This window comes from Micropterus salmoides, unplaced genomic scaffold, assembly GCF_014851395.1.
Source record: "Micropterus salmoides isolate LMB-PRFRI ecotype aquatic unplaced genomic scaffold, ASM1485139v1 Ms_hic_scaffold_19, whole genome shotgun sequence".
Taxonomy (NCBI): Eukaryota; Metazoa; Chordata; class Actinopteri; order Centrarchiformes; family Centrarchidae; genus Micropterus; species Micropterus salmoides.
In genome coordinates, this window is record NW_024041039.1 from 22,741,670 (window position 1) to 22,876,917 (window position 135,248).

At 42.9% G+C, this 135,248-nt stretch overlaps 1 protein-coding gene and 1 long non-coding RNA gene across 4 annotated transcripts; one reads left to right on the forward strand and one right to left on the reverse strand.

Annotated features, from left to right (window-relative positions):
• Positions 1-14,150: 14,150 nt before the first annotated feature.
• runx3 (RUNX family transcription factor 3) lies at positions 14,151-62,886 on the reverse strand. 3 transcript variants are annotated; one of them, XM_038728923.1, is made up of 8 exons: positions 62,640-62,882; positions 62,178-62,288; positions 43,187-43,428; positions 42,299-42,455; positions 40,842-40,946; positions 27,972-28,115; positions 21,973-22,047; positions 14,151-17,349 (listed from the first exon to the last, which is right to left on the reverse strand). In XM_038728923.1, exons 2-8 carry the CDS (start codon positions 62,233-62,235, stop codon positions 16,871-16,873), a joined length of 1,260 nt encoding a protein of 419 aa, XP_038584851.1. In that variant the 5' UTR covers positions 62,236-62,288; positions 62,640-62,882; the 3' UTR covers positions 14,151-16,870. The 3 variants fall into 3 exon arrangements, with proteins under 3 accessions (XP_038584851.1, XP_038584852.1, XP_038584853.1); XM_038728924.1 differs by having other exon boundaries at positions 62,178-62,310; XM_038728925.1 differs by lacking the exon at positions 27,972-28,115 and having other exon boundaries at positions 62,640-62,886.
• A 47,954-nt stretch (positions 62,887-110,840) lies between these two features.
• On the forward strand, positions 110,841-114,477 carry LOC119910560. Its single transcript, XR_005445645.1, has 2 exons — positions 110,841-111,103; positions 113,010-114,477. It is a non-coding gene; the product is annotated as an uncharacterized LOC119910560 (long non-coding RNA).
• The last annotated feature ends 20,771 nt before the right edge of the window (positions 114,478-135,248 follow it).

Consider the following 135,248-nt stretch of genomic DNA (forward strand, 5'->3'; position numbering starts at 1 on the left):
GCAAAAACCTCAACCAAAGGTTTCCTGTAGTTGCAGATCAGACCGGAATATTCTTGGGATGTGTGGTGTGAATCGCTCTCTTGAGGTCATGCCACAGCATCTCAGTCGGGTTGTGGTCAGGAGTCTGGGCCCAGGTTTACGCAGACGTTTTGAATTGGTGTTACTGATGGCATTAATGACGGCTCTGTTCTATTAGAGTGTCTTAGTGAGCCAACATACACAATGCCAGGACCCTAAAACTGAAGCATCTAAATGGAATTCAGCCATCATTAATTTTATTTACACCTGTGACCTGTCCAAATGCCCTGCAATGGACTGGCGACCTGTCCAGGGTGAAAATAACTTATTAGTAAAGGTGCTATATTTTCTAAATTCCTAAATGTAATTTCTTGAAAATGACATAAATCTGGATTTATCATGTCATATTATTTCATTTGATCTGCTAACACTGTCTTAAAAAACAGGTGTGTGTCAGTACAGGGGAAAATACATACAGTATTTAGGCCATTTGTACCTGCAGCGTAAACACAACCTAAATAGCCGACAGAGGGGCCCGGGTACCTTGAGGGACCTCCATGAGCTCCTCAACAAACACAAAAAAGGGACATTTCACTCTTTAAAAGTATAATCAATGCAAAAATGTATTATTTTAGGGAATGTTTTTGGGAAGCGTTGCATTCCTGTACTATAACATCAGCATTAGAAATATCTCATATTTGGGTTTCTTTCTTTGCACTCTATTGTTAGCCACTGTTTCAGAAATACGGATAACTTTGGGAACCCCTGGGCAAAAGCATGTTTGTTTACTGCTCTCCGTCTCCAAGGAATGTCTCGTGTGTGTCCACCCACTGTGGGCTCCACCTCCCCCTGATGACACCCTCTGGCTGTCAGCTTGATGATGTTTTTCAGCCAATTCCCTACTGTTCTGAAGCACAAACAAGTCTATTCTGCAGGGCTGATTGCAGCCAAAGTTTCGCAAGAGAAGGGGAGAAAAAGGTGTGGGGGCGTACAGTTTTTGGATGCTCTCCAGATCATTAAAGTGTCATGTTTCAGCCACACACATTCTCTACTCCCTTACTGGTGTACACTAAGACATGGCCTCCACTTGTAATTCACAGGGAGGAAATCCACCCAGACGTAAACAGACAGTGTGTGTGTGTTGTGTGTATGCGTCTGTCAGTGTGAGGTAAGAGAATACACAACAAGGCTGGCTATTATTCAGACCACACACTCATTACAAGCAGGGTGAGTGTATTAGTGTAATTGGGTAATGAAGGTGAGTATTGTTTCTCAAACATGTTGACTGTGTGTGTGTGTTTAAAGAGCAGGGCTATATTACACACCATGAGAGGGAGCCAACATGTCAGCTAAGCTATGAACACAGATTACAGTGACAGTTGTTTCCTTGGATTTTTCTTTGTCAGGATGAGAAGAACGTGAAGCCTTGATATCATTTTTGCTATCGTGCTTTTATTTTAACAGGTAAATCCATCAGCTGTGTGTTTTTCTCTACCAAGTAGCTCAGCGGAACCTTTTCTGTTTGGCATCAACTCTTTCTCTGCAGCGCCAGTTCAGTTTGCAGGTTTCACACAACACCCATTTATACAGCTGGCTAAATATTTACACTGGTAAAGTAGCTCGCTCAAGGGTACACAGTGATATCCCAACTGGGTTTTGGACCTACAATGTGTGAACCTTCTTTGCATATGGACTCTGTGCACCTGACAGTTGATGTGGCTACATAGGTTGCTTTGTATTTAGTTAACCCTGTTGATTGACAGCACAAAGGCCTATATATATATATGAGTGATGGCTGCAAGAATATTAGGATTCTCTCAATTTGAAAATAATATGTTTGTTAAAATATATTTATATTTCTAATTTGCCCATTTTTATTTCATTCATACACATTATGTCATGACAGTTTAAAATGAAAGGAAAGGATGAATGTTATGTGTATGCCATTTTCACGGCTACTGTTTGTTTTTATAAAGATATTGATTTTAGATATTAGATTTAAGTTATTTTAAGATATATAAGCCACAAGTACCATTAATGCTGGGCTTTTTAGTGTTTTTAGAGAAGGTGGACATTACATTTACATTTACTCATTTGGCAGATGCTTTTAACCAAAGCATACAAGCATCAATAAAGCATCAATACAGAGGGTTACAAACAATATTTTGAAGTAGGTATGCAAATACATACATTTTTAGCTTCTAAATGATAAATATTTTTAATTTTAAAAAAGTTGGAGGGCTAAAAGGATTATTGGATCCCAACCTTTCTGGGACTATAACAAAGCAGCATCTACTTGTTATTTGTTTATGGATTATAATCAAGTCAAACAAAGATTGCCCCACCCCACCCCATTCTGTATTTTGAGAGACCTTTAGAGACCTTATTGAGGTAATTCTATTTTGTAATTCATACAAATTATAAGGAAACATCTTACCTTTTAAAATTTTTTTATAAGTTTGTGTATCATAAATAACCCCCCCTTCCATCCTGCTAGTCCAGACCACCAGGTAAGGAACAAAAAGCCTGCGGTCATGGAAGTTTTCATTTCCTATTTTTCAATTACAACCAATTCAAATTCAAATTAGGAAACATATCTGATGTCAAGATGTTGAAGCAAAATAAAAGGTTTTTAGCTGTCTAAACACGTTATGAAGCAGCTGCACTTGTGTGACTTGTAAATTAACTAATAACGGCTATAAATAATGGCTGTGTTCCACTCAGGTGAGACGGTGTAAGATCTTGGTATTTCAGGCTACGTGCTGGTTCAGGGGCAGGATACTGGCACACATGAATGGAACCAAACCGTAATTAATGTTATTAGTTTCTCCTGCGCCTTCTCTGCAATGAGAAGTCATAATGTTTGCTAGAGAAAGGGTTTAAATAATTGATATGACACCATTATAATTACGCAGTTGTTATGGAATAGTAGCTCCTTAATGTGGTTAATGTTCAAAACCAGCTGTTAATGTGACTCAAACAGCTAATGAGCCAATCAGAACCAAGCAACAGTAGTGAAAGTCTATGGTGAAAACAGAGCAGCTGCTAGCTTGGGACAGACCACACGGTGAGTTGTTGTTGGGTAAGTTAGCGGTGAAGTTCAGGCATTTCTGCCAGACTACAGTACTGCAGACCTCACAGCCCCCATAATGCTTTCCATGCCCTTTATCTACTCTTTACATCTCCAGCAATGTTGGCCTTTATTCCGAAAATATGTTGGCATGTGCTCGCGCCCTTCTCAATACTCGTCGTCTGCGACTAGTTAGCAAGAGCGCCGAGGGTATGTTGATCCTCCCATCAAGGTGTATTTGTCTTGCCAAACATCTTCAAGTCGTACAAGCTGTCATTGACCCATCATCTTGTATGTCTTTTTTGGCAGCTGCTGAGGCTTTTTTTGTCTGGTGGCATGTAGTTACTCATGGCTAGGCCTATATATAGTGATAGCTCTGAAAACACATCAGTATGCTAAGAGTGATGCGGAGTGGCACACTGGAGGAAAGCATGAAACTCGAGAATATTCCTGTATGTTTGGTGTGTCTGGCTCTGAATGGGGTTCAAGTACACTGAATGTAAATAGTTTGGGAATATATCCGGTTTCAAGACTCGAACAAATGGTGCATTTTAAAGTGTCTGTTCACCCAAATTACAAAATATTTTCCTCATTTCTTGTGATATAGACTAGACATCAGCCTCAGATTTCTGGCTCCACTCCAATACAATGCACGTGATAATGATTTTTTTTGTGGTACTCGCATCACAAATCACATCTCAAAAATCACATAAAAACCAAAAAAACACATAAAAACAACTAACATATCTTTACATAAACAGCGTCCTTTACACAGAACTATGACTAGCAGCGGTGGACAAAGTTTTTGAGATCTTTAATTTGGTAGCAAAATCACCCTGTGAAACTACTGCAGGTAAACTCCTACATTTAAAGTAAAAGTAGATATTTACTGTAAACAAAATGTACATAAATTGTCTTCATCCAGAAAATAGTCATAGGCTACATATAGTATACAGTGCACACTGCCTCTGTGACAAACACTCACTCATTATTTTTAAGAACTGTAAGGATCCAACATTTCATTTCATAGTGGAGTTCATTGTGGCATCAGCCATCCAATCGACTGCCAGACCACCGAGTAACAGCCCGGCTTATCTGCCCCGCTCCAGTGCCCGCAGTCAACCAGTCAGGGTGGGTTTTGTGTGCTCACATTGTTTATTTTAGCCCTCATTAAAATGTGGTGGGGTGGCTGTCTCTCTCCAGGGCTCGGTGGCTACTGTGGTGGGGAGATAGGGAGCTGTGGTGGACCCCCTTGGGCGGCCCACAGAAAGCTGCCTCACTCCTTTCCCCTGCTTGCCACTCACCCCATCTGGGCCCTGCTGTCACACCCTGTGGCAGAGCTGCGGTTAACTGCGGCTGTTGGCTGGTAAAGAGGCACAGTGAGGGTTCAAGGATACAAATTCGAGGAAAGTGCCATTCACCATAATTACCACTAGAGGGTACTCAGCCACAGTGAGCTACAAGAGGGTGACCTCTCAAAGCTGGCACTGACTAGTCTCCCAGGGGTTTGTTCTTATCTCCTTTACAGGGTCAGCACTTTTTCACAGGAAGCATGAGGGAGGTTGTGTGTGGATGGGGAATCAGGAGAAATGTGGATCTTAAAAGTTAAGTGTTTTTAAATTTTTTTTCCAAGATTAAAAGGGGAACCGAGTCCTTGTCAGCTGTGTACTTAAAAGACACCTTGTGATGTCAGGTATTTCATGCCTCCAGCGGCCTTTGTCCAGGTTGTTTAGTCTCTTTATAAGACTACAATAGAGGCCTGTTTTATTTTGTCTGTGACTGAAAAACTATTAGACATAAAAGACTTTGCTCTGTCAGAGCCACACCCCCACTTTAGCTCCCCACAGAGGAGGATTTACCTTGCCGTTCATGTTATGTTAGTGTGTCAAAGCCTGTGGCGCATATCTGTCTGGTATGTGGTGAATTATTGCCGTGTCTGTGCGCTTGTGCATGTGTGTAATACTGGGTCTCTGTGTATTTTCATAAGGAAACTATACTCCTGTTGTTCCTTTTTTAAAAAAGAATCAGGAAACGTCTGTTGGGTGTGCTGATAATCCCAGGTGTGTGTATGTGTGTGTGCACAAGAGACGGTGTGCGTGAATGTCTTTGTGCTAAAGTGAACTAGCAGGTTCCCTTTCAGAGCCATATAGCACATCTAGGGGGAGAGAGAGTGAGAGGAGGTCTTTGAAGTTTTTGGTTCTGCCATCCGTCTCCAGCTCACTGGCTTTTCTTTTCATGCCAGCCACTGCAGAGGCCAGACCTGCGAAGGAGAAATGCCCCAACTGGCTCCTCCCTGCCATGTCGTCATGGTGAAATGACAACAGACTACACTCATGTGCCCCTTTTGACACTAAAGCTCCTCTCTGTTTTGATTTTGGCTTTTGTTCTGTCTGTGCTGTTTTAAAACAGCTGTCAGAAGTGCGCAACCAAGATGCTCGACATTACAGTAGAAACAACTGCTTAGAGCAAAAGGCAGTTAACTCGCAGCCAACGTGAATGCACATATCCGATTTGCACACACTGCAGGTGCTGGCCCTCCGTTCCTGGTTTCTCTCTCATCTAAACCGAAGTGTCTCCTTTACTTGCCAACAGCCATAAAGGATGCTGTGATTTTCAGCTTTAACACTGGAGGAGGAAAGGAGGGGGAGAATAGAGGAGATATATTGATTGCCCTTAGCTGCTCCTTCATAGCCTGTGTGCATGGTTTGTGTTGGCTAAGCCCTCTAGTCTAATGGCTTTTAGACTTCCATTAGATCGTTGCAGGCAGTGTGGTTTAAGTAAGTAACAAAAGGCTCTGTCAGAATGCTTTAAGCGTTAAAAAGACAGCCAGTGTTACTTCTATAGCCTGTCAGCTCATCAGGAACGCACAAGTCGAGATCACAAAAGCCAAAAGGCTGGTTCACTGTCGTCATTTTCAGCGCCCCTTTGGCTGTGCTGTTTTTTTGGTAAGCCCCGAGCCGGATTAAATAGTAGACTTTTGGGAATTTGTTCAATTGAGCAGTGAAAGCTGGGGCTCACTCACCCCGTAAACTTACAGTGTCCCTGGTAAAAGTCCCATCTCACACTGACAGATGTGTGAAGAAGTGCCAGGAGTTCTGAACATTTGTATAGTTCACTTAACGAGGAGAGACCTATGGCTCAATACTGGGGAAAGGGAATGGGGTTAGAAGTTTATCGTTATGTGTTATTTGGCAACAGAACCGCAGGCCTCAACTACCATGAAAGACAGTCTGTTGGGTTTTGGGGAATTTTTTTTTTGTTGTTATGCTGTATTCTGGTTCTGCTTCTAAAGCCATCTTGTTTTTATAAAAGTTGTTTATTAGGAGCAAGGTCCTTCTCTTTTGCAGAGGAAGGCGATGTGGCCTACACTGTTTCAAATGGCTGTAATTATCGGGTAGGTCTGGTTTTGATGTGACACTGGCATTTTGATAATCAGAGAGGCTACACATATCTAATATGTCTGTTTTTTTTTTTTTTTTTACCAGTCTGTGTGTGTGTGTGTGTGTGTGTGTGTGTGTGTATCCTGTCGCACTGACCGATTTTGCCCAATAACTCTTCTGCCCCCCCCCGCCGTCTGTTTAATGCCACTGTGTCCCTGCAATCCCTCAAAGTCCTGGGCTTTAATGCATCGGTTACCGTATTTTTCCACGGAGATGACTGTCGCTTGCCGGGAAGGCTGCATGCTGTGTGTATGTGCGTGCATGCACTTGTGCCACTTTTGGAATGGCCCCTGTGTTCTCTCTACCCCAGCGCTCGAGCTATGGACGCCTCCTGGGTCCGTTTCTCCTGCGGCTGGACCACATACCCCAGGATCTTGCTTTGGTTGGAAGCGTGTCTGTTTTTTTTTCCATCCATCATAAAGAAGACAAACTCCTCTACTGTCTCCCCATCCTATGTTAACAAGCTGTGCTTGGCCCTGGACTCACCATAACAGGTCCTGCTCTGGGTTGCTGCTGGTTACAGTTAAAATCAACACCTCTACCTCAGACTGAAACTTTTCAATATGTAGATCCAGTTTCCACCATGCGATCAGGTGGTGAGTGCCTATAGTACTAAACTCTCTCACCTTTAGGGGCCCCTAACCATAGCCTGTAAGGGCCATTAATTAGCTGAAAAGTTGTAGATTTCAATCTCAGTGCTTGTAGACTAGATCCCATTTGACATTATGCAATAATATGATTGGTCACCTCCCCTCTCATCTGTTCTCTATCCTTACACTGGTGCATTAGTGCACCATCAGTGCCACCTGAGGCATATCTCAGAGCTGCTCTCAGACCAGGACACATCTAGACTGGCATCATATTGGCTAGTTGCTCTTTGGTCTGCCAACCAAGCAGGAAACAATAGAAGGCCAGAACAATGAGCTGGCTGTAGATCAGTAGGGTCCCCTTGGCCTCTCCCAGACGCTACGTCTTATTTCCTTTTTGATTACTCACGCCTGCCTGATGAGCGGCACACTCACACTCCTCTCTGTCTGCCTGCCCATGAGAGTAAAGAAAAGGCTTTTTGTAGGAGACTGGTTTTGATTTGGAAGTTGGAATGCTTTTGTGATAATGTCGCAAGATTTGTTGGCAGAAGTTTGATAGATCTGTGTGAGGCAAAAGGAGAGTTATGCGGTGTGTATGCTCATGATTCAGACATATTAAGGCATCAGAAACTACATTTCTGAATATGTTGGTGTGCCTTTCTGTGCTGACTTATGACCATTTTCACTGATGGGCTTCCAGGATTTGCCCATAAACAGCCTTTAAACGAGGGAATAGTAGCGCTGGCACTGAAGTCCAAACTGGATTGCCACCCAAGTGTGCAGATCGTCTGCTGTGGGCCGGGTCCCTTTGCTTGGCCCTCACTAGCTTACACCACTACTCGCCCCTCCACCCCCTCACCACCAGGCCGGAGGTAGGAAATCAAACCAATTACGGTTGTATTTAAAGAAAATTGGAGCAGGGCCGGAAAAGTGGGGGCATTTCCAAAAACCACAAAAAGAAAACTGCAGGGCCACTCTTTTGCAAATACAGAGTGACTGTGGAGCAGAATAAAATGGCACTTCTCGGAAAACAGAAGGAAAAATCTCTTGTTTGATTTAGTGTATAAGAAATAAGTATCTTATCTAAATATCACATCTAGAGGCCTTCGTATACCTTACCAACTAAAGGTCTACCAAAAAATGATATAATTCCTTTTTTGTTCTCAAAAATCTGTTTCTGTGTCTGTCTCTGTGAGTGAGATTGATGGGTTTTGCTCCCTGATGGACTCGTTTGATGGATGATTTTTAAGAACTGACTTTGTTTATGTTCAGGTCTGCCATGCCCTGCTGTGAGTGGCCTGCCAGAACGCCGCACCTCATAATATGGCTGAATATTCCAAGACGTCCCAGAGCCCAAATCCTCCTTGGCTCGCTCTGCCGCTACAGCCCCTGCTGAGGTACAGTATAGGGCCTCTCATAAAGCACAAACACCTGTGGGCTTCAAACTGGGGGAGGATAAAGTATTTGCATGCATGTGCATGATCCTTTGGCTTGAGTGTGTCACAGTCTGGGGCCATCTTTACAGCCAGAAACTTGGCTGGGATCAGTGTTGTAATTGCCACCCCTGATCTGATGTCTTCTCTCTGTTTTACCTCTCTCCCCCTCTGTCTCTCTCTGATCCTCCTCCTCGTGTCATCTCTCAGGAAAACCCCCTCATTACCAGGCCCTGAATGTAAATGCTTCATTTTCCATCCCCCCACAAACCCTCTTTGTTCCACGGGCCATTTGGCTGTTATATTTCAGCACTTAAAAGTAATTATTCCTAAATATGAATGCTCCCTAACAGACGTCGCCAGACACTCAAGAGATATATTTCTTCCTTCATCTTCCCCTCTGCCTCATGGGCAAAAACAAAAGGAGGAGAAATCAAGGTGTCTGGTGTCTGTACATCAACACACATAAGGCATTCTGCTGCATGGATGTGTGTAAATTCATACACACACAAATACCCGATGATATGACTTTTGTCTGTGCAGGTGCATGCACAGAAAAGAAAAACACACACACAAACTGTTTACTTCACACGCACACACCATAAAGAGTGTAAGATGATCTCCCATTAAGGATGAAAACAAACCAGTGAGTGGGAGGTGTCCCCCGAGGAAATCCATAGTCGCTATAGTGGAACCATGGAACCATGGGAACTGGTTAGCAGAGGCCTGCGGGCCAGCCACGGCCAGACACGGGGGTGTGTAATGCTACCACACAAACACACACACACACACACACACAGAGAGTGCAGTTTGGACAGAAAAACCAAAGCATTGGCTTTTAGTCACTTCACCTGTCTAACCATAACAATATATTATACTTTGTTGGTTGTCAGCAGTATCTTGATTTATTCAGCGTGGGCTTTGATGACCTTAATGACGATGTTTACGATCAAAGTGCCAAAATAGCAACAACAATAAAACTGATTGTTTCGGAAAGAGTGATGATATAAGAAAGATGACGACAGACACATTTTTGTGACACTTGAGAGGATGAGGGAAAAGATGTTTTTAATGTTGTCGCTCTGTCTAACAGTTTATGGGTTAGCGGAGGCTGTAGGTCTGTGGTGCTTCAGTGGTTTTCACAGGTTTCTTTACAGCCACATGAGCGCTTACTGGTGAAATGTTATCTAGATTGGTGGTCCGATCTCAGTGACATTTACTCTTTCAACGGAGAGAGAGTTAGAAATGAGTAACAAACAAGTGGCATACATTTATCTTTATTTGCTGCTTCCAAAGTAAAGAAAGGAAGGGATGATGCAAGCCTTTAATGACCAGTCATGTTCCCACGTGATCCAAAACAGACTTGAGCAATCATCCTCATTTCACTCACTACGTGCGTACATGGATGAAAAAAGTAAGGGAGATAGAAAGATAGAAAGTGTGTATGTGAACCGGCAATTTAGCGTGTTCCCCTGCTTGAGCAGGAAGTGAACAGAGACCTGGTCCACAGGGATCCCTGTTTCCCCTTCTTGCACCCCTACCCCTCCACTCAGGACCCCACCGTGATGGGGGGGGGGGGGGCCTGGCAGAGAGCTACAGTGTGTGGTGTTTGTCCTTTTTGTGTGTGTGTGTGTGCGCGCATGTCAATTTCCTGTTTTATAGAGGAAGCAGTGTTCGCATGTACAGATCGTTATTCAGATTTTCTCTGTGAGGGGAAAAAAAGAAGAGAAGAAAAAAAAAGTGTGTCAATTCTCATGAATCTGTATGGGAAACAACTAGCATTGTTTCTGGGAAGATGCCCTGCTCTCTTAGTAAAACCATGTTTTGCTTCACTGGTAATGTGGAAATGCAGTGTTTAAATCAAACTTTAAAAAGGCATGTCATTTCATTATTTCCAGTCAACGAACAATTCTAAAACACTACCAGCTATCATCCCCTCATATCAAATGTTGTACTTTTTTTTCTGCAACTAACTAATCAAATTAAGACCAGATTGGTTGGACACACAAAGCTGTGGTCATTATGCAATGTCAAGAATCTAAAGGGCATCTAAATGAAGGTTAGCTGTGGTCTCAGCCAGAATGCCCTCCAACCATGGTCTGGGCCACAGGTCCACCATACAGTCGCCTACTGGGTTTCTGCACATAAATGTATAAAGGCCTTTTTGTAGTTGTGACTAATTTACATGACTTAGTTCAGCAGAAGATTGTTTAGAGAGTTTCCCTTTACTTATCTGCACTTTAAAGATGCTTCTTTGTATGACCACCACATAGTCAGTCAGGGTGTCTTGTGAAATACTTGGTATCGCAGGTGCAAAAAATAAAAGGAAAATAAATACATAGTACAAGCTACATAATCTGAACATTTGAAATAACAGTTGAAATAATTTCCAAAGTAGGGGGATGGAAAAATAAGAAATTATATTTCACTTCCAGTAGATGTGTTTTTGATCAAATATTATATTTTGATGCTAATTAATAAATGTTCCTTACAGAAAGACATTAATTGAAATAGGGAAAGGTGCACTGGAGATAAATGTAAACATCTTGCTTCCTTTTGAGACACTTTCACCCTTTTCAGTATAAACTTGATATTTAGGTTTAAAAAGGTTTATTTGTTTTGTTTTCATATTTCATAGATTCTTAATTTTATCATTTAATCTGTCGACTATGATTAGAAAATTTATTGTTTAGGGTAAAACGACAAATCCTAACAACTGAGAAGCTGGAACCAGAGAATGTGAAAAATGATCTTGCAGTGCTATTGGGACACCCCCCCCCCCCCCCGTTTTCCAGATCATCGCACAGCAACTCTGTCTCACACGCGATGGTGACCTTAGAGTTATGGTGGTAGCGCTCTAGATTGACCTGATAGTGAGACTGTTTCTGCAAGTGCCTCTCGTAAGCTTTCAGTGATCCTCTGGGTCTCAACGGGAACCCAGTCCTAGCCCCGTGGAGAGGTGCTCCACTGTGGGAACTAGGAGCTGCCTGGTGTATCGTAACACAGGGCGGTCTCTGTAGACCCAGGATGGATGAGAAACTACCTTCACTGGGATCCCTCTGAACTAGGAGACCCCTCTCTCTCTCTTTTTCTTCATCACTCCCTCCATATGCCGCTCCTTGTCAGCAAGGCAGCACTAGTCATCAGTGTGAGAACAGTTGCATCACAACTCTCGCGGTTTCTTAGCCCCTGGCCCCTGTGTTTCTCGGTCAATCTGTGGGAACCCTGATTTTTGGACGCCAGCCTCTGTTCCCACCACCAGTCTGGTTAGAAAATAGACTTTTGGTCATGTACCAGGCACCCAAACCGAGCCAGTTCTAGCCCGCTCCTTCTCACGGGTTTGGGGGAGGAGAGGTCAGCAGCTACAGAAGAGGCCCTAATGGGTTTCGTATGCAGGTACCGCAAAAGCGACACGGGATACTGTGCTCATGAGAAATGAGAGGGTTTTAACGATTCAGTGCTCTTTCCAAAACACACCCTCTCTGCACTCCCTTGTTCGTTCTCTCTCTCTCTCTCTCTCTCTCTGTCTGTCTCTCTCTGTCTGTCTGTCTCTGTCTCTCTCTCTCTCTTCTATATCTATATATATATATATTTGAATTTATAAATAGTGCTTTATTCTTTTCATCTTTCAGATTAATTGAAGATAAAGTTGTGTGACGGACAAGGCTCGATTTTGTTACAAGAAAAATCCTAAGACATTGTGCTGTTAATCAGAACAAATAACTGACTTCAGAGTATTTTTATTTTCTTCAATGGTGCTCATTGTTTTAGTGTTTCTGTCCTGTGACGTTCACAATCATGCTTCCAGTCCTCTTTATGTTTCATCCACTTAAAATGCAATTTTCTGTGTCGTCTTGTAAACCAATTCATCGCGCTTGTGCCTACAATTACATCCAGACAAGCAGCCTCCTCCAGGATAACGTTTCCCATCTTTCCTGGAGAGTTACAATTTTCGGAAGAAGAGCAGCATAGCGGGAACAGAGAGGAGATGATTTAAAAAAAGCAGCTCTGTTCATGTACGTCCACGATAAAGACAGAGCCAGATGAGAGCTCCTCTGCTCCCCACATGTGGAAAAGAGAGTCGGGTCTCAGAGTGTGTGAAGACAGCTGGAAAATTCCCTTGAGCCTGGACTAATTGAAAGCTTATCATCTTCCCTTTGTGCTTCCTGAGCGGTGGGGGATAAGTGAGGAGCGATGCAGAGAGCAACTCTGTGATGAGACCTGGAGGAGATAGTTGGGAATGTTTAAGACGGTGCAGATCTGTCATACACTCACACTGTGAAGTGGAGCTCGGTCCGGGTTGAGGGTGGTGTGAGATCTGTCAGCAGGGCTGTGTGTGTGTGTGTGTGTGTGTGTGTGTGTGTGTGTGAGTTCCTTGTGCGTGTGTAGAAATGCTTTGAGTGTGGAGAGTTAATTGAATACAATGTGTGTCAAGGCTGCGTGTGTGCGTCCTGAGGCTTTGTTGTTCTGCCAACACTGCCCCCATAGAAGGCCTGACGCAGACACAGCAGAAGCCATACAGAAGGAAAGAAAGGAAAGAATTGAATGAGAAGAAAGGATGAAAGGGACGAGGAACGAGTATAGATACAGTGGAGAGCATAAACAGGGAAAATAAAAGAGTGAATAATTTGAAGAAGAAAAACAAAGCCTTTAGAAGTGAAAGCCCTTTCATGGTACATCAACAGGTGGCATTAGTTTAAAAGTGAAGAATCATCGGTATTGTATTTCAGGTTAACCACATGAGACATCTGAAATCAGACCACCCCATAAGGTAGCATCTCAAGTGTTTAATCTTATAGCTCGACTTCAAATGGGCCAAACGGATGCCATCAGTGCCGCATAAATTAACAGCCGCATAGCTGGTAAAAAATAATGGCCGACATTCCATACTTCTCCTGTATTGTTTTTAACAAGTGACAACTTGCCAACGTGCGCTAACATGGAGGCTGCCAGGGCGGTGTTGGATTCCTGCGCTACACTTTATTTACCACCATGTACCACCGCGTTGACAGCTGAGGCATTTTCAAACCCATGAGAAGTCCGGGTAATTGCCAGCGAGATGCTCACTAATGGAAGAAAAGAGGATGATTATTAAAGGTGGTTATTGGGGAAAAACTACCAATCAACTGCCAGAGTTATGAGATGGAGGCAGTGGCATGTATGGCATTTATTGAAGAAGTTAGAAGAACAGAATTTGTTGGGTCAGAATGTGCTGGCATGACATTGGGTCCCATAAACATTTTTTTTTTCTGTCATTTGTCAGCTGATGTGATGATTCCTGGAGGTGAATTATGTCCTGTGCCTCCATGTTTAACGTTTTCACTCTCAACACCTCCCCCTTTTTAACCATAACATACCTCACAGTCCAGACTTTTGAGCATTGAATTTCAAAATTAGAGAACTCTTGTGGTATGCAGTTGTTTTCATAGTAAAGCGAATAATGTAGAAGAATGTGGCCATAAATCTTGAACTTAAATCTAATGTGGCTTTAACCTCAAAGAAAAAAGATGTCGTAACTCTCTCTTGGACTTCTTTTAATTCAACTTTTTTTAAAAGTAATTTATGAAATAAACAGCAGTTATGAACACAAAAGTGAGACATGTTTTTTTTGTTGTTTTTTTTTTTTAATTAAAATGATTAAAAACTACATTATCTGCAAACTTTACAAGCACTCAATATGGAAGCATTAACAATATCATTACAGACATAGATGAGATTCTTAAATTAACATATCAGTTTCAGATGTACATGCTTTGAGCAAGAAATGAAAGATGAAGATAAATTGACATTTTGGTATATGAAAAGGAAAAGGGGCATCTCTTTAAAAGAAAACAAAAAGTAACATTGTGCTCTTAATTCCAATATACAATAAAATACAACTCACGTGTACATTTTGGCTTCCTAGTTTTGCATAAAGAATGATAATAGAGATCAGTCAAGTCATGATCCATTTGCCACATCCCATCGTCCTGACAGTATTACAGGCAGTTGTGAAGATCTTTGGTTGTTTTATTTTTAAGGAACCACACAAATATATAAGTACACATGTGGTTTCTCTAGCTGCATGATTTTTGCCCATAATAAAGTAAGGTCTTCTACTATAAAAAGGCTCCAGAGGAGAAAGCAGGGAACATGCTTTCCTTCTAAGTCAAAGGGAGATATGAACGAGGCATTGTTACTGATTGGTTAAAAAAGACGATTAAAGCTAAAGGATCATTATGTGAGATCTACCAAACACCTTGCATAACTTATTTTTACCTGAGCTCCAAATGCAAGTGTTTTTGGATCACAATTCACTATGAAATAAAATTTCACTTTTGTGGCAACTAAATACCCATCTTTCAAAGTCATGCTTCCTTCGTGTGGAGGACTTTTCTAGTACCTGCTGTAAATGCCTCTACACAGCTCATACCCAGGTGATCTTTGCAGGCATTGATGATTAGTAAATTAGACTAGAAAAGACACAATCAGGACCCTAAAGGCTACAAAGCACCCACTGATTATACAGAACAAAGGGACCTGTGCACAACAAGGGAAGGTTTTTGTGCATAACTGCCCTTGGTGTTGGTAAGAAGATACCACTCTGACCCCACGTCCTCCTTCTACCCCTTCATCCTCACTCTTCCTCATCCAGGGATAGAGGGATCACATGTGTAACTGCAGGGGAAAGGCCCTCTGGACACAGGGAATGTGCACACACACCTGTGGTGCAGGAATGTGTGTGTGTGTGTGTGTCTGTGTGTGTCTGTGTGTCTAATCATGAAATCATTGATTACTTGATGAAGGATTTTTTAAAAGGACACACGAAGTGTGTTCATCAAATATATGTGAAGGAATATTTAATATTTAGTTCGGCAGAGTTTCAGATAGTTTTAAATACATAACCAAGAAGGAGAAATGAAAGTTCAAACATAGTGCAAAAATTAAGCGACTGGCTTATTTAGCGCAGAAAGGCAATTTGGAAAAAGATTCACCTAGATACACCGTCTCACTAACAGAATCTGTTGGGTGTGGTTCATAAGGAATAAAAGTTTTTAGTGCATCAAAGCTACATTGGAAGACAAAATAATTACATTAAAGGTTTTGTTTTTTATAATTTAGTAGCAATATATTACACAAATTCCAAATTTATACTTAACAACAAAATATGGTATATATACTGTGTGTGTGTGTATGTGTGTGTATGTATATATATATAGATATATATATATATATATATGTATGGAAAGGTAGAGAGAAATGCTTAAGGATTTTGTGTATATGCGCACATTTCCACACAATTTGGCTCAAATAAATAGAAAAAGTAAACTGGCATCCAGTTCAAAAATACCAGACTAGGACTTTTTTTTCCAGAAAAAGGTTTGAATGAGAAATTTAAGGAAAAGATGAAGAGAAGACACAACAGGATTTAAATATTCGTGCAGGAAAAGAAACCAATAGGACAGGTTGTCTTTTACATCCCTCAAAATATCAGCCATTGTCCTGTTGAAACACGACACTGATGACACAGCAGAGGAGAATTCATTTCTTAAACATGTGAGTCCTGACAGATAAAATGCTTTTCTCTCGAAGATGCAGCGATTGTGTTGAAGCATCCACTGCATACCGTAGCACCGAAGGCTAATGTGTCCAATTGGATAATAAATTAGGCAACAAGGGACTGCATCAGTACTGTGAGCACATAAAACAGCCCTGGATACAACTGAAGATCACAACTGAAACAGTACCTTTGCAAATTTTACAGAAATTAAAGCTTAAAAGGAACGATTGCTACAGCAGTGCAGTCATGCCTGGGGAGGATGTCGGAGTCACTCGAGGGAGCTAACATCCATTCCGACTGCTCTTCTCACCATAGCAAGTGAGTTGAATCAGTCCGAACAGTCTGATACATGTCTGCTGTGGTTTTTCAGTCAACTGTACTGATCAGACCGCCATTGTCTTTTGTCTTTCATGAGTACCTGCTTACACCAGACAAATGATCCTGAAAGGTCACTATGGCTTCTCTGGTGTTACCCCAGGTCTATTTACAGTTTCAGCTGAACGTCATCTCAACTTACATGGCTTTTATAGTCCTTTAAGAGTACATGTTTTAGCACAGTGCAGGAGTTTACTCAAAATTTACAAAATACATGGAAGTCTTGAGAGAGTTGGTAAAACGCAGAAAATCTTTAAAGCGAGTGCTGGAGAAATAAAAAGACAAACATGCAGCATTTCTCTTTTTTTGTTTTTTTCTTTCAGTGTTCATCTTTTTTTGTTCATCATCCTCTTTACATTTCCTGCCTTGCTTCTCCCACACCCTCTGATTGTCTAGCTGTCTGTCAGTCAGTAAGGCCTCCAGACGGACTCATCCAAACGGCCTGAGCTCATTGCAGTGGGGGAGTTGCTGTGGCTGCCGTCGGCCTCCACACCCTCGCTCTGGGTGTTCAGGCCCGGGTTCATCAGGCTGTTGGTCCCTGCGGTGCCCGTGGCCCCCGAGCAGGACAGCAGGCGGGTGGGGGAGCGCTCGCCCCCGGTGTTTCCCGGCGCCACCATGGAGAACTGGTAAGATCCAGAACCTGTGCCGTAATACAGGTAGGAGTTGGACTGGAAATTCTGGGACTGGTTGTTTGAGTAGGGGGGTGGCAGGTAGGTGTGGTATCTAGAAGAGGCTGACATGCTGAGGCCACTGATGCCAGTGCTAGAGGTGTTGGCAGAGTAGGGGAAGGCCCCGGGGTAGTGCATGCGGGGGTCTGAGAAGCGAGGGTCAGTCAGTGGCGACAGAGACGGGAAGCTGGTCCTCTGTTGAAAGAGATCTGAAGTCCCTGTTGGCAGAAACAAAAAAAAAGGGCTGAGAGTCAGCAAACATTAAGCCATGAATGAAAACTGCTGTTGTGATTATGAAACAAGGAGATTTCTCATTTTCTATTATTCTAAAAAACAACCCTCATCTACAGAACAGCAAATTTTCCCAAACCCCCAATTCTGAGCTCAGATTTCTTGCGATATGCCTGACCATGGAAATGTTTGCTCAAAGTAATGAACTGAGACATTTTTTTGCTTAATAGCAGTCATCAAACACTGACAGCACATCACCCCACAGCCCCGTGCACAAGCCTGAAGTTATGAAAAGGCCCCCTTGCCCCAGCCCTCCTACCACTCCTTCAAAAGGAGAGCAACCTACAGTATTCTGTCTTTCTCAGAGCAATGAAAAGAGGCATTGTCAGCGCTGAGGGGTTCTTTGTATAAACACCAACGGCTTGTTGCACTGTTGTGCAACTCATCATGAATCATACTTGGGCGACAGAGGCAGACGGTCACAATCAGAGACAGACAAGGAAAATGAAAGGAAAGAGGGCGAGGGAGGAAGAGAAACATAGAAAGAGAAGAGTGTTTCTGTGTGAATATCCACTAAAGTAATGTGAATCACAGTCCAGGGCCTGTCAGAGTTAACTGCTAAGTGTAATCTCACAGGTAACAGAGCACTGTGAACCCAGCTGTCAGGACTTCAGTTTCACTGCACACATTTTAATTTATTCAGCTGAGAAAAGGGAAATAGAAATATTGCTTGGCAGTTTGCTTCTCTGAGATTTGGGGCCGCTACTGTCACCAACTTAGATCCTTAAGTCAAACACCACATTGCCCCTCTCACTTAACTGAGGCGAATTATTGGCTGACTTTACATCCTGAGCTTCGGATATGAACCCATTTGCAGTCGTGTAGGACTGAGCTCTGCCTGCTGCCACCTACTGTAGTATTTGGACCCTGGTACTGGGACAATTATGTTCCATATTTTTGTTGTATTATGTAAGTTAGAAGGTATATCAGTTTTATGGGGTTAAAGTCACAGAGGTCATTCTTAGTAAACCTCTACTGTTTTTCCCTCTCCTTTTGACTTCTCAGGTCAGTTTGTAGTTTTTATCACTACAAAGCACCTATCAGGTAAATCAGATACTAGCACTAACATTATGCACATGCATTATAATTCTTATTCAGAGGTGTGTAAATGAAGTCTTGTCTGACAAGTTAAGCATGTCGAGTCATTACGCTCATGACACTCAGATATTTTGGAAGAAGGTCAGGTGGCTAACAGCCAGGCCAAAATACTCTGGAGTTGTAAACGCCCTTCATGTTGTTGTACGCCACAATGACTAGGGAGAGTTCCTCATACCTGGTGTCAACAAACGGTACGCTCAGTCCACACCTGTGGCTCGTACACACACTCACACACACCTCAGCCCATGGTTATTTGTTTGTCCGCATGTGGCTTTCACGGGTCCAATGTTCCCACATGACTGCGAGTGTAAAATGTGGATTTGTATGGCAGAGAAAAGAGAGCTTGTATTTGTGAAATAGCAAGCGCTTGCACGCCACAGCCCTGAGGGGGGAGAATGCCAAACTTGCGTGCCACAGTCTTGTTGAAATGTCTTTTCCCTATGTCTGGAGAACTGGGTCCATTTTCAGCTACAAAAAAATCTGTTCCTTTGCAATTTCCACGGCCCCTGCTATATTCATTTTTTTTTCTCGACAACACATTTCTGCAGTTGAATTTCCTCTTCTTTTTGGGATGAGGGAGTTTGGTGGTAGTGGGGGGGCTGTTTCTTTTTCCAGAGTCTACCAGGCACCGGAGTCAGGCTGCATATCTGATTTCACGCAAGGAAAATCCAAGACTTCAGCTGCTGTTGATTCGGGTGAAGGGGAGTCGGCCCACTAATTCCTACCGGACTCCCAAAAAGCCTTTGCGCTCTCTCGCTCGCTCGCTCTCTCTCTCGCTCTCTCTCTCTCTCTCTCTCTCTCTCTCTCTCTTCATCTCTCTCTGTCTGTGCTAACTTTAGGCTTCAGGGTGAAGCTAGGGAGGGGATGTGTGGCATGGGGACTTGATGGCTCTGACTGCTGTGGCCCACCACTGCACATGATCTCCAGTTAATTGGAGTCGGTGGAAACGTGTTGGCTAAACTGCGGTGGGGATCGACTCCTGTGTTCTGTCAGGGGAAACTGGACTGGACACTTATCACAACACCTTAATGGGCTTGTGCAGTATCAAGCTCTTGACTCTGAGCCAGGAGTAGCCTGCTACCACCTAAAAAACTCTATAGCACAGTAGCTCCCTCTGGAGGAGAGGGCTGAACAAACTATTTTGCAATTGAGAAGCAAAGTTCTGCAGTCTGCTTTTCTCCTTCTTAACCATGTTACATACCTTACTGCATCCCCACCCTCCCCCACCCAGTATAAGTACAGGCTTCACTGTTGTGGCTGTGGTAACCGTGGTGTATCTTTGGCAGAGAGGGTCTTCCTAACTGAGCCTAGTAGTAGCTGCCTGTAACCTCTGCGGCCCAAAACCACACATGATCTCCATTAGGCTCATCTGAAACGTGTTGACTAAATTGCAGGGACAGGAGAGGGGATGGACCCCAGAGGGCTAGCTGGCACAGCCTGCTGTCTGTGATGCTCCCAGTCTATGAAGCGGGTAGCTGGGAATCAGAGCTTTTATAGAGAACATAATGTTCCAGCCCTCTCTTTCCTCTTCTAGCTTTGAAGCATAGTGCAACGCACTTATTTAATTCTGAAACACCAAGGGTGGAGTCCTCCTCCTTTCTGCTTAGCTCAAGAAGTCCACTAGTCCACAGTCAAGCGTGTAACCCAGATATGACAGGAGGTTTGCCTTATTTGCGTATGGGAGAAACTGATTTTGGTTGTTAACATAAGGGCAAGTTTGAGGCGCCCATGTCTGTGTGTGTAATTGTGCGCAGAATAATGTGTGTGTGCGTGCGTGCATGCGTGCGTGTCCGCGTGTGGTGGGCTGGCAATGGGGAGATGCAAATCCAGGCGCTCACCTGTGAAATGTTTACTCAGGCTTGATGCAAACTGTGACGGCCAGCGCCCAGGGAATGGTGTCTCAGGCAAATAAGCGGAGGGAAAGGGAGAGAGAAAATCCCAGACTCATCCAGCTTCACGTAAAGACACACTGTGTTGTGCTGTCAAACTGTTTTCTAATCCTCTCCCTCATATCGTCCCTAAAGAAACTAACTCCTTAGAGAGCTTCTGTTTTATATACGGACTGGTTTGGGAGGTTTGAACAATGGATGTCATGAAGACGAGCAGTCATTGTTGATAACAGGGTGATGGTGACAAAGCAATACAAGGCCAGGGCAGAGCTGCTGCTGCGCAGGCCAAAGAATAGGAGACCCAAATGAACACAAATGATCTCCAGGTGTTTTTTTAAGCAGCAAGGCTTTAGGGCTGGAGCATCATGTCGAATGCAAATGATAATCACCTCTGTTCTGTGGCACCATGGTCAACAGCCCAAAAGCCTCATCCATGTTGGGCACTTTATCATGTGAGCACAGAGGATTTTGCATGTCCCCAACTTGTGACATGCAATACAAGCAAGGGTAAAGGAAGTCTGTGATTACAAAAAAAACAGATTTTCCTAATGCGTCGACAACCAGGGTGACATGAATAATATGTTTGCTTGTCGAGTAAATCCTTTACTCTGAGAGATATGACACTTCCTTGTAAAGCCACTGACGTGATGTTTGTGTTTTGCTGACCCTAGACCACGTATACTGTTATTGTAAGGACAAAGATATATGAATACATGTAGCATCATCATTTATTACACCTTTTTTTTTCTCTGCCACATTTTCTTTACAGTCTGGATGTCCTTGCATTTCAAGTTCAGGCTGTAATGTCTCAAAGAAATGCTTTTAATAGCCATCACTGTCAGCCACATTTTTCACACTATTGTGAATGTCTTGCTTTGCAGTGAATCTTGCCTCACACAAGCAGTAACATATGTAAATATGTAATTCCCCGGTCTCAATACTTGATGCTTCAGGCATTGTGTTATATCTGCCGAATTGTTGAAAAAAGAGCAAGATCAGTGAGCCAAACCTAAAAGTGTTTTTAGTCTTTCATTCTCTTTGTGTGGGTGTGTGTGGGTGTGTGTGTGTGTGTCCTCATCAGAGTGTGAGTGGGTGACTCAGCATGTCTGGTGTGGTGTAGTGGTTTCTGGGTAGGGGACGGAAAGAAGACTGAGGGGGCTGTTAGACAGCAGCAAAGATCCAAATCACCAAGAAACAAATAAAAGAAAAAAGTAGTGGGAGGGAAGCAAGAAGAAGAAGAAGGCGGCAGGCAGGGTGGTGGCGTCCTAGGAATGTTCTGGGGTGTAGTTAGGGCCCTACGGGCAAAACGAAACAGACTCCAAAATTGTCACAACGAATGGCACACCCTGGCATGTCTTGTGCTCGCCTTTCCCGCTTCTCCTCTTTATATTGTTGTATTGTATTGTCAGATTGTTTCAATTTTAAAGGCTGTCAGAGCTTCTACTAACTGCCGAGCTTTAAGTTAGGAAAAAATATTAAAAAGGCTTGAAAGAGTAGCCAAAAGCATAGTTACTCAGAAGTCTATGCATAGTAAAACAGAAGAAGGGCATTGTAATTTCTTACCTGGCCATGGTCGGAGGTCCTCCTCCACCTTGCATGTCTTCAGAGCGGGGGTGTCCATTTGATCCTGCCACAGGGCTGTTGTAACACACATATGAACAATAGGTGAACACTAGAATCTACTCCATTGGAAATAATTCAGTGGATGAATTGTGTTTGTGTAGGAGTGTAACATTTTTCTACTTTGTGGAACGAGGAGAAATGGGTGAGCTGCATATGTGTACAGGGTGAGGAAGTCACTGCCTGTGTCATAGAAATCTGAAGTATGAGCCAAAAAACTCCTCACGACAGACTTGTCAAAACTGTCTTGACTTCTGGAGATGTGTCTTCCTGTCACAGGTTGGCCTCTGCTGACAGAGCAGTGAAAACTGAGAAGAGGAGGGGTGGTTTTCTCACCAGAGTGAGACCAGTCCTGGAAAAACATGCTTGATGGGTGCATGGGAGATATTTTTGGGTCTTTCAGGCGAGACACTGGAGGGGCAGTGGAGACCTGTGAGGTGCAGGACACTCGCTAGCCTGTCCAGCCGAGCTGTCAGGAAGGGAAAGAGGGTCAAGGACCGACTGGCCCAATGCGTGGGACCCTGCTTCACACTCAATGGCCACACCGCAGGAGTGCTGACACAAACAGGGGCTGTTTGCTCTAGGTCTGAGAAGGTGCAGTTGTTACAAGACAACTTGCACGGAGCTTTGTGGACATGGGCAGTCTCTGCACATTAGTTGTACAGAAGTCTAGTCTACAGGGTTACCTATTGTTAAAAACATTTTTCCTCAAATGTATACATAAATATTTTCATCATAAACAGAAGACAGAAGCCTGCACATTATATAACCATGTCATGGTGCTGTACTTTTACTGACAGCAGCAGTCAGCCATGTGGTATCGCTATGACCCTCCGCTGTTGAGACACCGCAATATAGTAAACTCCTAACCTCCTGTAGTGGCAATTAGGAAGGAGAAGGATGCCAGAAGCAGAGAGGGGGGTGGCACTAGGCTGTTCACCTATAGCCACACTGAGCTCAGCATGTGTAAGATCTGTGCTTCCCCTGGAGCTCCTCCACTTCCTTTGCAAAGGCCCAAATCAGCACTCAGTCACTGAGAGGTCCTGCACTATGCCTCACAATGGCAAATTCTTAAACATAAATGGCCTTATTCAGAAAGGCTTCCAAGCAGCTGGTGCGATTCGCTCAAGAAAATAAACATTTCCTTCAAATATTTTGATTGGCCAGCAGACAACGTCAATACCAGAGGCACAGATTACCCCTGTTAATAAGAGCACCAACCCCCTGGGCGGAGCTGAGGAGTGTGGAAGGCAGGGGCTGAAGTGGGAAGAAGCGGCGACTGCGTCACAAATAAGAAGCTTTGGGGTAGTGCCAGTGTAGTTTTGGGGAAGACACAAATAAACACATGCGCTGCTTTTGAAGTGCATGTGTAGATGAAAGGGGTGGCTGAGACGATGTTTGAGCCAAAATGGCATCCATCCTCGTGACTCCGGATCCAGCAACGCCTCCGAGACATGTAATGCGCCTGCAGTAATGAAGCGTGTCATTGAGACACAGTGAATACCGGTCCTTGTGCTGGCTTCCTGTTTCGCTTAGGCCTTAGGCGTCGCAACGGGGAGAGAATGTGAGAGAGCAAGCAAGAGAGAAAGAAAGACGCCAGCAAGGGAAGGAGAGAGAAAGAGAGCGTGTTAGAGAGGGGAGGAACACGGCCTTGGCTCAGCTATGTGGGACATTTGATATGTCTTTTGAGCCCTCACTTATAACGTGAGCAAAAACAAACACATGGGCTGAAAAATCCTGTGTTCTCTTTGAGAGCTCGTCGTCCTCCCACCCTTCCCCTCTCCCCAGACTCAATAGAGACTGTTCATGGCACACATGTAGTTTCTGTAATTGCTGAAATGTAAAACTTAGCCTGACTCTGATGTGAAATTATAACTTACACAAACAGTCGAGTCTGGTAAGAAACAACTTGCTCTCACTTCTCTTTTTCTTTCATTTTTTTTTCACCAAGGAGGCAGATTCCATTTTTTTTTTTGTTGAAGAACAAAAACATTTTCAGTTTGAATTATTCATCTCAGGGTCACAAAAAGAGAAAAACCACAAGTGAGGCTTTAAGGCACCATAACAAATAAACTCCGTGGCGGCCATTGACATATTATGTAAATAGTGGAGTGCAGAAGTAAAACAGAGTGTCTAAAGGACTGATCCAGATTCCTGCTCGTTTTGGTTGTATTGGCCTCAGAGGGCCAGCTTCCTGCTTGGGTTTGGCAGAAATCAGCATGAAACCCAACTAGCGTGACGGCTATACTCAAAAGTCCACACCACAACTACCTGACGGTGCTAATTTCCTGTCTTGCTCTTGTTTCTAATTGGCTGATCATGTCATTCTGGATGTGTGAATTAGTGTGAGCCCCTCGGTTGCGGCACTAGCAGAGTGCCGCCTCGAACCTGGGGGGGCCGGCCAACTTGTTTATGTGGAGTAAACAGTGTGGTCACTGTGGACGAGGCAGGAGGGACATGGCTGCATTGGGCTGGTTCTCCATCAAACAGGACTTTCTCAAGTTAAGTCCAGCCCAAAGGCCATAGCCTGAACATACTGAACAAGAGGGCCAAAGCACAGCTGCAGCAGATGTGTGCCAGTTGTGCAAGAGGAAGCCAGAGGTATCAACATTTATAATAGTGTCATAAATAGAATTTATAAAAAATAGAATTAGCAGGATGGATGCTGAGTACTTTAAAACGTCTGTAACATATTATTTCCGCAAGATTCTACTGATATTTTCAATAATATCACCACACGCTCCTACAGACAGGCACACACTCACATTCAAACTTGTACACACACACACACACACACACACACACACACACACATACACTATTGGGCCCTCATCAAAGCAATGAGCACTTGACTTGATGGCGGAACGTTATGCTAGTATCTCATATTCATCTTGAGAGAGGAACACACAGGTGTTGGAACAAGTAACATGTTAAATGATACCACCTCAAAAGTGCCAGGACTTTTTTTGGGATGATTAAATTGCTGCTGTATTTCTTTTTCCCCCTCTCTTACTGTTAAAACACATTTAAGTTAAAAGAGCCGCTTTCTTCTCGGCTGTCTGTTAGAGGCTGTGCCAGGGGCTTGTTGAGTTTTGTCTGCATTTAAAATGGAACAAGGTAAAACTGGAATCTGTTTTCTACTTTGCACAATCAGATTTTCTATCGTGTGTATGCTTTACTTAAGAGTGGAAAGAACTGTGTATCTATTATAAATGCAATGTCACGGTTAGATGTTAAAGGATAAACTAAATTCAGTGTCAGAGGAAGAGAAAAAACTGCCACCCACAGACACATATAGTATACACATGTACCTCACTTGAGGTTTTGAAAACCAGAATAACAATTTAGCACTTGATTGTCTGAGTGTCAGATTTGCTTGACTGCACTAGTTGAACAACGCATTTTCAACCACACACACACACACTGTCCCTCCGCCCTTGCTGAGAATCATTCCACATGTCTACCAGGCTTACCTGTGGCCACAGAAGAACAAAAACAAGCAGCGAATGCAGCGTCTGCCAGCGTGCAGGAAGCCTGTCACTGCATGCACTGTAATGAGCTCTTAATTACCCTGTCTGTCTGGGGCACTAGCATAGAGAACTTGCAACACTAGCACAGAATTGTGAAGGTGTGTGTATGTATTGTGTTTTCAATGTGCCTATGGTGCAATCGTCTGCATGTGTGTGTGTGTTTGTGTGATTTAAGAATCCAGGGTAGCATTGAGCAGATGTCTGGAGACACGTCCTGTTGACAAGAAAACTGAGACAGTATTTCATAGCTCAGACAACAAAATGAAGCAAGGAGGCTTTAGGAGGAGATGACACTGTATTTTCTTATTTAGTCGTCTTCAAGGGGAAAATGCAAGGTTCCAGCTGCAGAAAATGGAAAACATCTTTTGTAACAGCAAGACGGGAATCCATTTAATTATAACGTGTTGATGGGCCATCTATCACCCGGCAATTCTCAAACAAACAGGGCCCGGGATTTAAAGTATCTGCAAAATACAACAGTGTCTGGCAGGGCCGCCAAAAGCTGAGACGTGTGTGCTGTTGATATGTAAACACCTCCCTGTGTATCTGAATGGGATTTATTACAACATGTCTATTTATGTTTGAGCTTCGCTTGTAATACTGTAGTGTTGTTGTTTGCGCATGATTCCGACACATACGGGAGCGCTCTGTGTGATGTGTGCCGCGACATACATTTCCAGTCTGCTGCTCATACACTCCAACAGATAGACAAAGTGGGAGGGAGAAGGGCTCTCTGTTCTGTTATTTAATTATTTTACCACTCTTGTCCTGCGGTATGCCGTCATGATGGTAATACCATAGATTAAGGTGTGTGGTTTTTACAGCCCTTCCCCTCGTCTGTCTCACTCACACTTCTTATAGACGGCCTCCAGTCACCGGCAGCTGTAACGTAAAGCTCAAGGCCTTTCTGACAGTTCCAACTGATGTTAATGTGTTGTGTCTGCTCACTGTGTATGTACTGTACATGTGTGTGTTGCACCATCACAGCCCTTTGAAGCCTGACAAGCCTATGACTTTCCTATAATACTAGCCTTAATCCTGTGCAAGGCAGATGAGAGCACAGCAAGAGCTGCTCTTCGTCTGCTGTCTGGACCAAGTCTGTACACCTCTCCCTGCCCCCCCCCATTCAAGTCAGTATAAGCTTAGCTGCAGGGGGCTTTTTATTGGCAGACAACCTACAGAGCTCATGCCAGCCTCTAAACCATCAGAAAATTATAATCACAGTGGCTGTATTGTGTTGAAGCTCCACAGTGTTTATTTTCAGCATAACCAGTCAGTGGTGTTCCTAAAATGGCTGACATGGTTTCTCCTTGGTACAGGCTGTGCGAGGGAACAAATCAATATCAGCAGTAAGGACACAGGGATGCAGGGTGAAAGACCCTGTGTTCCCCACAGTCAGCTGTTAGATAGGCCCATACTGGTGACTCAGTGCTGGCGAAGCTACGCACAAGGCCAAACACCGGTGTATGGCTGTGATACACACTGATAGAGTTCCACCCACACATGGCCGAGAGCTTCCAAACAAGCCCTCCTGTACACAGCAACATGCTGATACAAAGGTAATGAGATTCATTAGCCAGCATGAGAACTAGAGAGTGGGTGGAAGAAGAGGGCACACTATATATATATATATATATATATATGTGTGTGTGTGTGTGTGTTTAGTCTGCATGCTTCCAGACATGGCATCCTGTTAAAGACGCTCTGACATGTGACGGAGAGTGAACACTCATCCTCACTCCAACCATCACCCACGCAGCTGTCCACAGCGCACACACATATGCATGAAACAACCCCCTCCCCTCCATCACACCACCTCAGTCTGAGTCTCAGGCCCCCTCCCCACCACCAACACCACCACCTCCCGCCCCCGCACATTTGACCAGTCTGAGAGTGACGTGATTGCCAAGGTAGCGGGCGGCTGTTACATTCCTGAGGCTGTAGTGTGCGGTGTGCGGAGGCCAGCTTCAGCACCCAGGCCAAGCTCGGTTGGCAGCACCCGCCGTGCCACCTGGCCACAGACTCAACCCTGCACGCTGTGGGGTCCGGACTCACCAACGCAGGGCATCCGGGGACAGAACTGACATGAGCTTCCCCTCGGACAGCCAACACATATACCAGCTCCCAGATTAGTTAGCAGAAGTCCAAAGTCCCCCGTGGAGGAAATGCACATGAAGGGCTTTTGGCTTAGTTCAATGCTGGGTGAACCGCATGTACTGTGTTGATGTGTAACAGATTTGTGTTACGGATTACTTACCCTCTGGTCAAATAAAACTAAATATGTTTGTTTTATTAAAGGAGTTATTTACTTCTAAGTATTGGCAGTTAATGTGAGCTGATTTTACACTGTTGTGGTGATTTTGGTGATGAGGATGTTGCTTGCTTGTGGTTGTATGTATCAGTGGTCCTCACCTTGTGCGCTGAGGTGGGTTTGGTGGATGGGACGGGGATTATTGTTCACTGGGCCTATTCGCATATTCCGCTGGTAGCGCTCGATCTCTGACAGCCTGTCCGAGAACTGCATCTTCTGGGGGTCTTCTATCTTCACTCTGTGCCCTGAAACAGCGACATGAGGAGGACGGGTAAGAGAGAAATCAAGGACTTGCCAATTTACCACCTACGCAACCAGGAAAATGGCACAAAATGGCACTTTAAATTTCCAGTTGTACAAAAATAGCAAAAACAATAACTAGAGTCCTATTGGAAAACCTTTCCTTCTTCCAGATTTCTAAATGGAGCCGGGCAGTTTGACATGTCCTGGCAAAAAAAAAAAAAATCTCTTTGCCTGTCTAAACTGTAATTAGTGTAAAATTGACTTGGACTGTGAAGACCATCAATATTCTCCATTGTAATTCACAAACACTCAGACATGAAATATAAGCGGGGGGGGGGGGGCTGTTACCATGTTTTTCAGCTCAAAATACAAAAATATTATTTGACTGTTAGCAGACCTTGAAATTGGCTAGACACTAAGTGTTACCCAAGCTGCACCTGCTGCCGCGTCATCTGCAGATAACGATAGCATAAGTGGATGAAAATGATTGCTTGAGTAATGCTGTTTTCCCTGAACCTTAAGTATATAAACTAAATAATAAACTCCAAATTGTAACATTTCTATGAACTAAAGACGTTAAGTGATCTTTATCTTGCCACATTTGCCTAAATCAAGAAATAGTGAGAAGATCTGTACCCAATAAACACCCCTCTCACACACACCCACACACACATACATTCAAATCTGACTAACGCAGCACTTAGTCAGAAGGAAACACCCAGACAAGGCTACCAGACCATAAAGTCATCAGTCTTAAACATTTAAAAAAAAAAGAGAAAGACAGAAGGAGAGCTTTTGTAGGTCTGAGTGTGTGTTTTTTTTATTTGCACAGGAGGTGAGAATTAACTCAGAGTAAGTGAAGCAAGTCTGCTGCCTCTCTTTTATTCAGACCTGGACAGCTAACCAACACACTTAGTGCCCTTATCGCTTTGATGTCCCATTCAGGGAGATGGTAAAGAAAAAAAAATCTCTGATCATGCCTTTTATGTAGACACACACGTACAAATACACATGTTCACGCACACTCACACACATACGTGCACATGCTCTACATGTGAACACACCTTAAATTTCAGACGTCAGTCCGGATGAGGGCTATTCCTCTAATGGGAGGAAGAGATTTTAATGTAACTATCAATGCACCAAAACTGTGTGCGAACCAGCATGTATACATTCTGTGGTTTTCTCCCTGGCATCTCTACAGAGTAGCCTAATGTGAAGTAATGGCTGGATTTGAATATTTTATCACTATATAAAGGGGGCAAGGCAGACGGACCAATATGGATTTTGCCCGTCCTTTCTCTCCACTGACCCATGGGCAATATATCTTCCCTCGGAGGCTGACCCATGGGTAAAGTTTCCTCTCGTTTACCGCTCTGTCCATTTGTTTGTGCCCACCACCTCCCCTCCATCCCCTCCTTACAAACGATAGAAATATCTAGCAGTGACGGCCCCCAACACACGCAGATACAGATACACAAAAGGTACACAGGCGCACACTGATGCAATGTCTGAACGCAGGCAGGCACTGAAATCAAAAGTGCAGCACAGAAAACGTTGGTACTTTTTTTACTCACACCCACTCATCAACAGTTACGTTGCACTGAGTGAGTGTGTGAGAAAGAGAAAGACTCAGTCATGACTAATCTGTCTGAGCAAAGACAGCAGTTCTGTTGCTGCTCCCCAGCTGTTTTCCCGAGCATTAGGATGTTAGACGCCAAAGGAAAGGACTGTGAGTGTGTGTGTGTTTCCACCGACTGGCCCACCAGTTTGCTCCGTGCCGTTACTCAGGAACATATTCTGGGCGGACACCAGTCGGCACACACACTCTGTGATATCTTTTTATTCACACTCATATGTGGTCCGTCTGCCTTCTCTTTAAACTGTGATGGAAGGAATGAAGGCCAGCGTTCTCTCTCTCTCTCTGTCTGTCTCGCTCTCTCTTGCTCTCACACACACACAGTGCCAGGTCCAGGCTCCATCACCCACATAGACACTGTGGCTACTGTCTGTTCCAGGCCAGAGCAGGGGCGGCCAGGGGAAGCAGCCCTCCAAATATAGCCCCTATATGTGTCCTTGTGTAGTTATTAAGAGATTTACACCACCTCAAACGGCTGAGGTCAGGGAAATGATACATCCCACCGCTCACTGGTTGGAAAAAAACAGACAGACAGCAGGGAAAAAAATGATAATTAGTCAGTTTTTCTGTGGCCAATGGTGGTCTAAGATGAATTGGCTGGCTCTTTAGGGATGAAAGTGATCATTCAGCTGCCCACACACACACACACACACACACACACTTGAGCTGAGCTGTGGATCCCGTGGCCCAATTCCAGTTGGCAGGGACACAGTGTGTTTGGCGACACACTGTTCAAAGCTTCCAGTAGGGGGGTTTAGTGGACTGCGAGAGGGTGATTTCTGGGGGGAGCGGAGGCTTCATTAAAATGAGGCCTGGAGCTCATTTACCCGGGGCCCACAGTTGCTGTTAACACCGCTAATCAACAGGGAGGCGGCTTGAAACTTTCTTTTCCTCTTCTTCTTTGTTTTTTTCTCAGCCTTTGTCTCATGGAAACTAAGCCTATCTGGAGGGCAGCACACTCAGACTTCCTCTCATCTTTTTTAAGACACTTTATTTGCATCCATCTGAATTTTGCTAAGCACTTTTGTCTTTTTTGTGGCTACCATAGGGATTCTGTAAGACTCTGTATGTGCATCACGTGATATATAAGTTCAAAGGCCTGCTGTGCAAAACTATACTGAATAAAAGAGGAATAATTTGATTACTATTTTGTCCCTTTAAAAAAAAAATGAAAATGACTGTTGAGTCTCAGTTTCACTTGGACTTGGGAGTTCTTTGATTATGAGTTAACATATGCCTCTACTGTATGATTTAAAGTGAAAAATCATCCTTTAAACTTTTATCTCTGTATTTCTTGCCTTGCTGACAAAAGATTATTATTATTATAGTTATTCAATGTAGAAAAGTTTTTATAACTGTTGTCTAAATCATTACAGTCTCTGCAAGATAGCAACAAAGACACTCAACCTGTATCTTCAATTTAAACCTTGTGTTAATGCGCTCCCTTTGGCCAGTTGACCCTTCCTATAGCCACAGTGTGCCTGCTCCAACCGCCAACATTTGACTTCTACTCTGCAGGTCCGGGGGCCAGAGGGGTGCCACTGTTCCACACCGGCCCCATTTCAGAGGGGTTTCTGTGGTCGGATGAATATTTAATGTGTCAGGGTGCACTTAGGAGAGAATGCCCTTGTTTTTCTCTCTATGATATCATAACCACAAGATAGAGCTGGGAGATGGGGGCCAATGCACACATGAGGCCTAAACAGCAGCGCTCAATACGCACCCAGAACCGAAATGGATGCTAAAGGTTGTGGATTTACTAGCCTCCTCTCAGAGTAGCGGTCGCATCATCTGAAAGCATTATTGAAGTCTATGAAGAACAAATAAAATGCTTGATATAAAATGTCTGGCATTAACAATGTACTGAAAGGCTGTGTTTTGAAGAAATGGGTGTGTTGTTCTCAGCCCTGCTTAGTTTTGTTTGTGTATGTGTGTCTTTTTATTTCCTGATAGTATTTTATCTCCACTGCACAATCACTTGAGATGCTGCTTTGCTCTTTTGCACTCGTGCTTTGAAGCTCATGGAGATGGATTCAAATGTATGCAATGTGAGAACTGTGAAGTTATTTTTCATAGATTGCACCCAGTGCTCTTAAGATCAGACCACATGAACAGCAAATTCCACCGAGTCTTGCCCAGCCTTCCCTCCACAAAGACAGCTCATATCAGCTCAACACAGACAGTGTTTGCTCAGTAAGGTGACAGCCAGGCCTTAAACGCCAGTGTCACAGCTGAGTGATCACCCAATATGACCTGTTTCCTTCCTTCATCCCCCACTTTTTCTCTACTTCTCCCCTCTGTCTCTGTCTGTTTGTCTCTGTCTGCATTGAAAGAAAGAAACATATGTTCCCGTCCAAAGGGAGACACATTAAACACAAGCTCTTTTTAGTAAAGGGCTGGGCGCTTTTTCAGGCGCAAAGTGAAACTCTATCTGGACGGCAAAGGGCAATACGTGCTTTGGCCCTGGCCCAAGTCTGCACTGAATATATTTGAAGTGTAAATATTTGTATTTGACGTATAAATGGACATGATAGGCCTCTGATAACAGACTAGAATTGATTTGGAGTGCAGGTATCACACATAACACTGAAATCTATGTCTGGATTGTAAAGTCTATGTCTAAGTATTGCTATAGGATTACATACAAAAATGTCTGTGCAGTGTAAGAAGCATGTGTGAGTCTCATATGAAGGCTACTGTGATAGCAGCTGTCTGTGATATTTTATCATGTTTGAATGAGATTCTTTTTTGTGTTGATGAGTCAAGTCAATAGTACCACAACTTATAATGCATCTAGCTTTCCTCTTAGGTAAGGTATACCCATGCTTTATGTGTTCATGTATCGAAAGTAAAGTCTTGAAAAGATGTGAACACAAGAGCAGCGTCCTTATCTAACTTTTGAAACCCCACAGTGCAATGTGGGGCGACAGTTGAGCGTATGTTGCAGGGAGGCCTACTTGCCTGCGAGCAAACTTCCGTTTACCCTCAACAGGCACTGGGGATGTTTCAACATCTGTTGAGCAAAGTGTTGTACACCTGTCTTCCTCTTCCTCCTCTCTAGCAGACCTGAACCCCCTACATTTTCGTTCCCACCCTCCTCCTTTCCGCCCCTCTTTCTTATACTTCCCTTTTCGTTCTATTACTGGCACCACAGCGCAGCTCAAAAAGCATCTCTGCAGCAGTGTATTTGGCACCGTGTCTCCCAAGGCCACCAATCACACAGTTGGGTATTTACAGTGGGACGAATCAAAGTTCTTGTTTTGAGGCTGACCCTGAAGGATGTGGGTTTTACCCTTGGCTGGTGATTGTGGCTGTCTCGTCTGGGCCTAAATGAGTCGATGCTAGCCACACACAGACATTACGCTACTTTACACTTATTTACATAACATTCTCGTAACACTTTCAGAATGAATGCATTAAGTTTTACGACTATATCATTACAATGGATTGAATGCACAGACCATTTATTATTTGGTACATAAACTAAGTGTGAATTGAAGTCTCTGTCATGAACAGGACAGCACTGAATACAGTGGCAAGTGGAGTTTTGTAAAAACATAATTTCCGTCTAAGCTTTCAGGAGGTGGTCAGCAAATGTTTTGACATGCGTTTATATGTAGTGCGCCCTCTCTGACCAGAGCTGGGGGATCATCTGGTCCCTCAGGCAGATGCACCAGTCTCTCTCTGGGGACGTCAGCAGTGTGAAAATCCCCCTCGCAAGCCTGAAAACAAGCTGCTCACAGCGGAAGTTGCTACATGAGACTGTTTGAGCAAAGAGCACAGCCTTCCTTTTCTGATAAGGGGATAAAGCTGTTTGTGTGTGTGTGTGTGTGTGTGTGTGTGTGTGTGTGTGTGTGTGTGTGTGTGTGTGTGTGTGTGTGTGTGTGTGTGTGTGTGTGTGTGTGTGTGTGTGTGTGTGTGTGTGTGTGTGCGCGCGTGCGGAACAGAAGCACTTCCACACAAGGACAGCGCTACAGGCGGCAGGTTGAGGCAGGCAAAGAAAGTGAAGGGGTGTCAAAATAAGGGCCAATGCACCCGGATTCTCTAACAATACAACAACAAGGCCCGTAGCAAGTTTGGAGCAATCATCCCTCTTTTGTTCCACCATCCCATACTATGTGTGTGTATGTGTGTAACCGTCTTCTAGTTGGGGAGTTGAAGTGTGTTGGGGTTGATATGAAGCTGTTTTTCAGGCCTTTTTGGCTGCTTGCCTGTAGACTTTGTAGATTTCCCAGTGCTGCTGCTGCTGCTTTGGCCTTGTCGAGCACAGAAGGCCTATTTGGCTCCAGTGACAGATCATATTTAAGTAATAAGTTGCATTGAGTGTGTTATTTTAGCTCTAATGGTGAATGGGGTTGTTGTGTGTGTCTGTGTGGCATGCAAGTTCGCGTGTACGTAGTAGTCAGGTTGTTCTAAGCAGTGAGGTGCCGGAGGAAAGGTGGGGGCCTCGCAAGGCTGTGGGAAAGGAAAGCAAGCTGACGCTGTAACATACATCAATGCAACGCCAGCAGATGTGTCAAACGGCTTCGCGTTCACACCTCTGTGCATACTAGCTCACACACAATAATGTGCAACAAGCATGCATTTGCCCCCCTGAACGTGCACACACGCACACACAGTTCCACAGAATGACAACTCATATTCCAGGTGGGTCAAAGTGAATGTGTGAAATGTGTGAACTTTCCACTGTGTAGGCATTAACATCACTTTCAGTACTTTCTCTGAGGTTATCATGTTAGTGGACTGCTGCAATAGCGTTGCGGTTACAACAATTGACCTCCCTTTTCTGTGATGTTTCCAGCCTATTTTGAAGAGCCAAGACTTCCTTCTGTGTTTACCCAGAGCATTACAACCTTCTCCGCTCCTGGAAGTAAAAGAAAGACCTCGCTACACCTATTATTTGCTCACTGTTCCTAACCATTAAGACCTGAAGAAATAAATATCCAAAACCGCAGGGTGGTGGTACATAGCGTCTTTTCCAGTAACCAGCAGGTGCCTTCTTCCCACAAACCGTCCCCCGCACCACGTCCGTCCCCACTGCCCTAACGCAGAAAACGGTTTATTGTCATAATGCAGCGGGGGAGAAAATATTCCTCCACTCATGGGCCATTTATTTTTCTAAATGCAGAACGGAACTTTTATTGAATTACGGCTGAAAGGTCGTAATGGCTCCCTCCTGTATGGGTCAGTGTAAATAAGGAAGAGTGAGCACACACAGAGTGGGCATTTTACTTCCCTTCATAGGTAGGTAAACAGGAAAGACGCTGGGCTGTTTAGTTTAGAGGGGAGTGTGTAGGGAGTAGATGGAGAGACAGAGAGGGAGAGAGAGCTAAGTAGCGATGTTGGTAGAGCTCGTCAGTGATTCTAAGAAAATGTTTTTTACTTGCATCATCAGTATGAATTAAAAGCGCTGTCTGAGGCTGGCTGTAAATAATTCGGTAGTTCCTAGTGCTGTTCTATCTGGCGTCAGCAAATGCAGGGTGGAAATTTTTGTCTGAGTGGAAAAAGAAAGGGCATTTTACCCCGGGGCTATTGTGTGTGGCTCTGACAGTCATCATCTGGCCTGAGGAGGAGACGCCGCTCTGTTTCAAAATGTTACACAACGTTCTTCTTTTTACTGTTATTTAGCAGAAACGTGGGCATTGACGCTGCAGCAACATGCCGAAGAGCAAACAGAGGCTGCGAGGAGAGAAGAGATGAAGAAAAGTGCCAGTAATGGACAAATGGATGTATTTTCTTTGTTTATAACTCTGTTTAGATGAGGTATTTAGACTAATTAGCTCTGCTTTCACAGGAAAGCCTAAGAACAAAAGCCTAAGTAGGATTACCAACAGCTGTGTGTGCATGTGCATGTGTCTGTGAGTGTGTATATGTGTGTAGCCCTCAAAGGGAGTTGGCCTCAAAGCTTCTAGATGTGGTTAAGGTGGCAACAGTGGTCAAAGAGCCTCCATCTCAGTCCTTTATTTACCCTCCCACAACAAAATTTGATTATATTACAGCTGCTTTCATGTCTGTTCTATCATACTTTAATGACACTGACAGTAGCAGTCCTGCATTGATCCATATCTAACATAAAAACACATAAAAATGTCTTACAAAATAATAGCTTGTCTCTAATATGCAGACATCTTGCATGATACTGTCCTCATCCGCCAGCCATCACAAGCCTCAGACCTCAGAATGCGGTGAATGTTTTTGTCCCAACACACAAGTTCCTCTCTAAAATCAGTCCAAACCTATTCAGTATACACTGCTGCATTCCAGTGGATTTATCAGTTGGCCAATATTTGCTCTACTTCTAATCACTGGGGCCAAGTATGACGCGTCTGGAGTGACCCCAGGGAAGAGGAACGCCACAGTCGACGGCCTCCAGTCAATGCAGACGCCACAGAGTGTAATTTCTCTGAAGAAGACATAAAATCTCCTCTTTATCTGTTCCCATCTGTCTGTCACTGGTATTGAGGCAGACTATCTTCTCTACAAAATCATAAATTAGATGGTCATGAGTTTGAGGCTAGACTATTTGTGTGTGTGTGTGTGTGTGTGTGTGTGTGTGTGTGTGTGTGTGTAAAAGAAAGAGAGAAATAGATTGTGTGCATGCGTAGGCCACCATGTCTCCAGGTTATACATCTGGGAGTCATGGTGAGCCATTAGCAGTCAGGAAAGCACCCAGCATCAGACATGCCACTGTTTTTCCCCTCCCCTGGCACTGATACACCTGTAGGCCTTTCTTTCAAAGACACCCATCTCCATTTTCAAACATCAAAGTTGCCTTTGAGAGAGCAATTCGCACTGAGGGTGAGCCTTTCATGTGATTTGTAGAGCATGGGCGTGGCCGGTGGGGCCGACTTAAAGAGATGGACGCACCTGGCAGGTGTAAGTACGAGCAAATACATACGCAACAACGCACATGCTATCTTTTTGTTGACTTTACAGAGAGACTGCAATATCACAGGAAAAATAACACAGCAAATGTCATTGTTTGTCTATTTGCATACTTTGTACAGTATGTGTGCCAAATGCAAATAGAATCAACCCGCCAACTCCAACATGCACCCCTGCCGCCTCGACTCCCCCCCACGCCCGCCATTCTCCTCCTGGAGCTGTGTGAACACACCCAGCCGAGCAAATAGAGGCAACAAAACACGACAGCACTTGTGTGATTTTAGTGGATGTGTGGGTCTATGGGTGGTAGTGTGAGCTCTATTTGAACAAATGCAGGTATTGCATTTACACTTGTGGTTAGGGTGTATTCATGTGTATCATTTTCAAGTCTCCTCAGACAATTTGCCACTGTGACCTCACTGAGCCACCGTACAACAGGCTTCCACATCGTCAACATTCAGCTAACAATTGACTGTCCTTTCTGTTTCTCTCACCTTCTTAACCCACAGACCTATATAACAGATTTCGATTTTTAGAAAGAAATAATAAATACCTACCAGAATCATTTGCTGACTTTATTCCAACTCTGTTACAAATTTTTATTTGCTTTCTGATTGCCCAGTCAGATTCAACTGTAAAATAGTTCCTTGTAACTTCAGCGTCACACATGCAGATGGCAGCTTTGAATCTGTCTTCAGACATTCACATGTGTCAAAATGTATTTTATTTCTGCACAAATTTTTATTTACACATTCTTACACAATTGTTTTCTTTATCTTTTCTACACATCTGTGAATCATATCTATTTGTACATCTTTTTCAACAAATTCACTAACTGCTCTGTGTCCCAATACTTTCATGCTAATCATTTTTTTCAGGCTCTAAAAAGGACATACTACCGCAGTGAGAAGTATTTCTGAACAGCATTTCACAAGCTCAAAATATTTCTGGCCCTTTTTTGATCTCTCTGACCGAGCCTGACCTGCGGTGAGTTCACCTTTTTGTTCCCCAGGGGACTGATTCATTTCAGGTCAAGAGATACAGAAATACAAACGGCCCCTCCCCTGTGGGTAAATAGACAGCGACTGATGTCATGGATAAATAAGGGAGTGAGAAGGGCACCAAAAATAAAGTTGCGGGATCTATTGGTGAGAATAATCCAGCCGGGTGCATTATGTGTGTGAGCGGTGGTGCAGAGGCATCTGATAGCAGCTACAGGGAGGGTCTCAACACTTAAGTCATCTGCTTTTCTTTTCTGCATTTCTTTCGTTTTCAGCTCAGCATGCTCTCTCTTGTTTGTCGGATGTGGCGCATTGTTAAAGCTGCCGCTCAGACAGAAGTGGAGGGAGAGTTTTCAGTTGCAACAGCTGTGCTTCCAGTGTGGCCTCGGCAGAAGTTTGATAATATAGTATGACAGATAGATCAGGGGAGGGGGGTGGAGGGGACTTGATGACGAATGCCGGATGCATGATGAGGAAATCAGCAGCAGGGGAGACAAAAATACTTAGCTGAACATTGAGCCTACTTTCTGTTTAAGAACAAAATGCTGTGTATGTGTGTGTGTGTGTGTGTGTGTGTGTGTGTGTGTGTGTGTGTGTGTGTGTGTGTGTGTGTGTGTGTGTAAATTAGTGTGAACATTTGTGCCTGTGTATGTGTATGTCTGTCTTACTACTCAAGTGTTTTGCGAAGGCATGTTGTTCTTTGTTACAATGCCGCAGGCGAGCAACGCTGCAGTCCTGTCCATCAGGTTCTCCTGACTGGATCAGTAAACATTAATAAAACCTCCACCCCCCCTGGTGCCAACTCCTGCCATGGCTCTGCTGGCAGCCATGCAAATGCAGGCCCTACGCAAACAGCCTGTAAAGCCATGTGCAGGCCAGCCCCGCAGCCTGCCAGCCTGCGGACAGGTGAGCACACCGTGGGCCAAGTCTGGCTTCAGGCTGTCTGCACTCTATGAATGCTCAAGCTGAGATGTACAGGCAACGTCGTGTGGAAGAAAACTAGGATCAAAGCAGTGTTGGAATATTTAGCTGTCTCTGAGGATGAGATTTGTAATGAAAAAATGCTGCTAGTTTTATGCGTTGGCAGAAGTGTTTCTCTGCTTTGGATCTAAACCTTGTACAGCCCATATAAAGTGGTGCCTTGTGGTTAGAGAGGAATCTGATTATTTTTATGGGCCTAATAATATCTGAATGGTAGTGCGTGTTCCTGTGATTTGACTGTGTCGGGACATGACTGATATTATTCTCCTAGAATGTGCTGCTTGTTTAAATATGAGAAGTCCTTTATCTCATCTTGCAAGTGATTTCTATTTTGAGGCTATGCGTCCTTCGGTAAACTAAACTGGACCGAAAACTCATCTCAGCCTCGCATCTGACAGCTCATTCAAACCAATATAATGAACACTATAAATGTGCTGCATTTCAAAGTGCTTATTCTGTTAACTGCGATCAGATGTTTGCATTTCCTGCTTGATGCAGGATCTGTTTTACTGCAGAGAACCTGGATGTATTATTCATATTTCAGATCAACTTTGACTCATTTGCACGAGTCAAGCAATCACTCTTTCCAGTGGGTTATACTGAAGGAATTTCTAGTTAATACATATTGAAATCATATTGCAGACATATTTTTTTTTAATATCAGCCTTCGCAGAAGTTTATTTTCTGTCATTCGATGAATTCCCTCTCAGCACTGTGTAACAGAGTTTAATGGAGCCCTAAATTCCTCCTGCCCTATATTAAACAGTGTCACTTTATAGCACCCAGCGCCAGTGTAAAAGTAGCACGGCCACTCTGACGCCTCAGCCGTAATGTGTTGACAGACAGAAAGGAGACAACCTTAATGTACAGTTATTTCAAGCGGAGAGACACTTGCCGATGCACATGGGAACTCATTTATGCACGGACACACATTAAGGTTTTCGTTTCTCTTTAAACAAAAGATGATCAAATTGAAATCACCCACGCACACACACGCAGTGTTTATTATTAACTAGTCCCTCTCTGCTTTGCAGTCACTGTTCTCTTTAATGCCTCTACAATTAGCATCCAGCCTGGCAGGTGTGTCTGTATGGTGGTAGTAGTGGTAGTGGTGGTGGTGCTATCACTCTCTCTTCCCCTGCTGTGGTCTGTTTTGACTGGGCTAAATCCACCCTGTCCCAAATATCCCCCTCCACAGACACGAGCACAAGCTCAGCAATCAGCCCGTTCACAGACCTCTAAAACTCTGCACTCTGGAACCATTATAAAGCCGCTCCATAGGTAGATCATGAAATCCTACTCATCTCATCTGCACATACGCCACCAGCCCTCAGCCCCTGACTCATCTGAGTAACACTGCTCTCCACCATCACTAACACAAGCAGCAGTAAACCGCATGAGAATGTAGCTGCGGCTGAACTGTGGCGCTAACAGCTTTAGCACGCCGAGCCTCCCTGCCAGGGCTAACAGTGGCCAGAGTCTGCCCTGTGTTAAATCAACGAGCCACTTATGTGGTCGGTCAGGTACGGCCCCTCTGACCAGCTCTGGGGAAGGTAGGGGTGAGAGATGGCTGAGGAGAAGAAGGAGGAGGGAGGGGGCTCGACTGAGCTGAGCCACCTGCGGCTTGGAGACTCACTCAGCTCCTCTTAGTGGTCTTTGGGTTATGCCTTAATATGCTTTACAGTTTCCTCTGACTGGGCCCTTCCCTGTGCCCCTGCTGCACACACACACACAAACACACAAATCTGCACTACTATACTTGTGAGGACAATGTACTGCCCTACATTCATTCTCTAGAGGCTTACCATAACCGCTACATTCCTAACCCCAACCTTAACCTAGTCTTAATTCTAATCTTAACCCCAAAACCAAGTATTAACCCCAAAGTAAATCTAGTGGAGACCGAATTTTTGCACATGTGATCGTGTGAAGATTTTTATGTCCACAATGTGCTGAATGCATTGCACGCACACATACACACACACTATGAGACTTGCTCACAGTATTAGATTTTCATATAACATCTGCATATGACTCATGCATTTCGTTTAGCATGTAGAGATACTGACACCCACCACTTTCTGAACCAGGATTATCTGCTTCTAGCTGGGTGGCTCTGCAACATTGGCATCACACCGCAATGCATTTGAGCAACAACAATAGTAGTGTTGGTGGGCGAGTGTGTGCGTGCGTGTGTGCGTGCGCGCGCGCGCTGTACTCACTGCGCGGTTCTCGGGGTCCATCCACGGTGACTTTGATGGCGCGGTGGTAGGTGGCCACTTGTGGCGGTCCGGTGAACACGGTGATGGTCAGAGTGAAGCTCTTTCCTGCAGCACAGCAACATGTCCATGAGATGAGTGGAAGACGTGTCATTTCACTTTATGAACGGCCTTTTTTCGAATGATCTGTAAACTATATGCCCTCTTCTTTGCAACAATACCTCACTTTTTCAAATTAACATTGCCTAATCGCCGGCTTTTTTCCCCCGGTGCAGTCTTTGAATTAAGGACCCCAAAAAAAAGACAGAAAAGACAGAGGGCACCTCTTTTTATGGCCTGACTGCGGGTATGATTTAGATTATTGAGAGAATGTGTTCCAGATTGTCCGAAAGGGCTTACAGTGATAGTTTTATTGTTCAACAAGGCAGGCTCTTGCTCCCATCTGCATCAAAGTCCGTGCAGAGGGAAGAAGGCTGTGTAATGAAGCGGGCCCGGTGCTCGTCCCCGGCTCTGAAAGAGGCATCTCTTGTTTAAAAGAGACTGCGTGGGAGGAGGACGAAAAAAAAAGAATCCTCGGGTGGGGTAATTGACTACAGAAATGAAAGGTAAAGGCTACTTTTTAATTTGGAGACGAGGCCCTCTTCCCAGTCATCAAACCACAGCTATTTTAACATTAAAGGGGAATATAAAATTTCAGAGAAGGCTCTGAGCTGAGTGAGAGAAGCTCTTCCTCTGGTCGAAGACCTTTTGTGAACAATCAGGCTTTTAAATTATTTTTTATTTCGGGACATTTCATTTTTAGTTTCTGAATTTTTTATCACAGCAATTAAACACAGTAGCCTACCCATGGTAAATATTAGATCATACAGCTTTGTGCTGGCGGGGATGGTTCGACAAAGTGTCCCAGGACATGAATTGCGAGGTGCTTTTCCATCCATCCCTCAGACATACACCATGTGGATAATTATTTGTATTCCCTCGGATTAAGAAAATTACAGTCACGTCGCAACTGTTCACCGTGACGCAGGCCAGATGTTTTGGATGACACCCGTGGACGTCAGTTGGCAAAATGTGGGCACTCGCCGTACCCATGCCTAAATGACTCCACATTTGCAATTTTTATCTTTGCAATATCGACAGGGGGAAAATATTTTAAATACTATATTTTAAGGAGGATCATGGATCAACGTTTCCTACATGTGCGTCTGTGCAGCATATTTGGTGACCTAGACCTTTAATCATTTTTCACATTCACTTAAAAATAATAACATGCTGTCAGATGTCAGTCGTTACTCCACTTAGACTAAGAAATATGATCCTCTATATTATTATAAGCGCTTTTCCAACTGTTGCTGCAAATGACATTACAAGCAGTTTTAGCCATTCTCTTACTTGTATGTGTGCAGGCCGATGTGCGTGCGCGTGTGTGTGTGTGTGAGAGAGAGAGAATTTCAGCGCACCTCGTCCGCTCCTGCCCACGAAGCGCAGGTCGTTGAAGCGGGCCACTTGGTTCTTCATCACGGCAGAAGCGTTCCTCAGCTCGGCCGAGTAGTTCTCGTCATTCCCGGCCATCACGGTGACCAGAGTCCCGTCGGGGACATCCCCGAGAGCCACGACCTGCACGGGAGAAAGCTGGCGGTCACTCTGGGTCACCAAACCATATGTAGGCTGCGCACTGCGCGCTTATAACCGCATCCGGCTCCCATAATATGAAGCAGGAATATCTCCACAACTTCACCACAATGTCAACAATTAACGATTTGTCTACATATCTGGGAGATTTTATTAGGTATCCTCCCTCCAATATAGACTAATGGCATTTAAATATAATATATATTATATAGAATTACCTGCTCTATCACTGATATTTATCCCGAATACATGATATAGACAATGCAAAGCGTCACAATGACACAAGCCACAAATATTTACCTAAGAAGCATCATCATCATCGCAAATAAATATAGGCTACTGCTAAAATAATGACTTCAGATCTATTTGCTCAGATTTCTTGTAATTTCAGAGCTGTTGTCTGTAATTATTTCTGTCCCGATTTAAGATGTTATTTTTCTGGACGGTGCCGTCAAAAGCCAATAAAAGCAGAGCATATCGTTTTAACAGTAATGTCCAACACAGTTTCAAAATGCAGAATCCATAAAAGCCCAATTCCTAGAGCTCTAATTATTTACAAATAACTATAATTAAATTGCCTCCTTAAAATATGTCTGGTTCGCTTAAATCCGTTTTTAAAAAGTATTTTCTCATGCATTTCCCGCAGTTAGAAAACCACAGAATGCGTCATTAAAATGAAAATATAATAAATAATCATTAAAAACCATGTGTCTTGCCTTGAAAGCCACGGGTAGCGTCTTGTTGCACCTCCAGTGAGACGGGAGGACGGAGCAGAGGAAGTTGGGGCTGTCAGTCCGGACCAGCTCGCCGGCGTGATCCGCCAGGACGTCCACCACGTTCCTGGTGTCCGGTCTTGACCTGAGGGGCCCCGGGGTGGCCATGGCCCCGTTGCCGTCTCCAATCTTACTGCAGGGGAAGGACGTGGAGGGCGGCGTGAACCGTCTGGTGGTGGGCGGCTCTACGGGAATATGCATCACAACAGCTTGGGTCAGTGCCACCCGACTGGGTTGTGTCAGAAGAGCAGGACTCTCTGGGAGGAAAAACTGTTTCTTTTTCTTGTCCTCCAGACACCGATGGTCTCAGGAGTCCGCCGTGTGTGCGCAAAGGATGGAGGCGGGAGCGCACTAAGTCTGAGTGAAGAGAGCTTCCCTACCTTAAACAAAACACTGTGGTGACTGTGTGCTAAATCATCTGCACAGGATGTGTTAGCATGAGGAACATTAGGGTTGCTCTGGGTTTTTTTCTCTCTAACTTCAGCAAAAAAAACGGACAAACAAAGTCTTCAAAGAATCTCACAGTGCTGAACTTGTCTGATATCGGCGCTCTTATCTGTCGCACACTTGATGGACAGTTTCAGCCGCTGTACACAATATAGGCTATCAGTAAACTACTTGAGCTTTCACTTTGAAATCTTAAATCAGTCAACGAATCCCCTAAATCATTTAGGCTACTGCCGATCAGTGACAATCTGTTGGCAGTAATAAGGTAATCCAGCCACGATGCGAGAAGTTAGACAGTCCAGCTGACTGGCTTTCTCGGCTTAAGTTTTAAAAAACAGTAATATCGGCTACACAGCCAAACTTTTCCAGACGCCTGCAGATCTCACCAGACTCCACTGAAACCCCCCCCCCCGCAAAACTAAATTGATCAAACCCGAATATCTACAGTCAAACTGAAGTTGAAGTACATCAGTGTCCTTTTCTTGCGTAAAAGTTCATACAACTTTATCCTTGTTGGATCTTCCCCACAAACGAAACTTGTTCTGGTATAAGAGGAACTGTCCTGTTGCTCCTGTTAAATTTCCTTTAAAGTTATCCTTTTGCGCTGCCTTACAGGGCGCGAGAAGGAGACGCGAGGCTGAACGGAGTGCTGAGTGCCGCGATATTATTTTACCCGAGTCATTTTAGTGTTTAGTGGTTGGGAGTGCGGAGATGATTTCCACCAATGAATCTGCTGGGCTGGGCTTCCACCAGACCAATCAAACTCTCTCGTGCTCCTTCTTCAGCGCTGTTGTCACACACAGACTGAATTATTGATACCTATCTGTGCCTCTCTCTCTGCTTGTGTGTTTATTATTTCTTTTATTTCTTTATTTATTTTTTTACAGCATTTATACGTTAACATGATGCAGAGAGACAGTAGACAGTTTGAGTTATAATAACTTTTTGAGGAAAGGACGCATGTTTTACAGAATTGTATAAAAAAAACAATTATTTATTTAGACAATGATTTATTTTTTAAACGACAAGACAGTAAGCACAAGCAACGTTGACATTAAATGAAGAACGTGTAAATTTTTTAATGTGATGATTTAAACATGTAAAATAATTGATTCTGGTTTAATGACAAGCAACCTCTGTTTTTTTAATGAATTATTAGTCTTACAGGGAGCCTATTTTATTGCTTAAATAATATATAAACGGAAAGGTCTGCACCTTTATACATGTCACACTGGTTTGTCACAGCACTTTCTCTGACCTATTTTTACCTTGCCTTATTTATAAATCTAAAGAAGGGTTGAGACTGCAGAGAGGCCTGTGGTTTTAGTCTCATTTATTCATTTTGAAATGCTATTATATCTGGCTGCTTCGCACCTTCTCTCCAGGTAAATAACATTTTCATAAAGTGAAATTAAGGGTCTAAGACAGATCCTATCACTCTAATTGACTGAAGTGAATTAATAAGAGAATTAAAGCAAACAGACAGATGTATTTCTTCCACATCAAACGGCACAATATACTAATCAGTGTGTGTGTTTGTGTGTGCCGGAGGCTGAATTCATTAGAAACCTGAAATGTTGAGGTTTATATCAAATGACGGCACACCCTGCAAACACTCCGCCATGCTGCTTTCTGACACTAGTTGGCGCATTTGCCTTTTCAATCGCTGTCAGTTCAGACAGTCTGAGGCAGACATTTCACATCTGCAGAGGAAAAGGAAACTTTTATCTGCGCCCAGAGATTGTCAGAAATCTGAATTAATATCGACTTCAGCCAAATCAGTTAAACGAACTCAACTTGTGAGGTGTTTCTGTCGTCAGAAAAAGCGCCGCTGACATTTGTTTTTTCACGTCTACGTTTGATTTTCTTCCTGAATCACAATAATCTTTATAAGTGATGCAAATTAAATGATTATAAAAACACTGGCATTTATTCGTTTATAAACCGTACACTGAAGCCATGTGATATATTAGGGTTAACCTTTCCGGCTCTATTAGGACATAAAAAGAATTCACTGGTTCACCGTTTTGTGTCTTTTATTATAAATGCATAAGAAAATTCGAAAAGAAAGAAAAGAAAACATCGCTTAAAATACTGTATATAAGTTTACCTTGTTAGCTCTAGTGAGCATTGACAGAGTTTATTATTAATGAGGACAGTAAACATTAATCTGAAAGATTTGGCGACTTGATTGGTTTTTAAATTAATAAAAAAATTCCCTGTAGCTCTGATGTAAAAAAAAATAAATAATCAAATTTACCAAAAAAATATTATTGAAGAATGATTTAAATTAATTAATGCAAACAGGAAATATGTCAATAAAAACAATATTGAACATATCATGTGGATTTTCCTTGAAACGCATTTTTTAAATGCACTCAATCAATCGATGTTTCATTTTTATAATAACACATTTTACTTTTCGTGCGCGCTCCCGCCTCTGCGTGCGTGTGTGCGGTGGTTTTTAAGTTGTTTACTTGCATGAGAATAAATTAAGTGCAGTTAAGTGGTGCAAGGAGTCATCGCAGTGGCTTCAGATTTTTCCTTAATTTCTCTTCCTATCACACTAAATCAGAGCCACAGTCAGAGTAAGATTTGCAGAGGAAAGAAAAGGAAACATTAAACACAAAAACAGACAAGTCCCTATTACAGAAATAAGGCTGGAATAATATAGCTTATTTTCACAATTGCTTTTTATGTGGCATCAAACCCAGCAACAAACCTCACAGTATCAGTGGTGGTCGGCCAGCGCACTAGTGTACTGACATATAGTAAAAGTAGGAAAACAAATCTCTTAAAGTTATGTATAATAAGGTTGCTAAAATGTAGTTCTATAAATCAAGTTCACATAAAAACATCTCTCTGTGTCTCTCTTCATTTTTCAAATTTCTCATGAGAATTTTCTTTTTTTAACAGTGCTTTGGGGTCACAGAAATATTAACCAAGCTTGTGGCACAAGATACATCTTGTTTGTGGTTGTTTGTTTGTTCTTTTGGTGATAGGTGTGGTTGCCACCCAATTGTTTTGTATTCACTGTTTTACTTTAGAAGTGATACCAGTCAGAGAAACATATTTAAATGATGGTGATACAGTCATTACCATCATGTGACCACCTGTGAATTCAGACAACAGAAATCTTGTGGTCCTTGGCCTAATGTGTTTTGATTTTAATGTTTTTGATTTGTAAATTTAGGTGAACCCCCCACAGACACTTATTTCACAGTTGAATCACTCTGTGCAACAGCAGCAGCTAAATCCCTACCATCCTAACTGCAGAAAATCGCCTCTGATCAGATCTCCTATCATGCAGCCTCTATTTTGAGTACAGCTCGACTGGGACAATGACAATGCCGGTGATATTTTAGTCGTCCTCCTGCGCTAGTTCATTATTAATATGTGACCGCACGCCCCAGCTATACCCTGCTCAGCCGTAATGTGCGCTCCGGGCGCCTGTCACATTTAGACCTCTGCATTTCAACATGCAGTTTCTACAGTTTCAGCCGCACAGGCATTGAGGACAGAGCCCGCTGTGCCCCTGAACGATTTTTAATGATTCGGGTGGGTCGAGCCTGAAATCAAGACAGATCTCGTGGAGGATATGTGAAACCCCGGACCCACCTCAAATAGGCCTCTGCATATGTGACTCTTACCATTCAAGGATAAAAAGAAAATGGATCCTTCAGATATAAATCAAGAAATCACATCATTGATTGCTGACGGTCGCTCTGTGAAAACTTATTACTGAGAGGCTGCCTTCAGCTCTGTATTCCTGACCTGAATCATTATGAAAGCTCATAACAGAAAAGCGTCCCCTGTGGAATCACAAAATGGTTTGTTGGCAATAAACATATGGCAGCACCATGGTCAAACGGTTCTAAATGGGACCTAAACAGATGTACAAAATTATGTTTAACTAATGCTGAAGTTCCTTGGAGTCCTTACAAGGACACACTTCCTCCTCTGTGAGTAAAGAAACAAAGGAAACCCCACTTACTCTAGGTTTTATGTGTAATGAGTCAGATTGTAAAGACTAATATGAGTATGATCCCCATTAGCAGAGAAACCAGAGGAAGCCTTTGGGGTCTGAAAACTTATACCTGCCTCTAAATGCCACCCACACTGCTTTCAGTGCCACTTAAAAGTCACTTTGAAGATAGGGACAGTCTAAGATACGTGTAGATCCCTTTAAACTTTGATTTTTTTTTTTTGATTTTTTTTTTTACTGAATATGATCTATTAGCCTGTGTAAACTCCTGGGCTATTTTCAGATGTGCACACATAAGCCTTTGGATGGGTAGCTATTCATTTGGAAAAGGGGGCTACAGGGGCAATTAGAAATAGTTTGAGGTTTGCCGATGACATAAGACAAAGATTTCTATCTTTAGAGGAGCTGTGGCGGTCACACATTTCTGTACATTCACAAATTACAGGGCAAGCTTTGGCCCTCAACCCACCGAATGCATTCCTTCCGAAAAGTGTCTGCTCGAATTTCAGCCGGGGGTTTCTGCTCAGTGGAAATATGAGTGTTCTGAATGGACAACTTCTATGAAATGGAGTTTTATTCCTCTCGGATTAAATTAGCTCTACTTTGGGGCTCGGGGTATTTTTTTGTATGAATGATGAATTCTGCGGTGGCTGTGGAACGCCGGGCTTGTTTACCCTTCCCTCCTTTTTCTTTTTTTTTTCTGAAACGTTGCTCGCTATGAAATGGACTTTTTCTGCTTGATATGACAAGAGTGTCTGTGATTAGACTTCCAAGCATGATGTAAGTCACCAAGGCTATTTGTGCCAGTCCCCTCAAAGCCAAATCATATTCTAGCGTTGGAGTGTTTATATACACAAGTATATGGAGAAACTTTTAAACAACAGTGAGTGGGTACAGACTGTTTGGGTTTTGGGCTCTTGCTGCTCTGATGGCTGATTCTCTCTCAAATTTTGATTATATAATGTGTCAGCACATCACAATTGGTGGTCACTTTTGTCGATTTTGATGTTCAGACAAGAAAATAGGAAACACATTGAACAATTTTGATCACATAAATTTGTATGTTATTTTTTCTCCACCATGGCTGTCTGTGTTAGTTTTTATGATCACTGGAATGCACTTGTGTATTCAAACTTTGTTTTAGCGCTTAGTGACCCTAAAAACTTTATTTTAATTTTAAATTCTATAGTTTTCTTCTATAATTTGCCCTCTGTAGTAGCCTACTTTATATATCCAATAACTCATGAGAGTGTCAGGCCCCAATTCCAGATCCTTGAAGGCGTTTAGAGTATATATTGTCCTAAAAATGATGAAGAGGATGATGACGTTTCCAAACCCAGCAGCTAATTACTATGCAAGCGTGATGAGTTGAGATGTAGCAGTCACCAGAGGAGACAATGAGCACAGTCATCTCATGCATCTTTAATATTCTGCTTACATTTTGTAATAGGTGCACAGCGGAGCCAATAAGGGCTTATAAGAGCCCTCTGAATCAATTGAGCAGCCTAGATGATTTTTTTCTGTCTGCTAAATGTAAATGGACTTTTTAAAGAGCACATTCGTTTTCAAACATACCAGGCATGTATTTGTAACTGACAATTAATTTGGTATTGAATAAATTATAGGAGGAGTTTGGTACTGTTGCTACTTCTCAAGAGCAGTGGTGGAAAGTAACCAAGTAGGCTACATTTACTCAAATGATTGTACTTAGGGACGATTTTGAAGTTCTTGCCTTGAGTATTTCTATTTTATGCAACTTTAAACTTCTACTTGAGTATATTTCAGAGGGAAATATTGTATTTTTTTACTCCGCTACATTTGTTTAACACTTATAGCTAATTAGTTTTCAGATTAAGCTTCTACATTTAGAATAAAATGAATGATACGCTTATTTAATATAATATTAAATATTAAACCAGTGGTTATGTTTTCAGTTTGTGACCTGTTGAAAAAGCAGTTTCTAAGGCTTCAGATATAAATGAGTTGTTAGCAGATTGTTTAATTCAAATAGCAGTTCGATGCCCAGAGGTAAAATGACCCAATATTAAATAAATAAGTAAAGATGAGACAATTGTTGTTTTTTTTTAAGAAAAAATGTGTAGCAGATCTTTTTTCGTCTTTCATACTCAATTATTCATAGGGGGGGGGGGGGGGGGCTGACCACCGGGGGTAACAAAAAAATGGGACTGAATGGAGTGGTTCTATTGGTAGAAACTCTGTTTAACTGCATATAAAGTTGTTGAAACCAGCTCCACCTCGACCAGCTAAAATGCTGCGTACACATTAATGCATCAGTATTACAATCTAATACTATAATTTTTCTACACCGGGTTAACTTTTCAGCCATCTGACTTATGATACTTTAAAGGGACACTGTCATTTTTGAAAGAATAAATAATACAGTCTTTTTCTTACAAATGTAAAGTTTAACTCACCATCAACAATATGCACCCTTTCTCAAATCACTACACTCGGGTTTTACTGCTACAGCCTTACTTGGTCTGGTATGACCAGTAGCTTACAGTGGCTAATGTTATCTTACTTTAGATAGATATTGCTATGTAACTGATTACTGAGTCAGTTTCTGACTCTTTCTCTTACACTAGGCTTTACTTTTGCTATTATGCTGTAATCATAACCACTTGTGCCTACAGTGGTCGCCGTTCAGCAAACGTTTCTGAGTTTAAGTACTGTACATTTTGATCTTAATAGCTTTTTTCACCATTGCTCTCGACGGGGCTTGGTGTGTGCGCATATCTGACTGCACAACCAAGCATGCCTCCCATTCACAATAACCACTAAAGTCATGAAAGGCACAGCGAGACACTGTGATGGGTTCACTATGATCAGCGTTTGGGGCTTGAACGTGGTTAGGCCCCCTCCCTGTCCTTTCAGTGGCAGTTCAATGGCACACACCACACCCGAGGCAGGCAGGGGGGAACGCGCCGTAAACCCCGGTGTCACGGTCGCTCCGCCCTCACGTAATCCGTCGGGTACACTCACCCAACGATGACAGTCAGCAGCCTGTGATGTGGTTCCCAGGCCTGTTTATTCTTTGAAAACCCACTAAAAGTAGCATTGGATGGTAAGCTCACCAAAAGGACTCAGTGCTATTATAGGAGCACTTTGGGTTGAGTTTTGATCTGGTGGGTTTGTAAATAGGGCCCTGCCTTGCTGCGGGGCACCACTTTTGGGCTATATTGTTTAGTGTGACCTGAAGGAAGCTTTTTGATATTCATGGTGATTTGTAACCTGGAACAAAATGTCAAGTACACAATTGATATGACTTGTGGCGCTTAGGGTTGTGTACTTCATGAGGACATCAGTGTATGTTTTTCATAATGTTGATGATGATGGACAAAGGCCCACAAAATGTGCCCTGCTCTGCTTTTCTTCATTTCACTGAAGGACAGATTGCATTTTTTTTCCAGGGTCTTTATTTACCCCTGAAAGTCAGTATAACTTTTAAATCTAAATGAGTCCCATAAATACGTCAACTCCCCCATTTTTTTCAGTTGTGGTTTTTAGTGTGAGCTATAATCATTTCTCATCTTTCTTTGTCTCTGTGTCTGTCTGTCTATTTGTGTGTAACGACACACACAAATCCACATACACACACAAACACAGTGTGTTTCTCCTTTTCTAGCGAGAGCTTCTGATGCAAGGGCGGCAATCTGTAATCTGTAGTAATTGCATGTTGCAGAAAAACATTTTTCCGCTGTGGTAATCGCTGCAATATGTGCAGTTACGTTGCCAAAGTGACAGCACCCCCACCCCCTACACACACACACACACACACACACACACACACACACACACACACACACATACAAAAGAGTATCCTGACTCACTCTGACTTTGCCAAAAGTGTCCAGTTAAAGATCTGGAGAGTGCTTCTCAGGATGACTGAGGGACAAAGACATATAGACAAGCAACTAGTATTGTGACAAACATGGGACTGGTAAGCGCGCGCGTGCACACACACACACACACACACACACACACCTGTGAGGTTGTCATGCTGCATTCACCTTCTGCAAAAGATTTATAGTTCCTGCAAGTGACAGTTTAACTGCCATGTATCCCCGGTGCCAGAGCCCTGCCAGAGCCCAGCTGCCACACACCAATCTGGAGACGAATCTTTCACAGGAGCCACATCAATTCACTCTCCCTGCGCCTTTTTAACAGCTACCACACAATGCAAGCAGGTGTCGAAATTACAATGAGGCTAATACTAATACCCTAATATTACTTACGTCCTGAAGAATTGAGTCATTTGTCAAAGTTCCTCCTGATTAGTGGAAGTTGTAGCCACATTAAATGTTGGGAGTGTAGTGACGGTCTGTGGCTGAACCATTGATGCATATTTATCAAACCATTGTCTACCATTTCACCGTTCTCTGTACTCAACTCTGTTTGACTGCGGCGCAGGTTTATGAGGTCATCATCACCGTGAGACTGAGGGTAAACTATATTGTGTCGAAAAAGACAGCACGTTTTACTTGCTCTTCTCACTGCCTCAGCAAATAATCTCTCTCTCTCTCTCTCTCTCTCTCTCTCTCTCTCTCTCCCTCTGTCATTGCAGCTCAGCAGTGCCGCACATTTATGATATCATGATCCACTGCGTCATCACCCCTTTGCCAACAGTGCCTCAAAATATGTCAGCCTAGTTAGGCTTTCTTATGTTGCACTCGTCAACGTGTAACCACACACACCTAGTATAAGGACAAGTAATACTCAGAGACATTTATAGATACACAGCACAGACACCAAGATTGCAACCAGACTGTGTGTGCAAACCTTTTCCTCTCTGGGCTGCTACTCTGACTGCTGAAGCCATCCAACCTCCCAGCAGTTGAACTTCCCTGTGTCTCTAATGGAGTCTCTCTGTCAGATCAAACAGCTCCTACTGACGAGGAGAGGAGACAGATCGCAGCGCTGGAAGCCGTTCAGTCTGACAACCCGAACACGTTTGACTGGCAACGCAGCCTGTGTCTACTCTTCCATCGCTAGAGATCCCACACAAATATAGTAGCACCACCAGAGAGGGGAAGGGGGGGTGAAAAGTGGGGAGGGGGTATGGGAGCCCAAGCCTGTCGGCTCAGAAAATAAGTTGTGAGGCGTCACCCTCACACAAAGGCAAAGCCCCGTAGCTCAGTCTTTTCTCAAAATGAAATCGCATGTGAGTTGAATATTAGGAAGTGCGCATGGCTTCCAGCAACCACCAAGCCATTATAGCAGAGCCTGTAAACCACATTTTCACCAGCAGACAATGCCCCTTTGTGCTTGTTGTGTGGCTGTCCCTTCTCGCTGAAGAGAACCTGAAGAGAAGCCATGCACTTCTAAAAACTGTGGAGACGTGAGAGTGAAGACGTGAGGAAAAGTGATAAAGATGAATTGTCAGTTTTAGATCTCTGGTTAATTAGTGGCAGTCATGTCAGGAGGGGCAAGAAGGACAGTCTGCCCTCATTTAGCCCCATGGCGAGGGGGGCCTTTGATGTGGTTGCACATGGAATGCTGTTGTTCATTCCTCTCTGCAACAAAAGCCACATGTTTTTATTTTTTGAGACTATATCCCTGTTACTTCAAACTACGAAGAAAGACGGTGAGTTATGTAATGTATGAAATTAATGGCATTAACTTTAACCAGCAAAGCACAAGTCAGAGAGGACTCTGCCAACCAGGCACTGTGCCAAATGTATTGTTCTTAGCTGCATTTTGTATTTGTATTCAAATTGCTGAAGGAGACAAACTCTCTTAGTCACTCCTGCTGTCTGTGCATGTATAATGTCACTGCACACACACATTCAAGCACAGCCTTATGTAAACACACACAAATACACACTATGTGCACATTTCCCACTTTTCAACTATTGTCATCAGTGTTTGTCCCTTACAACTGCTTTCATTGCTGTTAAGGGACTCTTTCAGCAGAGGTCATTCCAGGTTCTGTCACACTCATTCAAGTGCAAATGGACTTCAGAGAGCCCCCAAATATTGGATTTGCATTTATTTCCCTCTTCAGAGGGGTTCAGCCTCTCAAGCACCATCTGACTCACCGCAGAAATCTAACCAGATTTGAGCAGGAACGCGGCGCTGGTTTCCTGACAAGTGTCCGTGCCACTTTCCTCTGCAGACGTGAGACAACTCTTGGAAAGTACTCGGCTGGCCCTCGGGGCTTTTCATCGTAAGGAAACAAGGGTGTGGTGACTCTCAGCCTGCAAGCCAAGGAGCTCAGGAGAGCACTCAGACACATAATATTGTCACCCCTCATAAATCTAGTATCTTGCACAGTAAGTGATTATTGCCAGTCATTCCAACTGATTTCAAATTAAGTCAAAAGAAAATGAATCACCTCCAAATGTCACCGAGTCTTTCTGCAGTGAGTGCAGAGAGTCACTGTGTTGCATGCAACTCTGTGATGCCTTTGGGCTTGATTCCCAGTTCTAGATTAAGCAACCCTAATTGGAAGCTAAAACTTATTTTTTATGGAGTCCCTCCATTCAAACCATTGCTTGAGTCAAGGACTTGGCATAATTGGAGTCCGGAAAACCAACCACCAGGGAAACCTGTGTGTCCGAAGTGACTGAATGTTTCCTCTCATCATCTCCATTGCTAATCAGTAGTGGCGTTGCCCATGTACAGTTAGCACCCTGGCCACGTGGAGCTAGCATAGTAAGGCAGGACTTTCCTCTTTGACTCAGAGCCTTAGGCGTCCAGTGAGGCTTTGCTGTAACTGCACACTAATCCCCTGATTGCTGTGTTTAGGCGCAGCATGTCGCTGCCTCACGTCAAGGCGGCCGCGGCTAACGACGAGCTAATGACACAACGATGACAAGGAGCGTTTGTAAACCCAATCAGTAGCTTGGAGTCTGGCTGCCTGGTGATTAGGTTAATCAAACTCTGTACTGACTGAATGACTGGCTCGCTGTCTGCCTCTTATGTCATCACACTGATTAAAGGGGAAAAGTTGTGTTTAAGTCCATCAGACCCTTCTAACTCAAACGTCTTTCTGCCAGGTTGGCAGTGTTAGCACAGCAAGCTGTCTTGCTATAACGTTGAGAGCTGAGAGGACTCCCCTTTTATTGAGGACTATCTTAATTTCAGTGTTATTTTGCTAATTTTAACATAATAGAATGTGTAAGGATGCTATTTAGTTTGTCACCCACATGCCATAACTACAAACAGGTAGGCTATACAATTATGAAGCAATTAATTTCTAACAGCAAAAATAAAGCTCCTTAACTCCTTGACATGCACAGGTTTGAGAGTCGCTTTGTAGGTTACACTTTGTTTACAAGTTGTATCTCACAGGAAAGGCTTATTGGTTAGGAACTCTCAATCCTGTCAGTACGGTAAGAGTTACCACAGTACACAATAGTTGTTTGAATATTTTTTTTAACAAGAAACACAAATTGTGACTTTATAAAATCAAGAAGGCACTCACTGATATTTTTCAGTTAAGTCCTCTGCTGTTTAGTCACCATGTGGGTAATTCTGCTGGACTAAGGCATCGGGAGACCGTATGTTAGTTCTGACCAGCTATTACGGTGAGGTCAGACAGCATTTAGAGGGGGAAAACATCATGTTGACATGCACTGCTCTTCTCTGACTCAGCATGGGGAATAAACTCAGGCGGTGTGTGTGTGCGTATGCATGTAGCCTATATGTGCCAGTTGCAGTTTATGCGTGTAAACAGTCAAGTTCCATTTGTGCTTGTGACGGCTGCGTCTGGGACCGTGAGAAGAGTATGTGCAGCAGACGCAGTGACCTCACACCAGACAGACTATGGAGAAGAGATGGGGCCACTTCTGCTGCGTGACCGAGGGGGAATCCCTGGCACGGTGTTTCCTACTGAGCCAATACAGAAGTGAGCAGCTGCAGAGAAAGTACGAGATCTATAAAGTTTACTTCAGGGCAAAACCTGCTGCAATACAGGGATAATAGATCTTTTTGTAAATTCTGTATGAGTTTTTATAATGTAGAAATGTCGCGGAAAAAGCAAACTCAGGATAATAGGAAATATGGGCACCATTTGAGGCAGAAGTAGATAATTAAGTTTTAATTAACTGTTTTAAAATTTTAACTTACATTAAACACAAGTAGGGACAAACATTTTAACTTTTGGGGGGTTATGTTTGGGACTATCTCTTGGCTGGAACTGGCGACTTCTTGGAGTCTTGTTACCAGCTTACACTGTAAGAAGTCACTGCATCTGGCAATGAAATAGTCCACACACACAACCCCTCATAAAACTCGTAAATTTTAAATTTTTACTCTTTGGTTTTTGTATGTATTAAACAAAAAAAAGGATATGTGTTAAGCAGTGAGGTCCTGTAGACCAATTGTGTTAACTTTGGACAGAGCCAGACTAGCTGTCTCCCCCTCTTTCCAGTATTTATGCTTTGCTATGCTAAGATAAGCTATCCAAGGAAGGTTGACTGAGAACCTTCATAGAGATGCTAAGCTTACTGGCTGCTGGTTCATGTTTTCTTCATATTGTTATATATATCATATATCATTAGCTATATGACCATGACAGTGCTATCAATCTTCTCATCTAATGTTCAGCAAGAAAGCCCATTTCCCAAATTGTCGAAATGATGATGCTAAATGCTCAAATTTGCATCCTCCTTCTGCAGTGCTAAGTCAAAAAGCACAATTAGGTGGCCCATTACTGATGCAGTTAGAAGTCAGTTATTTGTGCTCCCCAATGAATAGATCTAGAGAAAACTAAAATCCCATTTTTTAAATGCTGTCTCCACAAAATCAATTCCCTGTGGTTAAAGTTATGTTTGAGGGGAGGGAAGAAGTAACCTAAAAACATGTTTTATTGCAGCAAAGACAATTAACTGTATGTAAACAAGCTGAGAAAAAAAATTCTGGGAAAATAGAGAATCTGAAAACATTTCATAGCCTGCAGCTTCTCACATCCTATCATTATCTGCATTTTTTCCTCCATCGTAATTAAGTTTTTTCTTTATTGCTTATGGGAAGAGGGATAGGCTATAAGGATGTTTTGGCCATGATTAAAGTTGCTCATAATGACGTGAAGATTCAGTCTGGAGGATGGATTTTTTTGTCTGTGAAAAACATTCCTTTTAATCCTTTGATGGTGACAGAATGAGTTCCTCTGGGCCTTAGATCTTTGCTAAACTTTCACACATGATAAAATAAAACCCTCTGTTCCTCCTGGGTTCCATCTTATGTAAAGAAGTTGCTGTCTGCTGATATGTTTCTGAACATGTGGGATCTCCATAAGTTTGAGTCATTTTATGTGCTGCCGACCAGACCCATGCCCGCCCATTAAAGTAATTTGTGGGTTAGAATTCAACTGTAATGTTAAAAACAAAAGTGCACAGCAATCGCCGTTGTGCTTAGTCACAGGCAGTTTTTGCTTTTCCTTCGTCTTACTTCAACAGAAAAGATGTTGTTGACAACATCTGTTTAACGATACAGGGAGGGGTCTAAACAATAAGTCTTCTTCGTCTGAGTCAAACTCAGGTCACAGCTCTCTAATTGTAGCCAGAGTTACTGAAAACAAACTAAACCTGTGATGACACAAGTGTTTTATTTCAGGTTTTACTTTAAATTGTTTATCTTATTTCCAGCTCAGCTGAAAATTGCAAGCAAAATCTATATGCCAGTGTAATTGCAGAATAAATTTAGGTTAATAATACATAAATTAGCTTACAATAATACTTGTGTTTTTTCTACAATCCTAGTCTTACCATGTAATAAGTTGTGGTGCTGGCCTGTGGTTTAGGGCGTAGGTTTAAAACAAAATTAAATAACAGAAAATAACGAGAAAGGCTTTTTCTTAATTTAGTCATTCACCATGCAGGACGAATGAGGTCATGAAGAGTCTAATAACAGTGATGTGGATTTAATCATTTTAACTTAAGGGTTTTTATGAAATATTATCAGCTCGTAAGTGAAGCAAATTAACCATAAAGAAATGAGTCATAGAAATAGAAGAGCCTCATCCGCTATGGGCATTACTTTTTAAAAATCAAGCTAAAGAATTTTACATTGTGATCATTTCCATCTCGTTATCCAATTACTCAAGCATTTTCAAAGTCTGCATATTTTCCTGCCTACATCTAGTTTGTTCCTGTTTCATTAGTTGTTGTTGCTCACTGTTTTGTTTTTTCACGTCTGACGGCACCACTTAAAGAATCTGGTCTAGACATAATAAATTGCTCCTACATCACTTGCATCATATCTGGACTTTTGTGTCCTTCATACCAATTATTTTCAACCAGTACTATTTAAGTATCATGTAGGACTGTAGTACATATTGACTTTTTTTTTTTTTATGGTGTCATCTGAAGGTGACCAAAGTGTTCAGCATACATCCCCTGAGTTCTCTGCTCTCACAGCTGCCATGCACAATCAGATCACAGAGTTTAACATGCAGACTAACTCTGGATGAACTGTGTCAAAGGGGGCTGAGACACAGAGCTGAGGATTATTCCCGCCTGTTTGGCCCGACACCAGTCTTTAGATCATATTTGCTCTTTACCGGATGCTGCCTCAGAGTCAATGCACCTACAGTTTACTTTCCAGTTGAATTACAGAACACCCCCAGGATTGTTTGTTGAAAGAAGTTGCTCAACCTTTAACACACCACAGTTACAGAAACCTTTACAGCATACATCCATATTATCAGATTGGCTGAAAACAATCTGGCAACTGTGGTTGCTTGTCGACCACCAGAAAATTGTATTTACTACTACACTTAACACGACTTTAACCTTGACCAACACAACGCTGAGCCTGGTGGAAAGTGCACAAGGGCGGAGGCATGTTTGGGGCGGATGCAGGTTCAGGATTAGTTGACCACACAATCAGCACGCCCCTCTGCATACTCTACCTGGAAGCCATCTTACTGGCAACTCCTGAAAGTGTTCCCCATAAAGTCGTGTTGACAGACGGTGAAAACGGCGAGACGGACCAAAAAGTAAATAAGTACCTCTAAAAACGTTTACAGCCCTAATCAAGTCCAGAGCGTTCCTTCTATCCAATATGCCTTCAGAGTTTTATAAATAGATATTATACTTGGCTAAATTGGAGACAGGATTTCGCTGCTCGGTGGCTGTCCTGAGTTTTCTATTATTTGCTTTCACTTTAGAATCTTGAAACTCTTAATATCTGGTTACAGATTTCAGCCCGCTCAGCCCAGTCTTCATGTTTTGGCGTCACTCAGGGGCCTCACACTCAGCAGGATCTTGAACGGGCTCCCATCAAGCATGTTAATTTAAGAGAGGAGAAAAAAAATCTTCACCATATTACTTTGTATTAATAAATTCACCAGAGGCCAGCCATGCGTTCTGTCAAATTTATAGCCCTTTTCTTTTTTGAGCTACTGTATTGCGCCTTTTTATTTGTCAGTGGTTCTTAGCTTGAAATTCGTCTTGAGTTTTATCCTCTGTGAATGACTCATTTTCATGCATTTAAAATGTCTTTTTCTCACACTGTGCATGTGTCGCTCAGGGTTTTCCCTCCCCCGAAACTTGTAGAACAAACCAGACCACCTCCCAGAATCCTCCAAAATAACCTCGCTACAACTGTGGCGAGGCATGGATTTTGGCGTTTCTCACACACAAGCCCTCACTGCCATTCATGCAGCGCAATAAGCCAAACATATAAAACCATTCCCACCCTAATAAACCGGGGCCTTTTTCTCTGCCACAAAGGGAGCTGGCTCCCAAGAGCGTTACCACTCTAAAAAAAACGGACCCCTGTATAAAATAGCCTGCAGGGAACACTTCCAAGTGGAGGGAAATGCGGTGACAGAAACTCAGCCAAGGATATGACCCAAAACACAGGCCCAATCACAGCTGCTATAAACCAGGTACCCCACCTGATGCAAACGCTGCCAATATGTCAGAATCGGAAAAATCAGTAAAGTTTATACAATTCCACTTCACAGGGGGAAAGTCCGGTGCTTTTTAGGGAGCCTATGTTGCTTTTTTTTTCATAAATGTGTCTCAGAAATGCTGCTTTCTGATTAAATAGCAGGGCTGCTGTTTGAGGGTTAACAGGTGTAGCCTCATTGTGGTTATTATCAGTGAACTGCAGCAGCACTGTGAGTCTGCATCAGATTAACGCCTCGTTGTCGCAAAACTCTCCACCTCGCTTTCTTTTTCTTCCTCTCAGAACATGCTAACTGTCAGACTATTAGCTTTGTCTTGTGCTCCATAATGAGATGGATGCCATGAGAACGACAGCTGCTCTGTCTGTTCTTTTTGTGACTTGGTGTGCATGTGTCATACAGTATGTTTTACATGTATGTGTGTGTGAGTCTGTCTGTCTGTGTCTCCCTGAGCTCTAGCGGAGGACTGAGGTTTCTGAGGTGAGGCGTCCTCTCGCTTCTCACGCGAAGTGCATCTGATGTTGCACATCACATGCTTACATGTGTTCTCTGTCTGCACTGTAAGATAGCCCTAAATGTGTAAATTATTAATATAACACCTACAGTGCAGATGGATAGTGTTTGTATTGTGCTGATATTTGTGATAGTTCTTTTTCAAATCATAATTAAAAATGAGTGAGAAAAATGAGTTAGCAAAACTAAACAAAGATGTAAAAGATTTTTATGAGAAATTTACAAATAGTTTTTTGAAATTCGGGAACTTCAATAAGTGTAGTCTTTTTGTCTAATTTTTCAAATGAATAAGATATTGCTTAAAGCATCATTTAGTGACTTCTGGATTGATGAATACATTATTTCCATAAGCTTCATCTTACACAGTATTAAAGCCAGAGCTCAGGAAGCCAGAGATTTAACAGTCTCTTTGATTTTCTGTAACTGTTCCTTTTAATTTCAGTTTGATTTGAGTCTAAAAAAGAGAACTTGCCAAATTGCTTTGCCTGTGTAATGCAAGTTGTTAAACTAACCACTGGGATATTTTGCTTACATGAGGTAGTCTCGATTTCAAATGCTTTCAGATTGAACTGGAAGATTTAATGACTCTTGGCCTTTGTTCTCTCGCAGTTCAGTTTCAGTCTCCTGACAGAATGAATTGTGAAAGGATATTGCATATTCACTAATGATTTCCAATGGATGATTACAGCTTTAAATGCTTGTCTCTTTTCCACCTCTTGACCCTCTCTCATCCTGTCTCACTTCTCTGATAGGGTTAAAAATCAAAATCAGGCACCCAAAAGCACAGAGGCAAAGAGGTTAAAACGGCTCAAAAGCCCAATAGACAGCATGCATGAAATCTAAAGTTGGTGACACTCTGTAACCGGTGAGGAGATAAAGGGATGCAGATCCAGCAGTTGTAGAGAAAAAAGGAGAGGGGGCTGAGCCTTGTCAGGAGGAAACTATAAATGCCTGGTTGTCTGTAGAAGCTGTGAGAACACTGGAACATCATGCCCTGTCACTGTGGTTCCACTGAGGATATCAGAGGATTGTTCTCATGTGAGACACAGATGTACTGAGTGTGTGTGTTTGACTGTCTGTGTGTGTGTCTGTGTGTGTCTGTGTGTGTGTGTGTGTGTGTGTGTGAGACGCTCCAGAGATTTTAAGATATACTCTGCAAACAATTAGGAGCTGGTAGTGCTTCTCCTGTGGCTGTCTCTAATTAACACTGCAACGAGGCTTTAATTGGGAAGGAGATTTCATTTCTCTCTGCTGCCTGTCGGTGGCTGTCTCCGTGGTTGTGTGACAAACAGTGGGAACAAGTGAGTCCCTTGGCTGCTATCAGATGAACAACTTCTATGTCAAGACTACTTAATGTTTGTGTTTTCATGAGGTTGATCATGACTTACAGGAATTAACTCAACAAGTGTTCTAGTTAAAAACAGGTAAACCTCTTCTACTTCTCTACACTTAAGAGCCTCACTATTTGCAAGTAAAAGCTGCCTGATTGGAATTACCATGGCAACAAATGGCTTCTTCATTGAGGCTGGCGTTTAGCGTCGCCAAGTATAGAGCACTCACCTCACCACATAGACCAAAAGTACCTCCTGGAAGTAAAGCAGAGTGAGAGAGCCTAATATGTTTTTCTTTGCTCTTTTATTGTATTGCCGTGTTCCAGTAAAGGGCCCAGTCACATGGAGCCTCTGAGCTCGTATTCTCACAGAGAGAGCGCCGAGTCTCACTTGATAATGAATGTCTGTGGTGAGAATCCCATTATGGCGCTACTCCATCAAGCCTCCAGAAAACACAGGAGCGGAGTGGCAAAGGCATTTAAGGGCCATATCAGTCAACCCAATGAGGGCTACTGTGCAAATTGGATCCTCCTTTGTGAACCTCCCTCAGCACACGTCTGAGAGTGTTTGGACAGGAGAGATAAATGCATTCACACTCAGCCTTTACATTTGAACGTGTTCATGTCATTGCTTTATTGTCAAAAGAAACAGGTGGTCAAAACTGACAAAGCTGCACTTATTAAACAAGTGGACAGAGGATGCGATGGAGGTGGGAGGGAGGAGGGGATGAGTGGAGTTAGGGAAGGGTGGGGGGTGGGGTTGGGGTTGTCCAGCACTCACCTCTGAGTAGACTGCTGCTGTAGTTGGAGAAGGAGTCAAAGATGCTGTTGGATGCCATGACAGGGAAGCTGGAACGGTGTGGAGCCCTTGCTGCAGTCGCTCTCCACCAACCTTGGTGAGGAAAAAGAGAGGACTGAAACACAGAAATGAAGTACGAGAGAGTGAGAAGAGAGAGAGACAGATGGAGAGCAGAGAGGACAAAACTCCTGGAGCTCAGAGCCAGTTTGCAACCAAGAATCTAGGGTTTGTGACTACCGCAGGAATCCCAAGCCACAAGCTTGCAGAGAGAGCAGCAGCGTGTGCTAGCAACAGCACCGGGTAGACGTTTGAAAGAGAAGTGGGGAGAAGAGGGTCAGAGGGAGAAAGAAAATAAGAAACAGCAAGAGGAGGCTGTTGAGAGAGAAGCAGTTTAAACAAGGGCAAGAGCAGAGTTTGTGTCTTCAGGTGTTGAGGTGGACTCACCAGGGCTGGAGATGAGAGGGGGCCCACCAAACGGAGCCCGAGTGGTGGAAGCGGGCCGGTGGGGAAGGCTGGTTTGTGGTCCTCTGTCACGCAGGGGGGCCGAGGGTCTGAGGTTAGCCAGCTAGCTTGATAGCGTGGTCTGTCTTTGTCTTTCTCTCCCACGCTGGTTGTAGCCTGACTGGAGTGTCAGTGCTAGTAAAAGGCTAAAAGCCACAGTCTATCTGCATCCTCCTCGCCATCCTCCACAAAGAGACACACACACACACTCTTCTCTGTGAGTGGTGGAGCCCACGTCACATGTCACGTGAGGTCACCGGGCCTTTTCCTCCCTCCCCCCTTCCCCTCCCTCCCTTCTTCTCCTATCGTCTTTGCTTTTTCTCTGGTTTCTCTGCTTCGGTTTTTACTTTCCATGCTTCTCCTTCTCTGACTCGCCATCTTCACTCTCACTTTTCATTGGTCGTCCAAGTTTTCTATTTTCTTTTGAGTTCAAACCAGGCAGCGGCCTGCGCCACTGTGGCTCACTGAGGTTTGCAGAGAGCACTGAAACCACTGTAGAAAAGCTGGAGAGGCTTTGAAATGTATTAAGCCAAACACAAACACAAGAGAGAGGAAAGGACAGGAGCGAATCAGACGAAGAGAAAGAGAAAATGAGAGATAACTGTGGCTTTAGCTGCTGCTGGGAGACAGGAAAGTGTCAGTCTCTAACTACTGAACAACACTGAGCATGTATATGTGTACGTATGTCTTGTGCTAGTTTTATGTTTGTCTGACTCACAACACATCTGTGTTTGTAAGAACCGGTGGTTTTGGGCCTGCAAAACCTCCACCCTCACTTACCACTTGATAGTATCATAATCTTAGTCTCATTAGAAGCAGCACTCGACTGAGCCTTGGGTCCTCTTCTCTGCATTTCTTCTGTTTCAGTATCTTTCAGGTTATATCCTTCATCCCCCTTTTACAGTTTCTCTTTCTTTGGCCTTCTGTCTCAATCTTTTTTAGATTTGATTTGAACTCAATTTAATCACATTTATTACAGTTCAGGTTCACTTAACTTTGCTAAAAAAAACTTTTACATCAGCGTCCTTGTGCAGTATGAGAAAACAAAAACATACCTTGTGGCCAAGTGAAGTCTCTTTCCTCCTCTAAAAGCGCAAAGTGATTTAACCTGATTGTGGTTTTCACACTTTTTCATTTTGTAGTTGATTTACTACTTATAGTACAGTGGCCTGAAAACTGATTTGATACTAGCGTTGCCTTTTCTTTTTCTATAGTTTTGATGCCATCAGTTTGAAAGTTTCTTCTGCAGTTTTGAGAAAAACAGGAAATGATTCATATTGCTCCAGATTCATACAGAAATTAACTGACGAGCAGAATGAGAAATGTGTCGAAAAAGACTTAAGTGATGTGGTACTGTTTACCTGACAATCTTGCAGTACTACATGAGTTTGTGTGTTTGTGTGTGAGTCCACAAATCACTGGCATTTGCAAACCTGTGGTATCCACACTTCCTCTCTCCTTTCTCCTGTCTCTCAGTGACACACTGACCATGTCTGGCCATGGGACAACAGACCCAAACCACTGTCTGGTCACTCATGTGACCCAATTGCTTTCCTGGGAAACCTGTGTGTGTGTGTGTGTGTGTGTGTGTGTGTGTGTGTGTGTGTGTGTGTGTGTGTGTGTGTGTGTGTGTGTGTGTGTGCAGCTGTGTGCACGTTTCTGTTCTGTTTCTGTTTCACACTGCTTTGTGTATGAATGTCAGCCCACGTTGTCCTCTGCTAATTGCTGGACAAAACTGCTGCATGGACCACAGCATGTGTTTGTATGTGTATATACAGTACCATGTTCTGAGTGTGTGTGTGTGTGTGTGTGTGTGTGTGTGTGTGTGAGAGAGAGAGAGAGAGAACTTGCCGCTCTTCCTGGTAGCCCGCACTGCCCTGTAAATGAGCAGTTGCCGTTGAGTTAGGCGGCAGCGCGGGCTAAATGACACGGCGTGTCGGCAAGTGTGGCCGAACGCTGAGGCCACAGCCACGGCCCCAGGGCTTTTATCAGTCCGGCCACGCGGCCACTACAGGCCTCCGACTTAACCTCACACACAGCGAGGCTTCCTCTTCTAACACCTCTGCTGCCTCCCGACATGGCCTCGGCCCTGGCCTGCCAGCCCAGGGACAGATTACAGCTCTGTGTCTCTCTTGAACAAGAGGTACTGCTGTCACACATGCCCACGGGGAGACACTGCTCTCTGCTAGGGACATGATGGCTGAGCATTTGTGCTAAATTAGATATAAGATTCTTTAGATTAGGAATAAATAAGATAGGTGCAACTAATTCCTACAACTGGTGGAGGGTCTCTGCAGGGTTCTGGTCTGTTTTCAGCTGTTTAGGAAAGGGGATGCTCACGAGTACTAGGGTTGTAGTTGTTTCAGTTTATAATCATTTTACTTTATATGTTTCTGGTAATAACTCATGTTTTATTTTTCAGATTTCATTTAAGTGTGTAATATATTTTTCCATTAGCTGTTTTCTCAAGGAAAGACTGTTTCCGATTAATGTCAGTTTCCTTATTTTTGTCCATTTGTGGTAAGAGATGTTGGGTCTGGATTTTCAATGAGGAATAGAGAAAAGCAAAACAAATATAGGGCCATCCCACAGCATTGTGCAAGAACGGGAATTGGCTACATTGTAGTGTAGTCCAAACTTGACATTTGAAGAAAGCGCTAGAGGCCTTTTTCTCTGTCCTCAGTCCGCTCTGTGTTTTTTCTTCTTTGTCTAGGTAAACATCTGCTTCATGTTTTGAAATGTATCTCATGGCTTTGCACTGCCCATGACCGTGAGGGGAAAATAGTCTGAAGATCATTGTGGCCGTCTTTCATTCAATTCTTTTTTTCCCCAGCCCAGGCCTTGTTTATCAAGCCCCTGTATTTAAGCTTAATATAACTCCTGTTTTGCTGAGAAAACTGTGGTGGTTTAATCACTGTCAGTGGTCCTACGCCTCTCGGGTGTGGCTCGCAAGGCAAAAAGGACCCAGTGCGGTCGTGCGTCCAGCTGCAAAGGGGCTTATTTTGTGGTCTAAAAATTGTAGGCTTCCCCATATGTTCCCTATAAACGTGGAATGCAGCGTGGGACTTGAGGAGGCTTTTATAATGAAGTGGCCGTCATTGCATCAAACACCACGGATCTCGGATAGGCCATGGGAGCCCATTTTTAGGCCGCATACACGGGTCCAATGTCCTACCAGCTCACTCACACCTCATACTGTCCATTTTCTTCTTATTATATTACATTGCTCATTCATTCCATTAACTGATGTTCCTGTCCACTTTCAGTACAGCATACTCATAATCTGTTATTATGATGTATAACTTTGCTCAGATTTGATATCTGTGAAATGTTTTCATCCAGGTCATAGTTATCCAAAGAAGGTTAAAGTCAAGGGCAGCTGGACTTGGTTGAAGATACTAGAAGACGTCCCTCATCCAAGAGACTTCTTCAGTTCTGACTGAGTAGTAGGGAAACTTAGCTATTTAACTTCTGTGGGGTTGTTTACCAAGATCATCGATACCGCTGGCAAACAAACCAGCTGTATCCTACTAGTTAGTCAGAAGAAGTCTCTTGGATGAGGGACGAAACGTCTTCTAGTATCTTCAACCAAGTCCAGTTGCCCTTGACTCAGATTTGATGTAGAAATAGATTGAAAGAGAGACTTAACATGGAAGCTTTACATATTCCTCATATTGATATAAGACACTTTTAACAGAGAGATTTCTTCTGGATATGCTCGATTCAGTATTTTTTGAAGCACCCCCAAAGAGGAAGTTTGCACAAGACACAAATGCAAAACATGTAACAATTCCTAACTTTAACGTTAAATAAACTGGCATGAAAACACACTAACAGTTGAACAGTTGAAACTGTTATTCCAAAGAGATCTAAGTTAAAAAGTTGTAGCTGTATGAGAAATTAGCGAGCTGTAACGAGCTCAGCATTAATCTGTGTGTTTGTGTCACATGTGTGTCTACATGTGTGTGTCTGTGCTGTTGTTGTCAATGTAAGCGAGGCACTTCCAGATGCAGTGGTTTTAGCGTGCAGTATCACGGTTGGAAGTGATCACCAGGCCCATTATTTATTTATTGGCTCCAGCAGACATGGAGACTTGACTGTGGTAACCACACAGAGAGGAGGGGAGTGGGAGCGCCATGTCGCCACACACTGAGCAGGCCGGATCCCAGAGTTCCTGAGGAGCGCTACATGTATACAGTAACCTGCGGCAGGACAGCAGAAAGTCTATGACTGGCCATAACAGTCGGAGAGCGCTCTCGCTACAATGTGGATATTTATGGAGAAAGTCGACAGAGATTGCTGTCAGGAACAAAGATCAAAGATTAGCTGTGTGAGGACAGAAAAGATTAAGAGCACAACAACAACATGACAGCTGCCGGTTAAAGGATGTAGCTGTATTCCTTCAGTGCAAGGTTGTACAGTACCTCTGGCACCTGCTGAAGCTCTTTAAGACACATTTACCATGTTTACAGGTAGTAAACCCTCCATCCCCTTCACCCAAGCTCTTCCTGTTATTCAGAAACTGTGCCAACACAAAGACTGAGCATCCAGCTTCCTTTACAGCAGGTTGATTCAAAACCTTCACAACCACTGGCAATGAGCTGTTTAGGCTCATTTGACAATTTATGGCTGTCAAATAGTTCCTGCTACGTACCTTAAGAAACACACATAGTCTTTAATAATAATGATTTAAATATTTAAATGAGGCACAAGTAAAGTTAAGTAATCTCTGTTTTTTTGATCATCTACATTGTATGAATATTTCTCTATTAATGGCCATTAGAGTAGATATACACATATAACAGTGGAGCATGAGAAGTACGTCTCAATGCTCGTAAAAAGAGAAAAGGCTTTATATCTGCATTTGTTCAGTGCTACACACTAAACAAGGACAAACTGGTTTAACTTAAAATAATTTATAACAAGTTTGCTTTAAAAGTTTGTGTCAGGCTAGCTTAGGCTATCCAGATATAAAGATAAAAGTTTCAATTTTAAGGCTTCCAGGTTACTTTTTCAAGAAGGTTTTACTCCCACTTAAAATTCAAGCAACTACATAATTCTGTTCAGCAACTTCCAAGTTCTTCTATTTATCCCAACCTCCCTAAGAGGTAACACGTTTATTTATTTATAAATGCTCCGTATTTGTATAGCGCCTTTCTAGTCTTTTCGACCACTCAAAGCGCTTTTCCACTACATCTGCATTCACCAGTCATACACATTCATACACTGAGCCTAAGTGCTCAAACAGAAACTAACATTCACACACATTCATACACTGGCGGAACAGCCGCCAGGGGCAATTCGGGGTTCAGTATCTTGCCCAAGGACACTTCGACATGCAACCAAAGGGAGCCGGGGATTGAACTGCTGACCTTCTGATTAACGGCCAACCCGCTCTACCTGAGCCACAGCCGCCCCTAAATGTTGGCGATACTTTCAGCACAAACACACACTAGTTCACACACTAGTTTTTCTTAACTTAGACAAAGGTAAAAGGAAAAAGAGTAGTTTTAATCTGCGATTTTCTCTCTTCCCTTTATCTTGTCTTTGAATATAACATGCTGCTATCAGGGGTTGGATGATAAGAGACAACATATGTGACATGTTGGGTGCGAAATGTGCATCGTATTCAGATGCTATTACTTTGAAAATCGAATCAGCAAGATGAGTGATAAAACAAACTAAACACTCCGCTGAGAGCCCCCTAGTTTTTGATTGTTTTTGCTCACAATGCTTATCACATTGTGTCTGTGTGTTTTGTGAACCACTTGTCTTCACCAGAGTGGTAAATTTACACTCGGGTTTGAGGTACACAGAGGCACCACATCATGGCAACAGAGCAGCTGGAGGGTGAAGTGCTGCAGCCTCACATAAAAGCACCCATAAACCCGAGACCTCAGTTACCCCAAATGCCCCAACGCTCAGTACACACAGACACACACAGCTCAGCCCCAGCCAGACCAGAACAGAGCAGACCATGGTCTTTCCACAAACCCGACTGATCCCGTTGACCTCAGTGCATCATCGGGATCTTTTGAGTTAACACAGGTGGAATATTGCAACCTTGTTTTTTTTCTTTTCAGTATTTGATCGTTATCGCGGAAATATATGCTAATTAATTTTTTTCTGAGTAGCTGAGGGTTTCGCTTTGCAGAGTTGCAGTTGGTATGTCACACTGCTGCTCTCACCATGTTTTATTACCTGTGCATGTATGTGTGCGTGTATTTGTGTCTATGCGTGTATTCATACGTATTTCCTGTGGTTCAGACATGGGTTTTGGATGTGACAGACGAGCCTGCAAGCATGCAACTCTGTGTGGGGCAGGATGTTCATGTATAGCAGATGCACAGTGGTGTACTTAGACACTTTGTGCGTGTGAGCATGTGTCGCTGCATGAAAACAGCCACATGTCCAGTACACATGCAAAGGCCTTTCTCCACACTATAAAAGCTGACATTGAGGTACAACTCAATTAGAATAGTTCTGTAGCAATATAAGATGTAAATGAAGTGCTCCATTGCCTCGTAGTTACACAGTTGTGAGCTCATCATCTCATCATCTGTCATATTAATGCAGTGAAGAAATAAGCGCAATATCTCCCTGCAAAATGGACTTAAAGTATAAAGTAGCATCCAATGGAAATACTCAAGTAAAGTAGAAGTATCTCAAACTTGTACTTAATGTAAATGTCTGGAGTGTTTGTTATTCAGTCTCATTTAGACAAAATAACAACTAGAGCATGTGAGAGATAACGTGAGAGTTTGCAGCATGATAACACATGACTGACTGTGTTTGTGAGATACAGTAGAAATACTGTGGTTTATTATTTGCACACATCTGAAGCAAAAAAACATCTAAAATTTCAATTATTTATTTTTATTCATTTATTTAATTTATTAGTTATTGTTTTAAAATATGACAAAGTTTGGTATTGACCTTTAAAACTTTTTTAAGTTTCACACATTAGGCTATTTGATCAAAATGAATGACTAACTTAACTTAATAAGCATAATTAATAAGAAATTATTTTGTGTCCAAAATGTCAGTTTTAATTATGCTCATGTGAGTATGTTGACTTATCTGTATACAGTTTAAGGCAATAAATTCATTACATTAAAAACACTAACAAATGTCACAACTATTGTGGCTTTTAATGCTGCTGCTATCATCATGTGAAAATGCATGTGCATCATGTGAAGTAAACAAGTCAATTTATGTATAAACCACATATTTATTCACTCATTATCAGCGGGTGAGAAGATGCATGTGCTCAAATAAATGTTTCTCTTACCAAGAATTTTGAGACTCAGTGTAATGGGCAGCATCGAAACCATACCTTCCCCCCAACACTCCACTAATTTTTAGTTTGCGTTTGTGTGCTTGCATATTTGTATGCTTGCAGCAGTGACCTGCTTTCACATGGCAGCCCACACATTTCAGTACCTCAGTGGGTTTATCTGACCTAGAACGGAGGGGGAGGTGGGGGGCACTCAGGAAATCCACGGCTATGTACAAGCGTGTATGTGCGCTCGTGTCTGTGTATGTCCGTGTAACTGTAAATGCAGGCATATGTGCATAAGCTTTTATAGTCTTTTGAAAGCCAGTAACATAATAGCACACTCCATTTCTCTCCAAAATGTCGTTCTCACTTTCTCTTTCACCCCTCCCTCGCGCTGCCTCTCTTTTATTTGTCTCTCTCTTTGACAAATAGGAGCGATGTCCATTAGGGTGCTTTATGAGGTGATGGTGACACAGGGCACTCGTGACGGCCCCCCAACACTGTCTCAACTCCCCAAACACACACACACTCTCAAGTCTCTCTCTGCCTCCCAGTTCATCCTCGGTGCTCTTTAATATCGGAGATCATTGCTCTTTGTCATCCACTGCAATTCATGCCTGCGCTGTCTCCTTGTGTGTGTGTGTGTGTGTGTGTGCATGTGCATGTGTGTGTGTGTGTGTGGCTGAATCCCTCGTCTCTGGCGAGCTCTCCTCACTAGTCGAGAACCAGACTCTGCAGACGCTACACATGTCTGATCTATGATCCAGGGCTGGCTTTTATTCTGAGGGAGACATACAGTGTTTCCTTTGTGGGAGGGGAGTGTGTGTGTGTGTGTGTGTGTATGTGTGTTGGGGGGGTGCTTCTCCTAATGGAGGCCACTCAGGACGGCGTCTCCCCTGGCCTCTAATGCATCCCAGGCCCCCCGGACTGGCTGGCGGGCTATATGACTGGTGGGGGCTCAAGGGTGCACACCAGCAGAGTAGGTATACTGCATAAACCTGCTTCACTCAGCCTCTCACACCCCTCTCCCCCAGTCTAAAGACATGTGTGCTACATAGTGCCTGTAGTGTCAAAGAGCACCTTGAGACCACTTCTAATGAATCTTCTGCTCAGATTGATGTTTGTGTCTTCTCAGGCATTTGAGTGCTGTTATTAAACAGGAGGAAATGCAGATCGGATGGATCACTAACAGGTCTGGGTCCAATTCACTCCTATGAAAACATTTAGAAATGTTTGATTGCTTGCCTCGTAGACACCATACTTTCTTAACCACCGGTTTGTGCACACTGGTTGTGATTTATGAAGAAATATGAAGAAATGCCCCCGACGATCACAAAATTCCCCCTTTACTGTGTTCATGACAGATGAAGTCAGACGCAAAAAACCTGTTACTAGTAATTGCCTGCGTCTCTGTGGCCACAGTTTGTGATGTTCTTTATTTTTCTTACTGTAAACAAATTCCACAAAAATACCCAAACCAACAGTGAACTGATCCAACTAACAAGTATTGTCTGTGTAGCTAAAGGCTGACACAACTTATTTCTCTTATTTCTCTTACTTCTTTTACTATTGTACCATAGAGCTCCATTGTTGTCCCAAAACACATCACACCGTTGTACTTGGATACATTTTTCTTCATTACCAACATCGGCACTGAAGTTTATTTTAAAAGGAACCCACATACATGTTGCCCAGGTAGCTCACCAGATAGAATACATGCACCATGTACTAAGGCTGAGTCCTTACCACAGCATCCCCTCTCTCTCTCTTCCTAGTCTATCTTCGGCTGACCCTATTATATTAAAATCAGAAAGGCAACCCCCCCCCCCCCCAAAAAAAAATCTTTTAAAAAAAATCCCACATACACCAGAGCACCAGAGCAAATTCACAATTGAAATTAGTCAACAACAAATACACTATTCAATGTTTGCTACAACAGTGCACAGCTGAAAATTAGATAGCCTTTTAAATATATTTGTGATTTGTGTTTTTAGATTTGCAATGTAACTCAGAATCCAGTTTGCAATGTTTTTGCAAATTTCACCAAAATAGTTCCAAAACCTTAGCAGCAGCAACAACAAAAATATATTAAAAGGAACAAGATCATTTTGGTGGGGGGGATTTAATTTCTTTGTTAGAATTATGCAAAACTTCAAAACACATTTTTCATTCTAAATGATTTGTCAATTTAGCTTTTTACCAGGAAGTTCACTAACCACCATATTTTACTTTTGAAATTGTAGATTTGAACTCGTAAAGTATACCTCCGCAGCCCCGCAAAGTGGGTACCTTCCACCACCACACCACCCCGTGTTCATAAAGCACCTCTATATTACTGTGTTACTGTGGGCTATTGAACTATTTCTTATTCTACCTTTCAAACTGTCACAAACGCCCATCGCACAGGAAAGACTGTTGGGGCAGGCCACCCTGAGTATTGAAAATAAATGTGCTCACAGTCACGTGTTTGCATTACGGTGCTGTTCGGACTACATGTAATGTTATGCATTATGTTATCTAGTAATTTAGGTAAGACTTCCTTCTGTTTATCTCCAACACACACACACACACAAAATAAAACAACAAATTTAAATAAGTGCTCACTCTTATGTATGACTAAAAATGGATGAATACCACACTTTGCTTTTTTTTACAAACATTTCTCTTCACATGCTTTAATAATAAACCCGAAACTGGGAGTGTTTACCTGCTAAAATATCTCTGAACAGAAAAGTGCTCCAGAGGTCAAGTACAGGCAGACAACTCCTCTTTATTTGAGATAATGATGCATGTTTATTGTCACATGTGTTGGGGTTTCAATGCCGAACTGACGGAGACCAACATGGAAATGAGAAAGTTGTAAATGTCGACGCTGGTCGTGTGGTTTTAACACCTTTTGTGCTTTGAATATAAACTGCAGTGGTGATGAACAATACAATGATGCAATAAATTCCCAAAGCAAGTTGTATTTTCAACTACTGTAAAACTTTTAAAAGAGGGTGAGCGATGTGTGTGGACATGAGTGAGAGAGACGTCTTCCGTGGCATGCTGGTTTGAGACCAATGTATGTGTTTTTATCCTAACGTTGGCAAACATTTCCACTGTAACTGCTAAATCTGTCTTATGATCTACCAAGATTAGACTTGTGTGTCTGTGTGAGTGCAGACTTCAACATATGTATTTGTGCATATACGAATGCACGCCTATAGTTGCGTACCTATATCTAAGTATGTATGGCACCTTTGCTAGCTTGGAACTAAAAACTTAAATAAAAAAGTGTATAAAATATATCACCAATCCTCCTGCATAATAATGATCCAATTATAAAACAGTCAGAAATATTAGATATACAAACATGTATATGGATATATCTAATCTCATCTGTGTGTAAAGAACATACAGAGAAAGTAGTAGACATAGAGTACATATGCAGTATATTTATGTTTACATTTCATGTAGCGCTTTAGTACGATCTCTCAGTTTTGAAGACAACACCTCTGATGTTGTTTCCCACGCTCATTGCTGTAAATAGGTCTAGAGGCAGATGGGTTCATCCGTAACACACACACACACACACACACACACACTGAAACAGAAACGTTGTCACTCCCACTGTGATCCATGCATTGCTCCAGCTATATACATCATATGGCAGTGCTTTGAAAGAAGCAGGTGCTTTTTGCATCTTCTTCCAAGTGTGCATCTTTAGGTACTTTTGTGTGTGTGTGTGTGTGTGTGTGTGTGTGTGTGTCTCCTGTCTGTCTGGGAGCGGGTGTATAGCCAGGTGCTTGCTGACATACTGGGGCTTTGTGGTTGTGGTTGGTGGCTTGCTTGCTGTGCAGACAACCGAGAAGGAACTGTCTCTGTTTTTTTCTTCTGTATTTCTATCTGCCTGTATGTGTGTGTGTGTGTGTGTGTGTGTGTGTGTGTGAATACAACGTGAATATAGATTCTATTCTATAGCTCAGAGACTGACTAGCATTTCGTGACAAGACTAGGGGGATTTGGTTTCCGCTGTAGTGCTACTTTAGTGCATGTGAGTGTTTGGTGCAGTCTGCCAGTTTGTGTTTGCAACTTTGTTAGTGTGAGACTTTATTCTGCAATTTTCTAAATACATTTTTGAACTGTGAATGTGACAAATGTGTCAAATGCAGAAGTACATGCTGCAGACACAGCATAGCATCATCTGTCCTGTTCTCTGTCTGCACTCTCCACAGTGGGCCTTCTTAAATGTAACTGTACTGTATAAACACACCAACAGGTGATAGATCAGAGGATATTGTAGCATTGCCTTATCAAAGGCCCCGTTCCAACCCACATGAGGAGCTTATTGCGGGCTCACTACAAAGGGAAACAATGGTTGGAGTGGGAGTAGATAGCGCTTTGCTATTCCCGCAGCCTTGGCTCAGGACTCATGGTGGCACGGTGTCACATGATGCCCGAGGTGGGTGAATATGATTGTGGCCTATAGGCTTGAAAGCAGCAGCACAGGTCTGTGGGCGCATGACATGGGTGTGGTATGGTAAAGCTTGGCTAACCAAGAGCCAAACTTTGTAAATAGCTGCATTTATCTTGTGGTAAAGTAGAAGATTACTTTACTAAAGAATATTGATTGTGGCTATTTTCATCTTGATACATCACGCTCTAATCAGCAATTATGTCTGGCTGGGATTTGAATTGCCTTTTTTTTGGTCCTTTGCTAAATTTAGGCTTTCTACTGATGAGTGATGCACTACCACACCGAGGACGTCATCTAATTACATCTAACCCTTTTGATCTAATAAAAAGCATATTTTTAATATGATATTACACAAATAACTTTGGTGTTTGCATATTCATAAATGCTTTCTAAAGCACCTTTGTTGCTCCATATACAGAGAGAGACCAGAAACGAGGCAGATGTTGCCACAGAACAGGACATATGTTGCCACATTCTCACGGTGTTGGTTAGCCAAACCTCTTTACCCAGAACTCTTGGCTAGGTTCTGCTAAGTTGAGTCATCTCGACACAGCTTCAGGCTTCAACTTCACCCTCACACAAACCACTACGTGCTATCTGAGTCACAGACATGAAGTGCTTAAACCTCCACACATACACATTAAATACACAGATTTAGCCATTGTCAAAGTCCTGGTTTGACCTCATTCAGTTGTGGATTGGTTGATTGGAAAATTTCATTTTCCTTTCAGTCAGAGAGGACACGAGTGAAACAACTGACAAAAGTCATTTGAGAAAAATATATTAGTGTGTAACAACAACCCACACTGCTTGGTTGTAGCTTGCAATTTAGCAAAGAGCTCAAAAATGGTTCCTACAAACCCACACACTCTCATATAGACTTTTCCACTGCAACGTCAACCTATTATATATCACCTGATATTTCACTGAGCAGTCGCTGTCGTGATTCATGTGCGTATGGGAATGACTTGTCCTGTTGCATCACCAGCAGTGTGTGAGCCACTGTTCCACAGTACTGTAGCACACATTACAAAACCATGTTTGGCGTTACGGCTACTATACATTACTCATTTTCATTCATCAAGTCAAGTTGCAGGGCCCATAATGTAGATAAAGAGACATCGCGGCTGGAAAACTAATATTTGCTGCAGTTCACAACTCATGGCTCTTTTGTGTCCAGGTTTTGGCTGCTGTCACACCAGTGATACAGCTGCTTTATTCAAATACTGTTTAAACAAAATAGTTTCAATAAAAAGAAAAAATCAGCTTGACTGAGATATTCATGATTTGAAACCTGAATCCACTTTCAAAATAAGCCATAATATAAAATATCCATGATGGAATGTGACCTTTAACAACTTGAAACTTTTGCTTATAAAATAGAAACATGTTGAAGGATTTGTTTTCGGAAGTGATTTTACATTTTGCTGAAAGGTTTCAGAGTGTGTGAATGTGTTTAAGGTTTGTTTGTCATATGCAGAGTGCAGACCTGCATGCTGTAGTTGAGTGAAATCAGAGACAGGTTGGCATGGGGAAGACTTGCCTTGGCACAGCTCAGGCCGCAGACGGGTTCCGGTATGAGTTTACAGTATAGTTTGCCTCTCTGTGGCTTGACAACTCTGCTCTGAGAAAGACTTAACCATGCGACAGACGCACTATGCACTTTCCCACAGCCTCTGAGCAGCTAAGGCTACTCTTATGGTTGCTCAACATTTACACTTGGCTACCTATTTGGCACCCTGATATTTTAACAGCTTCATTTTCTTTCTTCCTCTTAAGAGAAGAACATCATGCTTAAACTAAGAGAGCTGTGCTTGTCTCTCATCTTTTTTGGCAGCCAGTTTTCACACTTCAAGTCACTAAATGTCAAAGTTAATCAGTGTGGGCATGGGATTGTTAATCCTGCAGGACCCTTTTTATATTCAAGGTCCAACAAGTGCCTCCACTGAAAGCCTATGAGCTTCGATAAATTAAATCTAATTAAAGAAAGAGTTAAGTGTGTGGTGTTCATATGAGCGTGGTGACTCATGGTTTACATAAGCATTGTCAAAGCCAACGGTCAACAGCCTGGAGATGAGAGGCAGATATGAATCACCTCATCCAACAGTTGTGGTCGTGACAACGTCTCACTTGTTAGCGGGATGTTTCCATTATGCTAATGAGTAAAGTAGACCTGCTTCCAAACCCACGTCTGTGATCAGCCCGGTCTCAGCGACATGATCCCATGTAACCATACAAAACAACATACACATTTAAGAGCAATTTCACTGATATTACAAGTGCAGATGAAACTGCTTTATATTCCATAATTGTTGCATTTTACAAATATGCATGAGATTATACAAACACTGTAGCTGAAATTTCTGTGTCTAAATGCTGAATGTAAGATTTTCTCTATTTTGTGTTACTTTCAGTTTGGTCAGAAGAGATGAGGAAAATGAATCATCATGATTACACATCACTTTGGCTGTATCATATTTTTGTATGCAGCCTCTTTTTTTTTCTTGGGGGGGGCTAAATGTCTACGGCTGTGCACAGTCGCCGTTTACTGTGTCTGCCCGTCTCCCCAGCCTTCCCTAAATCAAGAAGGCAGAAGTGAGAAACGGTTGAGAAGTACGAACAGCCTCTTCCTGTTATGTGTGCGTTAAACCCCAGACGGCTGTCTAAGTCGCTCGCACGCAAACGCCAGCCCGGGAACCATGACAACGGCAGGTCCCCACATGCAGAAGGCGGAAGTGAGCCGGCGTGTTGAGGAAGTTATTGGTTTTTTGATGGCCATCGCCGTGGTTTCATGAGATAGACCGTGACTCGGCCCTTGTGTTACGCTGACAGTCGGCCAGCGTGGGAATGTAGTCCTCATAATGATGACAGTGATGACGCCTGTGACCATAGGCTATGTCTGCTTGACTGATACCTCTAACATGTGAATTAGAGCAGGAGCGAGCATCACAAATGAGTGAACATCAGATTGAAAAATATATTGTCAGTCTGCAGCAAAGAGATGCTACTTGATGAATCTCCTGCAACCAGCAGCGTTTCCTCACCATTATGCGCACAATTCTAAGAAACACTTTATTGCTGCAAACTACATAGCAATTCTGCTCTGTCTGATATTACCCCAAAATCTCCAGTACACCAGCTGCTTTCCCTGTCGTGAGGCAAGCCAGCCACCATTCTGCTCTGGCGTCACAGTGTCGGTCTGCTACTATGGAAACAGTGGCGTGTGTCTCACCTGTTAGCAAACCACAGCAGCCTCAACGTGTCTTTAACTCTGAAATTCTCTCCCTGTAGTTGTGTGCGTGTGTTGAGGTTTGAAGTTTCATGGTACTTGAGGTTTTAATGATCAGCTTTTATATTCTCACTGGTAGGCTGCCTAATGACAAATGATCATTATTAGATATTGGGCAAATATACTCAAAGTAACTGCAGTTCTTGTGGTTGTCTGGCTCATGCCCGACGTCTCCGGAAAAGAATATCTTACAACACAGATGAAATTTCATCTTCAACTCTGCATTTCTCTTTTTTTTGTCTTCTGCAGATATGAAAGACACTCTCTGTTTCAGTTTTTACATACTTTTCAAACTTTTTTACCTTGCAGGGATTCTGTAACATTAAATTCATACTCTGACCCCACCCCCTTCTCTTTTTGCAATGTTGTTATTTTTTTGTCTTCTACACCTGGTCATAATACAAAAACAAAGAGAAACACACTATAACTTCATATTGATCTATATATACACTTACAAACGCACATGTATGAGTACAAATATGTATATTTACATGCATATATTCATGCGTGTACTCTATTTCTGAATCATCATGCATTAATTAACTAAAAGGGGTTAATTTTGCAAATTAAAGATAACTATACAATCAGACTAGAAGAGGAAAAAAAGGGGGTGGGAATGGGGGGAGGGGTTCTTATCTCTTCTAAGATGTGTTCACTGAATATGTCTATATGTTTATTTTCCATGATCTGCCTCTGCCCATTTGTAAAATAATTATTAATCTGAGTATAAGTAGTGAGTGTTAAAATTTCTAAGTGTGTCAAATATGCTTCTGGTTTTTCATTTCATCTGAGATATAGATCACCTGCTTAATCAATGAACCATCAGTCAACAACAGCATCCCTGTATACTGTTTTCCAATTTCCATATGTTTATGAACTATTTTAATATAAAACCACGTCAACTTCTGCAGAGCACCGGAGGCACTGTATCTTGCAGCAGCAGTATGTGGCTATGAATGTGGCTGTTTCTTTCCATATCCCACAGCCACACCTGCCACAGCCTGGCTTCTACTTGGCCTCAAGCCTCCTGTGAGCTGCGCCTAGGTTGACCAAGCATGCCACCAAGCACCCTTGGGGGCAGGGCTCCCCTCAGCAAGAACCTCACAATCCCCAGGCCTCAGCACTCCTGAGAGCCAAAGAGGGAGTCAGTCTGAGGCGAGTGGGGTAAAAACCACCCTCGCCTCTAACTCGGTTCTGTGGTGCTCAGACACCATAGGCTGCAGCCGAACTGGGACAAAGACGAAACTGGAAACAGATCACATGGAAACAAGCACCTGATACTAACTACAGTGTGTTTGTGTGTGCACAGCTGAGAGAGAGTGAAAGAGAGAGGAGTGGCCAGGGAGAGAAAGAGGGGGGAGAAGTTTATGGGCTGCTAAATGCCAGACTCACCACAGGTGGGAGCTCCTCTGTCGACCCCATTAAAACCAAGTAAAATGGAGGGTCTGTTCAACTACTCTGTGACTTCACATCCAACAATACTGCAGGCAGTGGCCACAACAGACACAGAACAACAAGTCAGAATTAATACAGTACGTTTGCTCAGTTTTCTCAGTGTGTTGACACAGTTGTAAATGTCATGCGGTTTGGTTCAAGGGGGGACAGGCTGCTAGGGTCTTCTTGGAAGTCCCCACTGTCAGAGATGTGACCACGCTCATGAAGGTCTCTAGCGGCATCATCTTCCAAATGCTAGCGTACCACCAGTGACTCACTCTTTCACTGAAAAAGGGAAAAGCAAAGGTTGCTGACCTAAATAAGGTCTTTGTTGAGATTTTTGGAGTTTAAAAATCCCCCTAAAAAGTACACCTGTTTTTTAAACCAAAAAGATTCTGAACAAAGGCATTTTTTTTAGAATTATTACTTCTTTTAATTACAATTCTTTCCATATTTGTCCTGTATTTTATAGATCTTCCATCCACATTGTGGCCAAATCTTTTCAATACCTGTGATTTTGTGGTATGGTACGCAGATCTTATTGAGGTCCATTACATTGTCCAGTAAAAGGCCACTCCAGTGCGGCCTGGTTTTAGGGCCCTGGTTAAAATCACAAAACCAAGCCAGGCTTTTACTGTTGGTGCAGGAAAACCACCACTCCGCAACAATGAATATTTTACCTTGCTACTGGCAGTCCAGCAGCATTTAGTGACCACAGGCAGTGTTAAGTGTTCCTGACCAGAGGCAAAGGGGGCACTTAACAAATGATAATGCCCACTATCTGTCAGTGCTCTGGGCTGCCACTGCTGCCTGAGAGCTCCGTGGTGGCTGGAGCCAGACCACTCTAGGCCCACTGCTGACCTGCCAACTAACCACACACTCCAGAGCGTCCAGCACACACACCTCTACTTCCTGGTGGGAAGTGAGGCACTGGTGATCCGTCAAATGACAGCTGTCATTCTGGTGGTTGACTGACCCTCTGACCCCAGTCATCAGTAAAAAGTGACACCAGCCTGACCTCCTTAAGTAGCTTTTTACAATAACAACAGATAACCACGAATGCATTCAAGGAAATGGAGGTGGAGGAGAGGTTGACATGGGGTTACCCTAATGAGATTGGAAGATTCAAAAGGTTCCAGTCCCCTACTAACTCCCCAACAGGCTTCACACAACATCAGCAAATGCACTCTACTATTTCTTCAAATCTATGAAAAAGTATTTTTTCAGGCCAATATGATTCAATATCTGTCTGTGTGAGTCTGGGTAGAAGCAGGGCAGCTAGTGATAACTCTTGCCGGATCAGATTTTGCCACCAAGAGAGACCTCCACTGAGTGAGTTAATTGTTGTGTGTGGTAGTGTGCTCGATGCCCTCGTCCCACTCTGATGGTTTCATATGACGCAATAACGGTCTCTCTAGGTCTCTGTGCTTATCAAGCATAGGTCGGCTTAGTCGGTTTGAACGCAGCGCTCTGAGTGAACCAGCAGTGAAGACGTGTATGTATTATGGGTTTTTTGATTTTTTTTTAATGCACATTGCTGTACATTAGCGTGCAAATAGTAGCTAATTCAGCCAACAACTAACATCATATAGGTGTTTTATGTCATCTGAGTCCGTGGCATGGGTCTGAATGAAGAAAGTTTGCTGTGAAATAAAACAGAAAAAGGAAAAGGAAGGAAGATGGCAACTACACGTGTCACTTTCCTCCAATGTTGGCTCGAAGAGCAGCCAAAGAAACGGCGAGAGCAGAGTGAAGGGGGAAATGGAAAAAAAAGAAAAGACTAGCCAGCGTGCCCTCTGTGTGGTCCTCCTTGAGAGCGTGTTCTGTTTAACGCTCGCCAAAGTGTTTTTAAGTGTTACAAGTGCATTAGTGCCGTGGGTCATGCCTTTGCTTGGCTAACCTCTGACCCCCAGCCCCTCTAGCAGCTCAGGGCGGGAGAGTGAGCTCATTTTGAGGGAGCCACTGTTTGGAGAGGGAGTTGCCCCGGGGAAGTGGAGGGGCGGCTGCATAGGAGAAGGCCGGGCAGCCTGTAATGATCTCCTCATGGATCTTTAATGGCTCCCCTCAGTTAGTGTCGGTGTTCGCACTGGGGGGACACTGAATTATTCAGCAGGCTAAAACTGTGATCACACACATACATGCTCACAGATGTACAGACATGCGCCCCTGAACACACTCTCTGTCACATCCTTCAACAATCAAACAAATAAATAAGCACACTTGAATGCACAAACACACACACACACATACATACTGAACATGCATTTATCACACTATAAACCTTTAACTTTCTCATTTATCAATCTTCCTCTCAGAGATTTCACACAGCACCAAAGTAACATTTTTCAAGAAAACTTTTTTTCTGAGAATTGTTGACACAGTGACTAGCTGAATGTGCAGGTTACAGTCACACTGTGAGCAATGTTATCATCCTTTAATGACTGCATTATGTTGCTTGTACAAAGGCCAAAGATAGTCAATGTGCATATCTCTGTTATTTTTCAAATATCTCATTGATCAGCATTTACCACAGAATGCTCTGGCACTTCAGTTTCTGTTCTGATGTTTTTGTTCCTCTCGTGTGTCAGCTGTTATCTCTTCATCAATCAGATATGCTGCAGAACTTCATACTCATCAAGCTGTGAACGTGGTGAAATGTCGCAAAGCTAAGGCTCATAAATGAACGTCTGTGGTTTTTATTCTTCAGTGGTTTGCTTTGTCTCCCTGGATGTGTGTGTGTTCAAGTGACTGTGCCACCTAGTGGTACTCTAGCCACAGGAAATCAAATCTCACAACAAAGTCACATCCATTTGGAGATGAAGGTAAAGACCTCTGACAGGCTGCAGAGTCGATAGAGGGGGTTTGAGGCTCGACTGAAGTTTACAACCTCAGGGCTGTGACTGCCCCTCTGTTCCCTCCTCTATTCTTGATCCTCAAACTAAAACCTGGCAACATATTAGAATACTGTCAGGACCCACAGACTGTAACCACCCTTGTAAAACACACGCATTCTCTGACCCCTGTGTCATTAGGAACAGTGTTAGGGAGAGGCTTCCACAGCTGTGTGAGTCGTAAGGCATGCAGCCTCTTAAGCAGCTCTGCGCTGCCTTACCTAATTGCCAGCAGTGAGAAGCAGGTTAACCCCTCTGTCTGGGCCTCACAACCTGCACCAGATGCCTGACCTTCATTAGTCAGTAGCAGGCTCTCAGGCCCTAATTCTGCCGCTATTACCAAAGGGAACCCGCCGTGGTTTTTAATGACCAAGCTGTCGTGATATTTGGAGCCCCAAATGTCTAACTCTCTTTCCTTACGCAGTGTGTGTCCAGCTGCACAAGAGCTGAACGTATCCAGTGTTTGGCTGCTTGATATGTGTCAGAGTCATATTAAAAACTCATTACATATCTTGTAGCTTAATATCTCTGGAAAGTCCTCAAGAGTACACACCAGGGTTTAATAGAAGGCTGCTTTCAAGACACACGCTGCTCACTGTAGCATAAATGCTGCATTGTCTCCCTACAGTGCTGTCTGTGTAAAAGCAGCACTCACTGTTTAGTATCGGCGGCAGCAGCGAAGTGTGTGTGCTTTTCTGTGTATAACACTATAAGCCCTGATTGAACATGTCACTGATGGCTGATGGGGGGTCTCCGGACACTAAATGACCCATAGGCTCCCTGGGCGAGCTTCATCTGTCTCTCTCCCACTCTCACTCTCTTTCGCTCCCCCCTCTATTTCTTCAGCCCCTTAAGAGGCCTGCTGCAGTTTTCGCTGTAGACCCAGGGGTCAGATGGAAAACATACACTCATAAACAGCATCTATTATTCATGTCTCACAGCCCGGTGATCCACTCACATCACGCACTGGCTTCAACAGCTGTCCAGCCACTCCAGTCACTGACAGACCGATAGGATTGGCCTAACACAACAAATTTTCAAGTGCATTCAAGTTAATACATGGCTGCTTTAACCAACTGCAGTTATCGCTCTAACGTACTATAAACACATCTGTGTTGCATCTGTGATCATAATAAGGCGGTTGTACACACGTTTGACAGCAAGTACATTTTCATAAAGCTGATGATGATCACTTGTTGTAAATACACTGTTTGTATTGTTGCCTTTTTCTAATCAACTAGCTCAAAACATTGGGCACAAAAATGAGTCATTTGAGTATTATGAAGTCCTCTGTTGATATCTAACAGGGGCAATTAGGGCTTTTCCAGCACAGTGATTGTGTCATTTGACAATGTTTGCATTTTGTGTGTAAGTGTGGGCCCAGCTTGGCCCAGAGTTGACAGTGTGTTAGTGTACTAATCCATTAGGGTCCCCAAAGGCCCTGTGATTACACACACTGCTAATACACACATTGGCGCTTTTCTTTTCTTTTTGCTGATGGTATCAGTGGCAGCTTGGGTGGTTTTGGTGTGTGTGTGTGTGTGTGTGTGTGGCTGTTCGAGGTGGACGGGTGGGGTAGATAATATTTGTGCCTGTATGTGCATTTGGGGTCTGGCAGCTCGTTATGTTTTCGTTTAGGTCAGAGGAGAGAGTGATGCTCGACACCCCGCCCTCACCCGCCCCCACAATCTCCAGCAACACCCCCTCTTTCCCCCTTTTTCCTCCTGACCCCACCCAAACTACACAGGGAGCTCAGCGGTAAATGACTCCCGCTAACAACCTCTAATGATTTTAATCGTCCGCAATCAGGTGCAGGAGTCATGAATCTCTAGACGAGAGACAGAGAGACAAGACAGACAGAGGGAGAGAGCGAGGGAGTGCGTTTTCTGTGGGGCAGCAGAGCGGCATAAGGGGGGTCGTAGTGAGCGTAGGAGCGTGGCACAATTACCTCAAGAGCTCCGCGGCAACATGACTCCCAGCTCCAAAGCAGGGAGACAGGGAATGGGAATGCTGCTCTGGCTTGATTTGTGGCCTGCTTTGCTGTGATATCTGTAACAGGAGAATCTCGAGTCTCCATCATGTAATTTGACAGTCGGTTTCCAACTCATCACTGTAGCCATGGGTAGCGTCCGGCCCGGCGGATGATTTCAGTGCTGTGTCCTGCTGATTTAAACTTTTGGTTATGGTTCATCGACTAAGGGAGAGACAGGAAGATAGAGATAATAACAGAAAGAGACAGTTAGTTAGATCAGGAGGGAAACATTTTGTAAGACCAAAGAGAGACTTATCCAGAGGTTGATGTGACTGAAACAAGTAGACATCTTTGCTTCCCTTCAGTCTGTGTGAACCATCAGTCACACTTTTACCTAAAAAAAGGGTGCAAATATATAAACACAAATTCATATGCAGACTAAATATAAACGTCCTTGCCTACAGACATTCTTTTTTCACTTTTCACTTCTCCAAAACCCTCAAAAATACAGTACATCCACATCCTCCCTTACGATAAAAATATAACTTGCAGCATTGACTGATTCTTAGTGGAGCTCCACGTTGGGAACACAGCGAGGTTGTTTGCGGCTGCCGAGGGAGCCAGAGGGGAGGGGAGGTGGGGGCGATTTGAGCGGGCCCCTGCCAGAGCCGCATGAAGCGGGACCACCCAAGGTGGCGTCAGGAGCTTGGCAGGGGTTCAGGGAGGTTGGTCGGCGGGCCGGCTGGCAGCCCGTACCCAGGGCTGAGGCAGCAGCCGGCAGCAGGCACTCTGAGGCCCTGCCAGAGTGGACAGAGATATTCGTCTCAGCCCACAAAGGCCACTTCAGCCTACCACAGTATAACACAGCAGAGCCACAGTGATAGGGAGTGTGTGTGTGTGTGTGTGTGTGTGCGCGCAGGGAGGATTGTGTGTTTGTGTGTCCGTTCATGTAGGTCGGGTAGAGTCTTGGGCAAGTTGAGGGAGATATTTTTAAGATTTAGTTTTCCCAGATATGAGACCTCCCATATGGAAATTAAGAGGTTAAACCAGAACATGTTTATTCATAGGAAGTCCATACATCAGCAGTCTAGTATCTGTCTTAAGCTGTTCCTGCTCTTCTAAACAGTACAGTACATTGCTTTACCATAGAGGAAAGCACTGTCCCTGCTCTCTGTGCACAGCCAGTAGTGTAAACAGTAACAGTAAATGTTAACCATTCCCTCTCCGCTGGCCTACAGGTCGATTACTGCAAAACAAAGACTTTCCCCTCATGTTTATCTCTTTCAATGGGGGCAGTCATTTCATCGCAGCACTTACAGCTTATAAACTCCTTGACAAATCACATTAGTATTTAGCTTCTCTCAGCAGTTTACTGCCTTGCTGCCAAAGTATCGTTTATCACCCTGTAATTCACTTTACTAGGTAAATTCACTTTGGCAGGTCTGTTGGGTCTGTCTGCTGCAGAGGATGTCGGAGGAGAGGGGATGCTGTTTGAATTTTAAATACCTTTAGCGATTCCATCCATTAGCTATACCTGTTTGCTGGAGCCAATACCAGGTGACATTAGGCGAGAGACGGAGCACAGCCTTGACGGGTCTAGAGAAAGACAGACAACCATTCACGCCTACAGGCAATTTAATTAATCAACCTAATTGCGTGTTTTTCTTGCATCAGAACTTTCATTCTGTGGGGCGACAATGTTAACCACTGCAACACTGTGCATTATCATAAATCCTTTTTTATATTAAAAAGGCATATTGTAAACAAAACCTTTTGCAGTGTTTTGTTAAATCAAATGTGAAAGTAATTTTGAGTCACATTGTGTATTTAGGGTTTCCTGGAATCACTGAAAGCTACTGTTGTCGAGTCATGTGGACACTTACACCGTATATTTTCATCCTCTCTTTTTCCCTTCCTGTCTCTTTCTCATGAGAAGACCAGTGTGCATCACATTCAGGCCTGATTCCATTTGAGGCTTATAAAACTTTCTCTAACACAGAATAATATTTGCTGTCAAGCTTTTATTGAATTATGCCAGTGGAGGAAGCTTGGCAGTCCTTTAGTCAAATATGTTCTGCTGCTCATAGATAAAACAGTTGTTCTTCTGATACTGTGTCAATACAACCAGTGTCATGCCTCCATATTGGTGCCTTTGTTTTTTTACTGTTCTATTTTTTCTCCTTGTTTAGGAATTTCTCTTCCATGTTTTTCCTTATTCCATCACTAATTTGCAGAAAAAAAACATTTAGTCCCATTGAGACCTATAAATCCTGTGGAATATGAATAAATGTCACACAAACCATAATGTCAGTGCTTTTACTGTCACAAACACATACACACACACACACACACACACACACACACACACACACACATATATTCGGTCACTTCTTATTGAGGTTCCAGTCTCTGTATGTCTCTGGGGTTAAGAGCAGATTAGTTTAACGGTGGAGATGTAAGACCTATATTTTTACACATCAGATGCACATCTGAAAAGAAAAGTCAGCAAATTAATAATTTACTGTTGATACTGAGATATATTTATTTATTTATGGATAGTTGTGTTATTACCGTGTCTGTTCATAAAGGCTATACAGTGGTTTAGTGGTTCAATGTGCTTCTTACTATAATAAAAGCTACTGTTAATTTAGTAGCAGTTAGTTCACGGTTCGACGTGACTAGATCAGACACAGTTTTACGTATAGCTTGTAATAGGTCTTTTGTCAAATTAATTTTTTATTGAAATTGTAAAAATGTACGTTTGAATCAAAAAAGTTCTAAGAAAAATATCGACAGTTAACCTTCAAAAGTGTTTCATTAAAATAAATATAATTTAGTAAAGTTTTTACACACATTATATTATTTATTAATGAAATATGTCAGACGGACTGCATTTATTAGGAAAATGACTTCTTAATAGTCAGCTCTCAGCATACATTTGTGTTCATGTATGTTTCACATCACATTTTACTACAATCACAATCAGTGTATCGTTGCACACACAGCATGAATTCTGTAAAAAAGCCTTAAATCCTGCTCCTCGCTTGGCATTGATAAAACGATCCATGTATCTGTGGCTTTTGAAACAACAAAAGGAGAAGTGGCAGTGGCAGAGAGCAGCCCCCTCCCTCCTGAGCTGGCACGCTGCACTTCCTGCTCCCGCATCTTGTTTGAGTTGAGCGGAGCTCATGCAGGGCAGGGCAGGTGTTTGACTGATCTCCATAGCCTATTTCCCCAGGCCGTTTATCATTGTCACAGCCCAAATCAAACTCTCCCCCCTCGGCCTCTCAGCCTCCAGCAGCCAGCTTTCTTAAAGATTAACAGATCTGCCTTGGCTTTCAGATGCACTCAAACATAGCTGCCCATGTAACACCCCACTGCTCCCTCTTTCCCATCTTTCACACGGCTGAATCTGTGCCCCTCATCACCTGTGTTGCTTTTCAGTTGCCTCATGCTGTTCCCCATCCTCTCATTGTCAGCTCACTGATCCTGTCCCCGTCCGTCAGCCCAGATAAATTGCCCCAATCTTTCCCCTTTGCCCCCCTCCATGATACATTTGCAATTAATTTATTTTGCCTGGGTTTCCTCTCCCTGTGCCTCTCCTTCCCCTTGATCCATAGCGGAGCAGTCTGGAAGTGATTTTGACGCTTTAGTTGTAGCGTGCAGCTGCCTATTGGGGACATTTTGCACTCCCTGACTTTTTATTACAAGGGAAATACCATAATAGGTTATGGGGGAGAGAATGTTTAATAGAAAATTGCAAAAGGATTTTTTTTATAACTGTAAAGCTTTTAAGTATTGCAGTTGTAAACACCGCAGCTGTTTTGAGAGGAAGTATTGCTGTGTTTATTTGTCTTAATATAATGAAGAAGTGGTTAAATGTAGCAGCCCCTACGCACGTAGCAGACATGTATATATCTTTCCCTCCTATATGGTGCAGAAGTGGTCAGTTAAGGTAGCTGTGAATTTGTGAAGACATGAGCTCTGAGGTTTGGTGTGTTACAGGCCTTCCACCCTGACACCTCACTCCACCCTGCTCATCTCCTGCACTTCTGCTATAACACCCACCCTCACATCTACTGCCAACATTCAGCTTACCAGGCAAATCATTTCTGAAGGAAAAAAAAACTTTAGTGGCAACCACAGGTCAGAGATAATATAACGCATCTCTACTTCCATCATCATTTTCTCTAACTGAATAATGACGTACGTGTGTAATTAGACATTCAGCTGAAGCATCAGCTTCTGTGTCAAACATCTTGAGGGCAACTTGAAATTAAGAAAATACCTAATGGCGCAACTTCTGATGATGGTACCCAATTTTCTAACTTTTTGTGTTTCGCCAAAAGAAAATATAAACACAATCGCTCCTTAGAATGTACAATCAAGACAGAAGTAATTTCATAATAATTTTAAAACGTATTTATTTACATGTCTCATCATAAGTATTACGAATGTTATTATGAATCTACCTTTTAAAATGATTCACAAACTCAAGAAGTTTTTATATATTGGTATATTTGATTAGAAGACAACAATGAAAGAATATCTGTTTTGTCCTTTTTATATACATGATTTCATTATGCAGCAAAATCTTGGTAGTGTAGTCTCAGAGATTGTCCTCACGATAAAAACTCCAGCATTTGTTTGTTGTTTATTCAAATTCCTCGTGTTAATGTTAGTACCTCCACCTGTGCTTATCCTTCTATGACAAGTCAATATGTCTCAGTTGGTGAAAGGTGGAAGTAGTGTGATATTGTTGCAGTAGGCGTCACAAAACACATTTGGAGGATAGATGGGTCAAGAGAAAATGTGTGTCTTGGACACGAGAGACCCCTGGTTCATTTACAGTTTGCTGCTGTCAGGAAACGTTATTTTCTTCTAACCATGACCACAAATTTCCCCCAACTTTGACTTTTACACATGAAGTTTAGCTTACTCATCAGGAGTACCACTAAGCCTGTGAAAGCACTTGAATAATGTCTTCTGTGGCTGTGAAAGGGAGATTTTCTTGAGGATGTCATCAAGGTTATCTTGGCTTGAGCTTGAGACTTTAAAATTGTAATGGGGGGTTTGAAAGAGGTGGACACTTGACAGACCCATACAAGATTAAACAGTCAGAGGATCTCAATTTATTCTATCATTTTTAATCTGTCTCTTTTGAGTCCCTCAGCTATATGGAAGTGCAAACCATAACATTTTCCATGATCTTAACCAAGTAGTTTTTGTGCTTAAACCTAACCAAAACCTACCCATGGGGTGGCAGAACAAAATAATCTCATTCTCTCAAAAGGCAATGACAAAAAACTGAATATTTTGTAATTTGGTTGGGGGCCTGTTGTATACTCAAGAATTCCTTCAGCCAAGCCCGCCTTACCTCAATACACCTGGGTATATTTCCTGTCAGTGCTAAGTCTCGGCACAATGACCCTGTGGGTTATGTTTGCCCTGCAGATGTTTAATTTGCACTCAGCGGCAGCACCTTAGCTGTTTGCTGGTAATCTGTCAAACCAAGCGAAAGCCATAATTAACCTTTGGAGAGACTCCAGACACACTGACATCAGGTCTCACATCCTCCGCTTTGGCATTCACCTCACTGCTCCCGACTCTTTCAAAAAAGATGACATTATAAGAGATTTTAAAAAGTTTTGGACTATTAAAACACATGATAGAGCTAGAATCGAAACTATGTCTGCACAATGACAAATTCTGCGGTGATGGCATACTGTGGAGAAAACTCCCTGCAGATAGCAAGAACTCTTCCTGCTTTACAGCCAATTATGTGGCCACTGGTCAAACAGTTGTTTATATCGCCACCACTTTGGTCAATTTGTTACCCTGTCTCCATATTTCAAGCGCGTGTGTGTGTATTGTGAGTGTGTGCGCACCATCCCACAGTCCCACAGCCTAGTGGTCGTCTGGCGGTTTTAGGGGGGGAATCTCCACCCCAAGTACAAAGTTGGCTAATTGCCCCCCACACACACACACACACACACACACACACACACACACACACACACACACACACACACACACACACACTCACACACACACATACTCACTCCAATGTTCACTGTTGTTCTTCCTGTAGGAGGGAGGAGGGGAGGATTAATCCTAATTGCGGTGTGTGGGAGCCTGGAGAGAGGCCAGGATTACTGGGGGCTTCTCCTTGATCCACAGAGATGCTGATGGTAATGCTCCCGGCCCATCCCCTAGCAGCTGCCTGCGCTGTATACGCATATGCATCGGACACATGCCACTCCCATGCGCACATACAGCGGAGTACAGTTTCACGAGCACAGCAGCCGATAAGTATAGGCTCTGTGTCCTGAATCACCGGGGTTGGTGATTCACTTCTCCCAGTGCAACCTTAGCCTCTTTCTGAGTGTGTGTGAGGCCGTGGCCTTGCGTCAGGGCTGCTGTGCTGCTGTTTATGTCTGGTGTCGTGTGCGCAGGCTGCACCCCCAGCTGACGCACTACCACCTCAGTGGGGTTAACCCAGTCTACTATGGGACACGCATTTAGCCTTCAGTGCGCTGTCTGCTCATTCATTGTGACTTTGTAGGGTTTTTGCCGAGATATTGACAAGAAAAATTGATACCACTCAAATATCTGTATGCTAAATATGAAGCTACAATCAAGTGATGGTTTGCTTAGCTTAGCCTAAAGAGTTGGGAGTCATTTTCAGATTAAAATTTTTGTACGAATTAAACAAATGAAACATAACATAATCATTTGTGAACTTTAGTGCTGTTAGGCGGATTTTGTTGTCTTTGAACAGGCTAGCTGTTTCCCCCAGTTTCCAGTCCTTACGCTAAGCTAAGATAACGGGCTGCTGGCTACACCTTCATATTTGATGTACAGACTTGAGAGTGTTGTCGATCTTCTCATCTAACCCTCTGCAAGAAAGTGAATAAGCATCTTTTCCAAAACACTGAATTCTTCCTTTCCTGAGTTTGACTTTGGCCCACATCCTTATTTCACCTGCACTTTGCCTTTTCATTGTCCTTTCATTTCTGCAATTATACCAAATAGTAAATCTGAACATTTGTTAAATCTTAAAAAATCCTGTATGAACCTCCTAAATTACTAGTAATATCAGTGTTATCATGATCTTTAAAACAATTTTCATAACCATCATTTTGAAGGGAGAACAGGTCCCTCTTGTGAGCTTTCTCTCTTCCAGCATGGATGGACCCATTCTGCCCCATCAGGCATCTCCACCATTACACTGGCCATTGTGTGAGAAGCCGCAGGCCTGCCCTCCTGCCTTAACAAAATCACGTCAAAAAGCAATTAATATCTTAAAACCTCCATCAGCGCCAACCACCAAGCCGCCAAAAGGCCCGACTCTTTTTCCGCCTCAGTGTCGGCTTCAGTGCTGCTCTCGCCTGGCCCGTGGTTTTCACTGTTTCATTTCCCAGTGCCCCGGTGGTCAGCTGTGGTTTTCCAGGGGGCACGGGGTAGGAGATTGTGGGCAGGAAGGTCCCCCACTCCTCTTGAGTATTAAGTACTACTCACCAGGCCTGAGAGCTCCAGTGGCCGCAGCCCTGGCCCCATCTAATGCAGCGGCCTATGGATTAGACCTGACCAGAGACATTCATCCACTCTGCAGGCTTTCCATCCATTAAGGACACACCAGCAAAATGGTTGACACCTCTGTTCATTGCAGTGGGTTTGATCTCTAGGGATGTTTACTGTGTTGGACTGAGTATTGTCTGATTAATTAACCAGTTCTTGAGGACTTTACTAAACAGCAATGCTCTGTGATTTGTAGATGTTGTGTCTAGAACAAGAATTACTTTTGCATTTTTTCTCATACAGATCAAGGCATGTTGGAATATGATTAATGATGTTGTCTTTTCTGTTCTTAAGCCACAGAAGATGAAATGTCAGAAATGCTGACACGGCCATTTGTTTTGTCTTTGCATAGCTTCCATGAGCTTATGTTGCACAAGCATTAGCCAGGTAATATTAACCACACAAATTCTTCTCATATCACTAAACCCAATTAAAGTGTTTTCCTCGTCTCTCATCCACACACTCTGCGAACACAATACCTGGTCCCAGTTAGGTGTTTCCTTTATAGCGTAGCTCTTTAAAGGGAAGAAAAAGATTGGTTTTGACTTCTGAGCCATGGCTCCACAATATTTGGTTTCTCTACATTTTCATTCATTTCTCTTGGCAGGCGCGACCAGTAACTGGTGGAAGGTCTTGGCAGAACATGCAATAAAAGCTTATGATTAAAGGGACTAAAATAAGTACTGTATATAACTCGTGTATCCATTAACCACTGAGAAGAGAAACAGAAAGAGCAAAAAAATATTTTTTCTTTTCTACCCTCGCCTGGCCAGTTAGTCTATATTATGAATGTATAATATATTCATCCTCATCTCCTTTCCCCCTGTGCTCTCTGTTTATCTTTGTTTCTCCACGCTATATTGCCCCTTCTCATTGGGAACGCTATATGTGTCCTCTCCGCGCCATGAATTTTTATGATGCATGTACTATATGATCACTATGGTTGACTTGATTTTGTGCCTTTTGTCAGCTCTTGTTCACACACACACACACACACACACACACACACACACTATATTCAGTGCGTGCACATCTACACGCCGACTGTCCAGGGTCATCCGATCCCAGCCAGCAGGCCCACACACCTTGGCCCGCTGGGTGGTGGTGCCTTTGAGTACACTGTAGTGGTTTGGACCTGGGCCCCTGCCTGGCTTGCCTGCCAGTGCCTGTGCTGTAGCTCCTCTGGACTGTCCGCCTCACAGTGCTGTCAGAGACCTGGCTGTTCAGCTTTCCTTTACCTTCAGACAGCAGCTAAATAGCAGCTGTACAAACACATATACATTAAACCAGGCATGTATTAATTACTATGTTGGAGCCTCTCTGTGGTGGCGGTTCTGACATTCTGAGAAGTTGTAGTGGTCGTTGTAGTAGTGGTGGTCTTATGCGTAGAAACGCTGATGTCGGCTGACTCTTTCAAGGGCACACAGTGGTAGCGAATGATGGCACGGTACCAGCTGGACCGGACCGGACTTCAGGAAGTGGATTTTGACGCATGTAGCATAAGAGTGATTGCCCTGACTTGGACAATGTATTTGGCCAACTACTGGGTTACAAGTGATTTGGCTATACGGAGCACATTGTCTTTTTATAATGACAGGTTTTATGATTATGGGTGTTGAATTCTACATCTGCCTTGGGCTGCAACCTTTTCCAGAACTTTGATTTATCTTTTAAGGGATGAAACAATGAACCAATTGAACAGCTTGAGTAGTGATTGTTGATGGTTTAAGACACAGAGAGGTTGTTACGATCCATCCTGCACAATCTCTGAGTGGAGCCCATTGTAGTGAAGATTGATTTACTATTTATCCCTCTGACAGGGCAGATAGGGAAGAGTCATAATTCTGTGCACTGGGGAGATTAAATTCCTGTATCGCTGTCAGCTACATTAACTGACTTCCTGGATCTCAATTCAATTAGCGCAGCAGCATTCTCTAGCATTAATAAATCAATAGTGATGGCCTGCTGATAGGCGTGCTGTATGCAGTGTATTGAAGATGCTTTCTGCACACATACGCACACACACTCACACACACACACTCTCATCTGTTATAGTGTGCCTCTGAACTGTTCATTACTGCTCATTAATGATTCCCAGCCCCACTGTAGTCAGGACAGCCAGTTAGCATGTTAGCTGATGTTTAACTACAACAACAACACACACCTATTGATATAATCTCTGGCAATATAGGAAAGCACAACTTAACAGAACTATTTATCCCCTTGTCAGTTTACTGTTGCTGCTGTTCAACAGAGTAATTAAAGACCAATTGCCCCTTAAGGCCCCTAACTCTTCACGTACTACTTCAGCAAGGACTCGAGCCAAGAGACGCTTGCGACTGAGAGCCGAATAAAAGACACAAGCTATTGTTTTCCAGCAGTTAAACTTCCACAGCTGTTTGGAAACCTCTGTGACAGCCAGTGAAGAAGCAGAAACAGATCCTGGGTGCCACTGACGAGGAGGAGGAGGAGGAGAAAAGACATGCTATTGCAGTTGACCTTTTAAGCACTTTTCAGCCTTAGCAAAAATGTCAGAATGGGTGGAATGAAACACACACACACTCACATTGCTGCTCTAGAGTCATTTATTGATCTGTCAGATAATTGTTTTATAGCTCTGACGCAGTCATGCAATCACACATGGTAGTAAGCATACAGACACTGTGTGAATGTGTGAGGCAGCACGAGCCAACGATGTGAAGGAGAACGTATCAAGTGCCACTGGATTAGCTGTCAGGTGGTTTAAATATTATTTCTGTCAAATCAGTCTTTTCAAGCTAATCTACAAATGAATCTAGCTTTGTTTTCATACTTCACTTGTCAATGTAACGGGCATCTTGAGTATAAGGCGTCTTTCAGTACCTGTGGACACTTTGAGGTTGTGATTTGTTGATTCTCTGGCCATTTCGTAAGTGAACTGTTCTACTCACTGTTTTTCCAGTGGATACTCTTGTTTCTTAGATGTTGATTTCTCCCTGATTACACAAACTATGCGTCACTGTGAATTGCCAAGGGCTAATTTGGCCAGTCGGCCTGATGAGACAGTTGATAAGGACATTGATTGGCTCTCCTTCTGAAGGAGGGAAGGATTTCATTGGGACAAAGATATGGGGGCAACACGGCATTCATTTCAGCAATCAGCCCACCATCCTCCCTCCTTCCTTTCCTTTCCCCATTTGGCCAAACTCTTCCCAGAAGTCTTTCAATATGGATTACACTGCATGGTGCGCACGGTGGTAATTCAAGGTGAAATAAAACTCTTTTAATCCTATTGGCTGCTGCAGTGAGAGAGAATCTGAAAGTGTAGAAGGACAGCCATCAAGCTAGAGGTGATTCGATGTATATGGCCTTTCATTTGATGCCCATATCTCCCTATTATATACCTCTGGAAGTTGATTTGGTAGTAACGGTCTAGTGAGCACGTACTCAGTCAAGTCCCTGTCTCCTCCTCTTTCTGTATGTGAGCACAGCTCCAAAAAATCATAGGCCTTCATTATCTCCAGTCAGGCAATTTTTGGGAACATAATACTGTCTCAGGATTGGAGAGCTTGCCCCCATCAGGGCTGGGGCCTGATCAAACCACTTGCACCGGGAAGGGGAGTTAAAGAGAAGCACGCCCGCCAGTCGGTTCATCTCTCTTCAAAGGCATATGGTGCAAATTTGATCAAAAGTGTAGGGGGGAGGGTTGGCTGGGGCATTCACATCGCTGATGTGAAAAATAAGGCCGGGCTGTAAAAAAACAAATCAAACCATGGTCGGCTCTCTGGTAGTGATTAGAGCAAAAGAAGAACCAGCTGCCGCATCGTCTACCGCATCTCAATCTCCTCCACGCACTGGCAGCCTGCTGGTTGGGCAGAGCAGAAGAAGAGGGGAAAAGACAAGTGCTCATCCCTTCATCTGCCTCAGTGGCTTCTGAGCTCTGAGGAACCACAGAAACACTAGACAACGGGCAAGCGTGAGACATCAGGATGTGAAAAAACTGAATTTGGAGGTGTAGCACTGAAGGTGACATAGGTCATGGTTAGGAGAAAGTGCAATAAAGCGGGAGTGAGGATATAGGGGCCTCCTTCACCTCCTCTGGGATGTCAGATGGAAGAGTCCCAGTGTGTTCTTAAATATTCATGTGTAGTGTGAGTAGCAGTCCTCTCCTAATGTTCACTAGTGGCCCTAGGAGACCAGGTCCTCTATGGATGAGTATACACTTCATTTCAAATTATGGCCTATCGTTTAGACAAACACTTACGCTGTAGATCATTGCTTTATAGTCATCCAATGTGACAATAACAACCAACTGACATATCAAGTATAATTCAAATTTGGAAAAGATCCTTTTTCTTAATTGATTTAATTGACAACACTCACACACATTACCGTCTTTAGATTTTTAAAATTCAACCAACATTTTCTATATATTACAGTCAGTGGAGAAGCATCTTTCCCAAAGGCTAAGTGTGTGTGAGTGTCACTCTGGGCTCCTCCTCAAAGTCCTTTGCCTTAATGACAGCAGTAATTGAGATGAGATAGAGAGAACTCATCATCCCGTGACTCCAACTGCATCCTCATCAGTGCCATAAAAGCCCCTTAGTCCTCCACAAGGGAGGGGTGAGAGATGGAACGGAGAGGGTGTGGGAACCAAAGGGACTATATACTTTGAATTTTACGCCTAGACTTAGTGAGTGTTTGTCATCAACATGAATCATTCAAAATACTCAACAGAGCCATACAACATCCATCTTGTCCCCATAATTCAAGGCCATCAGTTCATCTCATTCATTAGCAATGCTCACACATGGTCACTCCTGTGCTAATACAAATCCTCGTGTCCAGGAGCAGTAATCAATGCCATTACTAATAGAGTCAGAGGAGTCAGCATAGGGCACTGCCCCCTCTCTATCCTCCAAAGCCACGGTCAGGTCCAGAGGTGAAGGTCAAGTTGCCAGAGTGACTGTCCCAGCTGTAGCTCGACCACAGAGCAGAAGGCTCAATGCCCGAGCTCCGTCTGTTTGCGAATTTTGCAGTGACCTGGGCTTTTGTCGGGGTTGCGGACCCCCAGATTGTGAATGGTCCCTCCTCATGGGCCTTGTGGTCATGGTCAGCAATGACCGTGCTGTTGAAGTGAGAGGGGGATCACAGCACAACAAAGGCCTCTCCTGTTAGTTGCACGGAGTGGGATGGTCAGAGTTGGCAGTCATCTTCTTGTCCAATAGGAAATCGTACTACTGTGGTAAACTGAGGCAATGATTGATCAGTTCAATTATTAGTTGGGGCATTCATTTAAAAGGCTCTTGAGATTGAGCTTGACAGATAAGTGTTGTGAGCTTCAACTTTGCCTGATGTTTTTTTTGCATCCTTCATAATATACAAAAAGATACACAAACTAATAGGGATGAAAGCATTCCACTGTTCTGCCCTAGTTGTTCCTTTGTCCCCTCGCTATGGTGCATGCTGTCTGTATTATTGTTGTGTCGCCATGGTGGTGTCTGTGTTTGTGTCTGTCTGTCTGTCTGTGCATAGACACGTTCCTGCAAACACAGTAACAATGAGTCATGGTATAAACTCCATACTGACACCACAGGTTTCCTGTCAAGACAAATATGTTGTTGTAGAAATATTATGTAGAAATATTTGTCAAATGCATTTATTTACCTAAGCAATGAGCTAATTGACATAGCTAGCTCTATTTAAAAGGTGTTATTAATAAGATGTGGTGTTTAGTAGCACCTAGTGAAAGCTGTGGGGAACTACAACATTTGCAAAATCGTGTATTGCTCCAGTCTTTTTCAATAATCTAAAAGCTAATCCTGTATATAAAATTTTTAAGTTGTCCAACAAATTTGGAATGTTAATATTCTGATTTTTATGTCTGAAAATCTTAAATGCAGTTTTGAAGTTCAGTTGTGTTTTGAGGAAAGAAAGTGCATAGCGTATAGCTAACGGGGCCATGGGAGAACAGGTAGCCTGCAAAATAAAACTGATTACAGTTTGACTGTCCTGGTGGCGTAGTCGTTAGGATGCCTACAATGTGCTGTAACATCCCAGTGCAGGTCCAGATGGGTTGGATAGTTCCAGACCTTTGTTGTATATCATGCCCTCCACCCACCCCCAACCCAGCATTACAAACGATCAGTATGTATGTCTGTTGTTATGAACACACACACATTTAAAGCAAATAAAACATTTAAGTTACATTGGCTAGCAACTCACAACTGCAGGGATCCTCCACCTGCACTTAAATAAAGGAAACAGCCATAACTCAAATAACCGAACTTCTGAATACTCTGACATATGGAGGAGTGAAAAAGGTTTGACAATTACCCCCATTCTATGAGTCTTAGTCATTTTTCTTTCCCCTGCTCTGGTGCGTATGGATGTATTCAATCAGAAGCCATTCCCACTGAAACATGCTCTTACACAGCGAGTGAGTAAACCTTTATGTAACCGCCAGTCGAGTGGGGAGTTCATTTGATGGAGAGCCCTGCTTGATTTGTTTGTGGCTCCAAAGAGGCTTACGACACGCAAGCTGCCCCTGTTCTGCTCTGATAAATGGTTCTGGTGAGAGGGAGGAAGGAGAAAAAGTGTGTGTGAGACCTCGCCAAGATCTTTGGGGTTTTTCACAGCTTAACTATATTAAGAGACAATCCCCCGCAGACACGCACACACAGACACACACAGACACACACACGGTACACACATACATGTTCAACTATTAAATATGAATGTACACACATATACGTTGATTCATCACTCTCAGAGGCACATTTCTCACACACACACACACACACACACACACTGGGTGGTATTCATTGAAATAAAACAGCTCAATGATGAGGTGGGAAGCTTTTCTCTTCAGCCTCCAGAGGAAAGGGTGGCTCTCCATACTTCCACTCACTCTCCATCCTTCTGCAGAGTGTGCTTGCTTGTGTGTTTGCTTAGTAACGCGACGCTGCTGTCTTTTCGTCTCCTCTGTGCCGACCAGGCAGGGCTGTAATTGAATGTTACCTGTCCCACCCAGCCAGTCTCTCGGTAAAACGCTGCCACAACCGATTAGCTGACACTGTAGCTATGCTAATGGTCCGTGAACACAAAGGGGCCCCAGTGAAATGTCTGTTCATGACAATGTGTGTGAGTGTGTGTGCGGGTCCTTTACATCTCTCTCGTGTCTATGTCTGCACTATTATGTGTAATGAGCTTGCATTGCTATAGTGACCGTCTGCTGACAGGCCACACAGAACGGAACACAGTGGTCACGCAGTTGTCCTATCGACTCCCCCACAACACACACAAAGTCCTCGTGTCAAGACTGGGCAGAGAGTGTGGCACTGTAACACACAAATTTGCTCCGGCTGATGGCAAACCACAGCAGTGGAGCCTGTGGTGGCCTGCATTTCCTTTAATATCCTGGCTAATGTACAGAGAGAAGCCAGGGCCTCTAGAAAGCCACTGGATACCAGCCAGACTTCCTAACGTACCACCACACCAATCTTATGTAATGTTTTGATCAGTACAGTAGGCAGTGTTTAGATGTAAATGGGACATAAATGTGGACATGGCAGTGTCTCAGTTTATATGAAAGGGCTCCATTTGTCTGCACTTTTTCTTCACTAATAGGTTTACTTGGTCTCTTGGCATTCATAGTCTCATTTTAGATCAATTATACTGTGAGTTTGACTCATACGGAGCCTTTAATTTGACAATCAAGAAATTTAAAGTTATTTTAGTGGCCCAAATATGAGACAACCTCAGACTACTCCTATTGGAAAGGGTTCCCCTGAGATGTTATTAGTCCAAGGATAAGATAGTCTTCATTTCTCTAGAAACTTGAAATGCCTTAATTTAAATATAATGTAAAATCCACATTTGTGTTGCTTGTCCAATAAGTCACATACTCACACTCTCCTGTCAGGCTCTTGAATTTACTCTGAATGATCTTCTTCAGCAGTTAGCCTTTTCTTTAAAATTTTCAGCTCCTCATAATGATGCCTGTGACACCGGTAATTCTTGGCTGTTTGACAAATGATTCATACTGGTCTGTTTTGGGAGACGCCTTCTAATTATTTTCACTTGTCTGTGACAGCACATTACACGAGCTGTCAGAAACTCCCATAGCCTAAACTGGGGCTAACTGAGCACTTTTAGACAGTAACTTCCTGGAGCCAGTTGCAGGTTAAGGCAGTAACCAAAAAGTGTCAAATCTGCCATGTGATATTGAACAGACTGAAAGAAATTACTAAACCTAAGGACAAAAGTAAAACTTAACAGCAGTGGTTAGCAAATAGCGGCCCATGGGCCAAATCTGCAGAAAGCTGATGTTTTCCCTTATATTGTTCAAAACATTTACATGATTTTCCATTAATATACCATAGATAAGAATGTAAATACAAGGCTTGTATTAATACCAATAAATATGACCTCATACAGTAACATCTAATACTGCCCCAATGTACAGAGAGGCAGCAGGCTGTCTTGATCAGAACAGATTTGTGTCAACAAAAACATAAATGAAGCAAAGTATCAGCAACAGCTCATTATTGTGGATTACTGTCATTCTTAAAGTGATTTAAAAGTCAGTGGTGAGTTATTTTTGGTCTTGGCGGACCACAGGAAGATGTTTAAGTGTTGACATATGCGCAATACATTTCTTTAGATGCATATTTTGTGCTGTGGTCTCACTTTTGAATTCTTCACTCTTATTCTTACAGCTTACCCATGGCTGTGTTACAACTTCGGGGATGTTGTAATAATTAAACACCTTATATTTTACATCAATTAATTTGTTCTGTGGAAAGTTGAAAACATTTCTATTTGTAGGAGACAAATAAAGGTTCTTTGTGTCAAAAGGAGAGCTCTAACACAAAAATTATAAAGCTGCCAGTTATAGGTGCTGAGACAACCATCACCAGTTTCCCCTATTTTAGAGCTATATGGCATTTTTTCCCTTAAAAACTTTGCATAACCCCTTGCTAGCTAAAGTAACATTACCTGACGATCTTCCTCGTCGACATAAATCAGCTTTTTCTCTTAGTTAAAGTTACCTACTCAATGTTAGCAGGAATGTTATTCACAATATATTATTAAAATTGATAATAATTTGTTGGCCAAGAAATTAATAGAGAATACATTGCGGATGTTTATTTCCACTGTAAAATTTATTAAACATAATGTTAGCTAGTTAAATACCTAAATTTCTTGTTCTCCAGTGATATTATCTTGTCCTCTGCCTGAGGATAGATAAGATAACGCTGTGGCAGGTTGTGTCTTTGGTTGTCATGACTTTGTGAGTGATTGACACCTAGTCACCGTTCTGCAAAGTGGAGAGAGAGTGGAAAAACATTTGTTTGTGTTCAGTGGAGCGGACATCCCAACAGAGTCGTGTAATTGCGACTTCATGACATTTAATTCTGAAGCAGTGGTGGGCAGAGGCTGCAAAAATGTCTGTAATGGATTTGTTACCGTTGGACAGAGCCAGGTTAGGTGTTTTTCCCTTTTTACACTCTTTATGCTAAGATAAGATAACCGCCTGTTGGATGTAGCTTAATAATTACCATACAGATCCTTGCCATCTAACTCTGGGCAAGAAAGCTAATAAGTGTCCTTCCCCAAATGTTGAAACTTGCTTTAAGGCTACAGAAAACACAGAGAATGGATCCATTGTGATTGCGTCTTTAGTCTTTGAAAAAAATATGTCCCCACTTTCTCAGATACAATCTTATATTCAGGCCAGTACGGTAATATGTACTGTGATCATCACCGTGTGTTGGTCCAGAATGGAACAGAGAAATGAAGGGGAAGCTGAAATCACGAAAAAGAAGGCAGACTTCAGAGTGTCAATATATGGAGATGATGGAGGGAGATGTTGGAGTGAAGTGGTGGTGGGGGTGTATCGTAGCCTTGACCACGCAAATTAAGCATGGCTTCATGCACAGACCTTCATTGCAGAATTCACAGCAGCTGGAGAAACCGCATCTCCTCCCATGGACCGGAGCCAGGGCCACAGCCAGACCCAAATACGCATCATCTTTTTTATACCACAAAAGAAAAAGAAAGAAAAAGAGCTTGAAAGGAGGGGGGTTTAAGAGGCAGAAGTAAAAGGGAGGCTGTCTGCATGGGGGTTTGGGGCAGAGGAGCTGAGGAAGGAAACCACAGGAGGATTACGAGCGAGGGGCTCTGTGTTTCAGTTAAACTTTTCTCTCTCTCGGAAACCGTTATATAGACTTGCTGACCCTCTCTCCCTCACTCAGAGCTTCCTGCCTCTCTCTGCCATGCAGAACCCCTCACCCGCTTCGAGCCAAATCGCACCTCTCAGCCGGACTGTGGCAGTTCATGAATTACTCCACAGAGAGGTGTTCTTGCCCAGATTCACTCCCTTGCTTCCTACGTACAGCGGGGGGTGGGGGGTCACACAATTCTACTTTCTATATTATTAGCTAAAAACTGGCAACATTTAGGTTGGCTGTCACCAAGTCGCTGAGTAGGCACACCTGAGGATTGCCTGTCTGACAACCTGGGGCGTAGCAGCTGCTTCTGGCACTTTGATGAATGGCAAATGAAATAAGAGTGGGAATAGGAGAGGAAGAATCACTCACTGGTGTCCTAAACCTGCACAACGCTGTGTTATTTCTCCTATTCTGAATCCTCCTGTTGACCTTGGTCACGTGACAATTGTGATTGGGTGTTCCGGCATCGTCTGGTCAGGTCTGGTTTCTCTGCTGTGCTTGGCCCGGCTTGCTGCTCTACTTGACTGCCCACAGAAGTTGGTGTTAACAATGGGTAAATGTTACAGCTAGTGTGTTTTTGAGTCAACACAGGATAATTGCACCCTCTCCAATGGTCATCCTTGGACCAGAGCTATATGCAGTGTGTGTATTGACTTTTCTTTTTGGACCCTATATTTTTCTTATTTGATCGTTTTTCTCTGGTTGTTGTTTTGGTCTGGGTTGACGGAAGTGGTTTTGAATAGCTTTCTCTATTGACATCTCCTCACTTTGAAAAGTTTAAAAGCACACAGTTATTGTGCAGAGTACAGTACCGTCCTGACCACCTACATTGTACAGTAGAAGCCCCAGCAGCCACTCCAGCTGCTGTGCATTTGCTGAAGCCTTTGTAATACAGCAGTTGTCAAAGGAAATAGATGCAATTAACATTATGCTGTAGTTTCTGTCATATCCTGCTGCTGCCTGCATGTCGTGGTCGAGGTTTTTGCCATTTCTATTTATTATTTACTATTTCTTTGTAGTTTATAAGAGAGGAACATGTTTTAATAACAGTGTGGCTGCAGTCCAGAGTCTTCTCTGTTTGTGCAACATCACATTTCTACTCATCTCCTCAAATCTGGATAATGGGAAGAAGGGAGAGGAGGAACATCTGCAAAGAGCCTCCGTAATTATATCTGAAGATGTGGAGAAATGGGGAGGGGGGCATAAAGGAATAAAATGAATAGAGAGAGGGGGAAAGACACACAAAAAAAATTCTGACTGTGAAATGACTGCCAGATTTCTATTTGTGCGTCTTGAAAGGCCTGTGTCTCTGCCGCTGCATATGGGATGTGGGATGAGAGCTCTGGCAAATCAAAGGCGCACTGGATAAAGATCTCTGGAAGCCCATGCTAGTAAACAGGCCCATAAAAGCGGCTTGCGGGGAGGAGCGTCAAAGAAAAACTTGAACATCTGCCCACCTCCAATAAAGCCAGAGCTTCTGCAGGCGTCGCTTCCAGCACTGCGCATGGCCAGGCGCGCAGGGCTGCCAGTGGCTTGGACCTTCATCACTGCATCATATCCTCTGATTAAGAGCTATCAGTCATGCAGAATACTACTGTGTGTCTGATGGGTTTTCCAGATTTTATTTGTGTCTTTTTTGGGGTGGAGGAGTTTGCTCTTTTTTTCATCACACTACATGCCAACTCTTCTTCTTTCAACTTATATTACACACATTTCACACACTTTATTTTCAACATCCATCCTGTCATTTTCTGTAATTATTAACCACCCGTTCTCTTTAAACTAACCCATTCAAGACTCTTTTTCCAGCAAACAAGGAGTGTCCTGCAGTAGCAATTGTAGTGTTCATGCTAGCTGCCTAAAACCCTTGAGTCAGCATATCTGCTCGGGCTCTGCAGCTGACTCGTTTTTTTGCACTTTATCGCTGCCAACTGTCGTTGCACACTGCATTTTTTTTCCTCCATCAAGGATGTAAGTGTTTGTGACATTGTGGCTAGAGGGGGCGGAGGTGTTGAGGCCAAACTATTTCATTTGAAACAACTCAAACCCGGTAGCATTCCAATGTAGGCAACCCTCCTGCAGTTTGTCCGAGAAGGAGAAAAAAATAGGAAATAGAAAAACATGGCTTAAGCTTTGCAGTAGAGGAGGCTGCATGCTGTGTGGCATTTGTGTGTGGTAGTTTTTCTTTTTGGTGAGCAAAATACTTCACACCACAGAAACGCCCTTTACCTTTAACACTGATAATGATAAACACTTCTCATTTGGCTGTGTTTTGTTGTCCTGTTTATCACGAGGTTACTGTATATACAATTTTATGCTAAATGTGGTACATCTCTAATATACCCTCACTTTGTCCCTATTAATCTCCCCCAGTGTCTGTGGCAAAAGCACCTCCCAACAAAGAGCACCCTGTGTGAAGGCAGAAGGAGCAGTGCCCTCCAGTGGTATAGCAGCTAAAAGGGGCCCTTCAGAGCTGCTCAGCTTTACATGCATTCCTCCCTGGCGGTAGTCAAGGGCTCCTGGCTGACAAAGGCACACACAGCAGCTTTAAAAAAAAAATCTGTTTCCACCACAGTCTGAGGAATGTTTATCAGTGGTAAGCACACTGCCCTGGAAGCATATGGTGTGGTTTCACTGCTTTGGGTGCACGAGAGGTGAACTTAAGGAAAAATCGTATGATCATAGGAGACCTAAAGGATGGTTGAACGTGTGAGTTTCTAGTAGTAAGTCCTGCTCTGTGTTATCCACCTCTTCATCAGATAAAATCACTGATAAGTATACTTGTTTTTCTTTACTTTTGACACCTTCCTCTGAAATGCCATAAAACACATGACCTACATGAATGCATATGTACACACACATACACAGATATACAGTATATATACAGTATACTTAGGTGTACAGTATATGTAACAGTAACTAGAGCATTTGACCAGCACAACCAACCAGATCAGCATGACGTGTTCAACCTAGATTTCTCTACTTTCTGGGACACAATTTGAGGAAGACACTCCCTGAGCATGATGGGATACAAATTGGCACATTATCTTTGGAGCCACTCCTGCTTTCATTATAATTTGTATTTCACACTTACGAACACCCATATGTGGGTGTTGGTATTGTCTCATTATAGCCTTTTCTTACACCATACATACTGACGGTGTGGAAGGTAGATAAGTTCACTTACTCATGTACTGGATTTACAGTAAGTACATTTTTAAATACTTGTACTTGCTTTAGTTGAGCATGTGGTGTTTAGTTTTAGTTCATAATGTGTTGTATTGGATTGCATTATGCAGTATCCTAATACCTCTATAAGAAGGTTTTCACTCCCTAACACTGTATGGAAATCACATTTTGCTCATGTAATTAGCCAGTATTTATAAACATAAATATTCCCCCTCTAAATATATAAATATTAATGCCATACACTTTGTTAAAAGACTTGTAAGATTGCAAACTCATCATATATACACACAGGCTCCTTGTCTCTGTCAGCAAGGCTTCCAGCGCTCTCACTTTAATGACCCTCACCCCAGTAGGCCTCGTTAACTTCTCCTCAGGACAAATTAGGAGGTGTTACACATGTCAGAGGTCACTCCACTGCTCTCTTATGGCAATATGCAGCTCTCCCAAATTCACAACACATGTTCACATCATCTGTAACCCTAAAAGGTGTTAACTCAAAGTTCAGCACTTCATTTAAATGCCTGGTTACTGCCACGGTTCAGCCTCGCTGAGTCACTGGCAGACAGGGGCAGTTTAATCAGAAAAGAGTTTCTGTAATGTGCTGAAGCCCCCGGTCTGTGACAGACAGCTGTGTGTCTGTGGTTCAGATTAATAGGACTTCACTATCACTGGATATAGGATATTAGCACATGTCTAGTTGATATTTTATATATATTATGATGTATTGTGATATTTTAGGTGCTCTGAGTAATATGGTATTAAAATAATAGCCCCTACATAATAGTTTCATCAGAAGCAGTGTAAAACGATGCATATTCCACCTTCAGCTTTGCTAAAAGGAAAAGCCTTTTTTCTTTTAAATTGTATTGATTTGGTTCACATTGATAAATGGTGCATTAAAATCAGCTGGTTCCAAACCTTTCCAATATGAATCAAATCAAGCACAGAGTTGCTGTTTTCCACTGAAGATTATTAGTGAAATCAGAGCCCACCGGATAGGATTCATATAACACCCGCTCCACTCTTTGGAACAAAGACACTTGTTTATTTTGGTCTGTACCCCGTGATTTCTCGAGTGTAAGTGTAAATTACATGTTGCCACCATTAAATATTAAACCCAATGGAGCATAAATAATTAATGGCATCAATTCTCATGCAACGGTGGCCGAGGAACTGGCCCAGAAAGGCCCCTTACATTAGGCTCTTCTTGAGGTTAGAGACTGTGGCCACCATACCCACTCATTTCTTTTTAGCAGGCATGATGGACGATCGCAGGAAGTTCGTAAAAGAAGATCCCCCCCCACCAGAACGGCATCGTCATGGGCAGGGAAAAGCAGACTGCTGAGTGGATATAAGTGCTTCTTCAACCACAACTAAGTATGTTCTGTGGACCTGAGGACTCTCAAGCTGTGGGCAGGATGGGTATAATGATTGGTTTGGAGGAGAGAATGGTGTGTGTGTGTGTGTGTGTGTGTGTGTATGTGTGTGTTTGTCCATGTTTGTCTGTGTGTGTGTGGACAAAGTGGTACAGGGGAGGTTACCCACATGGCTTCCAAAGCCTGTCAGCTGTTCCCTCTGCCCCCAAAAGTGGTGTGTTTGGGGTGGCTCTGGCATCTCAAAGTGCTACCACTTCAAAAGTTTATTCAGTAAATGGACAGCCATAATTATTGTGATGATAAAAGCTTAAAACCACTGATGGAATTTGATGGTAAATGCCTTTCCTGACATAGACCCAGACAGAAAGTGAAAATGCATATTGTAATATAAGACTAGAAACAAAGCATGATAGTAAACACTGTGTTTATTGTCAAAGTTTGCAAGCTGCTTTAACTGTCCGATAGTGTGCATTATTACTGTACAGTGTACTATAGTGCAGGGAGCTATAAAAGTCTCTCCATACATGGTTCAACAGTGTCTCTCTAGCACACTTAGCCCCCCCGACAGTAATCAATACAGCTTAATAATAACCTATAATCAGTCTCGTCACGTTGGGAATGATAGTGACTGATAGGCCTCTGCTATCCGCCTGGCGCTCCTGCTGACACTAATGCATCTACTGTCTATGAACGACTGTTTATTACTCAATAAGGACTTTTGGAAAAAGCCTGATCAATAATGAATGGTGCTCCCTTAACTGCGTGCATGGAGGAGGCAGAGAAATAACATGTAAACAACAAAGCATCTTGTCGGTGAGGGTGAAGAGTGTCCCTAAAAATTGGTAACCTACTCCAGAAAAAAAAAGCTTAGTGAAGTTTGTTTGACGAGTCGCATATTTAATAAGATAAAAAATAGTGAAGTGCTCCATGTATTGACCTAAAGCTGTACTAAAAAAAAGTTAAAAAATTAATACTTGTAACGTGAAAGGTGTTGCTTATACTGATGAACGCACAGATAATTATACACTGCAGTTCGTCTGAGCTCTCATATTCTTTTGATTTTACAGTCTGCAACTTTCAGCCCTCGTTTGTGTCGTTTCCAACCACAGCAGGCAGCTGTTTTTAGTGAAAAAGCTCTGATAAAATCACTGTACATTACCTACCCAGCACCAAATGACAGAAGTTAGCAACTAGCTGAACTAAAATGAGGGGGATTAAGGATTTAACTAAAAGTAGTGATGCCCAAATGAAGGATTGTAATGTTTTGGCTAGTCAAGATGAAGCTAGTTCACATGTGTAAACGTTTCATAGTTTACACATCTCAATCATATGTTTTGTCATCATTTTCAGTTATTTTGCAGAGTAACTAGTAACTACAGATGTCAGATAAATGTAGTGGATTAAAAGCACACTATTTTATTCTGAAACATAGTGGATTAGAAAAAATCAAGTAGCATTGATTGAAAAAAACTGGCTAACTGAACGGCTGAGTCACTATCTGTTGTAGAGAATGGGTGAAAGAAAGCCGAGAGCTACGCAAAGTGACAGCAGTGTTGTTATACTGTTTTACAAAGCAACATAGGGCTTGATTCATTTGAACATGACCACCAGTGATTAAGTTAACGGACAATAGATGCTGTGAAGCTGTAGTTTTGCTCAGTAGACCGAGGTGGCCTTCCCTCTAAATAGAGAACCATTTCAAATGATCAACACACTTTGAATCTGGCCACTGAATGGTCCTTTTCAGCTGACACTTTCAAACAGCAAGGCGACAGATATATAAAAGCAGCTCTTCAGACCTTAGAAAATATTTTGGGAAACCAAAATAGTCTGGCACTTATGAGAGAGTGAGCGCGCGCGCGAGAGAGAGAATGACACTTTTTTTCAATGTAACTGGAAGGCCGACAGGCGGCATATTGGCCTGTTGAAATCTCATTGGAAGGAGAAAGTGTTTATTTTTTTCCTTTTGGCCACAACTTAGAAACCCCAGAAATCTGCTGTCCTGTCTGCTCCACCATCTGATGGTTCAGTGTTAGCGTCTGCCTCCAGAGTTGTCAGGGTGGGGTTGGGGGCTGGCGGGGGTCTGATTAACTCTAAAAGTGGCTGAGGTTTCCTCAGGTCTTGTTTGGACATACCGAGTCCTTCCTGTGCTGAGCCCAGCCTAACACCAGAAGTAACCCAGTTAGAGCGAGAGGAGACGCCCCGTCGTCTACCCATCCCTGTCAAAATATTTGTTCCACATGGATGGTGGCTGTGTGTGTGTGTGTGTGTGTGTGTGTGTGTGTGTGTGTGTGTGTGTGTGTGTGTGTGTGTGCGTCTGTGCTCAATAGGATGGTCAGTGGGACTTGTGGCACTTCATGTGTGGGCACTGCCCAGGCTTTCTTGCCTCCCTTTGCAACCACACACACTCACTCATCTCACCTTTGCAGGACGAGTGTATGTCCGTCCCTGTCCACACGCACGCACCAGAGTCAGACCACCCAGGCAAGTGGGGAACCATGAGAAGGCCACTTTATGCTCCCAGACAGCCCAGTCCAACCACAGTGGCGCCCCTCTAACACCCATGTTGCCGCTATTACCCACAGAGCCTGTGTGTATGTGTGCGCGCATATGCATCTGTCAGTCTATCAGCATGCACTGACAAATGTGTGTGGACGAGGTAGTGACTCTTCTCTTTATATTCTGCTAACCACAGGCTCCAGCACATTTAACTGGGTTAATTTAGTTAAATGACTCCAGTGCAACATCAGACGTTTCACATTTGCTACCTGGCAAACTTTGATGTGTTAGCATCAAGTCCAGCTCTAGCACAATCATTATCCTTGCTAATATTTATTGTGCTGTTGTTTGTTGATAGAAGCAGAATGGGAGACTGGATTGGTCAAAGTGCTGACATTTATGCTGTGCACTTGTGGCTGCGATGGTTTGGTCTGGACTTGTCATGTGACCGCCTCGACCGCCGCTTTGTTCTATCTCTCTCTGTAGACCATCACCAAACCATGATGGAAATTGCCAGGGACAAATTAGCCACATATGCTGAATAATGGTTACAACAATTGATTGGGCACAGCTTTCCTTGGGGGAGTTGTTTTACTGTGATAGAGCATATGCATTTGTGCCTGCAGAGTTCTGAATGATTGTGACTGTGAATTAAGCTTGCGTGCATGCAGAGCGGTGTGTCACATGCCTGTTTCAGCATGCCAGCTGTTGCCAGCATGCTGCATTTGTTTGTGTTTGATTCTTTGTCAGTGATCATCCACTGACATTTTTTCTCAATGCTGTGTCATTCCTGATGAGGGAGGAGGAGACGCGAGGGAATTGCACCGACATATCTGGAAAAGCATGAGTCATTTTCTGTGATGCTTTTCCAACTGAGCCTCCCACCACGCCATGCATGCCATGGCAGCCGTTCCACCTTTGATTAATGACTTCTCCTATTGTCGGTCCTCGTGCCTATGATCTTTTAATAAAGTTTGTTTTTACACCCAGAGAGCCGGTTGGACTCACTGCAGTGACTCATGGCATGGAAGTTGCCCCATCACAAACATTACAGAGTAAAACTGTCAGATTGTGCATACATTTGAAGCACATATATTAATACATCATTCTGTTGTGATCTCTTGCCACTTATTTGATTTGCATTTGTTCATGTTGCATTTACACACTCAGTTTGCTCATCATAACAAAAAATACATAATATATAACAGAAAGCCTGCATTACAAACTGGACATGTGGAGTTTAATGGTAAACGAGGTCTAATGAAATATGCTATTAGTTTGAATTATGGGAATTGTAGGATCCAGGGGTTTTAGAGTTAGACCCATACTAGGGATTAAAAGTCAGGATATATCTGCCTTTTTGAGAACTTTCTGGAAGTAAGTAATACTAAACCCTTTAATACTTTCAAATGCACCATTAGCAAACAAAGCTTCCACCATAACACATTATTAGAAGCTGAATTTATGTAAAATATTGTATTTGGGGCCAGAAAGTCCATCATAGAATGTCATAGTTCAAGTGCTTCTGAAGAGGAGTATGGAAAAGTTCTAAGTTAAAAAGTTAAAGATAATATTATAAGTATATTAGGTTTCCAAAATTATAGCCTGTTTGCTTTATTTTGTTGATTATGCAATGCACCGTGATTTTGTTTTAAATCATTTTACCACACCAACCTACCAGATGACGTTCCATGTGCTGTGTTTAAAAGTGGTCACGAATGGGAAGGATGACAGTGAAGGAAAAGCAAAGGAAAAATAGTACAAACATGTTAGAAACACTGTTGCCATTGCAGCAGACATGCCAGGAGGATGATGAAACCACCGGTGTGAGCTGTCCATTCAGGGACTTAGCCTCCTATTTATTTTTCTTTCCTGCCTTCTGATTGGCCAGCGAAGGCGTACGGCCAGTGAGCAACAAGCTTCCTCTCCACAGCCCGATGACAGATCTAAAGGATAGTTCCCGATCCCCCTTGTTACAAATAACTTCCTCTGACATGTTTGGGCAGGGTGACAATGTTTTGAGTGAAAACAGCTTTCAGGATTGGATGGGATACAAGCTTTCAACCCCTAGGGTGGGCTACTTCTTCAACTGCTGCTTTATCCCTCTGAAGAGAGAAAACAAGAGGGGCCAGAGAGAGAAAGACAGACAGAGAGAGTCCAAGCAAGGCTGGGATTGAGGACTGCACAAGACAGTGACTCGCCATGAATAAAAGCAGTTGGGACTGTAAGTGTTTTGGCTTTACAATGTGACACAGGCCTGTTTTTTCTCTTTCACTCTCTGTTAGTGCTTTAAAAACAGCAGGAGGAGGGAGGGGACGAGCCGGAGCAGAGGTGTGTCATTGTTGACACAGACGAGGAAGAATGCCTGGACAGTTTTCCTCTGTTACTGTGACTGGATCCACTTCTGTGGTCTGGGCCGTGTGTTCAGAAGCAGTTCCAGGTGGTTGCATGTGATCTGTGTCGTGGGCACAGGCAGGCTTTGTGTCTGCACTCTCTCCTCTGGGTCGGAAATCATTGAGCAGAACACGTCCCACTGCTTGGTGTACACCGCAAATCCTTTGTTTTGAGTCAGTGTAGGTATACGAGTATTGTTGCTGCCCCTTCTTTTTTTAAAGAGTCTGTCACTAATTGACCATTTGCTAAACCCATCCCCCAAACAGCAATTCTCTAAACACAGCTTAGCAACCATAACTAGGCATGGCAGGCCTGTCAAGCTTTGAATTTCTCTACATTCAAATGAGGTGTCAGTTGAACCATAGTTCAAAGTGGAGGGTGGTGTCTTTTTTGCCTTTCCAAAAGCCAAACTGAAGTGTAAGGATTGAAGTAAACATTTGCTGTGTCTCAGTTCAGATGTCATACACTGTGTACACTACGTACTTACTTGTGTAGTGCATGAATTTTTACAGGGTAGTGTTGTCTGAAATCAAACACGACTTCTTTTTCTTCTTTTTAATGGCAAATTGCAACCGGACAGAACGTTACTGCGAAGTTAATCCAAAAACATTACTGATGAGCTTCTATCTGACAGCAATATATTGGTACTTAGTGGGGAAAAAACACGTGTATAACTTACATTCGTGTGGTGTGGTGTTCACCAGAGCAACCGTTGAAGCTTCCCTCCCCTTCTGCAACGTTGCCAATATGGCGACCAATGAGGGAGACAAGAGTCCAGTGTTCCACACTCATTCTTTTGACCGTAATGAGTATACCATCCAGGTACTCATAGTGCACTGCATTTTCTTATAATTGTCATTGTGAACGCAGCAAATTGAATGTGTCTATCTGCACTAAAGTAAGCTAACTAGCATACTGCCTACAGAAGTAGCCAAGTTTTACATATAATGCCAAGGAGCACATCATTAACTAACTTTATGAGGTTACAGGTTACAATTAAAAGCTTTAGCTGACTGTTACAGGCCAGGACCCCTGAACCCAACCTCAACATAAATATGCATGATAAAAAAAATCAAGTAGCTGTGATTTGGAGCCAGGAACCCTGCTTACGTAATGTACTGTAGGCTACAACTAGTTTATAATTTTTTAATTTTGGGTGTGGGGTTGCCAGGCAGGGACGGATATAATTCATTTTAAATGGCATGTTCAATACACGGGAAGAAAGAGGTGCTGGAAAATGTTTGACTTGAACATCACAATTTGATTAAAACGTATTTGTATGAAAAAATAATTTATTAACATGTTCCACAGATTCATGGGCCTTATGTCTTTAAATGAGATATATAACAATACATAATATTCTCTTTAAAATAAAAATGAGGTATCACTGAAGAATTTTGGTAATAATGACTGGACAATAAACCATCTATCTGTGCCTCATTTCTTGTACATTTCCTGCGTGCAAAGATTCGGATACATGAATGCAGCATTAGAGAACATAAGGAATTCTTGTCATTGACCCAGAGACAGAGACTAACCTCTCTCTCATATGTGTGAACATATTTATTTGGACACTTCAAGGGCCACTTTAGAGTAGGTGATAACAGACAGCATGACTGCAACAAGGTAGGCTAATTGTTTATTCAAAACTGCTGCCCTATAGTTGCATAGCAAGCAACGGTCAACTCTTTTTTTGTCCCTGTCTCCCTTACACTTTTTCCTTCTCTTTTTATCAGCTGTTCTTTGGGGCAAGTCTTCCTGATCAAGCCCATCGTAACGCTGGTATGTTCCCCTCAATTGCCTAATCAGAGAGGATGGTGAAATCAATGAGGTGGATGGATCCTAACAGGAATCTGAAATGAACACCAGCGCCTAGGATCAATGAGTCTTCGCCTCTGTATGTTTGTATGTGCGAGCGTGAGGCGCTGAAGATGTTCGACCTTCACCAGGACAGCAGTGCGTTTTGCTTGGGCTGTAATGGGCCACTTTTGGGAACTGATAGAGGGGGAGGAAGGGGACGTGAGAAAGGGTGTTAATTAGAGGCCAAAGGTCTGCGGAAGGAGTCAGCCACCACAAGCCACTTAAATCAGAGCACAATCTTTTGAGGCCAAATCAATCTATCTATTGTATGTCAGGACAACTGATCCTGTATGATCACTCATAGCCACCATGAAGGATGCATGAGTTGAAGCGAATGCATATTGATTTAGTCGACGGCAATTGTATTGGAAACCAAAGGCAATAAAAAACAAACATTTTGATGGCGACAGTGGATGAGGGTAGAAACCGGATCTGACAGATAAGATAAGATAAGCAAAAGACCAAAGGAAAACCACATGGATGAGAGGTGAAGAGAAGAGAGACTCTAGAGTGGCTCGTCACCATCTCTTCGCCATCTGGTCCCCATCCACTCTCCCATGACTCCAGTGATGTCACTGAGAGGAGATGGTACCAATTAGAAACCAGACTGAAGACATCTCCGGAACGAGAAATGGGTCTCTGTATCAGTAGTCAGTGGGCCACAGGCTTAGATGGATAGCACCTTTGCCACCAAGGTCAGGCATAAACATGTTTGTAGTTATGGCTTTTGATATTCAGTATTGATCCTATAATTGTCCAAAAGAAGGGTGCAAAGCAAATCGTGTCATCATTATTCAACTTTGTAGATAATGGCCATCTGGCTGGGAAAATCCACCACTTTTTAAAGCTCCTCTGTCACCTCAGGAGCGAGACGAGCAGCGCTGGCTCTCCTCTTATTTCTTTATCAGGACCGGAGACGGCTCAAGCGCTTTCCCAGAATCTGTCAGGGCCCGGTGAGCGCAACGCTTCATCCATCACAGGAGCCAGCTTCACAGGCTTTTCATTTTACTGGGGAGGCCCACTTCTGAGGCCAGGCCCATTAAGTTTTCACATTCGTGTCCCAACGCCTGTCATTTGGCTCACATCATCCAAAACACTCTTTCATTCTTGCTGTTTCTCTCTCTATATACCTCATGTCCCATTTATCTTTATTTCTCAGTTCCTCCCTCTTTGCCCCCCATTGCTCCATCACTTTTCTCACTTCTAATGAGGAGTGAACTCGTTTTGAAAATTATGACGTGATCCTGAGGTCAAAGCTGCAAATGAAACACACGTTTCGGAGCTCACCCAAGACAGATTAACAGAGGATGTACAGAGCTTCCAAAATAAAGGTGCTTCAGTGTGTGCGTGCATGTGTGTTCTTTTTATAGTATGACTATTAGTTTGCAGTTATCCCACATAAACAGAACATCACGCTGTAATTTCTGGTTTAACAAAACAATCTGCCTTCATCCTCAAGTCACGTGCATACTAAACAAAAGAGTGAGAACAGCGCTGGTCTTCGTCAGCAATTAAGTAGAACAGTTCTCGATCTGCTGAACGGCTAATTGGCCATCTAAACACTATCAGGTTCCTACTATTACTCTATTTCCCTTCCTTAAAAGCATGGCGTGCAGTGTGTGTCGTTCTGGAGGGCCTGATCACAGGCTAACATTGTTGACAGTCAGATTTAGTCTTGGAACAGACCTGATGCCTCAGTCGCTTTTTCCCCCTTCATCTTCTCTGACCATTTAAAAGTGGTTTTGGTATCACTGCCAATCATTCCGCAAACATTTTCCCTAATAGGAATCCGATGACTCAAGGCAATTTATCCCTCATTCTGGCGCTGCCTAAAATTGTTGTGAGGCCACAAATCTGGCATGATAACATTTGGTCTCAAAGGAGGCGAAATGGCGTCTCTGAACTATCCCTGTTATGGGTCTCTACTGTAACACAGTGATGCAACACTTACCCTGAAATACTCTCTTCCAGATTTGTGCCTGTCATGTAGGTACCAAGTATGTCTCATAACTTACACTAAGTATCATTTATTTAATGCAAGACTATGCAACTTTTGAAAAGAAAAATTTATTCAGATGCAATAAAATTTATATTGCTGTGTAACTGACATTATGAAGTCAGTTTGATGACTTGAAGACTCAAGAGAATTTAGCCAAATTGCAAATTCACGGAGTCCTCCCCTGACATACAATATCTATGTTGAATCACGTGATTAAAGGTTTACAGTTCAGCTTTTCTGACCAAACCTTTGAGGCCTAACTTATATTTTAGTCATCTTTCCCACATATTGCTGGCAAAATTGCTGTTTGTTCGCGCACTACCAACATTATTGGTCAATTATAGTAATAAAGCCATCAGCAAGAATGTGTACCTATCACCCGCATGCTTACATGTGCATCTTTGTGTGTGTGCTAGTAGAGATACAAAAGCTCTTGAAAACGTTGCTTCGTGGCACCACCAGTGGTCAAAACTGCACAGGGTACTTTTAATTAATTGTGATTTCTTCAATCTCTGTCATCCATTATATGGCTATTTAAAACACATGTTCAGTAGTTGTTTTATATGGCTGGAATTCTGGAATATTAAAAGCCATATTGGCCATAAAGAAAGTCTAGTGTAAACTCTGGTTAAGCCTATTATCGGTATAATCCAGTAGAAATGTATGTAAATGCTGTATTGTAACAAGTAGTATACGTGACATAGCTGTCAAGTAAAGTACAACTGAAAGCCACTAATGATTTTTGAAAATAATCAACAGTTGTTCAGTAGTTTTTATAATTCCTGGAGGTTTCAAAGTCATTAGCACAGAAATAATAGCACAAATTCTCAGCTCATTTGAAAATGCTGGAGGGAGGTAAATTTCACTCTACACCACTGACATTTACTTCCCTCCAGCTCCTTCTTGCAAAACATGCCACACACTTGAGTAAATCCCATGTAGTATTTCTGTAATAGGTGTTCTGATTGTAACCACAGCTCCCAACTCATTAGACGTGAACAGACATGGTGAGGGTTGGGTTTTGCCATCTCATTTGCATGTTTTCATTGTTGTTGTGCCAAGCAGAAATTTGTGGCAATCCACATCAGACTTCCAATAAGGCAGCATTTAAAGTAAACATGCTGAACATTCCTGTGTGTTGTGATTGTGGTGCAGTGTGTTCTCACACGTTCTGTGGCAGCGTTTGAGACACGAATTGAGCTCTGCTTGTCAATACTCAAGAGTTAGGGTCCAAAGAGAGAGTACTGATTAGGGGTCAGCGGTCTGCAGGCGGTTTATTTACTCATCTCTGCAGCTCGCAGTTTGAAGGGAGGAGCTCTTGAAGTTTGAAGGAGGTCTCTTTGTCGATTTTGACCATTTCTCCTCTCTTATCCTTCTCTGTACCACTCGAACCTCCATCCAGGAAGGAAGCAGTTGTTGTGAAACACTCGGCCGGCTTCCTCTGTACATCATCTATCAGCTCTCTTGGAAAAACAGCAACAAAGACAGAAGTGGTTTTGGACATTTTTCTATCTATTCATCAGTGTGTTTGGGTTATCTTGCAAACCACCAAACATTTAGTTTAAAATATTTTTGCATATGTGCAGCACTTCAATGAAAATACACTTTTATTTAATCTTTCCATTTTGACTCATTCACTCTATCTCTCTCTCACACAGCTCTTTAAGGTGTTTACATAATGAACATATTGAATTTGTTACTGGGCCCAAGTCTTATTTCCACTTCACTCTGGATAAATAAAAGGATAGACCCTATATTAAAACATATTTTTAAAATTATATGATAATTAAACCAATTAGAAGTTGTTTATGGGCCCGTGCTTGGGTTATGGCCACTTTGGGCATGCCATTGAACAATGTGGATCTTGTTTGGCTGACGTTTGAAGCGGTTTGGCTGTTTGGAGGGTCCTGTTAACTGAGACTTTTAAATAGCTGCTTTTTGAAGCTCTGTCGTACGCTCTGCACTCAGCCCAATCCTTGGGCTCCTGGAAACCCGAGGGGGACATTATCAAATTTAACACAAAAACACACATTCTGTTTGTCAGTCATATCCCCTTTACCAGCCCGCCCCCAATAAAAAGTCACTGGTCCCTTCTTTCTACTAGAGCTCCACCTACCTTTCAACATCTTCATCCTGACTGGTAAGTGTTGATCGCACTTGGCCATATCTGACATTCCCTTGAAAGGCGCTTGTGAGTTTCATCTTGGTGAATCATATGAACATCCTTGAATCACTTTTAAACAGGCCCAAACTTTGTTAGCACCTTCTTTTCCTCCACAGTCACATTAACTGTTACAATGAAATTTAACTTTGAGAAAGTTACAACAACAACAACTTTTATATTATGATTATCTCACCTCAGCTTTTAAAGGATCCAATTTTAATATTGAGAATGCCTCTACACCTATTGTCTTGTATCTTGGAGTGGAGCAAAGATGGATGAGAAACCATGCATCATTGCCTTTCCTCTCGTACATTTCAGAGAAGGCTTTCACAAACCACTGGTAAAAATGTTTGTCTCAAGTTAATGGTTCTCTGCTCACACTTGAGACCAAACAGAACAAACAAAAAGCACTTATGTCAAACAGCATCCTTCATTACATAGGAAAGAGAATGTTTTATTAACTCTAAATAAGCCCCACACCTATCGTAAACACCTATATTACTGTAATGCTATCATTAAATGAGGAAGCCTTTCAGCCTGATAAACAGCAAACAACTCTCCATTTGCCTCTGACTAAAATGATTTAATGGCCAGACTGAATCAGTGAAATTAAGTTGCTGTTTCAGTCCCAATGTATAAGCAGTGTAGCCCGAGCCAATGAGAACTTCCAGTATATTCCTCTAACTCCAGGTAACTGTGACTTCTGAATATTTAGCCCAAAAATAAACATAGTAAAATATTTTCAGACATGTCAAGAATATATCTGAAGACATCAGTAAATATTATTAAAAGAAATGTAATGCCTTTTTGCACACACAGACTTGATCCTGCCCTGCCACACATGGACACGCCCATCTCATTATCACATAAGCATCAGGGCAATTTTAAATTTGGTGGGGGAAATAGATGATGATTAAATATGGGCCAGGACCCAAAAGAATAGGATAGCTCAGTAAAATGAGCCAAAAAAAAATTCAATCATCTTTGTCTGATAAACTCCATTTTTTCAGTCTCAGGCCTCCATTGGCATAAGGGTGTGACATGTGATCTGTTTTACGGAGCTCAGGTTTCATCAACCCTTTGCCTACGCACCCATAAATCTATCCGCTGCCTCTAATATTGTTGAGTGTTGACGGACGCAGCATCATTGGAGCATCATGCTGCACGATAAGGCCTTGTTTACTTTTGAATATCAAACGACTTGTTCCATGCCTATAAAGAACCCACATGTCTTCATGTGTGGGAGGGCTCATACCTCTGGTTAGCCATTATCTTACATCAGGTTTAGCATGCTGGGGGGGGGGGCTTTGTAGGCCAGCTCCATTGGATCGGCACTAGCTGCAGCAGTAGCACCGCTAGTCCTGCTCAGGGTATTTTTAACTGTCAGCACTAAAATGCCTCATTCAGCCCCAGCATACCCCCCCACCCACATCGTAACCTCAGCCAGAATACCTTCACTTCTGTTTACACAGCACCACAGGCAGACTTGCCAGCTGTTTACACATGCGCACACACACTCAGACGCACACACACATACTCACACACATACTTAAAAAACGCAAGTATGCAGCATGCTTTCTCTGCTATACACACAGACAAACACTCAAACACAGAACACATCTATGCAAACTCAGTCTCCCTGAAAACATATTCATAGTTTGCAAAGGTGCACACACAAATAGACTCTTCCATTCGTACTGTATACACACACACACATCATGTGATTTGGCCCAGGCCTGTCCCGTCTGTTGGCAAGTTAGAGGAACGGAATGTGTAAGAAACGATGCCCACACATCTAGCAGCCGCCCATCGCTCGATGTTGGCATCGCACACAGTGGGGAAGTGTACCGAGTGAACAGCAGTAGAGGAATGCAGACAAATAACTTGCCTTTATTAAACAATGCTTCTGCAATTAAACTTGCTCTTTCTCACCTTCTGCCTCTCTCCCTATAATCATCTCGTGGAGATAATGGGTGGCACTGTGTCACGAGACGATGGTTATCTGTGAGAGCCAGCCAGAGGGCAATCAATCATTTTGGTGAGACAGCTTTATGACTTCTAATGAATTTCTCCCACGCCACCACCAACGCTAGATATTCAATTGCAGCCAGAAGAAGTTTTTGTCTCCAGGCTGAAATCTGAAGGCATTTATCTGCCACTATCTGAAGTTGTTCTCTTTTGGTAAAAGAGCTTTTTCTCGGCGTGCTTGAGATCCGAAGTAGACAGCAATTGTTTTCCCACACCTACTGTTCTGAGATGTTTTAACATTGCATCACCCCCTGTGTCTCTCTCCCTCTGTTAGCTCCTGAGTCTGTTCAGTGCTAATGAATGAACGAGGGGAGCTGCGGCTGGGCTTCTCTGTATTTTTAGGGCTGTGTGCCTGTGGTCTATGTGGCCTGTCCCATTCAGTGGAGCCATGGGGGGATATTTTTGGCCACGGGCTGAGTTGAGTCCAGGCCCACACAGAATCGCTGACAGACGCAGGCAAGGAGGAAAGAGGGATGTTTTCCTATTGGGAGGAAACCAGGCCTGATTATGGAGGGGAGAGAGAGAAACCAAGAGAAAAGGCAGATGACTGTGTTTGAATGCGTTTGAATGTGTGTGTGTGTGTGTGTGTGTGTGTGTGTGTGTGTGTGTGTGTGTGTGTGTGTTTGTATGGAGCAGATGAGGAGAGAGAAAAAGAGATTCTTTTTTGGATTTCCACACCCTTCCTCTTTGTAGCCCACACATTTGAGAGCCTTTTAATTTGACACTTTGGTCTAATGAAGAAAACAAAAAGTGCGTTAATGTAATCCACTGAGACACACACACACACACACACAAGGTCAAAGTAACCACACACCACACACGTGTTCACATGCAAAATTAAAACACAATAATGATAATTACTGTAATTGTTTCCCAGTTTTATATTATGTTTTCCCTCCGCAGTTGGTTTAGTTCGTATTAATGATATTAAAGACACCCATAGTCTTATTTATACAGCTCTCCAGATGCTATTTCAGTTGGCTCACTGATTGGAGCGATTTGCATGCTCCATGTAATGTGGATACAGCTCTCAGGCTATGATTCCCCATATTAATATTTAATTGCCATCAAAGTGTGTTTTCAAAGTATAGGGTGGCGCTCCGGTCTCTCAGCCCAGTCACGATAGAGCTGATTCTGGAGCGGGGTGAGGAGCGTAGTGTGGTTGCAAAGAGACGAGTGTTCTGTCATCTTATCCCTCCCTCCTCATGCGCTGGCACCTGTAGCGCCTCTCCAGCAACAGTAAATCACGTGACCATTTCCTCACGAAGAAATCCTAATCCTCGCGACCAGATCCGTCCGGGTGCAAGTAGCTGCCTCGGCCCAAGACATGTTGAAACCCGAGGCGACGGCATTAAGAATTAAAAACGCTAGAAAGTGGTCCCTGTGCGCGCCTTGTTTTGTCATCAATGTTCCATTAGTGTCACTTTATTCCGCGCCTCCCCTCCTTCTGCCCTTAGTGTGTTTGAGTCAATATCGGGAAAGCCGGCCCGTTTCTGCCCAAATGGTTACAAAATACCTTCTTCACGCCTAAAGAGCTGACAGAGGTTATTAGGCTGATCTGCATTCTCAGCAGTGGACAGGGCCAAGCAGATAAATCAGAGCTGCTACAGATATGTTATCTCAAGCCCTGGGAATTTGCTCAGAGAGAGAAAGTGTGGTACAGGCGCTTGTTGAAATCCATTCATTGTTATAAAGCAGCAAATTGAAACCATCTTATCTAGAATAAGTCAAACACACACTGAGACATATTTCTCTCAGGCGTCCTTTCCTCTGCAGTTACCCTGTAATGTATTGGTTTCAGAGCGGGGTACCTGACTTCCTGGACAGTGGCCTTGGTGTTTAGAGGGCTGTCCTCCAGCAGGAAGTCTCATGGATATAATACCTACGTGTGGCTCCAGCCAGTGGCCAGTGTGGTGATGTTGATACAGAAGCAGACCTGACACACAGCTGTTGTTTATGTTGTGGCTAGCCCAGGTGGACGGGCCACAGCCACAAGCCAACCTAACCCCGAATCCACAGATCTATAGTCCCAACCAGAGCTGTTTTTAAGTCTTTTGGAGGAAGACAAGTCAGTCAGGTCTCTCCCAGTAAGTCTCAAGCAAAGTCCTAACTCCTTTAAAGCAAGTTTTAGTGGAATTTCACATTTCCTGTAAAGCTCTCAATGCTGTCAATGATTAAAATTAAGTCCCTCAAACCCACTTTACTGGAACTTTTTAAAATATATATGCTACACGTAAGTGAGAAGAATGAAGAGGTCTTGATACTTACTGCTCAAACAGCGATGTTGCACCCTTTATTCTTACAGAGATGACTAGAGGGTTAAAAAAGAAAGTGAAAATATGATTCAAGACTATGTGTAAATCCAGAATGTTATGTGTGCATATTAAGGTACATGAATTGACATTGAGAACATGAATTCTCTCTCTCTACTCAACCACAACATTGGGCATAACAAAATATGCACACCTTCAGTTTCCAGGTTTCATTTCCTAATCGTTTCAAGGAGTTTACATTTAACTATTAATTTACTAAGACGTTTCCTGGAACCATTATTATATGTTTATTATATTGAAAGTGGAGTGGACTAGGTGCAGTCGGTAACTCCCAGTTAATTTAGCTTTCTAAGAAAACTCCAGTAATGATAAAGTAGTTAGTTACATAAAAATAAAATAGGTCAGTTTGATTGAGTTCATAAGAAGTTGTTAACGTCTAAAAATATTTACCTGGAAAGAATTTTGTCAGGACACTGGGTTCATAATTATGGCAGGGGGAAGTGAGGCAGAGAACCATTGAGTGATCCGTGTAAGTGAGCTAAGTTTTTTTAAATGCCTCACAAGTTATTAAGAAAAACAAAGCAAATGACAAAAACATCAATGATATGCCAGTCTGTTCAAACAGGCTGTTTTAAAGACCAACCAGACTGCTGTATAATGTATAAAGAGAGGCTGTGCCAGAGCCATGGAGCCACAATGGGAAAAGCTTTTTCACCCTCACTGTTGAATTTTGGCAGATATGCTTAGTTAGATGATAAGACCACTCTCACAGCTATATGAAGCTAGAGCCAGGAGATGATAATTAGCTTAGTTTAGCTTAGCATAAAGACTGGAAGCAGGGGGGCACAGATAGCCTGGCTCTGCCCATAAACATTTTGGGTTTTGTGTGGATTAAACAAACAAGATATAGCTTTAATTAGTGAGCTGGTTCCAGTCCTTATGCTAAGCTAAGCGAATCATCTGCTTGCTGTTCAGATTAAAAATTAATTTACAATGAAACTGAAAACTGTATTCTCAGTTAGTGGTTAATTTAAACTCTAATTATTACTACATAGGAAGACTTGTTGTCCACTGATCAAAAGCCCTGACCTCACATCCACAGATCCTTTGGAGGAGACCAAAGAGGTTGGTAACTTAGACAAGAAATTTACTTAATGCTACATATTCTTACCTACTTTGTAAAAGGATTTCCTAATGAATTATTTTAGAAATTACAGCTTCTCATAAACTCTATCTAACTAAATCTATCTCGTCCATTTTCTGTGTAACTACTATTTGTTTTTATGGCTGTTTCGTAGAACATTGAGGCAGTATTAACCAAATGTGCCTGCTACACTTGTTGGTCATGTTCGCTGTAATTAGAACATAATGGCAGGAAATGTCTTAAGACATTAACATTTACAAATAAACTCCTTTCTAAGAAGTTACTAAGAAACAAAGGAACTGAGAAAATAAAGATGATTATCTGCTGTCTAAGGACAGCTTAAGGCACTGCTCTCCAAGAAGCTTTCAATAAGGAAAATACAATCTTGATATAGTTTTTTTTCTGTCATGATATATGAGATTTGTGAACCCATATGCGGCAAACTTCCCAAAACATTGTTAAAGCTCGATGGCTGCATGTACAGTGCATGCATTGAGTTGTACTGATATGCATCTACACACACACAGAGGCAGTAACAGAACTCTCTGCTCCCTGGCCTTGGAGTCATCTCACTACATCAATAAATACAGCAAAATAGCATTAGCAATAATTTCAAGTATATGACCAGGCTCTAATATGATAGAATTAGTATCAGTGTTTTAAGGTTTGGCCATTTAGGTGAAATTCTAAGCCGGGCAGGGAGTAATTTGGACACAGGGAAAATTGATTTTGACCATCAGCACTTTCTCATTTTCAAACAGCGCCTGCGGCTAAATGGGTTAGCCTGTTAAGCACATTACACAGGTAGCTTCTCCTTTCCTCCCCAATGATTATGTGTCCGCCTTGAGCAATTGATATTTCTTGCAAATAAGAAAATTATCATATTCCATGACTGGAAAGAGAGATTAAGGCCTGCTGTTATGGAGTGGAGTCTCAGGACTGAGAGAGGGAGTCCAAGGAACATTTTTCTTTCCTTTTTTTGTGTGTTTGAAGGGTGGGGTATGTGTATCAAATGTCCCAAGCTATATTAGAATTGGGCCGCTGTCAGGCATCATCAATAAAACTATACAGTGATAGACTGTAAGTGGTGGAGGGGGGACAATGAGGCATGGAGGGACACTGAGACAGAAGGATGGGCGTTTACTCTGTGCTAAGGCTGAAAGAGCTGGGAATATATACAGTTGGGTGTGTCATAAGAAACCTGTAATTTCTCCACCAAATTGTGAATTGGTCTCATAAGCCATAACTATAACAAAATTTCTTTCTTTTTCGCTGTAGTGTCTGAATAAAGTTAAAGAAGCATTTCATGCAAATCAGCTGTTATCATTTAATTAATACATTCTTCTTCAAATGAATGACATTTATCTTTCTTTGATCTATCTTATCATCCCAAATAAGCAAGGAAGCCCTGTAATGATCAGTGGGCAGTCACACATTCACTTGGGTCAGTCAGGCACCAAAGAGGCCATGAGGCAGAAGCTGCTAGCGATGAGATGTGTGCCATGATGTGGATTATTGAGCCTGCTGCATATCCAGTCAGTGGAGCCTTCCCCTGCGGCACTCCCGCCCTGTGGCCTGAGAGGCTGTCTGCAGACTGCAGCTGGAGCCCCTGGCGGTCTAAGTGGAACCACATGGGGGAACCTGATAGTGGCGCTTGGCCAGAAGAGAAGTTAACCTGGGCAGTGTGGCAGGCAGCTTCAGGCCTTTAAGATGGATGGTCACTGCCTTTGGGCCTGACCCTTCTGCATACACGCTCAAACACAATATCATCGTAATGTCATCATACATTCACACATATGTATGTACGCTCATGCATGCCTGAACATAACACTTTCTCTCACTTGCCTTGATGTACACACCTCATCCATCTTACACCCTCTCGGGGGTTTTCTGCGGCTGCAGTGCCCTCAGGAGTGGCCGACCGATAAGGAGCATTTACCGTAGGGCCAGTCGGCATGTGCACAACACCAAACACACTAATGGGAGGGAGACAAAGCCACAGGCCACAGACATCCAGTAAACAGCAGACCACAGTCCACGAGATATATGCTCGCTCTTACATTCAACCATGCAGGTACACCGAGGCACCAACCAGAGTTGTGACTTCCTCAAGTCTTTTGTGTGTTACCGCTTGCTGTGTGGCCAGGGTAACTTGAGTAAGTGTCTGCAGTAGGCTTGTATGCACAAGCAAAGGGCCAGCTACTGTGGGATAAGAGTGTCATTAGGCCTATCGCAGTCTTACACCTCAGCACTGTGAAGGATCTTTAATTGGTGGCTCAGTTAATAGGAATAATCAGTCTCTCTCTCTGTCTCCCTCCCTCCATCTAATGTGCTCTGCAGCCATGTGCTTCCAGTTAAGTTGGTGCTCAGCCCTGAGCAGAGGTTAAGTGAAACTACCTGCTCCTCTGTGTCTGGCGATTATTTGCTTTGTCCGCAGCGCTGTCAGATCATAAAACACTTGCGTCCACTTTCCTTCTGCTCTCAAAGTCCCTGAGGTTCATTATTGTTACGCCTGGACGTGTGGCTGTACAAGGCCGCCTTTTTAATGTCATGCTGTGACAGCCCACTGAGGGTTTCACTAACAACACGTACCGCAGGACAATATTTCAACAGCAAGCTATTATGCACTTCAAACCTGTTCCAAAAAGATTTCGCCCCCCTTCATTTACACAATATTGATGATCATCAGTCTGGAAGTGATACAGTAAATAATGAAAAATGAGGTTTCTGCAGGCAAATGGGATGAGACATGAAAGCAGGCTGGAGTGCTGGCTCTGGTTTCCTGTCTGAATGGCTGTTAATTAATGGAGCAGACGAAGGCCATAATTCTTCGCTGGCCCAAGACTGCCACAGTGCCAGGCAGTTTAGTGATCACAATCGTCCACATGCTGCTGGCCTCATGCTTACATTGTTTTAGTGTTGCATTTTTTTCATCTCTATTAGTCTAACCCTAGCCACTCTCTCATTCTTTCTTTATTTTTAACTCACATGTGTGGGGTAAGCAGAAAGAAAGCTAGAGAATAGGGACTCTTAAGCTGTAGATCCAACAAAGATCAAACTGTTTTCACCCCCTATCAGTTTGGAAAGCCAGTCCGTTCTAAGTGATTTCCAAAACCGCAGGTGATCCGTCTCTGTCCCTCCCCTTGACTTCATTTGCAGGACTCGAAGATCAAAAGGGCATGCAGCTCTTCTAAGATGAGCTCTAATCGCTTGAACTCCAGCGCAGTCATTAAGTACAGTAGTATGGATGTCTCTGCCCCAGTGCCAGCTGAAAACAGCTCACTCTAAAGTTCTGCTCTCTTTAGCAGACGCCACTCATGGGGAAACATTGGCGCCTCCCATGTACTGTGATTAAAGTAAATGAATGAAATAAGATACAAGGAAATTGAAATGATTAGTTTTATAGTAACCACGACGACTGGCAAGCCCCCACCGCTTCAGAGCAGGAACGATTGAGCCAATAAAGCCATTGCATTCAACTGTAAACGAGGGGGTGGGCAGGCAGGCGAGGAGGGTATACGAGCACATAGCAGAGTAATACAAAAATTACATTGATTATGCATTCCAATCCATGGATTTCTCTATGAAATACGGTCAGCTTTCAAACATGGTTGAACTTAAGGGGTATAGACAGAAATCCCCTAAACAATGTCTGGTTTCGATCACTGACAGACACTGACATTTCTGTCAGGCATGCTACTTCCACCAAAACGCCACTTCAACATCAGTTTTGCTCCCAGTGTTTTTTGGAATAAACACATTTTAAACACAGAATCATGATAGCAGTGAGGGTGAACCAGAATAGTAAACTTGTGGGCCGGAAAGCTAAAACAGCGAGCTGAAAGCCACTATACTATAAAGTTCTGATTAGTTGAGGGGAACTGCAAAGTTGGGTGATAATAGTTCATCACTATGAGCGACCTCTTTCACACAGTATGTCTCTCTTTATTGACTTAGTGCCCTTGTTTTGCACTGTCAGCTTCACTCTTCATGGCTGTATTTCTTACTTATTTTTGCATTTTTATACCTCATTCTTCCTCTCTGTGTCGTTAGGCGTGGGTGTAAATGGGACCGCATTCCCAGCGGGGACAGTTAAGTCCCTCACGAGGGGAAGCAATCAGACCCAAACCTCCAAATGACGAGTGTCGTCTTCTTCCCTCCCCATCCGGCCGGAGCCTGTGAGTGGTGGTTGGTTTGTCCCATCCTCACCACCACTTCTGGGCTGGGGTTCCCCGCTGAGAACCCACAAGCCTGAGCTGGAAGGGCTAGGATAATGAGACACTATGGGGACAACTAAGGCATCTGCCCCTGCTCTTAGTCACATTGAAAGTATGTACGTGAAATTCCCAACCTCAAATTCATTATGCAAATTCAGAGTTTGGGCATTGACACCGTTGACTAGCAAATTACAGATATTGGTCATGGTGAATAAGTGGTATATGTTCTGCTAGTACACACGGACTAGCAATTTAAAACATCACATTAATAACTGTTTTTGTGTAGGATAAAGAACGCAGGATCTATCATCTGAATGTCATGTCATTTTGCATGGTATCAGAAAAGGAAATTAAACTGTGGACGATTAGTATAGTAAATAATGTGTGTAATTAATCACATGAATTAAAACCATCCAGTCACTTGCCCACTCCTCACTCGTATCACAGAACCACCCACACCAACACCACGGACTCCCACCAGCACCATCCTCCGCTGCCTTTCTGCTGTTTGATCCCAGGCCTGTGTCCAGCCCCCCAGTGCCCTCTTTCATCCCCCGCCCACCTGGCACAAAGAAGAAAGGCTGCTTCTAAACACAGTGCAGAGTGAGCCGGGCCCAGTGGGCATCGTGCCATGCGTACATTTCCACATTCTCTCATGTCTCCCTGTGCTGTGTGTGTGTTTCCTCTCCAGAAGCCATACATCAGCCACTGCTGGGCCTGCGACTCGCCTCGTCCTGCCCTGCTTCTTTTCCGCCTCGCAACACGACTACAAAGCCACAGGGTAAATGGCAGGAGTGGAGACGCTGTACAGCATGACGAGAAGAGAGGGGAGTGGATATTTAACATGGAAGTATTAAAGTGAGCTCAAGTAATAAGGGCATAGTCAAAAGCTCTCTAGTGAATTAAAACATTCAGCTGCACCAGTGAGTGCCATGCTTTGAAACGGAGGGAGGGTGTGGATGTCATGGCTGGTTGCCAAATTGGAAGCTTCAGGGCTTCCTACTAGGGCACAAATTGTCACATGCACCAGTGGCCAAATCCAAACCACCATGACCAAGGGTGGAAGTGACATCATTCTATGGCTTGGCAGGCAGGGATGATGGCATTATAATAGCGATGGCGTCGCACTGGAGGAATGAGCCAAGAATTGGTTAACCACTGAGGAAAAGACATGGGGTGCAATGAATGACAAGAAAGGAAAGGGATTATTTGTCTTGTTTGTCAGGTGAAGGTTAATTGATCTTGTTTATAGCCACGCTGGCAGTGTGGCTCTGGGGATGGCAATGTCAGTCAGTTGGTCTGCTGTTTTGGTCCAGACCTAAACATCTCAATAACCGTTAGATGGATTGCCCTGAAATTCTGTGTAGACATCAATTAGGATGAATCCTAATGACTTTGGTTATCCCTTGACTTTTCCTCTAATGGTAACATGAGGTTTTGAACAACTACTGGAACATGAAATTTGGTACATACATTTCATGTTTCCCTCAGGATGAATTGAAAATATCTTTGGTGATCCCTTAACTTTTCATCTCAGGTCAAACTGTGTCCAATCCTTTAGTATTTTGTCATAAACCAATGACATTCCCATTAGCTTCAGATGAATGGTTTTTAGTGCTAATTAGCAAATATTAGCATGCTAACATGCTAAACAAAATGCTGAACATTTTAGCATTGTCATTGTGAGCATGTTGGCATGCTGACGTTAGCATTAGCTACTAAGAACAGTCTCACAGCACCACTAGCATGACTGTAGACTCTTAGTCCTGTTCACAAAACAATGTTAATATTTTTAATGCATTACATGTGGTAGGACAAAAAAATGTGTATCATATGTTGTATTATATGTGTATAATAAAACAAAAAAACAAAGACCTTTCCTAAAGTACATATAAAAGATCATATCAATCAGTTAATTGACTTAGTAACTATTAAAATCATATTAAGATGCTAGAGAAGAAATGTCTATTGAAATACCTGACTTATAGTTACAATTTACATACAATACAATACAATTTTACAGCAGCCAAATCAAACAGCACCTCTTCAAACACCTCTTTTAGGATTTGCTCTCAGGACACTAAAGCTCTATGCTCAGCACTGGGCTTTCAAACGAATGATACTCCCGAAGCATCCTGAATGTGTGTTTATAAACAAGACTCAATATTATTGTGATGTCTGAGCTGAATTCGATAGATTCCTCCTCTGTCAGTTGTGCTTCCGCTGCAATACGATCCGAAATTACATTCAACAGCAACAGGAGACGGGCAAAGCTCATTCCCTCTCTCTCACTGCCGTAGCGCTCCTGCTGCCTCTCTAACTTCATCATAGGGGCTAGGCGGGCCTCGCGAGGGGCCATGGGAGTCTGAAAACACCCTGGTCCATTACTCAGAGTGAGATGCTAACCTGGAGTTAGAGTGTCTTGGCTACCTCCATCAGAGTCCCATGTCTGGCTAGAAGCATTCCCTCAGAGACTTTTGGCTTTAATGGACTCTGCTAAACGCATTCTCTCTGTATATTACCTTTAGGATTGGCCATATCTGGTTTCTATATACTCTGTTTACATGTGGCTCAAGCTTGTTCTGCCTAATGCTTCTCCTTTTCTTTCATTCCCGTGTTTTTGTTAGTTCTTGGTGGAAAGCTATTCTCTACAAGATGTAGAAATGGACCTCCCGTCTGAATTTGCGCTGAATATTTTCCACGGCGCCCTCACTTGAAACCCTTTGCCTGTCCTGTTCAGCACTCACGCATGTGAGTCTGGTTTTAATGACTGCGAGTCACCCACAGACCCGTTATAACTTGATGGACCAAATAGTGCCAATACCACACTGGAAATTTTTACACTTTAAAAAAGCCTATTCTAACACCAGTAATTGCTTTTGTCATTAATTGTACTTGGTTGTCATGGTTTGGTTGCCCGCCATGGCTCTGTCCTCCTGTCTTTCCTCTTGTGCTTCTAGTTCTGATTCATCATTTCAGTGTGCACACTAACCTCTCCTGTCGTCTCAGGCGTGCCATTCTTCACCTGCCCACCAGCCGTCACTATTGATTTCTAGCCTCAGCTCACTCTTCTCCTCATCAACAATCAGTCCAACATTTTTTAATGGTAAGCTCATAACCAGTCCTTACTAGGATGTCTCTGTCACATCAGTTTTGTGTTCTTTGTGCTTTTCTGCCTGACTGTACCTGACCATCTGCCTGCCTAAGTGATCACTCACACCAGAAAGCGGCACTATGAAATTAATTTGTGCATAAATTAGGTAGTTCTGGATGCTTACAGGTTCAGCGGCACAACTAATATGATAGCTTGCTCCATTTTTGGACTGGATTTCTCTAAAAGGTCATTAAATATCAAAGTTCTGACTTCATGTCAAAGATGTATATGTGTTGTGTTACCAAGATTTCTCCTGAAGTTAGCATGCTAATGAGCTAGCCCCTGCCCGTCATGTCTCGTAAAATCACTTTGTACCATAGTACAATAGTATCCCACCCCCCACATAGTTTCAGCTGGGAGTGTGCAAGTGTGAGTTTGCTACGTTACACAAGCTATCTTAGCATTTTTAGTCTAATAAATAAACAATACACTCACAAAATGTCAAGAAAGGTTAAATTCTTAAACCTATCCTTATCAGACAGAAGAATATAACCATTCTGAATTCAAGTTTCTCTCTTTCAACAAACTAATTGCCTTGTTTGGTGGAAATAAATCCTTGAGAAAATATTCTGGCTCGCTGCCTCTCTGATGTCCGACCTCCCGCCTGAACCTGCCCTGTCTACGTCATGCCAGAAGTCAGAGTCCTGGTTGGAGCCGCTGTAAATCACCTGTGTACCGTATTCCCTGTCATCAAACTGATCTCTGTTGGTCTCAGAGGCCGGGGTCGATCCCACATCACTGGGAGGCTGCTGAGCCCAGTTCCATTGCCTACTCCGGTTCTGGTGCCCATTCCAAACTCAGTCAGCTAATAGGACTGCTAAGTTAGCTGCACGGCTAACAGATTGTACTAAACCATTGTTAATGGCAATTCCGTTATAATTAATTATTTTATTCTGCTCTGTTTCTGGAATCATCATTTAAACAGAGCTGTGAACCAGTGTTACAGTGTTTGCACAAGGTCTGTTTAGTAAGTGTTCTTACTGAGCTCTGATATCGTATGATTTTCATCATGTTCATGGAATTTTCCCAGTTGTCATAAAATTGTACAAAAAATCAGAGCACTGCACTTCATATATGATACGGAATATAATAAATAATAAATAATCTTGAAAGCTTCAGAACAGCACAGCTACTAAATGGACTGTGTATGAGTTTTTTTCTGAACTGCTGTTCCCAAGGTCAAGAATGAACTTTTAAACTCAATTTAAGATTTTGCTATGGTTGCAAAATTTGTTCAAAGAATTAAAGTAAAATAAAACTTCTATGACTTATCTGTGTCACGGTATTACAGTTTCTCACATTGCAAATTCTACTTTGACATTATTCCCAGGGGAAAATACTCTCCACCTTGAAAGTGACTAAATTAAGATTTTCTGCCTCACAAAATAAGTTTGTTCATGAATATAAAAGACCTTTTTGAGCTCTAAATAGAGTAAATCATACCAGCCAAGAAGAAAGAGCTCATTTATCACTCAACAGTTCACAGTGTTGTTGTTGTTGACACTTGTTTTTAGATATTTGGCACTGGTTTGTTCATCATCAGATTTGGAATTAGATCATCGGCGCCTTGAACTGCAGATGAAAGGAGCCACTGCTGTTTTTGTGCTAAACAGATTGTTAGTTCTCAGAGCACAAAATTGGGTGGGAATGGGATTCACTTTGTGTGTGTTTGTGTGTGAGGCTGCGTGTGTACATGATTGTGCTCCCCCACATGCATTTTAACACGTGTGTGTCTGTGTGAGGTTACTTGATCTGGCATCTGATTTTGCGTGTCAGGCCGGGGACAGATAGGGAAGCCTGCACAGCTGCATGTCCGGAGGCTGTTGACTGGCCTCCTCTTATCGCAGCCCGCTACAACAGCGTATTGTGTGGCCAAGTGAGAACTTTACTCTCTCATTAAGGTCAGTGGGTAATAGGATGGGAACTTAGAAGCGGAAACCCATGACACTCTTGGGCCCCGCTTAAGGGAAGACACTCGTGTTGAACTTGTGTGTGGGTACGGTGGTGAACAGATGCTTCCCAGCAGATATGGAGCTGTGCGCTTTCATATGTGGTGAGAACTTACATCCATTGGTGATTGTGGCTATGGGAAACAGAAATACAATTGCAAAATTAAGAATAAAAATTAAAATGTGGCCGCTTTATTTAATATTCCCACTCAGATGTAATAGAACTGTCATTTCTGGTAAAATATCTGGGATATGGCTCCCTCTTGTGGTAAATGGGAGTTTAATGGGCTGTAGGAGAAAGTGGCTTCAGTCACTGCTTGTCTCATTTCAGTATACTTCAGGATGAACACAAACACTTACCTCTGATAGTCCCACTTGGCCCCTTTTACCGGAATCGCTCAAAGTTTTTTATTGCGTCCTCTGAGTTTATATTGTTGTTCCACTTTAATTTTGATCAGTAATTATGATCATAAAGTTTGTGGATCAGTCTGAGTTCCTTTGGATGACAACTCAGGAGACATCTGTGTGCCCGCAATGTACGGGCCGTGGAGCTGCTTTCCCTGTGGTTGCTGCTAGTGGAAAACCCATAATGGCCTTTAATTGGGACTTTAATTGTGTGTGGTGGAGCAAAAGCATCGACTACAAAACTGGTGGTATTTGAGTGCCTGCATGCGTCTTTTGTGTAAGTATATGTGTCGCTCACCAAATCCTCTTCCTCTGTTGACCTACGGATATCTTCAGTTGGAATCAGAGCCACTAGTGCCGTGTCAAATCATATGCTTCATGATCTACATGATATTAGCATTGTTTTGCCTACAGGGAAGATGGTAGTTGGTGAGTCGAGCTCAATAAGGACACACATGGTATTTGTGCTGAAACAAAGATGCTTTTGGTGTAAGGCGTTTTTTAAGGCCTCACTTTCAAATAGCTCTATATTTACGCCATCCATCCATGAACTTTTGATGTGTCAAGCAGCAGCAGCAGCTAAGAAATCACTGGAAATCACTGGGAAAAGTACTAGGGATGGATGATGTTGTGTGATGATTTGCTGTGAGGAATGTTTCAGCTGAAACCTTTCTTGATGACATATGAGACATTGTAATTTCCCCCTAGAACATGTATAGCTACAGTAAGTATTTATGATTCTTTTGGCAACATTGCAGAGAGATGCTCTCTGAACACTCCGAAGTCTTATCATCGTATATGTTACGTTAACAAGCCTGCTATCCAACATTGACTAGATAGGACTGGGGGGCATGTCAAAGAAAAAAAACAAGGGAGAGAAAGGCTGTAGGGGAAGAGTAGTAGAAATGGGGTGGAGAAAAAGGTGGCAGGGCATGTGTTGAACACACAGAGAAGCAGCAAAAGAACAAGAGGCGTAGTGCAGAGAGGAGGATGAAGGAGGGAGATGAAACAGGACGGGTTGTGCCTGTCATGATTATTCTGGCACCAGTGGGAACATTTGGATGAGATGGAAAACAAGACGCCATCTTGTGTTCCATTCATGTCTGCAGCGCCTTGGCCTCTGTTCCCTATACATACGCACATTCACACAAACGCACACTGGCAGAGCGAGGCAGGAGCTTGTGGTTCCAGTCCAGTGACAGCGGCCTGTAGTCAGGGTGGCGACGCTTCAGGAGTAGCTCCTTGTATTGGAGAAGCATGTTTGTGTTGGCCCTGAATTAATAACTTTTCATTTAGCGCGGAAATGACAGGAATAGTAATTAAGGAAATGGAATGATTTTATTGGCCATGATGTTTATATTAAGTTCCAGATGTGAAGCAGCTGCTTGCGCAGCAAGAGGCCCAGCCCTCCATGTTCTATAATCTAGAGGAACTGCTATTAAGAGCAAGATAACAGTGCCAGTTAAATGTATATCAGTGTGTACAAACAACATAGTATCTCATTCACAGCATGTAGCAAACTGAACTAATATAATGTCCGATTTGATTAATGGGCGATGTCATGAAGCACCATGAGGTCTGCTCTGTATTTATAAATGTGCCCCTAAAGTGCAATTTATTTGCAGATATAATGTTACACTATTTCAGGCCTGATTTGCCTGACTGGAAAAGTTAATATTGAGGAGTGACAGTTCAGCATTTTTGTGTGGCCCCAACACATGTGAGATCCACATTGTGCTGCACTAAAGTTCAGTACCCCTTAAATGGCAATGACAGCATTGCTTAGAGCCTCACGTTGCCTGTCACAAAGCCAGTTTGGATTTCAAATTTAGATCAAGCCAATCACTAGTGTAACTTATGATGAGCACTAGAACATGAATAAACAGAAAGACTCCTTTGCATTTGCCTTCACCAAGCTATTATTAAGCTGTATTTGACTTCCTCTTGACTGGTTTCATCTGTAATGTAAGTTCTGTGTAGCTGTTCAATTATTTGAAGCTCCATTAACTGTTGCTGAAATGGAAGCTACTAAACCGTACCTTGTGTTAATACATGACATGAACATCAAATATGAAGTTACAATTGTTACTACATAAGTTCTTCTTCTAATCAGCTTTCTGTGCAAGCAAAACGTGTTGGAGCTTCCAGGCCAGTGAGTGAATCCACCCTGAGGGGAGTTTGGTTAACAAATGAGAATACATGAGAACTGTAAAGGGTGTGTAGACGACATAAACAAAGAGATGAACAACTGTTGAAGAAAAAAAACACATCCATAAGACACACTGTAAACGCTCATGCTCATTTGGTATTGATGTCTTGAAATTACAAAGTCATATACACAACTCTGAAAGTCTCTCTTCCTGTTCTGCACGCTGCTGTTGTAAATTTGGATTGACTACAGAGGAAATGCTCCTTTGCTTCATTCTCTTTTTTTCCCGTTACTTTTCTGTTTCTCTCTCTTACTCATTTGAGGGTCATTTATTATGAAGATGTTTGCTCTTTTGCATGGCAATAGTAGAGCTCTGCCCATTACTGTAGCCAATGATGTTTTGTTCTGTTGTGATGTGCTCCCATCTGGTTTCCAGTGAAAATGCATCACTCCATTAACATTGCCTGTGATCTAGAGGATGCTTTAATCTAAGACTATAAACTCCACTTAATTACATCCTCCAAAAGAGCTCTATTAGTATAATGCAATCAAACAGGGAGCACATCCATTTTGGCAAGTCACACATGCTGAAATGGCTCTTGAAAGTGTTTACTTTCGTCTTCTGATCAGATC

Bases quoted from the DNA above. Each gene is read 5' to 3' on its own strand.
- runx3 (XM_038728923.1), bottom strand. From the start codon at position 62,235: ATGGCATCCAACAGCATCTTTGACTCCTTCTCCAACTACAGCAGCAGT. The intron at 43,429-62,177 runs GTGAGTGCTGGA...ATATTCCCGTAG, and splicing joins CAGCAGCAGTCTACTCAGAG to AGCCGCCCACCACCAGACGG. The intron at 42,456-43,186 runs GCAAGACACATG...TCTCCCGTGCAG, and splicing joins CGCTACCCGTGGCTTTCAAG to GTCGTGGCTCTCGGGGATGT.